The sequence below is a fragment of the Sebastes fasciatus genome, chromosome 2, assembly GCF_043250625.1.
Source record: "Sebastes fasciatus isolate fSebFas1 chromosome 2, fSebFas1.pri, whole genome shotgun sequence".
NCBI lineage: Eukaryota > Metazoa > Chordata > Actinopteri > Perciformes > Sebastidae > Sebastes > Sebastes fasciatus.
In genome coordinates, this window is record NC_133796.1 from 33,527,165 (window position 1) to 33,639,365 (window position 112,201).

The 112,201-nt window shown below is 39.0% G+C and overlaps 4 protein-coding genes across 12 annotated transcripts in view; all 4 read left to right on the forward strand.

Annotated features, from left to right (window-relative positions):
- The window catches only part of skor1a (SKI family transcriptional corepressor 1a), a 12,247-nt gene extending 10,903 nt beyond the window's left edge, over positions 1-1,344 (forward strand). For 3 of the 7 annotated variants that reach the window (XM_074621168.1, XM_074621190.1, XM_074621211.1), the window contains one exon: positions 226-1,344. In XM_074621168.1, coding sequence (XP_074477269.1) covers positions 226-323 — 98 coding nt within the window. In that variant the 3' untranslated portion in view covers positions 324-1,344. The remainder of the gene's footprint in view (positions 1-225) is intronic. The other 4 variants (XM_074621180.1, XM_074621201.1, XM_074621221.1 and 1 more) reach the window with 2 other exon arrangements.
- A 10,627-nt stretch (positions 1,345-11,971) lies between these two features.
- On the forward strand, positions 11,972-81,924 carry LOC141759057 (E3 SUMO-protein ligase PIAS1-like). 2 transcript variants are annotated; one of them, XM_074620968.1, is made up of 13 exons: positions 11,972-12,094; positions 45,820-46,315; positions 64,106-64,190; positions 64,298-64,436; positions 64,655-64,789; positions 65,560-65,665; positions 67,225-67,298; positions 67,646-67,806; positions 69,210-69,337; positions 69,729-69,960; positions 71,138-71,277; positions 72,439-72,479; positions 81,824-81,924. In XM_074620968.1, exons 1-13 carry the CDS (start codon positions 12,071-12,073, stop codon positions 81,866-81,868), a joined length of 1,806 nt encoding a protein of 601 aa, XP_074477069.1. In that variant the 5' UTR covers positions 11,972-12,070; the 3' UTR covers positions 81,869-81,924. The 2 variants fall into 2 exon arrangements, with proteins under 2 accessions (XP_074477069.1, XP_074477061.1); XM_074620960.1 differs by lacking the exon at positions 81,824-81,924 and adding an exon at positions 74,079-74,599.
- A 1,000-nt stretch (positions 81,925-82,924) lies between these two features.
- rxfp3.3a1 (relaxin family peptide receptor 3.3a1) lies at positions 82,925-84,303 on the forward strand. Its single transcript, XM_074620981.1, has one exon. It carries the CDS (start codon positions 83,137-83,139, stop codon positions 84,154-84,156), a length of 1,020 nt encoding a protein of 339 aa, XP_074477082.1. The 5' UTR covers positions 82,925-83,136; the 3' UTR covers positions 84,157-84,303.
- Positions 84,304-92,451: 8,148 nt separating this feature from the next.
- LOC141759069 (mortality factor 4-like protein 1) lies at positions 92,452-108,166 on the forward strand. Of its 2 annotated transcripts, XM_074620993.1 has the most exons (12): positions 92,453-92,639; positions 94,012-94,058; positions 94,182-94,249; positions 94,394-94,480; positions 95,135-95,215; positions 95,362-95,387; positions 96,091-96,179; positions 98,616-98,717; positions 99,673-99,761; positions 101,930-102,102; positions 104,604-104,688; positions 107,617-108,166. In XM_074620993.1, the coding sequence occupies exons 1-12, from the start codon at positions 92,600-92,602 to the stop codon at positions 107,699-107,701; spliced, it is 972 nt and encodes a 323-aa protein (XP_074477094.1). In that variant the 5' UTR covers positions 92,453-92,599; the 3' UTR covers positions 107,702-108,166. The 2 variants fall into 2 exon arrangements, with proteins under 2 accessions (XP_074477103.1, XP_074477094.1); XM_074621002.1 differs by lacking the exons at positions 104,604-104,688; positions 107,617-108,166 and adding an exon at positions 104,035-104,094 and having other exon boundaries at positions 92,452-92,639.
- The last annotated feature ends 4,035 nt before the right edge of the window (positions 108,167-112,201 follow it).

Genomic DNA, 112,201 nt, shown 5'->3' on the forward strand with positions numbered 1-112,201 from the left:
GAACAGATCTCTTTATGAGCCGTATGAACAGGAGGAACTATGACAACAACAAACTTTCAATGTATATATGAGCATGTGTGTGTTGTTTCAACACAAACTTGAAAAAATGTGCACCTATCCTTTAACATTAGGTAAAAAAAACTAAAAAAAACTTGAAGGATAATTAGTGAGAGTACTGTCTGTGTTCGTGTTCATGTTCTCACTGGTGGACTCGTTCCTCCCCAGAAGCTCATGACGCCCTTCACCATTTCTCCTGCAAGATGCTCACCCCTCGTCAGTGTACCGGAGCCTGCACCTTCAAACCGCCGCTGCTGCCTCCCTAGCGCCCGGCGCCACCACCCTGCACCTGACCCCAGCACAGCCAAAAAAAACAACAACAACACAGCACACACAGGTCTGCTTCAAAAAGCTCTCATGTGTTCACCTCCACCTGTAACCCAAGGATTACCAACCTGCTGTATAGATACACCACTGATTTTAGCACTTGAGTGAAGACTCGGAGGAGGTTTTGGCAGCGACCTCTCCACCCAAAAAAACTGAACTCTTGACTAAAAGAGAAGTTCATTTTATGTTGTGAGTCAAAGGATTGCAAAGCTCAAACCAAGAAGTCTCTCTGAATCAAAGTCGTCTGCTCTTTAGCTACTCTGAAAAGAAAAAGCAACACTATATATACATATACATATATATATATATATACAGTATCACGTGACGATGTGCAATGGCTCGTATAATTGTGATATTAAGTTGAAAATGTATCTCATTTAGCTTTTGTTGCTTTGAGTTTTTACATATATTTGTTATTTATCTTTGGTTTAATTTATTCTTTAGATTATTTGTAACACTGTATACGTTGTTAAGCACTTTAAATGGGCAACATTTCTGAATTTGACCATGCCGTCCTATACCAAATTCTTTTATCAAAATGTTTAAAATAGAGTACATTAATATGAGCACTTACTTCAACGGATGTTCAGGTTTGACATCGAACAATAAAATTTTTTGAAGTGATAATAATAAAAAAAACAAAAAAAGAAAACAGTCGAGCCATTTATAGATATCATGTACAGTTTAGACTATTTTAACATAAATTTGATCCCATAATTCTCTCTGTTTCAGGGTCTATCATTACATGCATCTGTGAGTCACAACAGACAAAAACCAAAACCTTTTCCTATCATCTGATGGTGTTTTTATAAGAAGAAGACACTGTATGAAGTTTGTGTAATCTGCCATTCACACAGCTGCATTTCTTTTTCTCTCATTTGTTGTTTCTGACACAATCTACCCAGAATTTTCCCATTTCTGTATGTACCCATGTCAATATTAATAAAAATGTGAAAGCCACTTTCTGCTGTATATCCTTATTCTTTATCCGCTGGTGTGAGCCTGACACCTACTGGCCTCCACACAGAAGAACTGGATCATATTTCCTCTTATTGTATTTGAGTTCAACATGATCTCTTTCATTAGGCGGATACATCGGTGCATGACATGTCCAGTCAACTTATAATGTTTGACGTGGAGTCAGGGGAGCAAGCTGATCTAATAGTGAAATCTAATTCTTCTGATGGGAGGACTAATAGATATTGATTACACGGCTCTCGGTCCCTGGATGCTTCATACTGAGACAGATACTCGCATAATGTCACTGACACACAATGAATGTTAATTTTCTGTGAGCGTAATTGCCCTCCGTGGTGAAGCCCGTTCCCTTTGAATACTAACAAGGCCTGCGAAGATGAGCTGAACTGAACCACTGCGGGAATGATCGGCTGCTTTAATGTGTTTTTATTTAGCTGTTTAACATTAAGAAAAACCTGATTAAGGCTGATATGTGGTGACAAGCATGGATGGATTATGTGACAATGGGACCCTGGGCGCAGACATGTAAAAGACCCCCGACTCCTCATACATAACAGAAAGACACAGATTCAAAAAGACGCAAAGTGACTGCAAACGACGCAGTCGTGTGTGTGGTTTTGTGTGTTTTTGTGGTGGTTTTGCATCTCTTGAGTCAGTTTGTGTGTCTTTGAGGTCGTTTTGTGTCTCTTTGTGGTTGTTTTGCACCTCTTTGAGTCATTTTGTGCCTCTTTTTAATGAGCTTTGTGTCATTTTGTGGTCCGTTTGTGTCTCTTTGTGGTTGTTTTGCATCTCTTTTTAATCGCTTTACGTCTTTTTGTGGCTGTTTTGTGTCTCTGTAGTTGTTTTGTGTCTCTTTGTGGTCGTTTTGCGACTCTTTTGAGTCATTTTGCTCCTCCTTTTAATCGCTTTACGTCTCTTTGTGGCTGTTTTGTGCTTGCATGGTCATGGTCGTTTTGAGCCTCTTTGTGGTCATCTTTTGTTGCCCTTTGTGGACATTTTGTGCCTCTTTTGAGTTGTTTTGCATTTCTTTGTTGCCGTTTTGCGTTACTTTGTGGTCATTTTGAGTGTCTTGTGAGTCGTTTTGAATCTCTCCATGGTCCTTTTGTTCTCTTTGTGACTGTTTTGTGCTTGCATGGTCATGGTCGTTTTGAGCCTCTTTGTGGTCATCTTTTGTTGCCCTTTGTGGACATTTTGTGCCTCTTTTGAGTTGTTTTGCATTTCTTTGTTGCCGTTTTGCGTTACTTTGTGGTCATTTTGAGTGTCTTGTGAGTCGTTTTGAATCTCTCCATGGTCCTTTTGTTCTCTTTGTGACTGTTTTGCGTCTGTGATTGTTTTGCGCCTCTTTTGAGTAATTTTGTGCCTCTTTATAGTTATTTTGCACCTCTTTTAGTTGTTAGTAGGCCTAGGAGCCCCTGACCCCTTGGGTCCCTGGGCCTGAGCCCGGTAGGCTCGTTCAGTAATCCATGGTGACAAGTGGAATGATCTGTTTAACAAGGTGATTTCAGGCTTTTCTAAAGTTTTCTAAACTGAGGACAGAAGGCCTGAAAGCTGACTACTGACATGATAAATTATTTCATGATATATTCATAATTATGCAACTTTAAAATTTGAAGTAGGACTTAAGGCGCTCATTCAAAGTGTGCCCCGTGTTCCCACATCGCTCCATGGTGCATGTCCGTATATCAGGCATTGGCAATAAACTACATACATATATGAAAGTAAAATACACAGTTTACACATTATTATCACAACTTAATGATGTATTATTGTTGTTTTACTTGGTAAATATGAGAGTTTATTTCATACATATAAGGAAAACAAAGATAATTGACAAAATAAATAAGTAACTGAAAATGAACAAACTTAAAAAGATGTGAATTAAAGAGAAGGTGCTGAGGAAAATTATATTCTAAATAAGCAACAAGCAAAACAATGAACACAATATATCAATGAAATATTTTGTTCATATGACAAATATATACTTTCTTGTCTTGTAAGTAGTTTCTTATGACCTACACAATACCTCCACACACGACATCTCAAAACAAACCGCAGTGTGTGCTGTTTAAGGTCGGGCAATATGACAATAAATACTGGGGAAAAATATAAATTTATAGAGTTTATCATACTTCTGTCTTTCTCACAACAATTTATATTGTGGAAAATATTGCAAGTCGATATGCACGACATATTGGAAATTTATATGACTTGTGCATCAATGTGATAGAGTACCTTTATTTTGTCGTACATTTAATTTGCTGAAGTAGTACTCGTAAGTACAAGTAAAAGTCAAGTATTTAGGTATTGACAACAAAGTGTACTTAAAGTATCCTGTGTGTGATATTTAATAAGAATTTTTTGGACCATTATCATTGATGCATTAACCATGTAAGCAGCATTTTAATGTTTTAGCTTTTTAAAAACTATTAAATATTGTTTCTGTAATTTAATCTATAACAACCTATTTTATAAACTGCTCATATGTTATCAATGTACAACCATAATCTGAAAAGTAACTAGTAATATTAGCTGTGAAATAAATGTACCGGATTAAAAAGTGTGATATTTCTACATGAAATGTAGCTGTGTTGACGTATAAATAGAAGAAAATGGAAAAACGCAAGTAATGTACAAGTACCTCAAATGTGTACTTAAGAACAGTACTCTTAGTAGCCACTTTTTATCCATATAACATATTATCAGTTGATTTTCTATACCATGACATATTTATATTGATATAACCTGTATGTTGTCATATTGATATTACAATATAGAATAACATATACAGCACTGTAATAGAGGATTTTATCCATATCACTCTCTCCTAGTGTTGTTTTACATGTTCTTAAAGTAATCAGCTCTTAGTTTCCCTGCTGCTCCACACATTCACACAAGCTAACATTAAATCCATACACTGTAATATCAAACATTTCAGAAGAATAATGTTTTATCCTCCCGTTGGACATATTGTCTCACAGTATTTGCAGTGTGTATATCTCATCAATCATTTGCTTGTATAAACACGTGTGGTCAGCGGACACCTGTCCCATCAACAATACAGCAGATGGCAGCGATACATAATGATATCATAAAACCTCTGTGTATGAAACAAGCAGCACAACTAGTTTGTCAATAGATTCTTTGTATGAAGCTCGAGGGAGGAAGGAGCATTTTCTGATAATGGATTTGGACATAAAGCCAAATGTGTTTGGTGTGAGAGTGAATTTCAGTTCAGTATGGAAGTATAAAAGCATTATACTGAGCAAAGATGTCATTGCTTCAGAATAAATAGGCTGTAATTCAGGACAAAACACTGAGGAGGACCTGAGAGTTCACTTCATGTTATTGTGGATTCATCTTCATTTGAAATGATAGGGCGCCACCTACTGGCTTTACTAGTGCTAAATCCTTTCCTTGGCTCTGAGTTGTCATAGTCTTGTACTTTAAACAGCTCTCTGGTGTCTGACTTGGACATTTTTCTGACTGTACTTAAATCTGATTGTATAAAAAAGGCAGTGGCATCAAATGAAATCCCCAAGTGACGAATGTCTTCAGTTTCTTTCAGGGTTTTGTAGTCAAAATGTTAGAAATACATATCCAAGTCCCCATCTCACCACTACTCAACCCTCCAGCAACAACAACAAATCATTTAAAATGTCTTAACAATATAAAATGTTATGTATTCAGTTAAGGCGAGACACCCCAGACATAAAAAATGTTTTTCATGCACTGGTCAACTTTGAGATTTTGAGCTATTTTGCTTCCATAACATGTCTTCATTCAGACTAGTGGCAAGAAAACATCCAAAAACACACATTGAGGTGTTTATTTTACTACTTTGTCTATTTGTGTCTGTAGATTTATCCTCAATGAATCAAAAGTTAGCATTACGTAATGCCTCATTTACATATTTAAACATAACATTTAAAAAAACTTGTAATACAATAAATAATTGTCTTAATGTAAGTAATCAACTGGGGAAGTTTCATGGTGATATCTTTAGTTAACGTTTTTATCCGATTCACCTATAGTGTCTTCAAAATGTATGGAATTTTACAATACTTTAAAGGCTGTTTTCTCAAAATGAGGTTTTTCTCTCAGCCAGAAATCTCCACTGCTTTAATAAGGGTTGTATTTAGATTTTCAGTTTACGGTGCACTCCAGCGGTTTAGTGTTGCCCTTCCAAAAGCTGGAAGACTTGTCAGAGACGGATTAAAAAGGATTAGTTAACACAAGAGCACTTAAGCAGAATTGGGAGACCGAGTTGGGTGAAGAGATTGATAATGAGACTACAGTGAGGAAAGCCTTGAAAGTGGTCATATACTGTATGTTCAATTAACTCCAGACACAATCTGATAGAGTTCAAAACAATCAGCTACTCCAAAGACAGATTCCCCCTGATGTGTAACAGGTGTAAAGAGGCAGACTGGACATTGACACTGCAGTCTCTCTGGACACGTCGGAAATTGTTGCCTTATTGGAAGAGTGTATTTGAATGTTTCTCTGCAGCCTTTGAGAAGAACTGGGCCATGAGTGTGTTACATAAATGGCAAACAAATATGAAACTCAGGCCATTTGGTTTGGTTGTAGCAAGAACATTTATTCCACTTATGTGGATGTCAGAAGGCATCAACATATGATATGTGGATTAGAGAGTCGATGAATGTCAATGCATTTACAATGGTTGAGGTTCTCTAACAAGACTCACATATTTATCAGAATTTGGAGCGCTGAATACCTCAGGGATCGTGGACTGTAGTGGACTGACGGGGTGAATGGGTACCCACATCACTGTGTATATGTATTTTATTTTACTAGTAATGTTGAAGTCCTATGATTTGTTTTATTTTTTCTCTGTATTTGTGAAGATAATCGTGGCTGAGTTGCTCTATTTCAATAGTTGCGCTACTGAAAATCCTAAAATACAGTTTAAAAAGAAAAAGAAAAAAAAGGATTAGTTAAAATCATCCAGCAGAGGCCGAGATATCCTCATTTTTTAGTCCCTGATATGGGTGGCACTCCAGAAACGCTGGTTCTTATACTTCCCATGATGCAACATCTTTTTGTTCTGCTGTACCAGGCACTTCAAGCCTCAGTTTGTAACACATGCTCTCTGTTAAAAAGTGTAGTCTCAAATTGAGGGTTATTTCTTCAGACGTTCGCCCTCCAGAGCTACAAATGACTTTACAACTGTTTTAAAGGCTGAGTAGCGATCCCCATCGTACCTAAACTGACCTTGATGTACAGGACCATTGCATGAATGCTGACATGATGCTTTTGATCATTTTGCTCTCCAAACTTTTATAAGAAAGGCACTAACTTTTTGAGTCGTGAACTCAGGTTTTCATTGTGAACATGCAGCTTAGAGAAAAGTCTTTTTTTATGAGGAGCACAGCAGACAGTTCAGGTCACCACAAATATTTAGGAAATCATTCCTTTCATGTTCAGCTGTCTCTGCTTTTCTGCCAACTTATTTAGGAGAACATTTTATATAAAAAGGAAAAATAAAGGCGAGTTTGTACAGTATTTGTAAGGTATGATTCGAAATCTGAGTGATCATTAATAAGTATGATAAGCTGATCTACTCCCCCAGGTTGAACACAGTTTTTGTATTTGTTAGATTTTAAGGATTAAACTAATACAAACAATTCAAGTTAAAGGTACAGTGTGTAGGATTTGGTGACATTTAGTGGTGTGGTTGCAGATTGCAACCAACTGAGTACCCCTCTGCTCACTCCTCCCTTTCCAAGACTGCGGTAACGTGAGCCGCCGAGTGCAAAACCGTGTTAACGGCGTTCACCTCACTCATAATAACACTACTTTAGGAGCAACGGAAGTCAGACGGCGGATGGCGGGACCACGGTTTTGCACTCTGCAGTTCACTACCGCAGTTTCACAAGCGTGTCGGAGAACTACATAAAAACGTGAAAGGCTCTCTCGAGAGCCAGTGTTTGGTTTGTCTGTTCTGGGCTACTGTAGAAACATGGCGGAGCAACATGGCGGACTCCATGAAGAGGACCCGCTCCCTATGTAGATATGAAGGACTCATTCTAAGCTAACAGAAACACAACGATTCTTAGTTTCAGGTGATTATACACTAATGAAAACATAGTTATGAATATTATATTCCTTTTCTGCTAATAGATCCCCTGAAATGTTGCACACTGGTCCTTTAAGGGTTCAATTGAGTCAGCAGGTATTAAATTATATTAAAATATGATCCACTCAAAAAAAATTAAACATGCTTGTGTGTGAGATACTCTAGTTGCCGTTTCAGGGAAATTTTCATTAAATCTCTAGGAGGGTCAAAGGTCAGGGTCACTTGATCTAATAACACCTGGCTCTGGAGTTAGATGAATTAGATGACAGGCACAGCATTAATTTTATACCCTGGCAAGACCAGATGAACAGTATGCATGACTATGCTTTGTGGAGATTCACATGGATCTAACATACAGTATTTGATGTGACACCAATACATCTTAGAACAATATATTTCAGTTTGTCAAATGAATGTGCTCAAAATCAGAATAACCTCTATATGCATTTCTCCTTTGAAATGTTGTGTTTCCAAAAATGTTTTCAGGTTCAAAGGGACACATATGATAAATACTAGAGATTAATGATGTGATAATTGTATCTTCCCGCGGCCCTGAATAAGATAAGCGGTTTCAGATAATGGATAGATGGATTGATAATCGTATCTTGAAAACCATGAAAATGTAATTCTCATATTCCTCCTTATCCTGCTCAGAATCTATGAATACATATTTAGGATTTAGACCACTTTGAATACTGTGACTTCTAGACTTTATTAAGAGGGAACCCACAGAATAGGAGGGATTTAACCAGTGATCCACCTCAAATGAATGATAGAGATGCACAAATGTATGTATATCTGGCTTCAATGTTTGCTTTTGTGGCTTTGTGAGAGAATGTAACTCAATACAAATTTGCACAACTTACCACATGTGAATGAATCACATCTCTTGGTTCTTGTGTAACAGGATCAGCTCTCTAGTTACTGAGAGATGGGAGTTTCAGTATAACCGTTCCCTTGAGAGAGGGTTGTTCTCGTTCTTAATACAAAAGAAAGACATAACAGGAATGTGGTGCAACAGGTCTATTAAAGGGTCAGTTTACCCAAATACAAAAAAAGTATTCTATGGGATTTAGCCATGCAGATAGTTTTGGTTTTATTCGTCCAGGTTTTCAGATATTACTCACCATCCAATATAATGGAGGTGAACTGAAAAATACAATTTAACAGCAACTTTTCTTTCCAGGAACAATATCCCTGTTGTATCTACCTGCTGGGCATAGTGCTACTTTGGATAAAACAGAGAAGACAGTGTCAGTAGTTTTCATACAGACTATTTCTTCAGTATTTTTTCACTAGTTCTACTGGAAATTGTAGATCTCTGGGTTATCCAGAGTAATCTGGACACTGTTTCTGGAAAGAGACGTTGCCGTTAAATGTTTTAAATGTACGTTTTCATTGCTTTGAGCAGCAAAAACAAAATTTAGTACCAGTACTGATACAGTCTGGGTCAAGGCAAGGCAGCTTTATTTGTATAGTACATTTCAGCAACAGGGCAATTCAAAGTGCTTTACATAAACATTCAAGAACATTGCGACAAAGTGCAAAAGAACATTAAGACATAATTAAAACAGTTATAAAAACATTAAAGATTAGAAAATAAAAACAAGCTAAAAATAAAAGCTAGGATAGAATCTAAAATAGAGTATAACACACAAGAGTAAAAGTTATAGTGCAGTAGAAGATCATTATCTGGTTTAATAAAAGGCAGCAGCAAACAGGAAAGTTTTAAGCTTTGTTTTAAAAGAAGTGAGAGTTGGAGCGGTCCTGCAGGTTTCTGGGAGCTTGTTCCAGATATTTGGTGCATAAAAACTGAACGCTGCTTCTGCATGTTTAGTTGTGACTCTGGGGACACTAAGCAGACCTGATCCAGATGACCTGAGAGGTCTGGATGGTTCATAACACAGCAGAAGATCAGAAATGTATTTTGGCCCTAAACCATTTAGTGCTTTGTAAACCAGCAGCAGTATTTTGAAATCAATTCTCTGAGAGACAGGCAGCCAGTGTAGAGACCTCAGAACTGGACTGATATGATCCACTTTCTTGGTCTTAGTGAGGACTCTAGCAGCAGCGTTCTGAATCAGCTGCAGCTGTCTGATAAATGTTTTAGGAAGACCAGTAAAGACGTCGTTACAGTAGTCAAGGGAGGCTGAAGATAAATGCATGGACTAGTTTTTCCAAATCCTGCTGAGACATCAGTCCTCTAATTCTTGCTATATTCTTCAGGTGATAGAAGGCTGTCTTTGTAATTGTCTTAATATGGCTGTTAAAACTCAGGTCAGAGTCCATGACTACACCAAGATCTCTGGCTTGGGTCAAGGTTGCAGGTCAGTGTTTACATTCAATATAAGCAAGGTGTATAATTGAGTATATTTTTAATACAAGCTTAAGACAATTGCATTATTTATGTGCATTATTTATATAGTTGTTGTTGTTTTTTTTCATTAGAATAAAGCAAAGAAGAGTGGATCCATTACAAGTTGTCAGACTTATTCTAATCTTCCAGACGGTAATGGTTTTAGATTAGAAGTAGTTAGGATGCAAGAAAAGATTTAGATCATTGTTGGTGAAAAATGATTTAACTCACGTAGACGGATTTGGGCCAGATGTGTCTTCAACTTGGGACTGCTGGCCTTTAGTCAGCGATGGTATAGAGAATATGAGCCGAGCATGTTGAGGTATGGAACTGATGGCACGAGATGGCAAACAAGATATAGGTCTATTGTTGATATTTGAGACAGAGACTGTTTGATCCACATTGTTTATATAACTAGATATTATCTGATTTTTTTTTAGCTATACTGGGTTTGTTTGTTTTTACATAAAAACAAAACCCAGTGGAATAGAATCACTTCAATACTCATGGGAGAGTTTGAAAATCATTTTAGCTGTTAGTGTTTGAAAACCTTCAATTCGGGCAAATTCATGAGCATTTGCATAGACACTTTTATAATGGCTGCAAGCAGAGAAACAGGTAAAAGGAAAGAGTGTGTTTTAGACAACAATTTATAGGTTACTTTTCAACAAGTTAAGACTGAAGAAACCAAATGTGAGTACATTATATGTTAGCTGTTTGTATACAGATGTCCATTTTATTCTATTGAGATAAGATAAGATAAACCTTTATTGATCCCCAGATAGGAAATTCGGTTGTTGCAGCAGCACATTGACAGAATTAAGTCCAGATAAATATAGATATAAAAAACAACAATAATAAGAGTGTTCAAATATAAAATAAGAATAGAAGTAACAGATAAAAACTATACAGGAGCAATTAAAGACAAAATTACAAGGCAAAAGTGACAGTGTGTGACGTGATTAGTAGCAGCAAAGTATATTACAGCAGTGTACACCAGAATAATATATGATTAAGTAGTGATACTTAGTGTTTGTCAGTAGTGATATAGAAATATAATATATAATGTAATAAAACAGTAGAACATATTAAAATAATGAAGTATAATGTTGTTAAAGAAATAATATGTAGTATAAGTTGAAATGTACTAATAATATAGTATAACATAGTATATACTATAAAACAGCAATATAACAGAATAGTTATAGTTGAGTATAGAATAATTTAATTTAATTTAAATGAATTATTATTATTATTATTATTATTATTATTATTATTATTATTATTTTGAATCATAATACAAATTATAATATTATTATTATTATTTGTTTATTGTTTATTTATTTTTGCACAATTTAAGACTACACAACATAACAAAAATAACAAAAATAATAACATACAGTGCAGGAAGAGTTAAAAAACCCACTGGGCTATTCTGAAGCCTCTACCTAGAGACAAGCTTAATATAAAGAAATAATATGACTACATAATAGTGATAACAAACAATTAAAACAAGATATATATAATAACAACAATAACAACACAGTAAATATATCAAACTGTATTAGTAGTATTAGTAGTAGTAGTAGTATGTTGTTGTTGTTATTATTATTATATTCTTTCTTTCTGTAACATTCTAAAATTTGTACATCTGTTTTTTCCTATTATTATTATTATTATTATTATTATTATTATTAATAATAATATTATTAGTATTAGTAGTAGTAGTATGTTGTTGTTGTTGTTATTGTTGTTATTATTATTATATTCTTTCTTTAACATTCTACAAATTTCTACATCTGTGTTTTCCTATTATTATTGTTATTATTATTATTATTTTTATTATTATTATTATTATTCATAATATTAATAATAGTAGTAGTATTATTATTAGTATGTTGTTGTTGTTGTTGTTGTTATTATTATATTATATTCTTTCTTTCTGTAACATTCCTCAAATTTCTACGTCTGTGTTTTCCTATTATTATTATTATTATTATTATTATTAATAATAATATTAATAATAATATTAGTAGTAGTAGTAGTAGGAGTAGTATGTTTTTGTTGTTGTTGTTATTATTATATTATTTCTTTCTGTAACATTCTGCAAATCTCCACGTCTGTGTTTTCCTCCCATCCTGTGAGTTCCTGAACGCAGCCCCGTCTCTGTGTGTGCGCGTTCCCGCGGCAGCCCCGCTCGTGCCAGTCATGTGACAGCGCCTCACTGCGCCTGCGCAGAAAATAAATACAAGATGGCGGAGAGTGCGGAACTGAAGGTAAGGCGCAGCCTGAAATCATTATATCATTTATCTCTCTTACCGAACCTGTAATCATCCAGTCTAACAGCAGCGACGGGGACTGTAAGCCTCGACGGGCTGACATGTTGTCACATATTAATGTTTATGGATCAAACACGGAGGAACTTTGTTGAATGTGAGCGTCGGAGCTGAGGAGCATGTTTATGTTGATATGGAGACGGACGCGCTGCTCGAGGCTGAGAGGACCGACCGTCTCTCAGCGGCTCTGCTGTCCTCCACACAGCCTCTGTGAGGGGAGTTTAACACGGCAGGCAGCGGCTCTCTTCAGGGCAGCTCACCTGTCTCTGTCCGGTGTGTTTGTCTCGTATTTAGAGGTATTATAACGTCAGATAGAGAGCGGTTAGTCTCCAGCCTGCAGCCCGGCTGAGAGAGTGACAGCGGCGGCTTCATGTGTGAGAACACCGCTCACATGGACGGACTGTTATCCTCTCTCTCATATGTATGAAGGATTATAAAGTTGATTAGCAACCTGACAGAGGCTGAGTGTGTCTGCAGCTGAAGTAACGTTACCTGTCCTCTTCATTAGTGCCTGTGTGACTCGCTTTACCTGTTGATACCTGCCTGATAAACGGGTAACGGTGCGCTGGCAGCGGGTTAACCGTTATATCAGCACAGTGTCCAGGTGGGCTGCTCTCACAGACTCTCACTGCTGGTGAACAAGTAGTAGAAGTACTAATGCTAGTACTGCCACACTGTGAACATACTCCACTACAAGTAAAAGTCATGCATTCAAAATCTTTAATTAATTAATTAATTAATTAATTAAATAAATAAACTTTATTTGTATAGCACCTTTGCAAACATAGTTACAAAGTGCTTTACATAAGTTAAAATAGTGCAAATAAGATATACCAATACAGAATAAAAACATAGGCCAAAATAAAATGTTTAACATAAGACTTTTGTACAAAAAGTCAAGTTAGTAATGACTTTTTAAAACAAGAGATTGCTATCTCTTCTCACTCACTCTGAGACTCTCACTGTCAAAGTGCTAATACTAATATACCACACTGTGGAAATACTCCACTACAAGTAAAAGTCATGCATTCAAAACCTTAAATGTATGTAAGTATTATCAACAGAATATACCTAATATGAAAAGTAAAAGTACTCATTATGCAGTAAAATGGTCCCTGTCAGTGTTTCACTATTCTATATATGATGTTTTTGGATTAATATTACTGCTGCATTAATGTTTATGGTGCATTTTATTGCTGTACATGTATAAGGTTGTACTAATTTGAACACTGGTGGAACAAGTAGTCAGATCCTCTACTCAAGTAAAAGTGCTAATACTAATATACCACACTGTGAAACTATCCATTACAAGTAAAAGTCATGCATTCAAATCCTTTCATTTAAAAAATATATATATATTTTGATAAGGATAATTATATCAGTAATTAATTTATATTTCTGTATGACAGAGATAAAAAGGTAATAATTATAGTTAGACAAATTTAGGAAAATGTAATTATAGTATATGTATGGCTCAATAAGGAAGCTGGTTAATAATTAATAATTGATTTATGGAGAAGGGGTGGGATTAAATAAGTTTATACTTCTTCTCACTCCTTTTCGAATATGTAAATCAAGGCGTCAAGTGTTGACAATTTATTTTTCTTACGCTTCTCATTTAATGTAATTATTACTTGTTTCTGACTGTCCACTTGTTGGTATGATTATTCTTTTTCTTTATTTCTTTATTTTTATTTTTTTTGTATTCTACATGTTCGAAATACATTTTGAAATGAAATGAAATAATACCACACTGTGAAAATACTCCACTGCAAGTAAAAGTCATGCATTCAAAACCTTAAATAAATAAAATAAATAAACTTTATTTGTATAGCACCTTTCCAAACATAGTTACAAAGTGCTTTACATAAGTTAAAATAGTGCAAACATCAAGATAGAAACAATACAGAATAAAAACATTAAAACATAGGCCAAAATAAAATGTTGAACACAAGACTTTTGTACAAAAAGTCAACAATAATGACATTTTAATTGCTATAAAAAGGCCTTCCTGTAAAGGTAGGTTTTGAGGTGTGATTTAAAAGAAGATACAGAGTTTAAATGTTTTAAATGCATGTTAGTATTATCAACAGAATATACTTAATATGAAAAGTGAAAGTACTCATTATGCAGTAAAATGGGCCCTGTCAGTGTTTCACTATTATATATGATGTTTTTGATATTAATATTACTGCTGCATTAATGTTTATTGCTGTACATGTATAAGGTTGCACTAATTTGAACACTTTTATATACCGTTGGGTAGATTAATCCAGGGGTTCCTTACAGGGGAGAACATTTTCCAAGGACCCCCTAATAATCGTAACACCGATTAATCTTACTAACATTTGTACTCTTAGATGCTAAACTATTTGTATTCTAAAACTTTGCACCCTAAATACTTCAGACCTGTTTCACAGTAATACACAGAAACACATTTCAATTTGAATCATTTTAAGATCAAATGAGATAATCCTTTATTAGTCCCACAGTGGGGAAATGTGCAATGTTATTGAACGTTATTACCACTTATATATATTATATATATAATATACCTTTAAACAGAGGGGGATTTTATTCAACTTGACAGCATTTATAGCCTACATTTCAAGTAATTGATCTTAAAACTTTCAGAAAATGAACAGTAGCAAGACTGGCATAGACCTAATAAATCCAGATATTAAAACGTACCAGTCTAAAGCTGACTGTCAGTTAGTGCTTCAGCTTAAAAATAAATAATAAATAATGAATTTATTGCTGTGTGTCACAACCCACAAAGTTCCTACTGTCCCAAAACTAAGGTTGGTGGGAGTAATGGACACAATATGTTTGTTTTATTGGTGCAAATGGTCCCCATCTGTAGATATGCACTTTTAATGATACAGCACAATTTTATCATTTATAGTAAATTATTTTGCGTACCACCTGACAGAGTGCAACGGACCCCTCTTTGAGAATCACTGGTTTGATCTACAGCAATGCATCATATTCTATAAGATCATCATATGTTTGTTGCTTCATTGTTCAACTTTTCATGAGCTCAGAAAAACTGCCCTGTTTTCAGCTTTGTCATGATGCATTTTCCAGCTGATCTAAGACGGTTTTAAATAGTTTATTTAGCTTAAGAAGGAGGAGGATTTTCCTCAACACATAAAGGAAGGAACACTTCATCCTTTAGTTCAGCAGAAACATTCAAAATCAACACATCTGGAGACACATGGATTTCACTGGACAGGAAGGGGATGAAAAATTGTAATTTGAAAAGTAACTAAAGCTGTCAGATAAATGTAGTGGAGTAAAGGTACAATATTTCCCTCTGAGATGTAGTAGAGTAGAAGTACAAAGCTGCATAAAATGGAAATACTCAATTAAAGTACAAGTACCTCAGTGTTTGAAAATGTACTTAGTTACATTCTGCCACTGGTTATTCATCACTGATGTCTTTTAAACACTGTGTTTGCTCGTTAGCAGCACAGAAACCCTGTTTTAATTTAACTTGATAAAGCAGAGTCGGAACATATCTAGCAGTTATTGATCAGAGTCTTTGGCTATTTTTAGACGTTTTCCCCACTGTGTGTTTCCACTGGCTGCCTGCGATCTGTGGATCTATACATGCTCCTTTGTGCCAGCTGCTGTTGGGCTGTACAGACTGTAATGAAGCTGCACCCTCTGCCTCCTTTGAAAAGCCAGATGTGCTCTCATACTATAGTTTATTATAGGCTTCCCCTGATTAATGAAAGTCCAGTTCTTTATGGAGAGATGGTTCTTAAGCTTCAATATTGCCTGCTTGCTTCTCATTTTAATAATATAAGTTGGATACTTGGGGGGTATAGGGCTGCAACTCACAATTATTTTTATTGCCAATCAATCAGTAAATTATTTATGTATCCATAAAATGTCAGAAAATAGTGAGAAATACCGCAATTTTACTAAAGCCCTACAAATTGCTTGTTTTGGAACAATGGAAATCGGGTTATTTTAAACAATTAATTAATAATCATAATAGTTGACAATTCATTTTCTTATGGTTTCAAATTGTGATTTTTGGACTGTAGGTCAAACAAAAAAGATATTATTTTGAGCTCTGGTAAGAAATGATGCGCATTTATCATTATGTTTTTTTGGGGTTAATAGATTAATTGAATAATAAAAGATAATAATCAATATCTTAATCAACCCTAATTTGATTGAGGATAGAGGTGTTTTTTGTGGGATGCTGCAATCGTTCAAATGAAAAATGGTGGAGATGTTGTGTCTGAACAAACACGAAGGAGATCATTAGGCTGCTCTGCTTCTTTTGTGCATGAATGTTAACCTCACGTCCTGCTGTTGACTCTTCAGTAATGATGAACCACTGAGGAAGCTTGTAAAGATGCATAGATAGCTTATTTCAATATTATATTCACAGCTTTATATAACCACTGTAGAAGGTACAGAGGACAGCATCAAACTGTCCTGAGGACTTTGTTTAGAAACAAGTGAGGTTTGGTTTAGTTGTGATTTACTGGGGATTGATCTGGCTCTTGCTAACCTGCTTTAAATGATATTACACTGGTTGGTGGGTTACAAATTCCTGAGAACAAAATATATTTTGCATATTTTGCAATCTCGCATTTAGCACTTCTAAACCTCTGCTCAAATGTGAGATTTACATAGTGGGAGATTTCTACTCATAGGAATTTATGAGTCAACATGAGTGAACGTTATCTGCTAAATAAGTGACGTTGCTAAACCTTGTCTGTTGAAATGTTTTCACACAACCAAACAGTTCAACCAAAATGCAGGCCAAAAATTCAAAGACATAGTTCTTATTTATAAAAAACTACATTTGAACCGCAAATGTCTGAACTTGGTTGAGTTCAGTTTGCCACAAACCCCAATTTAAACCTTCACACAATCTATTTTTAGATTTCTAGAGTAGGACAAGGACATTTTTTTAAGACCATAAGCTTGTTAACTTTTTCAGGCAGCAGTTGAGACTTCTCACAGTGTAGTGAGAGTGTGTTTAATTACCTTTTTTTTTTGCATGTAATGCTTTTTTTTTAGTCATAACTGATCAGATTTAGTTGATATCCATTTTCCAGCTCCACGATTCACACTGTCAGATTTTTGCTCTGCGATACATTGAGCTATGATACGTGGTTACACCAGTAATACTGATGAGTCAACAAGGGATTACAGACATGTTCATGTTGTAATGTTACAGTTCTCATAATACATTCCCAATTCTGTGTCCTTTGTAATGTGAATTTCCACATTTGGACGTGAAAAGATTAAATAATATTAAATAATAAAAAAATTAGGGATGCATGATATGGATTTTTTTCAGCCGATAGAATAACCGATAATTACCTGTTGGCTGATACCGATACGATAAACCAATGATGTCACATTTTTGTATTTAAGTTCATAACCTGTAGTTTATGCACACCTGAGGGTAAGCAAAGATGATTTAACTAGCTCTGACCTAACCAAATCAAACTCATTATTGTTAACACAACAAAAACAAAGAACAGTTCTGACTCTTTAAATATTAATTTATTTTTTTCTAGTAAAGTACATGCAATTGCAATCGTGTTGTCTTCCTCTGAAACTGTGAAAAACATCCACTTCGACGATGACATGTTTATCTCTCTTGTCCACCTACTGTATCAGAGTGTGTAGATGCTGTGCTTGTTAAGTCAATGAAAGCAATTTCGCTTCGTAATTTCAGCCAATAATTTATCAGCTATCATTTTTCTCAGAATAATACATAATAATAAAATTGTCCCATTATCGGCCGATAATATCTCGGGCTCAATATATGTCATGCATCCCTATTCAAAATGAGCCCCAGTAGCTCTGGTACATCAGGACATTTTACTGCTGTTTCACACCTGAGATAAAAATGTGTGTTAATGAGTCTCTTCTGTCCATGTGCACCATGTGGTGTAGAGAGCCGTAAACTGGCTGTGATGTTGTGCACTGGGCTGGTCTTACTCTTACTTCTGCAAACATACAGCAGTGACAGTGGGAAGCAGCAGTCATCATCAAAGCACCAGATAGAGAAAGAGAGAGTTCAGAAGCTGTGGATGCAGAGAGTATTCATGGAAAGGGAAGCTTGTAACCCTATTTGCTCTGTAACATATAGGGCTGCAACAAGTTATTATTGACTAATCGGCTGTTTATTTTATCCCTAAACTGATTAATCACTTTTTCTATAAACCATGAAACAGAAATTGCATCACATGTGTCCAGATCCCAAAGTGATGCCTTCAAATAGAAAATGCAAATTCTCACATATTGAAAGCTGAAACAAGAAAATAATTGGCATTTTTGTGTGGAAAAATTATTGAAATTATTAATTAATTGTAAAAATAGTTGCTGATTAAGCTTCAGTTATGAACTAATTGATTCTGCTCTAGTAATATGATAGTTTGGCCTTACCTGCTTTATTGTTATTTAGGGCTGCAACTAACAAATAGTTTCATTGTCGATTAATCTGTTGATATTTTCATGATTAATTGAGTTGTTTGGTCTATAAAATGTCAGAAAGATGAAAAATGTTTAGAGTTGTTCCGATACCAGTATCAGAAATGCCTCCGATACTCTCCAAAATTCGGTATCGGGTATTGGCGAGTACACCAGTCTATGCACCGTTTTCGAAAAAAATCAACTTGTTTAACCGAAATGATTTCTTCTTTGCCGCTCAAAAGCAGCCTTCACTGTGCTGTCGCCCTGGATGTATCATGCTGCCACTGAAAACTACTGTTTTAGAGCAGCAAAGAAGAACTGATTGCAGGTAGTTTGTCACGTGACGATAGCAAACAACAACAGTTCGTTACTAGTGGAGAGTGTAACAGTAACGGTGGTCTGAGCGAGGAAAATGTCAGCCATTTGGCAACATTTTACAGTGTAAAATCCTACAAGTAAAACTGCGATATTTACAGTATGTAAGGCTTCCGTTTTGAGGGGTGCACTGGTGTTGCCTATTTCAACACCAGCAATCTTTCTCTCGAAAGAGCATGACAACTTCACCAAGGCAAAGGGGAGAAAAAAGGACGAACTGCAGCAGCAGACGTTGGAAACCGCATTCTGTCTACAAGATAAATTCCACAAAGACAGCCCAGAAGCGCCAAAGATATTTATCACGCTGGTATTGGAATCGGTATCGGGAAGGAAAAAATGGTATCAGAAAATCTCTTAAAATGTTGATCAGTGTTTCCCAAAGCCCAAGATGACGTCCTCAAATGTCTTGTTTTGTCCGCAACTCAAAGATATTCAGTTTACTGTCATAGAGGAGTAAAGAAACCAGAAAATATTCACATTTAAGAAGCTGCAATCAGAGAATGTAGACTTTTTCTTTCTTAAAAAAATGACTCAAACCGATTAATCGATTATGAAAATAGTTGGCGATTCATTCAATAGTTGAAAACTAATCGATTAATTGTTGCAGCTCTATTGTTTTGATTTCAGTTAAAAAGAAGATGTTTGTCCTTCAGAATGGTAGTTACGGACAAAATGATTTGATGATTTGAGCACATATTCCAAAAACACCATCAATTGTTCGGTCTATAAAAACATTTTAAAAATACCCATCACAGTTTCCTAAAGCCCAAGGTGACGTCCTCAAATTGCTTGTTTTGTCTGACAATCCAAATATATTGAGTTTACCAAAGAGGAGGAGCAGAAAATATTCTCAACTGAGAAGCTATTAACAAGGGAATGTTTGGTATTTTAGAAAAATTATTGATTTAAAATCGTTTCCAATCTTAATATATACTGGTTTGCACTGCTGCACTTTTTGTTTATGGTTGCCTCAGGCTGTATATTATTATAGCTAATACACAGAAAATTGGTGCATGAATCTGTGATACAGTCGTCTTAGACAAAACCTGTGCTTGTGAAAGCCTCTGATGTTGCCAGGCCCCCCAAATGTGTCCTGTTGCATCGCATTTTGTTTCACAGGAGTCTCGATCCGCCTCAGCTTCTTTGAACTGTCTTCTCTCTCTTCTGTGGAGCTGCTGCTGCAGCAGCAACCTGGCAATACAAATAACTGTCTGTGCGCTGGCGGCTTATAGGTGGAGACAGTCTATTTGTAGAGCCTGTGGCTAGGTTAATCCCTAATGATACAGGCCCTCTTCTCTGCTCCCCGACATCCTTTCAACACCTGCCTATTGCTGTTGTTGTCATTGTCATTATCGCTGCAGTTAATTTACAGTTTAAAGTCGCCGGAGTGAATGATAACTGTTCTCTGCTGTTGGTGTATTTAAAGCTCACATGCGTACGCAGAGGTTTGTGTTTGTTTCAAGCTCATACTCGGTGATTAAGAGTTAGAATTCGTGGCATTTCACGTTGTCATCTCAGACACAAAAATACTAGAAATATAAAAATCTGATTGGTGGATGTGAGATAATGGTGTAAGTATCGCGATGTTAGGTTTTGCGGTACTGTATCAATTCTCCAAAGCGCTGTATAGATTTTTGATTAACCTCTTAAAAATCCGACGACCTGCTGGCGGACCCAGTCTCTGTTCTGTCTTTCGGAGGTTGTCGCAGGCTCCGTTTTAAAGCTAGAGTGAATCATCATATTATCATCACATGAAACTAGAAAACCTAAGGAATCCATTGGTGCCAATCATGTCATACTAGCTTGTCAGGAAAGAGGCTAAAAAACACTCCAAGCATATGCTAAATTTTGTGGAGGAGAGATAGATGAAGAGCTCTCACTATCTCCTCTTTTCTGCCCTCCTCTCCATCAGCCAATCATTCTCCTCCCCAGGACAGGTGGCCCCTAAACACCTCCATCTTCCTGGTCAACAGGAGGGGAGGAGGAGGAGGAGGAGGACGAGGAGGAGGAGGAGGAGGAGGAGGAGGAGGAGGAGGAGGTTTCTGAAGCTATTCAACCATCCAACAAGCAGTTCTGACAGTGTACTCGCAGTGTAACAGTTCAAAAACCAAGAGATATTCAGTTTACGGTCATATAAAACAAAGAAAAGCTGCAAATCCTCACATTTAAGAAGGTGGAATCAGCAGACGTTTGGCACGTTTGCTCGAAAATGACTTAAATGATTAACCCCTTAAAACGCGGGCCCGTCCACTATTCTGTCTTTCGGAGGTTGTAGCGGGCTGCTAGCTTGTCGGGAAGATCACTAAATAACGCTGCGAAGTTACAAGTCAAAGTTCCAAAGTTAAGTTAAATTTGGGTGGGGAAAAACTAGCATGCTGATTTTCAAAGGGGTCCCTTGACCTCTGACCTCAAGATATGTGAATGAAAATGGGTTCTATGGGTACCCACGAGTCTCCCCTTTACAGACATGCCCACTTTATGATAATCACATGCAGTTTGGGGCAAAAAACAGTATAAATGTGTTATTTTTGCCTATTCTAAAATGGTGTGTTTGAATATTTCTGCATACTTTGGTCCCTAAACAGTCTTAGAATTACATAAATTGGGTATCACTGTAAAGCTGAGACTCTTGTGGATCCAATGAACCCAATTGTATGTGTGAGGATGTTAGTCCCCATAGTAGCCATTTCACATAGTGACTTTTTTTTACACCGATTTTATGGTGGTGTGTCTTTATACTATGACAGTTTCCCTAAAATTTGATTTGAAAACAATTGCAATATATCGCCTTGCTTACAGTATCACAATATATTGAATCGTTACCCCTGTATCAGGATACGCGTCGTATTGCCAGATTCTTGCCAAGACACATCCCTAATTGCAGATGTGTAGCAATGAATTGTGAAGCGTTGAACCAACTGTTGTATTTCCTTTTTTCTTGTTCTCAGTAAGTTTATCAGAGCGGCTGCCAGATGAAGATATCAAACATGCGTTAACTCTTCAGGCTGTGTTACATATATCCTGTATTTTTCAGCCCAGTCTTATTATTGTCAGATGTTTTTGCCCCGTGAGAGCACATCTTGTCTGCAGCCATCGACTTCTCCCAGGCCTCCGTCGAGATGGAGCTTTTTCTTAACTCCTGTGGCGATTTTGTTACACAGTCCCGTTGCCGTGGTAACATGTCACATTGGAGACAGACACGGGTAGGTAGCAGTTTGGAGCTCGATTGTGTGTCTCCAACTGGAGGAAGAAAGACAGGCATTTCACTGGCCAGATCTTTTGGTTTGGTTTTTAAATGTTGGAATAGCAAGAGAGATTTTGGTGTGAATCATAAAAAAAATGTCTTGTGAGAAGCCTGTCACCGTCATCGAATATTTCTTTATCCTGCTGCAGGTTTTAGGAGTCTGGTGCGTTTGTCAGAGCCTCATCTTGAAGTTCATTAATCTCAGAGTTTAGGTATACTGTCACTTTTGTAATTCTTGACTCATAATTCACTGCAATGTAGCATACGTTTTTTTTTTGTTTGGCATGCATCAAGATTAACTGCCGTTTTCCATTAAATCTAGTTTTATGTGCAGTATGTGCTAGGGTTGTAACGATCCATCAATTATCAATTCAATGATCAACGATCCAATATCATCAATGCAAAGTGAGTAAGTAAAAAAACAGTAAAAATCAAAAGTAAAAAACTAAATCCCATGTAGTTCAACATCTACTCCTTTATTACCGTTTGCATACTGTTTTTTGTCAGGAAGTTAAACAGGTCATAATTCCCTCTCTATGATCTATTTAATATTGCTGTGAAAACATCTTCAAACAGCTGGATTTATTCAAGTTTCTCAGTTTCTACATTTTACAAGATTACATTTGATCACATCATGATAACGTTAGAATTTACCTTCAACCAATACTCATTGTTATTGAATAGAGCCTGATAATATTGAGTAATCATAGTGCAAATCAATGGCACCTCCCGTTAACCAGCTCTCGTCCTGTCGATTTCAACACAGATTTGTTGTTCACAATGTAGCATTATTGCTAGTGGGTTCACTGCGTCCCTACCGGCGACCGGGGAGACAGGTCAGGATCTAAAGATCTATAGTCGTTTTTGAATTACTGGTATGTCGCTTGTTTGTTTAAGCGACATTACCAGTAATCGTGTGTCGCACTGTGCAGCCCTGAATATCAGGCTATGTCATCAAATGAAAAGAAAGACACTACTCTCTATAAGGTGTTTGTCTTTCTTAGCAAATAGTTTCCTCTGTTATGTCTGTTTAACATCATATCTTGACACATGCAGCCCCACAGCCTTTTCTCTCAGCTGAAGAAGTGATCATGAATCTCTGGGAGAATTAAGCCGACTGGTAAAGATGTTTCTGTTGAGTCCTGACCAGACAGCTTAAAGAGTTAATGGCTAATATTAGAAGTGTGCGCATGCAGTGGCCTCTCCAGTGACCTGTGACCCCAAGGACCACAGCTTAAGACGCTGATTCACACTGATAACACTCTTTATTCTTTAGGAAGTAGTAGCCTGCTGTGAGCAGAAAATCCCTCTGCATCTTTAAGGAAACAGCTTTGTATGTTTTACTTGAAGGATAAAATTAGATGAAAATGTTGTGGCGATCCAGTGGGTCACCTCTTACCTGTGGAATAATGCTGGTTGATTCTGCATTCAGTACTTTGGAGTGTTTTTTATGAAATAAACACATTTCTGGGAAGTTATCAGCTCTGTGTGATACCAGCAGATGACTGTAGGAAACCAAACAATATTGCCTGTATTAATAATTCCTAAGATTGTAGTTTCATTTTCTTATCTTTGACTAATCGATTAGTTCAGTGATTATGTGCCGTGAAAGTGGAGTGAAGGAGGGCTGCACAGTTAACAAGTGACATTTAGGTGAAGATGATATTTAACACTGATAAATGTTAGTAGTTTGGTCTAGTTTGCTAAATTATAAAGGAAAAGTCTTGTAGAAAAACATGCATATAACTCAGTACTGGTGTGCAATGCAATACCCAGCAGCCCTAACTGACTGTGTTATGAGCAGCGTTTACTTGTCGTGCCGTGATACATGACACCATTATCAGTGAAATTCCACAATGCTCAGATTCCATAAAATGCCATCAGACCCCATCCCTAGTCAGATATTTATATTTATATATTTCTTTGCAGTTCTAAGTCATTATCCAAGATTACCATCGTTGTAAAAGACTATTACTGTCAGTCAATAATGTGGCCTCAGAGGCAACGTATTTCCTGAAATGACTTTTGCAGTTTTCAGTTGAGCTGGTAAACTATTGCAGGCTCTGCAGCAGCTTCCATACACTTTGTTACTCATAGGACTTGTGCCATAATGTAAAAAAAAAAAAGTTACTTATATTGGGGTTTTGTAACATGCAAGTATCAATAGATGGATTCAATTGAATATTAAGTTCATATTCATTTAAAACATTCCTGTTAAGGTGACAGTAATGACATCAATACACGATCACTATGACAACAAAAGTATGATGGTTTTAGCTTTTATAAAGTGTCTTTGAGCACTATGAAAAGCGCTCTATAAATAAAATGGATTATTATTATTAATACAATACCACCCCCCCCTCTCTCTCTCTCTCTCTCTCTCTCTCTCTCTCTCTCTCTCTCTCTCTCTCTCTCTCTCTCTCTCTCTCTCTCTCTCTCTCTCTTTCTCTCTCTCTCTCTGGTACCTGATTGTTGCACACCGGCAATATTTGCACTATCTGTTTATGTTTTGATATAGCTTATATTGTGTATTGTATATTGGTAGAATTTAAATTTTTTAATTTGTATTCTAACGTTTTTATCTATTCTTTTGTTATTTTACTGCTTATTTGCACCAACACAACCAAAGCAAATTCCTATTGTATACCTCCTACACCTATGCTGCTAATTAACAATACCTACAAATAAATGAAAATGTTTTGTTGATCATTTGCAGGTTATAAGGGATTAAAATGTGTTAAATTTAGCTCAGAAGTAGACCTTACCCAAATATCAGATTTAATGTGTTTTCAGCCATCTTCAGTAAACTGACAATATGCGTCATATGAAAAAAACAACATTAATTTAACATCATGGAGAAAGCTTCTAAGTACTGAGGTGTGATGTATCATGAGTAGGGATTCCACGATACAAGAAATGTAGTAGTCGATACCAATACCAGTGAAATTCCACGATTTTCAATACCCAATTCGATACCACGGTAAAAACAACACAATAAATCCCATCTACTTGAACATAAACTCCTTTATTACCGTTTGCATACTGGTTTTTGCTAATTTATTATTAATCCCTGATGATCCGCCTCAAGTTTGTCACCAAAAACAACGTTTTACAACATTACATTTAAACACATTACGATAACGTTATAGAATTCACCTTCGCCCAATACAATTTTGTTTTTACTGAATAGAGCTTGAACATCATAATGTAACTCAATGCAACCTCCGTACGTTAGCTGTTTGCTCCGTTATTTCGATAAGCAGGACTGTGCTGCCCACCGGCTGATAACAGCAGGGCTGCATGATTTTGAGAAAATATCTAATTGTGATTATTTTCACTGATATTGCAATTGCGATATGATTTGCGATATTAGAGGGAATGATAATTTTCACTGAAGAACATATTGAAATGATTATTGTTCAATGTTTGCAGGGATCTGTACCAAACAAAGATGTTTTCTTAAGTCTGTAGAATATGATGTGTGGGCCAGGACATCTCTGCAGCACCACAATATTTAATTTAAAATGGTATTTTGACACATATTTCATCTTTAACAAATATTGAGCCTCCTGCAATTTGAAAATTGCAGTTATTGAGTTTTCAATAAAATGTTGATTAATTGTGCAGCTCTAGTGAACAGCCTACGTTACTAGCTCTCCTCCTGCCAGTTTCAAGACCGATTTTTGTTGTTTACCGTGTAGAATTATCAGGGAAATTTTCTATTCTCCCCGGGACGACAGGACAACGTTAGTCTTGAGCCATGAGCCCCCGGTACCTACGGTAACTGCGATACTGTAAATCAAATATCGTCATGTTTTCAAAATGTTGTCATCAACTTGGTACATTAGTATCTGTTCTCGTGACGTCACTAATCATGAGCATCTTTTGTTTCCATTTGTTATGTTTAAATTTAGAAAAAAATATATAATATTGAAATAGCTTTCTCTGCATCATAGTTGTGATTTCAGCAAAAACTAATCACAGCAGGTTTTCTTCCCATCATGCAGCGGTAGCGAGATGTGAGGCAGAGTAGAAATTGAATCGGGAGGCTTCATTCAGCACAGAGCAGCCTGGTGCACCCAACTAGGATGCCTTCTCTCTCTGAATGAATCTCAGGACTCGACCACAGTAAAGCAGTGGCAGCTCCCAGGCGGTGCTGAGATGTAGACCAACATCAGAGAGGCCACTCTAATGATAAAACGGCATCTGTGCTCTTTACTCTACCCGCAACATGTTTGCTGCACAGCCTGCAGTCTCAGGCTACTGTCTCTTCCAGGCTACTGTCTCTACCATTCCCCTTCATCTCGGTGTCTGCTGACCTCCGCCAACTTTGCAGGATTAAAAGGGTGCAGAGGGCAAGTGCAACTCAGTGGGTGTCTTCCTACTCTTCTTCATTTTCTCACCAGACCAGTGCAGTGGGATTTTGGTGTCTAATGTCTTTGTTCTCAGCCTTTTAGCTTTCTTCTTTCTTCAGCACAGGGGTGAGGTCAGTGATAATCAAACAGGTGTTTTGCTCTCGCTCAATAGTTACCACTTGCCATCACACTTCTTAGTCAGAGTTTTTCCTGCCAACCGTCTTTGTCCACATACATGGCAGCAAATCTGTGTTTTTTGGTTGCTACCAGCAGCATGTACCTGCGCTGTTCTGGCACCAGATTACAAAACTCCCTTGTCATCACATCTTTGTGCCGTTCAGCATCGAAGGGGACGACTTTCAGATTCACCATCTGCCTGTGGCAAGCTGGTACTAGACCTCTGTAGCCTCAGGTGTGATGATGGCACCACATTCAATGCGCTAATGATTAAAAGAGAAATCATTCTGAACTCAGTCCAGCTGGGTTGCATGAACTGATCCCGCTTTGGGGAAGGAATGGCCCGATCCATATTTGAGTCCCAAGCTCCGTCTTTTGTTTGATCCACAATGCGCACCGTGATTGTGATACCACAGAGGCAGGACGGAGGGAAAACAACAGGCGGAGGTATTTCAGAGTTAAGCCTGAGTCAGAGTAGCTGGAAGGCTAAGAGGTGGGGGGATGGGAGGACAGAGAGGGGAGGAGGATGGGAGGGAGTTGGCACTCAGTACAGAGCCCTCTAGCCGAGAGTGGGAGCTTTATATAATGGCCAGGTAGTGTGCAACCCCCCCCCATCTGCCTACACAACCTCCGCACACCCACACACAAACACACATATTCTGCAGAACCTTTGCAGAAACTGCTTGGCACAACATTATTAGCCTCACCATCTCCCAGTCTCCTGGGACCCAAAAGAACTGCATTACTGTTCACCTCCTCAAAACCATGTAAAGTGCAGCAGATATTTTTTAGCTCTGCTAGCAAACATGTGGAGCTCAAAGGGAGAGGATGTCTGTTGCTTAAAGCTGCTACTTTGGTCTGGTTAGGTGTAACAACCAGCACTGTCTCTAGGGGATATTAGTGGAGGTTTTAATCATTGTCCTGTCTGGGAGTTTTCCTTGTTTTCGTCTTACAACTTTAACCCTTTCAAAGTGTTTTTTCAGCTCTTGAAAATATTAATGGTAACACTTTGGTCCCCTAAAAAAACGAAGATGGCGACGGCCAAAATGCCGAACTCGAGACTTCAAAACGGCAGTCCACAAACCAATGGGTGACATCACGGTGACTACGTCCACTTCTTATATACAGTCTATGGTCTGACGCTGGAACTCGGGTTAAACCCACATTGGCAGTTGATCTGAATGGGTCAGCACTCGTCAGCTGATCTTTGTTTGTGACTCTCCATCCTGGGTTGAACTCGGGTCAGACACTGGCAGCCTTCGGTGAACAGAGTGTCTCTGTTGGGGGATGGAAATTTGATTTAATCATATTGGCGTGTAAGCGTCATTTAACCAAATGCATGCCAAGGAGAGAAAGAAAAACACATGAGCGCTTCTGTTTACACTCCATTGTTCACTGATTTTCTGGTATGCATCCATGGCCAAGTTACCTGTTTCTAATAGGGTTTTTCCATGAGATCGGGTCGGTCTGCTTTAGTCTCACTGTGCCAAACCAATTGCCGTGCCGCTCTGCTATGGTCCTGCAAGGTAGCAGCATAGCTGATCACGGCCAACCCATGGCGGAGGTCTGTACTTTCACATATCAGCCTTATTTTACTGCTTTCTGAACGCTTTCAGCTACATCACAGCTGTGAAGTTACTGCTTGTGTAAACCAAACATTTCCTGCTGTTGCTGCTTTACATTAAAAGCTGTCCGAGGCGAACCGGTGGGATGCTTTTATTGTGAAGAAGTCATAGGGAATGCAATGTGATTATAACCAAGTTAGCAGAACTTCATTAGCAGTGCTATTCTTCAATGAAAACAGGTCTAATAAACCAGATATTATTGCCAGGAATAGTACAAACAGAAACTGCCACAGTGAGCTGAAAAGGGCTGCAGGCGACAGACTCTTACTGTGGCATCAAGTCAGACGATCAGTTTCTTATTTAAATAGTAATTTTGCAGATTTTAGACAATTTTATTGTTATTTTATAAGCTCCTGTACAGCTATATGCACGCGGATTTTGGCTTCTTGCATTCTCTTTACATCCCAACAGCTATCAATAAATCAAATGCTCTGACAAAAAAAAGAAAAAAATGTAGTATCTGTGACCATTGCAGGACTGTAATAAGCCGTTCCATCATTTCATTCAGTCGGAATGAAATGATGGAACGGCCTCTCTACCTGACTACCTACCTGTGTGCCTCACCGGAGTCTTCCACAAGCTGCTAGCTTGACAGCTTTGAGTACCAACAATATCTATATTCCCCGTTTACGTTCATTATGATATGTTCATGTTCGTAATGATAATTTTTGGGGAGTGGCTTCAGAGGGGAGGCCTGAAGAGACGGACTGTCAGTGGTGCCGACTCGGCAACTTTCTTGCTAGATTTAGTGACTTTTGGGGAGTTAGTGCTGATAGCTACCTTCACTGGAAAAGAGTTGGCAACACTCGCCTGGGTTTTTAGGTTGGATCATTTAAAAAATGTAGTGTTTATTAACACTACCGACCCTGATTTAAAGTACAACAAATTGTTTTGGTATTGGTTCCTTAATACAGGTATTGTATCTGTACTAGTCTCAGAAAATTTCAATCCCTACCTGTGAACCTGCAGTCATCCTGTGCGTTCAAAAAATATCTTTCTCAGTCAAAGAATATTTCTCTAATGATGTTGATTGCGCCTCCATCGAGTTTCACCTGCATTTTCTTACAATAGGAACCTGTGTCACCAGTATCACCAAGGAGTAGCTCGTTGTCTGACTGATAATTATACCAGCTGGTAGTTCTTCCCCGGAGAATGTCTCATGGAGTTATAGTTGGTTGTTAGTGGGGATTGAATGCAATTTTGAGCCCTGAAAACCATCAGCATCCTCAATCAGTGAATACAGGCAACACAGAGATGGAGGTTTCAGTGCACCTTAAGATGACTGCCAATGTTTCCAGACTCATTTGTGAAGCCTTTAAGTGTAAAATCATGATATTGCTAAAGGCGGCAAGTTAGAGTTAGAATGGTTTAAGGTCTAGGCAAGGTGTGGTCTAGAGACTCCTGTTTCACTGCATTACTTCTCAGTGTCGTCATGAGGGGAGGAAAATATTTATGGTGTACTGTGTCGCCTCAGGCAATGGAAAAAAAAAGCCTAGCCTAAATTTGTCTTCCTAAATGTGTAACAGGATTTTTTCTAAGCATAGGTGAAGTTAATCATTATCACACATATTTCTCTGTCAGCCCTGTTGAAAAGGTTTCGAGCTAGTTGAGCAGTTTTATCCACATACACAGGCAGACAGCGTTGTTGTGTGCATGTCATGTGATAATCATATGACTGAACGGTGCCTTTGAGGTTTTTGCACACACACCAGCCATTTGGCCGGCACATGCGATCACTGTGAGGTTAATGATCTCTGCGTGGGTCCTGATGCTTCGTGTGTGTGTGAACATGTTTCCGCCTCGCATGCCATCTCTTTGTGGCATGCATGTCTTTGTGACTGTCCTCTGTGTGTGTGCTCGGTTGAACTGAAGCATGATAACCGTGAAATATTTGGTATATTCCGTGTGTGTGTGTGCGTTGTACATTTGTGAATTTCCTGTTTGCACTTGTTTGTAGCGTGTGATTAAATGAGTTAAGATAAACACACCAATAAAACATTTAATAATTGACCTTTTTCACTGGAGACATTTTGACATTTCACAGTAGGAGGCGTAAACTCGCAGTTGCTGATTCTAGATTTTATTTTCTCCAAAATTTGACTTCCTTAATACCAGTGAGGAAAAAGCAGAGTCGATCTGATCGTCAATCGGCATGCACGAGTTGGTTTACGTGTCGCAGTAAGCTCAGCTGTGTGTGTTATACGGGTGTTTTAATAACATCTAAGCCTCTGACAGATGCAGTAGTGTCACTCTGAATCTCTCTCACACACACATTAGGCATGGAAACAAGCTATCTTCAGTTTAGTGCTGTTTTTAAAATATTACTGTAATAGAGTTGAGAAGTGGGAGGCGTTATTTCAGGCATCTTGGAAGTAAAAGTCATGGTAATTTTCTGCATAGATAATGTCAGAAGACAGACATTTGGAGCACATTCAAGGCTTGGAACGGCATGCAATTTGACACAGTAGAAAATATGAGCAGCCGTGTTGGAATACTTCTGTTTTTTTTATGTACAAAATAAAAGTTCCAAGTCTGTGTACATAAAAAGTTGAAGACAGAAGTTAAATACGGCTCCCAAGGTGCATTTTGGTAAGAACATTAAGTTACCCAGCTGAAAAATGTTGCCTGTTAGCAGCAAGTGGAAGCTAAAGATTAGGGCTGCAACTAATGATTATTTTTATTGTTGATTAATCTGTCGATTATATTGCGGCTGTGGCTTAGAGGTAGAGCGGGTTGTCCACCAATCGGCAGTTTGATCCCTGGCCCCTCCAGTCCACATGTCGAAGTGTCCTTGAGAAAGATACTGAAACCCAAATTGCTCCGGAAGGCTGCGCCATCGGTGTGTGAATGAGTGTTTAGATTAGATCCTGATTGGCAGGTTGGCACCTTGCATGGCAGCCTCTGCCATCAGTGTATGAATGTGTGTGTGAATGGGTGAATGCTGACATGTAGTGTAAAGCGCTTTGAGTGGTCGGAAGACTAGAAAGGTGCTATCTAATGCAAGTCCATTCTTGATTAATGGATTAGTTGTTTTAGTCTATTAAATGTCAGAAAATGGTGAAATCAGTGTTTCCAAAAGCTCAAGATATCGTCCTCAAATGTCTTGTTTTGTCCACAACGCAAAGATATTCAGTTTACTGTCATAGAGGAGTAAAGAAATCAGAAAATATTCACATTTAAGAAGCTGGAATCAGAGAATTTTGACTTATTTCCTTTAAAAAATTACTCAAACCGATTAATTGATTATCTAAATAGTTGGTGATTAATTTAATAGTAAAGTAAATAATAAATCAATTAGCAACAATTAGTCGATTAATCGATCAGGATCGACCGAAAAATAAAAAACATTCTCTGGTCCCAGCTTCTCAAATGAGGATTTTTCTGTTTTATATAATTGTAAACCGAATATCTTTGATTGGTGGGATGTTGGTCAGACAGAACAAGGTCTTTGAAGATCTCACTTGGGCTCTGGGATACAGTGAAGAGCATTTTTCATGACGTTCGAACATTTTATATGTCAAACGATTAATCAAGAGAATAATGGTCAGTTAGGGCTGGGCAATATGACAATTTATATCGTCTAAACGATATAAAAATGTCTATTATATATATATTTCCTATGTCATTTTTATCGTGATAGGCTAGGGATATATTTATTTCTTTTTTCTTTATAATTTCACTTAAAACTGTTGTGTTTGTTTTCCACTCAAGTTCTTAAAATGAGAAAATATTCAGTATAGCAATTTGTAGTATTTAATTCACACGGGAGTATACACTAATAGGCTTTACCATGTGGTTATTTAATATAGACTATTTATTGAACTACCAGAAAACATGCTATATTGGTATGGAGATATGAAATTATCTATTTTACGATAAAAGATTTTGGCCATATTGCCCAGCCCTAATGGGCAGTCAGTTTAATTTCTGATTCTGGATGATTCTGGATGATTTTGGCAACTACTGTGAGGTATTTTGGTCCCAATTGCAAAAATGAAGCCTTTTGAATTTGGTACAGCTCTGATTTGTGCCTCTGACTGGTTTCTTCTCCATAGCAACGGTGGATGAGGCTCATGGGTGTCTTATTTACAGTAATGTCACCAGCCATACCAAACTGATGGCAAAAACTGGAGCTGTGCAGAATTTCATTTGGTTTAGAGGCTCAGCTGCTCTCTCTCTCTCTCTCTCTCTCCCCCCATCCCCCTTCCCTTTATCCCTCCATCAGTCATTCTCACCAGCTCTGGACACAGCAAATTATCACCCCACACACCACCTCCCTCCAGTCTGACAGGAATCTACCAAACATACTGAGAGAGATGACGAGACTGTGGTTGCCATCATTTAAGTCGAGCTCAAAGTGAACACAGTAAACGGGCTAATTATAAAAAGAAAGCATTTAGTAGAGCCTAAACCATACAGTCTTTGGGTCATTTTTGTGAAGATGCTTGTCCTGCACTGAAGCACCAAAATAACAAGATATGGTTAAATATCTTCCTCCTGTTTCTTTTTGCACCAGTATAAAATAGTGATTTGATCATTAGGGGTGAGGGAAAAAATCGATGCAACATAGTATCGCAATATTTTGCAATATTGTTTTGACACACAGACTTCAAGTATCAATCTTTTATTATATAAACTATTAACCTCTTAACAATCCGACGGTGGGCCCGGACACTATTCTGTATTTCAGAGGTTGTGGCGGGCTCAGTCTTAAAGCTGGAGTGAAGGTATGTATGAAGATATGAAACTGGAAAACCTAAGGAATTGATTGGTACCAGTCATGTCATGTTAGCTTGTTGGGAGGAATGCTAAATAACGCTCCAAAGTTACGCTAAATTTGGGTGAGGAAAAACTGGTATGGCCATTTTCAAAGGGCTCCCTTGACCTCTGACCTCAAGATATGTGAATGAAAACTCTGAGATGAACAGAGTGAAAACTGTATCTTATTAGATAAAACACATGTTGACGAACTGCATAATTTGCAGTTGAAAAAAGATAATACATCGCAATATATCTTATCTCAATACTTGGCATATCGCAAAATGTTTAAAAATCGCAATAAGATCGAATAAGTATTGGGATAATATCTTATCATTTCGCCTCTGGTGATTCCCACCTCTATTGATCACAGCTCTTACTGTAGGTACAACCTGCGATCAGCTATATAAAATGAGTTAAAATGGCTTTACTGCCATGCAGACCAGACCACATCTGAGCAGGCATACAAGTCGGTCACTCTTTCTTGAAAAACTCTGTTTCCTTGCTCGCATTAAAAAAGCCTGTTCGGTTTTATCCACTCTGGAGAATGTGTTCGAAAAGGTTTACTTGTTAGGTGTCAAGAATGTATGGAACAGACGGCCACAGCGGTGAGGAAAAATATGCTTTTGTAGATTTAGCTGTCTTTGGATGGATGTGGTCTTGGAATATGGATACTTTATTTAAAAAACAGATAATATTATCAGAAAAAAATCTATCCTGGTCAATCCCAAAGTAGGCCTGCATTATTACTAGCTGTTTCTTATTATAAACTGTTGTAGACTTTTCTGTGAAGGATCAACAGAGATGGAAATCTATCTGTTGGAGCTCCTTGATATCTGGGGTTTGTTAGTTTGTAATAGGTGCCATGTTTTCTCAAAGTTTTGGGCCAGTTTGGACGCAGAGTCAGCTACAGATGTTTTGGAAAAAGGAAACAACATGTCTCAGCAAGCATAGAAAAACAGCATGAGGCAGAAACAACACTGCATCTAAAACGCTTTGGAGGACTAAACTTAGTCCAAAAGTCAGAGCGGATATGGGACTTTTATGAACCACACACACAAAGACGTAAAGTTTATGCTGAGTTTTTAAAGTTTGTCTTTTGACTTTGTGATAAATGATGCTTTGCAAGGACCGCTGCTTTTTTTAATGTTTACTGCTCTGCCAGTGGAGTCGAACCGGGGTTTTATTTTCATCCTATTCCATCTGTTCATTCCTCTTTCTGATCAGTGTATTTGCTTAAAACTTTTCGGAAAGGTTAGTTGTGTAGACTTTTGGTTAAAAATCCAACATTTGGAGCTGTCATACCTTCACAGCTGCATGGCGTTGGTGGAGACACCTGCTCCACTGAGTGTCATGACATTTCATCTGCAGGTAGCATTGTTACCAAAATTGAAGACTCTTTTGTCATTCATACACACACCTAGATATTTTAATGAATTCAATGAGAGATAGAAAAACACATTTTACAAAGACTAAAATTGAGGAATAAAGTAATTCTAGACAATGTCAAAAAAGTGGACAGGGCCTAAGTTCTATAGTGTGACTGATACTGGATTTGTGAGGCCAATACTGATATCAATTTTTGGGAGTTTAAAAAAAATCAGATAACAATACATTGACAGATAACATAAACAGCAATTTTCATACATATCCCTTATATTTGACATATACAACGTTACAGATATCTGCAATAAGCTTACTATATCGGCCAACATATCAGCCTGGACGATTAATATCAGCAGCCCTGGTATAGAGCAAGGTTTGGGGTTTGTTAGTATTTTATCAAATCTGAATCCTTTTCAATCCTTATCAAATCTATGTATTTTGTATTGCAAGTGACAATTAATAAACTCTGTTGAAAGTTCAATTACGGGGTTAAGATGACGACCATGAGCCGCAAACTAAGCCAGGGACATTTGTTTCATGTTCTCTCCCTCATTTCCTGTCATTGCTCTACAAAAAAAGTTCAATTACGTTACAAGAAATTCCCCGGTCCTAATATTCATACTAGTGATGACAAGTGCTTGCTTGTAGTCTAAATGACTCATGAAGCTCGTATTCAACCAGTCAGCAACTGGTCAAGCACCGCAAACTCCACCTGTATGGAGGCTGAGCCATCAGAAAGTACAACCTCGGGAGGGAAGAAGTAACAACGCCCAGGAACCAAAACTGAAAATTCTTGAGTTCCTCAAAAGGTTACTGGAAAAGAGGCGGCATGAGTTATAATTGTTTCTCTGTTTCTGTTTCTTTCTCAGTTTTGGGACTGTTAATTAGAAACAATGCTGCTGAAGCACAATGTGCTTTATGTTAAAGTAAAGTTAAAGTATAATTAGGTGTAAACAGTACATTTTAGAGGAGTTAAGAGTAGTAGTAGTAGATGGAGTAGTAGTAGTAGTAGTAGTAGTAGTAGTAGTAGAGTAGTAAGAATTTTCATTATGTAAAGAATTATATCCCTGATCCAACATTAACACACAGCAGCCCAGTCGCATGAAAAGGCGTGTGAATGACATGTTGATGACATGTTAATGCGCAAGGCAAAAACATGTAATAAGAACACTGTTCTCGCTTTACGCGTGTCATTTTCACGCCAATGTAGTCTGTACTGACTGCAATATGAACGCATCTGCGTGAATTTGCTATGCTCAGAGCTAGTGACGTAGAATAAAAGGGGAGAAAGGCTGTGATTTTAGTGGCTTTTCTCTCATCAACACCTCACACAACTTCATCTGAATTTATTGTAATTTTGTGGGTTTTTGTTTTGGAAGCCTCTTGCCGTTTATAGTGCTGCAGTACCACTCTCTGCCTTAACTGTTACTGATGTACCAGCGGGGGCGCTGTTTTACCAAAAAACAAAAGCCTTATTCAATGCTGTTTATTAAGTGTATCACAATCAGAAATACTTTATTGATCCCCAGGAGGAAATTACAGTTGTTCCATTTTAAAATAAAACATTAATATATATAGAAACATAGAGAAGTTATAAGAAAAGTAGAAATAATAATAGAGATGAAATGTAAATGTGTGTGCACTATTAAACAAAATGCAAAAAATCAAACAAAAATATAAAGTTAACTATCGAAGAAATCACAAACTCAAGTACAGGGAATATCTGATTATTGCTTACCATTTAATTTTTATATATGTTTTTTTTTAATTAATAAAAAAAAAGTTCCCTGTTCTGTCATCTATTATTCCATACTTATTAGGATATCATATCGGTTTATCTTATCAAAGTCATCATTTTGAAAACTATTTGTGTGATGTGTAGTGATGATAAATGTGCATGTTTTATTTCCAATCAAATCCAATCCAATATTTCCAATGCAATATATGAGAAGTGATATTGTTTTAAGATATTGTCCAGTTAGTGTCGTCTACCCCTGATATTCTGGACTTTTCTTCTTCACTACAGTTGTAACTCTGCAGTGAAATGACCTTTCTTTGCACAGTTCTGGTATTGTTTCTTTTTCTGAACGAATTTTGGTGTTTGGTGTCTGATCATCATTCTGGGTGTTTGTGGGTTTCAGTTTTAGCGTCATGTGTCGGTCAGAATGTTGTTTTATGGGCATTTCCAGTCCGACGAGACTATCATTGTGGTGCACACAGTTTGAATCCTCTTCTTTTCTTTGGCAACCAAAATTGTGTAATTTAGATACATTGTTTATTGCTGTAAAATGTCACAGGCTGGTAAACTGAAGACAGAAACTTCCTCTTCAGCTTTAAAACCCCACACTGGTCTGCATGCTGTGCGTGTGTGTGTGTGTCTGTGTGTGTGTAGAAACTCCCCTGTTACCACCAGCTATTCTCTTTGTGTTGTATCCTCTCTCTCTCCCTCTTTCACCCTCCTTCCTTTGTTGCAGCTTCCCTTTGCACCTACATGTCAAGTTGTTTCAGTAAAACAACACAATGGAGCACATTCTCACACAAACAGGCTTTGTGTTCAAACCCGGCTGTTCACTGCAGTCAAATCGGTGATGGCGTGATTCTTGTGTGAATTAAGCAGACGGGTACAATTTAAGTAATTAAGTTAAGATGATTTTCACTGTTATGTCGTCGGGAGATCAGTCAGCAACATCTGCCGCGCTGGCTGAATATTGTGACACTGTAATGTCTTTGATATGACTTTAAAGCATTTCATCGTTGTTTTCCAATGTCTTTGATCAGTGACACGACTAAACCAGGGCAGACACAGCTTCGAACTATTCGGTACAGCCCTATTAATAAGCAAATAATGCCTTACTACTCTGTAACTGTTTTAATAACTGATTAACCCCTTACCATTCCGCCCTCTTTTATTTTTTAGAGGGGTAGGGGTGGGGGACAGGTGATGTTCAGGGGTAGATAAATAGTCAACAGTAGATGTCACATAGAAGTGGTGTACATCATCTGAAAGCTGGGAAAATGAAGATTAATTTGAGTTGCAGCTCAGCACTGTGTGTCAAGTTGTTCTAGTCATTAATAAGAAGTAGAAATTAATTAATTAAGTAATTAATTAATTAAATTAAATAAATTGTGAAAGTGTATAAGGGCTTAGAACATTATGATTGAAGTATATGATGGCCATCCCCATGCTCTATTATGTCTCATGTCTCATTTCTGCAGCACTTTTTGGGCTGATACCATTTGTTACACAGATGTGGTGCTAAATTTAACCAGATTTTACCACTAGAGAATTTATCAAAATGATCAATAATCCCTCCAAAAATACCACCATAGAAAAATCCGTTCTGTGATTTGGCATCAAAAACTTTTGACATTTGGAGATTTCAGCAAGAATTGCATTTTTGGGCGATTGGATGGCAAGCACTTTGGTTCTGGAGACTGCTCAGAAACCTCCTTATTGTCAATCTAGCTAGAAAAGCCATACATCCTCTGAATGCCCTAGATCTCTAGTTTGTGGCTCTAAAGTTTCATGAGGCTGTGATTATCCTAGAGGTCACCATCATTTACTGCATGCAAGAAACTGCATGTGATTATCATAAAGTGGGCATGTCTGTAAAGGGGAGACTCGTGGGTACCCATAGAACCCTTTTTCATTCACATATCTTGAGGTCAGAGGTCAAGGAACCCCTTTGAAAATCAGCATGCTAGTTTTTCCCCGCCCAAATTTAATTTAACTTCGTAACTTTGACTTGTAACTTCATAGCGTTATTTAGCGATCTTCCCGACAAGCTAGCAGCCCGCTGCAACCTCCGAAAGACAGAATAGTGGCCGTGCCCACCGGCGGGCCAGCAGCGTTTTAAGGGGTTAATCATTTGAGTCATTTTCAAGCAAACGTGCCAAACGTCTGCTGATTCCACCTTCTTAAATATGAGGATTTGCAGCTTTTCTTTGTCTTATATGACCGTATAAACCTCCTCTTCCCCCTCCTCCTCCTCATCGTCCTCCTCCTCCTCCCCTCCTGTTGACTGGGAAGATGGAGGTGTTTAGGGGCCACCTGTCCTGGGGAGGAGAATGATTGGCTGATGGAGAGGAGGGCAGAAAAGAGGAGATAGTGAGAGCTCTTCATCTATCTCTCCTCCACCAGCTCCCCTGTTTTTTTTTTCTTCGTTTTTTTTATTTTTTGAAGCCAGAGGAATGTTACACATCCGCAGTGTGGTGGAAGAGTATTTGTGTGTTTATTTGAGCCAGTTTTTGTGTGTATTTGTCTCCCTTTAGTGTGTGTTTGCTTTGTAGAGAGAGTAGGTGGAGGTGGGGGGGCTTTGCGTGTGTGTGTGTGTGTGTGTGTGTGTGTGTGTGTGTGTGTGTGTGTGTGTGTGTGTGTGTGTGTGTGTGTGGTGTGTGTGAAATGGTGGGCAGCCAGTGTCATCATTTTTTCACACCCCCTCTTCTCTACAACATGCATATTTCATGGAACTGGTCATTTATGTCGCCAGCAGGACCGCCAGCTTCTTGGCCGGACCAATTCACTGAGTGCGTGTGTGTGCTGTCCAAGTCTAGGGATACTAAACAGAATGATATTGAATTAGCAAAATTATTGTTCATTTAAAAAGTATCTCTAAATGTTGAAAATCCACAGATTTTCCGGCCGACAGCTGCAGCCTGCATGCTGCACCTGTGATGGAGCTTCCTGCTGTACGAGCCGTCTGTGTTTGACTGATGTGTTTTTATAACTGCAGTGAGGTTCAGCCTGAAGGCTTCAGAATTACATTCACTGTTTCTTTCCCCTCCATGAATGTGCCTTTAATGTTAGTTTGTATAGTGGCAAAGGGCAAGGACAGGTCTGCAGTGTGTCCTGGTAATTGTGTCTGGATGTTGTATACATCGGCCACTTTGTTAGTATGACTGTATGTGTGTGTGTGTGTGTGCGTGTGTGTATGCATATGTGACAGCTGTACACAAGATGCAGTGTTTGGTCTGTAAACAGCAGCTCTGCTCTTCACTGTGAGCAGTGTGGAGTATGTTTGGTTGTCTGAAATCTCTTCTCCATGCAGGAACCGAACAATATTTAATGATCAGTCGACTGACAGAACATTTTTCTGCAACAATACTGATAATCAATTAATTGTTTGTCATTTTTTAAGCAAAACTGTCCAAAAAAACTGTATATTTGGTGTCTTTCTTATTCTTCTATGAGTAAACTGAATATCTTTGTGTTTTGGACAAAGTTAGTTGGTTAGTTGGATAAAATACGACATTTGAAGGCATCACCATGGGCTCTGGGAACTTGTGATGGACATTTCTTTTTTTTATTCTCTGACATATTATAGACCAAGCTATTAATAGATTGATCAAGAAAATAATGAATATAATCTGGGTTCTGTGTTGCATTTAAACTGTATTTCACTGAGGGGTATGTTTGTATAAAAAGGGCTACAGTGAGACTGACCTAAAATAAGTTGTTGTAGAACAGACAACAATGGAAGAAGTGGTGCTGATATTTGTTAATGATACTTATGATAATGTGAAAATATTATATATATGTTAGGGGTGGGAATCACCAGAGGCCCAACAATCTGATATTATCACAATACTTAAGTATGATATGATCTAATTGCGATTTTAAATATTTTGTGATATGCTGAGTATTGCAATAAGATATATTGCGATTTATTACCTTATTTAACTGCAAATGATGCAGTTTGTCAACATCTGTTTTATCTAATAGGATACAGTTTTCACTCAGTTCATCTCAGAGTTTCCATTCACATATCTTGAGATCAGAGGTCAAGGGACTCCTTTGAAAAGGACCATGCCAGTTCTTCCTCAAAATGTACAATATGATACAATATCACCACGCAAAATATTGCGATACTATGCTGTATTGATTTTTTCCCCCGCCCCTTATAAATATAAACTGCACTGCTGGGGACGACACAAGCTGGACAGTTTGTGGCCCCAAAGGCGTCCAGTGCATCATAGTTGTTCGGTTTGCTCCACTGGGTGCACTGTGATCCTTCATTTTTCTATAATCCGTCTAAAAGTAGCTGAAACTTACATTTAGTACCTCCTCCTGAGCAGTGCCAGAATTTAGTTCCAGGAACTCATAAACCCAATGTGGGACATAAAAGCAGAATCTGTGACAATAGCTACATGATACGCTATGTTTTGTTAAGTTCCTGCGGTGGGCTAAAAGACCTATTTTTAATCTTTGACAGAGCAGCATCCTCTGGCTGAAATCTGCTTATATAATTATCTGAAACTTAGGACGTTTGGCTGATTAAGAGTCAGTGACAAATAATGAGAGTTGCTGCACATTTTGTCACTAGAAGTCTAATCTAATCATACCTGTTGGAAATTCACCTCTCATATCTGCAGGAAAAGTATTTATAGGTCTCTAATGTCACTATTTAATTAATGAAAAAGAATAAATATTGCCCAACATTTTACCAGAAAATGTTTTGGATGGCTTCATATGTTTCAAGTGTTGTAGATGTTACTTGAAGCACTTATTGGTTTGCTGCACTTGCACTGAAAGCTAGATATGCAAAAATGGAACAAAGTTTACAGTAACCTGCAACGCTTCGGGGGTTTCAGTTCCTTTCAAAAGCACCGTTCATGCGTCAGTCTTAGTGATACAGTACAATTCTGTGGTTGGACCAGAGTGAGAGGTTGTATTCACTCTTTGGACACTCATGCTGAAAGTGAAATTAGTAGTTTCATTTAGATGATACTCTATATAGCGAACTAGCACAGCAGTAGAATAAGCTTCAGTTTTGTCCTCAGCAACATTGCAAATAACATAACGACTTGGCTTTATTCCTGCTAAATTTGATATGCAGGAGACAAATTAGACGGTGTGTGATCAGTGTTGGATATAAGGATAGTTATTAATTTTGCATGAAATCTGTTCCAGCATTGAAAAAGTGTTAGTGGTTCATCTTTGCGTTTTTGTTTCTCAAGTCTAAAAAGTAGCTGCTATGTTTAGGCCGCAGAAAATAGCCTACAGCACCCCTATATGTCATTTTAAATGTCAATTAAATGCAAGACTCTAGTGTAACCCAAGAGGAATGGCCCTCATTATAAGAAACAACAAGAAAATCTTGAAGGCTTAAAGGTTTAATCCTTTGTATGGACACCGCAGCACACATATTCTGTACATAACAATTATAACTGTGTGCTGTGTATATAATTGATTAGCCGGAAACTGACACAGTGGGCACTAACAGCCTGTGTGCTTTATCATTTAAGGGGCGTGTGTTTGTGTGCGTCTGTGCTTTCTTATCCCTGCTCTGTCATTAAAGGACATGAAGGGAGGATGTTTGTCCAAGACATTCTTACAGGCTACCCTGTGCCTGCGTGCGTGCGTGCGTGCGTGCGTGCGTGCGTGCGTGCGTGCGTGCGTGCGTGCGTGCGTGCGTGCGTGTTATAAGAAAGACAGCGCTGATTCCAACATGCATATACAGTATGTCGCTATGTTTTTTCTATTTGTGTAATGCAGATATGATTCTTTAGGTCTATCTGTATTATCACTATAATTTGCCATAGTACGGTCTTCATGGTTCATGGTATGCTACTGATGGCTGCTAGTTAATGAGGTGAGCTTTCATTTAAACTCTTGCTTTTCCACCCACCTCCACCTTTGCAAATTTTAGGTTGTAGCTGGCTCAGTTTTAAAGCTTGAGTGAAGAAACTGGTATCATATGAAACTAGAAAAGACCTAAGGAATCTATTGGTACCAAAAATCTGAGGAATACTAGCTTGTTGGGAAGGAGACTAAATAATGCTCCAAACTTATGCCAAATTTGAGCGAGGAAAAGCTGTCATGGGCATTTTCAAAGGGGTCTGTTGACCTCTGACCTCAAGATATGCGAATGAAAATGGGTTCTATGGGTACCCACAAGTCTCCCCTTTACAGACATTCCCACTTTGTGATAATCACATGCAGTTTGAGACAAGTCATAGTCAAGTCAGCACACTGACACACTGACAGCTGTTGTTGTCTGTTGGGCTGCAGTTTGCTATGTTATGATTTGAGCATATTTTTTATGCTAAATGCAGTACCTGTGAGGGTTTCTGGACAATATTTGTCATAGTTTCGTCGTAATTGATTTCCAGTAATAAATATATACATACATTTGCATAAAAAAAGCATATGTGTGCACTCTCATGTTGATAAGAGAATGAAATACTTGACAAATCTCCCTTTAAGGTACATTTTGTGTCTTTGTTTTGTTTCTGAGGTGAGTAATGGAATTTCAGCATTTGGTGCAGCAGCTTCAGATGATAATTGATCATGCCCTTTACATCTAAACGGCTGCGGGAAGTGCTGAGTTACAGTCACTGAGGGTACAACTTACTTTGCTATCTTTGTGAAGTTTTACCTGAAGTTCGTCCACATATACATCTGGACAGTGGCTAGCTGAAGAGCTGCTAGCGCTCTCTAGTTTGGACCAACCTGAAGCTTAACCTGAAGTCAGTGCAGGCAACACTTTTTCCCATGCTCTCGCTGCAGCTACTCCATCCCACGACCCCCTGGGAGGTACCGCCTCAGCCTCACGTTGAGCCGGGGAGAAGCCTTTGTAGTTTTTTTTCTCACTCCAACACAGGCAAAAACTTGCTGCATCGAGTGTCAGTGGTGTGTGTAGTATTTGGACAGGTGCTGATCCAGCTGACAGGTTCTCACTTTTATGGTATGCATTGTAGTGCAATGAGATGCTTTTCTGCCAGAAGGGAAACTCTACTGTGTGTGTGTGTGTGTGTGTGTGTGTGTGTGTGTGTGTGTGTGTGTGTAGTTTTTTTTAAACATCTGTGAGGCAAATGGCCAGCTGTGCCGAGCTAATGTATCTCAATGTATAGGGAGAGACTCAGCGCAGACTTTGGCATTGCTTAGAGGCAACACATCAGCATCTAACCAGATAAAGATACAGAATATTGATGCAAATCATCCAATTATGCATTTAAAATTCAATTCGTCCATTTACTTTCATACCTGGTCAGGCTGACAGTGGCAGGAGGGCTTGCAGAGCAGCCAAATGTAGTAACTTCTTAAGCTTTTCCCTGGGACTGCTCCAAGACTAACTGAGAGTAACGCTGCACTCACACTAAGTAGTAGTCAGTCTCTGGCCTCCCATAAATCTGCAGCTCTGTGGGTGTGTTGGGTTGAGCACATCATTTACATACTCTGCTCCGGCTGGACAGTTGCTTTCTGACGTAGCCAACGTACTACGCTCAAGGACGTTGTTAATTTCCTGTTGCACATTTTGTTTCCAGAGTGCAGAACAGCTTTGTTTTCTGTCTTTTTTTTTAAGCATTATGAGTTGTTGAATTAGTTTTAATACAACAATGATGCCCGAACAGGCAAGACCGATCGGTATCGTGATTTGCTCTTGCCTGGTTGTCACTCGCTTTGTGTCAGAGTGCATTTGCATAAAGTTGAGCCTTTCTCAACTTGTAGTGCAGCTGGGTACCTTTTTTAAATCTCTGTGGTTGTGTTGTAGCCTTGTAGGGTTGGGCGATATGATAGTATATACCATGCAACAGTAGAAATGTGTTCACCGGTAGAGATTTGGCAATACCGTCAAAGAACGTCTATTGCTAAGAAGTGAAGGTCAATTGCTCATTCCATTGCAACATCAGCATCCAGCAGCACAGCAATGCTTCTGCCATTTTGGCCAGTACAACGTCCGCCTAAAAAGTACCGTACAAAAGTAAAACAAAAACATTTCCATTCTATGTCATATTCTACCAAAATGGCCCGTGTTGAACATTAAAATATTATAAATATAATAAGCATTTTCATTCCAAAAAGGAGAGTGAAGTAGAGCAGGAGGAGGCATCCCAACCAACCCAAGATGAGGAAGAACTACCAGACGTTTGCACACTGTACTTTATTTTGACAGTGTTTTGTCAGCTTTTTAAAACAAAAGATGAGCAAATCTTTTAGGAAAAGTCAAGTCTTTTTTTCTTTTAGTATACCCTTAAATACAAATTTGTGTGATTTTTATATTGCACTGTCTGAAGTCAGGCTGGTATTTATTTGCACCTGTTAATTAAAACCTGTAACACTGAAATTATTGTTCTCAGGAACCTTAAAGCTTTCATTTTGAAAGTCTTAGTCTTTTGTTTGAGAGTCTTTTGTTGTTAACTCAAGTGTTGTCTCATGTCTCATATAGGGATATTAATAATTAACCGTTTAACCGTTAACCGACATTAAGCATTTTAACCAATTAACGCTATCCGTTAAAAGAAATGTTAATAATTAATTCAAAAGCTGAGCGGCTCAGAGGAGCGGCTCGTCACTTTAATGAGAAAAGCTGGTCATCCTTAACCCCCCCACCTTAAGAAGCAGAGCCGGAGTTGCAAAATACAGGATGTTGGCTCCGGTCTATGGCTCGCTTGAGCGTAGCGAGTTGTAGCCTCGTAGCATTTATCCACCAACAAATAAACTGTACACACACTGTCTGCTACACTTACATTCACAGCTATAACGCCACTAACAACCCCACACTCCCCGCCACAATCGCTATTGTTAATCTGGGCAGAGAGAGTATCGTTGCACCGGGCAGACACACAGCGGACAATCTGTTAAACTAAATTAAATGTGCGTTGGAGACTTTTACTGGGAACGTGGATGCATTTCCGTGACACCACAAGTTGACGCTCCCGGACGTTGAACTGGAGACAGTGAACGCAACATACGCTCCCGTACGGGTGAACTGGGGACTCAGTTGTCTGTTGTGCTAATACACTGCGGCTGGCGCACCGCTGCATGTGAGGCACTAATCTTGTCGGTTAACGGTTAATAATCGGTTAACAAGGGTCAGTTATCGGTTAAGCATTTTTTTCAAAATTAGCTTCCGTAGTCTCATATGGAAGTTCCAAATAAAAGAAGAAAATAATCAAATGTGATGAAGTACGTTATGGTTATTTTAAACCATTTCTTAATTGAATTTACAGAGCAACTACTGTATTTGTGATATATAACGTTTCCTGATATGAAATTACATATAACATGATTTTGGCCATATCGCCCACCCCTATAGCCAGGCTGCAATGCCAGGTCCCATTCACAATGAATAGCAGCCTGTCCCAGCTTTAAGGTCGATATGTATGAACGGCCCGTAAAGTGAACCCACCTTTCTTTGTGTCCTGGCTCGGCCCTGCGGTCTCTACACATCAATGACTGACTACTTCAATGACTGTTGATTGCCATTTGGATTGGTACTTTGATCAGTTTTGTGTCCGTGTATGAATGGCATCTCAAAAGTTGATTTCTCATCCTCTTCCTCCTCACAGCAAATGGTGATGAGCCTGCGGGTGTCGGAGCTGCAGGTGCTGCTGGGCTACGCTGGACGCAACAAGCACGGACGCAAGCATGAGCTGCTGACCAAGGCGCTGCATCTGCTGAAGGCCGGCTGCAGCCCCGCCGTGCACATGAAGGTCAAAGAGCTCTACCGACGACGCTTCCCTGCCAAAATGGTGTCCCACTCAGAGCTGGCCATGCCCGGGCCACACCACCCGGCCTCGGCCGGAGGGGTCGGAGGAGGGGGCGCCGCACTGCCCGCTGGACTGACACAGCTGGCGTACGAGGGTCACGCCGGTCACGGTGGAGCCCCGTCGCCCGCCGCCTTACTTCCCCTCTCGCTGCTCGGCCCCGGGAAGCACGAGTTGACCGGGCTGACGCACCACCTGTCCGGCTCGGCCACGCTGCATCCGGTCCACCCAGATGTCAAGCTCCAGAGGCTGCCCTTCTACGACATGCTGGACGAGCTCATCAAGCCAACCAGTCTAGGTGAGGACACGTGTGAGTGTGGCGGATTTAAGGGGAACGATGTAGATGGGTACATTTAATCACTATGTATGCGCTATATTTGCACTATCTATCATCACACTGCAGGGTATAATACATGTGTTTAAGCGTTAATGGTTTCCTGGTGAGTAATAATTCAGTTAAACCTGCTTTTAGTTTTCGGCATTATAGCACCATGTTTTATTTACGGTTTGGTTTTAAAAAAACAAAGCGTGTGACTAAGATATGTTTGTTTTTTGTAACTTCACAAAACCACAATTTACATGGCTGCTTACTATGTTAAAACACTATAAAAAGGAAGGTTGTGGAGCATCCTGTTGGCCTAGTGGTTAAGACCATATACAGTAACCACAGCAGAGCAAGGAACATTATTGCATGTCATCCGTCTCTCCCTCTCTCCATATGTTTCCTGTCTATATCTTCACTGTCAAACGGAATGTGAAAATGCAGAAGAAATAGTCTGCAAGGTTGTGGTTATTTATGTCAGTGTTTCATTCCCATAATAATCATGGTAGCAGTCACAGAAAACATTGACATTTGTGTTTCTGCTGTGGTGGAGAGGCTCCCTGCCAGTACTGGTGTCGTGCTGCTTGCTAATGCATTGACAGGGCACCAAAATGTTACTGCAAAAATATAATTTGTAGATTCCCCATAAGAGTTCAGAGTAGACAGTCGGTTCATAAGAGGTGGAAGTGAAAATATTTATAAATAAAAGATGACGAATTTGCCTTCTCAGATTCTCTTGCACTCCTTCTTACCTAATAGTGGTTGTATTTTCTCAGGTGTTTATTTCCATTAATGAGCAAGAGACCTTGTCTTAAACTTGCATTCTCTCTAATAGCCAGCAGGGGGCGACTCCTTTGGTTGCAAAAAGAAGTCTGATTGTATAGAAGTCTATGAGAAAATGAACCTACTTCTCACTTGATTTATTACCTCAGTAAACATTGTAAACATGAGTTTATGGTCTCAATCGCTAGTTTCAAGTCTTCTTCAATACAGCATGATGTTCATTTAGTAAATTATGGTTCCATTTAGAGTCAAATAGACCATAAAGCAGGGGATGCTTTAGGACGTGGATACTTTGTGATTGACAGGTCGCTACCACGGCGTTGTCTAGTCTGGGAGGTGTCTGCGTTTTTATCTTACAACTTTAACCCTTTCACAGTGTGTTTTCAGTTCATGAAAGTTAATTTCAACATTTTGGTAAAAATGTTTTATTCAGTGTTCGGTTGTACTTACCTTCACCCTCTCGTGTCACTTCTGGTTCCAAAAACCAAGATGGCGACGGCCAAAATGCCGAACTCGAGGCTTCAAAACAGCAGTCTACAGTCTATGATTTAGTCTCAAGCTTGAAACCAACATTTAACGATTAATCATATGCTGTACATAGTTTTCTTTTTTTGTGGATCGGAAGGTAATTTTGAGAGTGACATTCAGCCACTGAATACGTACATTTTAGGTGAATAATGGCTTTTTTGGGGAAATTTATATTTATTACATACTATGCTGGAATTTCTTTTGGGTGGGCTGAGCAACACTGTCACACGATGAACTGTTAGTATACTTTCATTGTACGTATATATTTCTAGCTGTGAAACCAATTTTACATCAGTGTGGAGCCACTGACTATAAATGAATCACTACATGTGTCTACATTACTGCATATATCTACACAAAGTCACATGTCTCCTAGGATACTAAATGAAGTGAGCAATGAGAGCCAAGACGTTTATGATGAATAGGGCTGTCACGATGAAGGAATTTCCCCTGCAGGGATAAGGATTGGCTCAACAGCGCGATATGCAATATTATTGTGTTGTTGTTATTATTATTATTATTATTATTATGATGGTATTTATATGCCTTTTTTTTACTTAATTTATCCTATTTATTTATTTTAAATGACAAAGATGAGAGTTTTAAAACAAATTCATATTTTTTATTGTTAAATGCAGGACACTTTGGTTGCGTCCGGTTGCTATGATACAGAATATCCGCACAAGTAAAAATGTCGACACAAGGTAGAGTAGTTGCTCTGGATATATGCGAAATATGCGGCGCACCCACTGCAAAGAATTTAAAAAGAAAAAATGTGAACATAGCGGTTGTGGGGGTTGCTTGCATCCCCTGCGGTTGGCTTGTCAATAGGGCGGTTATTGCGAAAGCCCTAATGATGAGGATAAGGAAACCTTTCCTCCCCGTCACTCTGTAGCACTGCTGAGAAAACAGTTATGCACCGGCCATGCATAACACCATCACATCTCAACTTCCTGAACAAAACTTAACTTTGTTCCCATGTAGCGACACACACTTGTAGTGAGTCCAAAATAAGAGAATGGGTTTCATATTATATCTTTTAAATTGAATTTTGTCTCTCATTTTGCACGGCACTTGATTCTGTAGATTTATAATCAGAAACATGGTGAAACAGGTAAACGAGTTCATAATATTGTCAGATAGCAGCTGTCAGAAATACTTAAGGCAGAAAACTTGCAGACAAAAACAAATCTTTCACGTAAAATAACTAAAACTGTTCCAACTTTAGCAGAAAATAGCATGTTTAAGTAAGACCCCATTACTTTAATGAGTACAAATATCCAGAATCGTCTCTTATTTCTTATATCCAATCTGCCCTTTAATTCGCTACTTAAGAGACTTTTAATCTTGATCTTGTCCTTATATTAGGTGTGCATCCAGCACCCAGCATGCATTTAGCATAATAACACTCTTTGGGCTCTGGGATATATTGCAAATATATGGAAATGTCTAGATTTTCCTACATTAGCATTTTAATGGAGTAAGAGACCATCTCATGATTAATTTGCCTGCAGATGCATGTACAAACACAGCGCCTGCAGCTCTGTCATCACACCATCTTTCTCCTCCTCCCTCGCCCTTTCTCACTCTATCCATTTTCTGCACATGCTCCATCCCTCTCGGCCTCCGCTCCCCCCCCCCCACCCCCCGTCTTCTGTCTCCGCGGCCATTCTCGGTTAAAATTTGCATGCAAAGTGATGAAATCATACAGGCGTACACCTGTGCCCGCGGAACACACCCTCACCTCATTTGAATCTGAATCGCACATTCACATCATTCTCACACACACACACACCCATCTGCACATACAGTACTTTCAAATGTACTTTCCAATAAATAATGCATGCCGATCGTATTGTTCTCAGAGAAGCAGAGAGAGCGGCTGAGAGGAGGGAAAAACTCAGAGGAAGTTGGTGCACATCGTTTCTCAAAGCTGGAAATTTTAATTTGCTTCAAAAATGACCCTCTTTATCCTTATAATAATGGAGGGCAGTAATGAAACCACTTGATTAATTGTAATTCCCCCCTCATGGGCAGACTGGGAGATTGTCTTCTCTTGCTTTAAGACTGCTGTCGTCTCCCTGATCACACTCTTTCACATACTCTGCCTCTTCTCTGCTTGTTTACTTCTCTCTGATCTTCTGATTACTGCTCAATCCCTCTTTACCCTCTCTCTCTCTTTCTCTCTCTCTCTCCCCCATTGTTGTTGCCTCGCCTCCAGTTTCTCTCTCATTTTTTTTGGACTCCCTTCCCCCACTTGCTTGCTTTGCTCCCTTGGTTTGCAAGATTTCTTTTTTTTTTTGCTGGAGAAAGCTGATTTGTTGGCCATGTATGTGCTTAACCAGGATTCTGACAGGGTTGTTTTACAAGAGCGCATGTGCATGACAGACTTAAGACGGCGCAGTGAAAGGAAAGATTATGACTTGTTTGGTGCGTCCTTGCATCTAAAATTGGAATAAATAAGTCTGAGAACGTCTGTTTTCCTCAGATGAACTGCAGGTTGTTTGTGGAATTCAGAAAATAGTTTTATGTCTGTACACAAACAGTTTGGCATAAAAGTCAAAAGGAAGTATTTAAAGAGGAAATGAATGAAAGCAGTACAACATAAGGGTCGGTTTATGCCAGACGCATATTATCCCCATATTTAATGGTTTAAATATGGCGGTGCACAGTTTCAGACCATATCTCCTGGAAGACATGCACAGAGTTGCACTCGTCTGTTCACATCAAAAGTGACAGAAATAATTGTGTAAAGAACGAAATAAGAGAGCGCCTTAAGGAAGACGTTTTTAACTTACACAGTATGCTGCTGCACATGTTCAGTTCCTCACTACAATTAAAACAACTAAAACAACTAAAAGCTCCATAAATTCAACTGAAGTACAGTGATTTTTGCACACTAGTTCTGACCTTTTGTTTTTTCAACATGCATATTCCTCTCATGTTGGCTCTCACGCAGTAATTTATTTTTGACTTTATGCATAATCTGTACTATTTTAAGATGTACCAAGTCCCTAAATGTTACAGCCCTCTCATTTAATAAGCTGTGGGTTTGTTGGTTCTTGATAAGTAGTAGCTTTGTCTACAGTTTTGGCTCTTGGTTGATTTATATTATGTGCATTCCCAACATTTCACACAGTAAGTTGTAGGGCTGCACAATTAATCAAATATCTTTTCACAATTTTGGCTTCCCACAATTAAATGAACACGATCGACTGCAATATTGACGTTTAAAATGCTCCGCTCATAGAAAACTTGCTACATAAAATAATGAAGCGCTTCCTAAACTAACAGTTAGAGATGAACCGTCAATCAGCGGCCCGATCAAAGCCGGCCGGTCTCAGCAGTCTAATATATCCACGTATATAAACACACATGTGCAGCCGCCACATGATGGTTTTTACGTCGGCACACAGCGGCACACTAAGTAACGTCACACACACACACAACATGTTGTTGGTGTGGATGTTTTTCAGTGTGAGTGACGAAGACATGAAGCTGCAATTTGTCACAACTGTAAGTCCAAAATGAGTCGTGGAGGAACAACCTGAAAACATTTGGAACAACTAACTTAATCAGACACTTAATATAATAATTCATTCCCATGATGCTGCTCAGTGTAATCACAGTGACCGGCTCGTCTGCTCGTCTCCGTCAGCGGAGGTTCCATTGAGCTATATTATGCTAGCTCTGTTCAGTACAAATTGAGGAGGATTGGGCAATGGTAAATTATAACGCTATCATGATGTGTTCAAATGTAATCTTATAAAATGTAGTTTTTGGTGTGAAACTTGAATAAATCCAGATGTTTGAAGGAGACGTTTTCACAGCACTTCAAAATAGATATTAGAGAGGGAATTATGACCTGTTTAACTTCCTAACACTAGCTCTAAGCAGCTTAATCTCTTATAATTAGAACTACTAATACCAAGATTTGTTTTAATTAAAGCAAATATTTGAATAAAAATACAATCATCTATTTCTTAATCATTTGAATTGTGTGTTTTTATGCAAATAACCGCTATAGATGATTATAACAAAGTAAAAGGAAAACAGTTAGAGTTTTTGACAGTTGGAAGTTAGCACAAGATTGAAGTGAAAGCAGCGCTCTGTTTATTTAAATGTGAAATTGCAATTGTCCCTAAAATCAATGAATAATCTTGATAAATAATCAGGAACTCAATATTGATATAATTTTGGCCATAAAATGGGGCAGTCCTAGTAAGTAGTGTATGGACGTATACTGCAAGAAAACAATGTAAGGTGTATAATGTAGCTTGATTTAAGAAAGCCTTATTGCACATATGCACAGTAAGAAGGAAACTGTGTGCTCTCTTACTACAGAGTCAGTTCTCTCACTGCGACACCACTCCTCAAGCTGCAGCAGCATATATCATTAATAAAGTAAAAAAATATGTTATCCTTGGTAGAGAGGTTGGGGGAAAAATATACATTCAGTTTCACGGTAACTGACGAATTGTGGTGCATGTCAACGTGTTTTCAGATTTCTTGCCTTAACCTGATTTCTCACAGTAACCTGGTTTCTTGTGTGCATGTAATCGTAGTTATTATCTCTCTCACACCATCCTCCCCCTCCTTCCCTCCCTGTCATCATCCCTCCCTTCCCTCCCTCCCCTCCCTTCCGTGCAGTCTTTTGCTCTCTGCTGAGTCTTATCAGTCTGTGGGATAAAGGTTGGTCAGCCCACAGTTTAGCCCTGCCAGTCTAAACTGGTCAACAGTCTGGGGCTGCACCAGCTACTCCTTTATTACCATGGCGACCTCACTGGTTGAACTCTCCATCATTATCCGTCCTCCACAGAGAGCCTCTGTGCTCATTATGGATATCATTGTGGTGTGCATGCATTATACATGATTTAATCACCATATCTTCAGGAAAAGGATGCGAGCCCATTTCGCGTTTGATGAGCGTTTGGTGCATAATGGCTTGTTACATGATGGTAGGATTGCTGTGATATTAGTACAATGGAGGGAAATCATTTGGCATGTGGTGAAAAAAACATCTAATCAAGTGTTTGGAACAAAGATGAGTCAGTCCATTTTATTTTTGAAAGCATCTTTAAAAACTAGATGTCAGGGTTTCATTGTTAAGAATGTTTATTTCTGCCCATTTAGGCCACTAGGTCACATTCATATTTGCCTTCAGTACATTTTTAAAGGCCCATGCAGGGAAGCAAGGGAATCTATCTTCAGCTCTACAAACGGTTTACTTTGGTGGCAGGACATGAAGCATGGAGCCATCGGCCTGTCAGTTACACTGTGAACACAATAGCGTATTAACTCATGATACAAACTTTATACATACAAAACAGATTGCCTCTCTACAGCGGAGGATTTGATTACATTTTGGAGTATGGAAGCAACTAACAAGTATTTTCTGATATCGATTAATCTGCCAATTATGTTCTTGATTGATTGATTCATTATTTTGCTTTCACATTGCTTGCAAGATAGATATTCAATTTGCTACCATATATGACAAAAAAAGCAGCAAATCCTCATAGTTTGAGAGGCAGGATTTAGAGAATGGCATTTTTATTTGAAATATGAATACTGAAATACTGAAGTATGATGGCGTATTAGGGCCATTGCTGAAATAAAAGACACGCTTTTGTGTAGTCAAAGATAGAAGTTGTTCGTCTCTACATTTCTGTAACTTCTACAATATTAGTATTTACTTATGTTCATAAAAGAACACAGAAAGAACATGAAAGAAAACACGTATATGTATCTTTCAGGATCTTCGCCTCGCTCAGATGCCATCCTTACCATAAGAACACTACTTTAGGAGACACAAAATTCAGATGGTGGCTGGCATTACCACGGTTTTGCACTCCACTATTTTCAGTTTTTCAGTTTCAGTTTTTTCCTTGTAAATTTATGACTTTATAATCTCCAAATTTCGATTTTTTTTCTCATAAATTTGCAACTTTAATCTCAGAGAATATCCAACTTTTTTTCTCCTAAATTTAAGACTTTAATATCAGAAGCTTTTTCTCGGAATATTAGCCCCCCTGCCCCGGCTCGGTAATTTTCTTTTCTTTTTTTTTTACCTGCAATGGCCCTAATACACTGTCGTACTGAAGCGATTAATCGATCATCAAAATAATGGCAGATTAATTTTCTGTCTGTAAAGTGTTGCAGCTCTATTTTAAAATCCCTCATTCACAGAATCTTTATATAAGTGGAAGTTTCTTGAAACTTTCTTGAATTCCACAATTATCAGATATAAAGTTCACATTAAGACCAGCTATGTAAAGTACTGCATGTTTGCTTTAAAACATTTCTAATGATCATATTCATTAGCAAAATTAATGATGTTTGCATAACTAGTTATGTTCCATATATCATGTTGATTATAGCTCAAGTGCCTCTTGAGCTGCCACGAAATGATGAATGAATTGATTTACAAATACATTTCATATTCAGTGTTTTTAACAACTCTTAAATTCCCAAATCTGAGCTCCTCCTTGTTATTTAGAAGTTGTCCTTCATAATTTGTACGTATAACCAGCCACAACGTGACATAAAGTTCAACCGGTTTGTTCATCCAGCTGCAAGCTACTTTTTGAACATACAGGTTGAGCGCCGCTGGCTGTTTTTGTGTACCTCATCCTTTTCTAGTTGTTTTAGTTCCTATCTTCTAACATTTCTTAATGTCAGACATTGAATGTCTGTCTCTGTCTTGATAAAGGTTGCTGGACTGTGTAAACACCAGGGACAATCTTGGAAATAAGTCCAGGACTTTATCATTCTATCCTAGACAAAGTATGATATGTTGTATTTTATAAATGTATTTCTAAAGTTGTCAATAAATCAAACCAAAAAGAAAACAAAGTGAAGAGAACCAGGTCTTTATTCGAGATAGGCTGTCAGTAGAGATAAGCCTGTATTTGTAATAAACATATTTGATCATATTTTACTAAGGACCTGTTTTCTGATCCTTCGCTGCGTTACTTGTCTCGTTGTGCTGTTTCACATTGAAACACTTTCAGTGGTTCAGACGCAATGAATCCTTCACTTGAAGGATTTTATTGTGAAACATCTGTAGGAAGTGCTGAGATGAATTACCTGCAGCCTCATATCAAGAAAGCGACGTAAAATACAATCAATCTTAAATGAATGAATCAGGAGTGAAAGCAGTGTTTGAGATCCGGCTCATTGTGTGAGATTTTACTGTAAGCTTGATTAATAGATCTAATCAACCCCATCCAAGAGTAGCTAGGCAACAGGCCAATCATTGGCAAATATACACTTCTGTTTTGATTATTTAATTTCATTGTGGGATACAAAGCAGATTTTTTTTTAATCCAGAAGTTCTGGGTTCAAGTCTTCATGACAACAGTTATCCTCCCTGCTGGAGTGTCCTTGAGCAAGCACACTTAATCAAGTCGCTCCGTACGTCTTGTTTTATCTTGGATCGGCAAGCAAATACATGTCACACATGAAGTATATTCAAGTACGTCTCCTCCGGGAACCAGTAAAGATATTATATCACGTACATTATCAGCTACATGCAACATGTCACGGTGGTAATGTTCCCAAACATCTACAGTACAGAAACCAATAAACCTCTTCACTCCACTGAGATTCACCAGCTCAGGCTCTGACCGCGGCGTGATCCTGAGCAAAATCTTTATCTCCCCGTAAACAACTCGGCCTTCTCACAACAAATGAACATCAACAAAGGAGCTCTGGCTGCTCCGAACTATAAACACGCTTTACAAAATGTCTTCCCTCTCTCAGAGCCTATAAAACTAGCAGCAGTATTTACTTCTAAAGGCACTAAAAGATATTTCAAATCTGAACAGATGTTGAAAATGTGAGAGACCCCACACATAACGACATGTTGTGTTAAATTGAACAGTTTTGTTCCTGTAGTGTGTGGTGAGCAACGATTTGGCCAACACAGCAACACCACACACTAACCGATTCCATTCATGAACAACAAGAGTCCAGACTCGAAATCTTGCAAAATCTCTCACTATCAAAAGTGACTTTAGTGTAAACAAACATGGCAGACGACGGGCAGCAATGTTAGTTTTTGCACTACTTTGTTCTGAAAATTCACCAGGGAAAAAATATGGATGAAGTCATGGAGGCACATTAAATAAACACTTGTGTTGTTGCCACAAATCAACAACTTGGTCCTCCATTTCGGAGTCCATCTTACTACTACTTTTACTTTTACTTCTTACTCTCCTGTGACAGCGAGTTTCTTTCCCCCAAAAGGGAGCGCAGTCTCTGCGATGACGCCATGCTGGTCTGGTCTATAGCTTGGAGCCGTAAAGCCCCTCTATTATATCTTTGTTAGGACACGGCAGAGGAACAAAGTGGAGATCAGCGTTTGTGGATTTATTGTTGGTGCAACCAACTACACAGCAACTCTACGGCATAGCGTTATTACTATTGCTGGTTTATTTAAAGTAGAAATTTGGCGACATGTTTGGCGACCTTCTTCTCTTTATGCTGTTACCGTTTATGAGAGACGCAGGATTGTTTTCCCCCAAAAGGGGGTGTGGTCATGCAAGCCATCTCTGGATGACGTATTGTCGGTCTGCTGTATGCCTCACACCACAGGAATATCTGGAATAATCTTTAGAACCATCAGAGTCAGGGTTTTGCTGACAATTGTCGAGAGGGGTTCATCGGGCCCAAAATCGGATTGATTCTCGTGTGTACCCGGCATAGGTCGGCCGTCATCATCCCCCAGACCAAAACCCTGATTGTAACTCTAAACATTTCTCTCTCTTTTAGCTGATCTCAAACATAAGCAACACTGTTTCTTTCCACCGTTGTGAGACATTTGACGTTGCTGTTAGTGTGTTTCATGATATAATGACTTGGGCATGGTGTATATCACATGAAGCCAAGCTCTAAAGACACTGTGAAATGCCTGCTTCAGTATATATACATTGATAGGGACAGCAGAGTTCAGCTGCCAGGCTGAGGAAATGTAATGCCAGCCTTGGCAGTCCTGTGAGCACACTGGAATGCAGTAATGAGCCCTGTCAGTATATAACTATACAACACCCTTATGCATATAATAAAGGATAATCACTGCTGTTAGAGGGGAGAGAAAGTCACACGTCTGGAAAGTTTTCGTTTGACAGTGTGAAAGTGGGTGTAACATCTAGATCTGACCTTTTGTTGCGGATCCTTCTCCTATTGTAGTTTTGAGTTTGAGTGACGCTGAAAGCCTTTGTGTCTTTGTTCTGCCTGTTACTGTTGCTGTATGTTGTGTTTGTGCATGTGCGAGTGTGCATGTGCGCCTGCGGTGTGCCGAACAGAGAAAAAGTAGCAAAGCCACTAACAAGTTAACAAACTCCAGCTGGGCTTTGTTGTGCTGAAGACGGGCCATAGAGCTGAGAACATTCTCTGTCGCTTAGCTCACACATCTTCTCTTCAAACCAGAACAAAACCCAGCAGCACCGAGGGTTTTCTAGGTTTTCACTCGCTGGAGGTCACAATCAGCATTACAGAATATTCAGACTTTCCATACTAGTAGGCATTGGTACCTCGCCCCCATATTTTCACTATGAAATACTATAAACAATTTGTACAGCCAGGTTTCAGTGTAAAAATGTAGAAACATTTTGCTGTAGTGTAACAAGTGCTTTCAGACCAGATGTGACCGAGCTGGAACATAAATGTAACCTGAAACCTGAAAATGTAAATGACAAGCATATAGTTCCCTTCCTCCCAATATGATAGTCTTCAGCATCAGTGAAGGAAGTACTCCGATCCTTTACTGCAGTAAAAGTAGCAATACCACACTGTGAAAATACTCCACTACAAGTAAACGTCCTGCATTCAAAACCTTACTTAAGTATTAGCAATATTTACTTAAAGGTATAGGATTTGGCAGCATCTAGTGGTGTGGTTGCAGATTGCAACCAGCTGAGTACCCCTCCGCTCACTCCTCCCTTTCCAAGACTGCGTTAACATGAGCTGCTAAGTGCAAAACCGTGGTAACGCCGTTCACCTCGCTCAGAGGCCATCCATACCATAATAACACTGCTTTAGGGGCAATGGAAGTCAGACGGGTAACATAAAAACATGAAAGTCTCTCTCTAGAGCCAGTGTTTGGTTTGTCCATTCTGGGCTACTGTAGAAACATGGCGAAGCAAGCAAGTAAAAGTACTCATTGTGCAGTAAAATGGTCCCCGTTAGTGTTTAATAGAAGCATACATGGTGTTTCTGGATTAATGTTACTGCTGCATTAATGTGTATGTTGCATTTTTACTGCTGTAGATGTTTAAGGTTGTGCTAATTTTAAGTCCTTTATATAATGTTGGGTAGTTTAATCTACAGCAATGCATCATGGTCTATAAGATTATCATATGTTTGTAGCGTTGCTGTCCTGTGAGAACCACGTATCTCTAAAACAGTCCTGTTTTCAGCTTTGTGACGATGCATTTTCCAGCTGATCCAAGAAGGTTTTTAAATAGTTTATTTATCTTTAAAAGTAGGATAATTTTGTCAAGTATAAGTTTCATAAAATGGAAATACTCAAGTAAAGTAGCTCAAATTTGTACTTAAGTACAGTACTTGAGTAAATGTACTTAGGTACTGTATATTCCCTTCATTCATCACACAAGTGTCATTTGTATTTGTTCCCACAGTGTCTCTTGTGCTTCAAATCAGTATGTTTGCAGTGATAAAGTCTTTTCTTAATCTCCTTCATTTTGTGAAAATGTTCAACTAAAGATGTACAAATGTGCTTCAGTTTCACTTTGTCATATGTACACTCAGTTCAGTCTTTGTCAAAACAGATTTAGAGAGGTGTTAATTCAACTTCACGATACTTTTAGATGCTTTAGTTTGTGGTGCTTTCACCAGCACCGCAAACTAGGGTTGCAACTGTAGTGATTATTTTTTATCATCGATTAACCTGACGATTATTTTCTGTAATTTTGGTGGACAAAATGTTAGAAACCTCCCGGACAATAGTTTCTCCTAATACCATGTCAACTGACTGTTTTGTGTTCTCCTTGGTTTATTTCCTCTTCACTGTAAACATCAACCCATTGGAGGTCATTTTCCCATCTGTCCCTCTTCCCACCACCATCTGTGTTTCCATCACATACATTGTATATTATTAAACAATGTAAAATGCAGCATAATGGCCGGTACAGCAGACAACAGGGGGCTTAAACTGTGTACCATGAAGGACGGAGAGTCTGCAGGTTTTCAGGCCACACAGTACAGTATGCTCTCTTAAGTCCGTGATGACACATTTAACATAATTCCTGACTGTTAAAGCATTGTTTTGAAAACGTTGGATTGATTTCTTTTAAGCACACGGTCCATTTCAAACACAAAAAAACATGTCCTTCAAGTCTGTTCTCTTCAAGACAACTTGGAAAGACGTTTAGAAGCTCTTTAATATCTGTGATGTTTATTCAGAATAAACTCTTGGTGCTCCATGACGCACGGTTGTGAGATTTGCACCGATAGAAGCTCTGATGTGTTTATTGTAATTAAACTTGTGTCTCAAAATTAATGTCCCTATGATTAATTAATGTTCATATTCTAATAAGCACCACTAAGCAGAGCTAAGATTACATGCAGTGGCAGAAATGTGTTTAATAACAGTAATTACAACTCTGCTCATAGCGTCATTCATTTTGTGTCGTCTTTCAGTGAAGCTAAGTAGAGACTTCATTCATTCAGATTACATTCTGTGTGTGATGTAGGCAACTCAATTCTTTATAACTTAATTCCTCAACTAGCGTCCTCTTATATTCATATGTTAAATTATCCAAAGTCATACATGCAGTTCACACATATACTTGGTTTATATATTCACCGATAAACATGTTTCATATTTGATATGACTGCAGCTTCTATCAGGTTGTAGAACATAAAAAATGCAATATTATCATTATAAATACTGTGTAACCCCTGATTTTAAATATTAGGGAATTCAATCTGTATTTTACTTCGCTGTTCTTGATCATCCAGAAATTATTAAATTATCACCGTTTAAATAGAAATAGTTAAGTGAAAAGCAAGACATACTTTTCCTTTGTGCAACACTTGAGGGGAAAATGACCTAAGCAAGGTGCATCGGAATAAGATATTTGCTATTTGAAGCCTGTTTTTATTCACCTAACCTTTGGTTTTCTCTACCAAATACGAGTTTTAGCAGAAGATAGATTTGTTAAAACATAATGCAATGAAGTAAATTATGATAAAATATTTCTGTTACTAGTGTTTTTTTAATATTAGTTCTAGAGTTGTACATCATTTCTCAGTTAATCTCCCTCACACAGACATAAGATGACAAATGTTTTTCTCCGTATGACAGTATTTTTAGTTTTGACTAAGGCCGGGTATGGTTTTACATTTTTAGATGCTTACTACTACTACTAAGATACTGTTCCAATACCATAATGATAAGATCATTTACACTGAGGAATGTAAAACAAAAATAACCTAAGAAGCCAAACTTCTGTAATGTTAAACTCTTAGTTTGACATTTTGGGAAATATTCTTGTTTGCCTCCTTGCTGCGAGTTTGATAATAATAATAAAATCAATACCACTCTCATGACTCTATGCTAAATATGAAGCTGGAGCCGGTTAGCTTAGCTTAGCATAATGAAACAACTCAAACAGGGAAACAACTCCCTAAGAAACAGTCTTACACATAATCCCTCCTGTTAATTCACAACTTGTCATCACTTTGGTGTTTGTTTGGATTAAACAAACTAAATCTAATTTGTTAATCAATTAGCTTTAGAAGAGCTGGTAAGCAGATTGTGTAACCTTTGGACAGAGCCAGGCAAGCTGGTTTCTTCCTGTTTCCAGTCCAATGCTTTGCTAACCAGCTGTAGCTTCATATTTAACTGATAGTGTTATCGACCTTCTCATCTACGTTGCGGCGGTCCGTTTTAAAGATAGAAACCAGAAAACCTATATATATATATACATATATATATATATATATACACATATATATATATATACATATATATATATACATATATTTAACACAATCGGTTATATATATATGTATATATATACATATATATATATATATACATATATATAAATGTAACCAATTGTGTTAAATAGGCATACACACTGATACAGTATCATATCATATTGTGATATCAGCAAATATCACATGCTTGTGCAAAGTTTTGATATAATATTGTATTGTGTTGAAACCCCTATAAAATACAGGATCAATTTGGCAAATTGATGATTTAAATCAGCGTCTCATCACCAATAGGTTAAGTATGAATCTGAGCATTTGATGCTGGGTTTCAGTACCTGACAGTTTTCGATCGGTCAGTACCGGAAATGTATTACAGTTTGATATCTAGCCTTAGTTTTAATATCACAATGTGTCAACACACACTGTGTATGCATCTTAAAGCACTGGAGTTAAAGAAGCCACGAGGGGAGTTTGTGTGTGTGTTGGGGTAAAAGTAAGTTTGTGTTTGTGTGAGAGAGAGAGAGGAAGACATCAATCAAAGCTCATTTCAACCCTTCTCATATCTCTCCTAACCACACACACTGAAACACCAGAAAAAAAATCATCCTCTGCCAGAGAGAGAGTGAGTTATAGAGCGATGGAGAGATGATGGGGGGGAGAGAGAGAGAGCAAGAGAGGACAGAGTGAGAGAGAGTGAGAGAGCACTTTCTATTTATAGCCCGTGTGCCCAGAGAGGAGGAAGACTGTTGTTCGAAAGCACACTTATGATTTTGTTCTGCAGTATACAGGCTCTAAAGACGCAGGAACAGAAAGATGCAATAAATATATACCATAGAAATTATATAGCATGTGGGTGGTAAGATGGGGTCATAATTACTGGGAGAATGAATGGCTGTTTGAAAGGCTGATGAAAGGAGGAACATGATTGGTCCAGTAATCATCCACTTTGTCGTTCCCTACATGGACTGAAATCACCTCTATGTACTTTATCCTGCTGCGTGCGTGCGTGCGTGCGTGTTTTCAGCTGTCGCTCACTGACAGTTCAACATTATTTTAAGTAATTAAAGCAACAATCAAGATTCAGTTCTGTAACTTATCTTCCCCCTCACTCACGCAGCCTTCGGGCCAAAAGGTTCCCACTGAGATTCAGCAATTATGTTTCGCAAAATATGACATGCGCACACAAAAGGAGTTCTATTTTAACAGTGGTTTACACTGGTCTTAATGGTAACTCACCAGTGTTCAGAGCACTCTTGTGGTGAATGCTAAAAGCTTTTCGTCAGTGGAGAAGATTTGAGTTGGCTTCACTTTTGCACACAACAAACCGTTTCTTTCAGAGACTGAGTTTAATCATCAGTCCCTCAGAGCTGGAATTAAAAAAAACATGATTTTATTGATCATTTTGATCATTGGCTAATTTGACACACAAATTTTGATGTTGAAATCCTTTTTTAAATTATTTTTAAAACAACATTAAAAGACAGATTGTTGTAGTATGCAACTTTATTTCCATAGTAATTATACTCATACATAATGTAGCTTGCTAAAATTGAGGAAAACTCAAAGGAGCTCTAAAGTTTGAACACAGTCAACCTGAACGATGCTATCCCAGATTCAGAGTACAGACCTACAGCTGTCACTGCTGATGCACCGATACTGTTGGATGAAGCTGTTGATGAATCAATCTCACCTACTCTAAGGAGAAACACAGTTCTGTATGGACTGATAAAGATCTGTTAAGTTTGGAGGTTCATCAAGATTTGTGGCGTCAAATGAAGAAAGTTTTTCATTTAAAAAAAAAAAAAAAGAAAAATAGTAACAATCTGGCATGTAACTCACCCTAATACAACACATTTTCATTTTAGTTTTAGTTTGTGCACAAATGAAACAAACATACAATATGATACTACATGTAATATAATTTGTGTGACGCTGTAATGGCGTGCTATCTCGGCCAGGTCTCCCTCGAAAAAGAGATTTTAATCTCAAGGGACTTCCTGGTTAGATAAATGACTAAATAAAACATTTAGTGTTAGAGTTTTAGCATTGCTCGTAATGCCTAGTTCACACTACACGACTTTAGCCCTGATTTTCAGCTCCCAGATAGTTTTCGGAGCTCCCCGACAAAAGCCCCTGATTAGAGGCGAATCGGCGTTGGCTCGCTGCTCGCACATCGGCGATCGAGCGTCATGTGTGAAATGCTCAATCACGCAAACCGAGAGGCTCACCAACGCTCGCTGATGCCTCGCAGACACATTCCAGATATCTAGCAGGCTAAATATCTGGACCTGTCGGGCACTCCGGCTACGACCTACAGCCAATCGGAGCATTAGACACGGGTTGAGGGGAAACCTGGGTGAGGAGGGGTCGCCTGTAACAATAGGAACTTACTGTATGTGTTGCATTTGCAACACGGAGCAAAGTTGTTGTTGCACATAGTGGAATAAATAGTAAAAAAAGAGTGAGGAAACCGGCTATTTTGTGAACACGTGCCAACAACAACATCAGCAATGTGTCTCACAGATGGTATCACACCATTTACCGTGTATTTCTCGCATGTGTTTTTGTGTTTTGGAGACCTTATATAGATGAAAGACCTTGTAGTGTGCGACCTCCTGTCTCCAGTCAGTCATAGTGTGAAAACCACAACGGCTTAAAGACTCCTGATTACAAGACAGCAAGTTGTGTAGTGTGAGCAGTTCAGCGATCTGACGACTTTGAAAGTTGTGTAGTGTGAACTTAGCTTAAATGTATTTTATCACTTTTGGACAGAGCCACGCTAGCTGTTTCTCCTTGATTCCAGTCTTTATGCTAAGCTAAGCTTATCGCCTCCCACCTCTATCTTCATCCTGAGCACAGACATAAGAGTGGTATCTGTGTTTTCATCCAACTCTCAGAAAGAAACTGAATAAACATATTTCCCAAAATGCTGAACTATTTTCTTTAAGTACAAATGCAAAACTCACGCTTAGGTTTGAAACCCTCCTAGCTCCTTGTTTCATGCTAACCTCCTTCTAACATGTACACACAAACTTGTCTTGCCTTTGTGAACTTGCTGTCTCTTTAATGGAGGCTGGGTTAGTAGCACCAGTTATTTCCAGCACCTCTCGGTGGGCCTATAAATAGAGCACGCACATACACACGCACACATCTTCTTCTTCTTCTTCACCTCTGTGTGAGGTGGTCTGGTTTTGAAGTCCAGGTGTTCTTTAGCTTTTGCTAATTTTATGCCTACAAGGTCTGTGCATCTAATAATGCTGTTAATACAAGAGACACCCACTGATACATTGCTGTGCACACACTTTTTTTCTTTGTTTTATTCTTGTCTGTAGATTAAAACGGTGGTTTACTGTACTTTGGACTTATTTGCAGAGGCTTGGTCTTCTTTATCTCACTGACCTTTTAACGCTGTTAAAAACTTGGTTCATGTATGTAATTCCCCTGGTTATTAAAAATGTCTCTCCTTCCTCTGTCTCCCCGTCTCTGCAGCATCAGACAACAGCCAGCGATTTCAGGAGACGTGTTTCGCCTTTGCATTAACGCCACAACAAGTCCAGCAGATCAGCAGCTCGATGTAAGATGAGCGCCGCTCTGTCAGTGCAGGATGCTGTCGATGAATAATTCATATATGTACATGATTGCCACAGATATGTGGTGATGAATTTGTTTCTGTGCTCAAAGGGACATCTCGGGGACCAAATGTGATTTCTCAGTTCAAGTCCAGTTGCGGTTCTGCCTGTCGGAGACAAGCTGTCCTCAGGAAGACCATTTTCCACCCAATCTGTGTGTGAAAGTCAACGGGAAGCCGTGTAACCTGCCGGTGAGGAGCGCCGCATTAATCACACAAACAACCAGCTAAACGTGGCTTCTTTGTTCTGCCACTGTGTAACTGGTTCATTTCACGTGTTCCACCTTTTCTGCCTTGTCCCCTCGCGTTTGTGTCGAACCCATTTTCATTTGAATTTAATTTTATAATATTCACAACAAAAAGACTTATTTTCATCTTTTGTCTTTCTAATATTCATGTCTGACATCTAGGGTTATCTTCCTCCAACCAAAAACGGCGTCGAGCCCAAGCGGCCCAGCCGGCCCATCAACATTACCTCACTGGTCAGATTGTCCACCACAGTCCCCAACACCATTGTGGTGTCGTGGACCGCTGAGATTGGAAGGGTAAGAGCCAAAGTATCAGTTTTCTAACAATGGACTCTTGAACTTTTGATAATCAATGACAGTTTTGATAAGTAATAAAGTCATTTATCAAGTAAAATTACGAAACATTTACTAATAAAAGATGCTTAAATATAAAGATTTGCTGTTTCTTGTCTTTCTAAACTGATTATGTTTGTGTTTTGTGATCGTTGTGGAGGCAGAATTGATAAATTTGGAGATATCACTTCGGGTCTTTGGTGTCTTATGATGGGCTTTCTTTCTGTCATTTTATAGACTTTATGTTTAAAGAATAATTGATCATCCAGGTAATTATTTGCAGCCCAGATTATCATCTTTAATCTAATCTATCTGCTAATGAAACAATAATTAATGTTTGACTTAATCTATATGCACATTTCTGTCTGCACATACTTGTCTTTACATAACGCAATATATTAATATGAACTCTTTATCTTAAAGAAGTTGTTGATGAAAATCCTTGTTCATTTTGATTCATGAATATGCCAAATTATGCAAGTTGCTGCAAAATGTGACTGGATTGAATCTGTCTTTTGAGAATCATGACATGTTGTTCTTGAGTTATTGCGTTCACACGGATGAGACAGACACACAGACGCCACCATGCCAATTTTTTTTTTCCACAAACGTGACAGAACAGAAAAACAGTCTAGTTTGAAATGAATGTAGACTTAAAGCAGACTTCCATTATATACAGCAGCTTTCAACATCTTGCCTACAGCATTATTGTATGCATTCATGTGTGTTCACAGAGTTACTCCATGGCAGTGTACTTGGTGAAGCAGCAGTCATCCACAGTGTTGTTACAGAGACTACGGGCAAAAGGCATCAGAAACCCGGATCACTCCAGAGCACTCAGTAAGGACGGTCAACCTGTTTTTGTTTTTTTTAAAGATGCACTGATCCAATATGCCGAATCGATATCAGGACCAAAGACAGGAGAACTGATAAGGCTTTGACCAGACATGACTGATCCACATTAGATACAATTTCATTACAAAATTCTGTGTTTCTACTATAACTTAATTTTTAGCACAACGATCTCTGGCTTCATGTTATCCTACATAAAATAAATACCCCAATGAGTTTTGCTCAAGGATCGTTTTGAATTTGGGAAAAAGAGAGCACTGCTGTCGGATCAGGAATTGATATCAGTAGATGAGTAGGTATGGGGAGAGAAAAAGCTGTATTGTTGCATCCCAACTCCTTTTAACGATGAGTAAAACTTATCTGTGTGTTTATGGCCTTATACATCCAACTCACATAATAGTGTGGTGCAATATGCGGGCAAGTTTCATGATTTTACTTCTTTTTTTTATCATCAAGTGTATATTTAAAGTGATGTTTTGTCTGTTTTATCAGCAAAATTGAAGGAGCTGGTGGTGAAATGTTATTAGAAGATCATCATTTTATTAGTAGGCTAATTAGTCCATTCTTTAGTTATGTCTTATTAAAGGTATAATATGCAACAGCTGGTGGTTGGTGTTTGTAAGCACATCGCATTCAAAGTCGGCCCCTCCTCCTCAGCTCAACTAGTGAGAGAGAGAACAGCGATGGTCGAGCGAGCTATAGAATGAATGAAGAGAGAGAGAGAGAGCGCCGTCAGTGAGAACAAAGCAATAAAACTTTATTTTTTTATTGTTTCACGGCAGTTACTTTCTAAAGCACAAATCAACACACAACTAACTCCACACGCTATCTGACCACCTGAACAGGCTGCACACCCTGCACGCTGTTATTGGCTGGCGGTTACACCCCCACGTGGGGCCCAAAGGCTGTTGGCTGGCCCAGCAGCGTCCCGAATAAATCAAAATAAGAAGAAAAGAGAAAATACAGGCAGAGGGCTGCAGGGTTTCTGCAGAAACACACATCACCACACATTTCTAGTGGGGCACAAGTGATGATTGAGGGATTATTTTAGTATCAGTCCATACATTGTTTTTAGGAAATTGTTGCATATTATACCTTTAAGCACAGAAATACTTATTTTGTTAAAACGTTTTAACCCAGACTGTTTAAGCAGATGGAATTTAGGAGACTCAAACTGAAATTTTTTTTGTTAAATGCAACATTGTGTTTATTAAAACAATAATCTACTAAGAATGAAAAGGTGTATTGTTTTCAAATTTAAATTCCTAGCTTTGTAGATCTGTTTTTTTCAAATCTGGCCCTTCTAAAAAAGTAGTTGAACAGGTCTGCTGTATAGGAAGTGATATAAGAAGATTCAGGTGCAGAGGGGACTCGGTCGGCCCCACACAGCCTGAGGAGCTCTTGAATACAACATTATTCGTGACCTGGGTTTGAATCACGTAGTAAAGGAGTTGCAGTCTGAAATGAGAAACGGAGCACGTCTGCTGTTTGGTTCTCACTCACTCATGTGTGTGTGTGTGTGTGTCTCTTTTTTTTCTCTTCTGCAGTCAAAGAGAAGCTGACAGCAGACCCAGACAGTGAAATAGCCACGACCAGCCTTCGAGTGTCGCTGCTCTGCCCGGTAAACACGCTCACTCGTCATGAATTCAAGGCAGTGTTTAGAGATTCAGTCATGCTAAGACGTGTCTGTCCATTCTTTTCTTTGTATGTGTCTCAACATGCTCGTTACTGCGGGTTGTGTACACGATCCGCTTGTCAAATTGTCTTCTCAACCCCTGTCATGCACCTTTTCCATGTGGGTTTGGCATGTTTGTGATATTTATGATCCCGTCTACCATCCATCCCTGCTGTGTGTGTTTGTGAGTGTCCTCTTCATGCCCTGACTACATGTGTGTGTGTGTGTGTGTGTGTGTGTGTGTGTGTGTGTGTGTGTGTGTGTGTGTGTGTGTGTGTGTGTTCGCTGTGCAGCTGGGGAAGATGCGGCTGATGATCCCATGCCGGGCGCTGACATGCTCCCACCTGCAGTGCTTTGACGCCACACTGTACATCCAGATGAACGAGAAGAAGCCCACCTGGGTGTGTCCTGTCTGTGACAAGAAGGCCCCCTATGAGCACTGCATCATCGACGGGTAAGTCACCCAACACCCCATCTTCTCGTCCTGCAGATGACCTGTTAGGAAACAGTGCAAATGATGTTCAAAGCTTAAACCTAAAAACACACATTGTCAGGTTTTCACGTTGGTGTTTGTACGTATTAAACACACACACATATCACTAATTCACAGCACCAGCACCAGCAATACCAGCACCTTTAAAGCTCACAAATTAACACACATATATATTTATATGTGTGTTAATTTGTGAGCTTTAAAGGTGCTGGTAGGTGGAGCCAGTCTTTAGGCTAAGCTAACCAGGAGGGAGTCTTAAAGACACAGGCGCTAAAACGGAGCGTTTCAGACAGACAGTCAATACAGTTATATTCAGACAGACAGTATTAGAAAAATCATGTGTTTTTTGAACATTAAAGCATGTAAACACGTTCTAGTAGAAACCCCAAATACAAGTTTAAACCTGAAAATGAGCATGATATGTCCTCTTTAAACTCCCTGATGAGGCCTGTCTTTCACTCTTAACGCGGATTTAGAATAAAATCTTTTAAAAACTTTTACCCATAATGACTACTACTTTTACTACTATACAGTATATACTCATGGCTAGAGTCTCCACAGAGTTCAAATTTTGTGTTTTTTTAAAGGAAATACTGCAACATTGATACATTGTGATTTATATACACCATCTCAAAATCTATAGCTTCACAGAAACCCTTACAAAACTTGTTTAAATCTCACTACTGTTTCACAAGTAGACCATGTACAAGCTAATTTAAACCAATAAAAAGCTAAATCATCATCAGACGATAGCCGGATTGCATTTTGGCCGATGTGTTCCGCCTCTTTTGCTCTCCACACACTGTTTACCTGCATTCAACCAAAGTCTGCTCGAACGTGATTACTTCAATACAACTCGGACTACAAACAGAAACCAGAACTCTTCCGTTACCAAAATCTTGTCCTGTCACCTCCCTGTACAGATTCTACATGTGAATGCAGAATCTGTTTATAGAGATTAGCTCGAAGGCATCTCTGAAAAGTTTGTAGCTTGCTCCTTTTGGAAAGCTGCTGTAGTCAGCTTGGATTCACAGCAGTGGGTCACTTAAAACATGTGTTCATAAAAGCTTTTCAAACCACTCTTGCAGCACTTTTGCGCCATTGATGTAGATGCTCATGTTCAGTATGTCCCAAACACTCATTCACTCAGCCACATTTAAAACCTGCAGGCACTGAGTATATACAGTATATGATATAAAGAGATAGAGGTTTTCCTTTAACTCACTGAAGCACAGTGTTGATGTTTAGAGTAGATTTCTTGTCTTTAGAAGTGGAGGGTTTTTTCCACTACGCTCAGCAGTGGTTTGTGTTTGTGTACATTTTCGTGGGATGGGTTTGTGTATGACGTGTTTGTTTGTTCTCAGGCTTTTCGTGGAGATCCTCAACAGCTGCATGGACTGTGATGAGATCCAGTTCAAGGAGGACGGCAGCTGGGCCCCCATGAGGTCTAAGAAGGAGGTGCAGGAGGTCTCCTATAACAACGGGCTGGACGGTGAGACATTTTATGAGGGATGAATGGGGGACAGGTTGTGTAAGAAACAGAAAGGCTGCTTCTATATGAAGGCAGGGAGAGAAGCCTGGAAGTAATTAAATTAGGATTACAGAGATGTGGTGAAGAGAAGAAGAGAAGAGAGGGAACGTACATTTACATCCCCTCTTTGTTTATGCGTTGTCAGTTTTAATTTGGCGAGGAATCAATCATGATGCCACTGAGTAAACTGCTTGTCTCCATAGTAACAAACATACTGTATCTCATATGAGAATAGGGGGGATTTTAGCACGCTCACATTATTCAGCAGTGCTTTGTTTTTTACTTTACAGCCTCAGATAATCATAAACCTGAGCACACAAACACAAACTAATATGTCGCTACTGCTCTGCAGGTTCATGTCGGACGTCTGCAGGCTCAGATCAGCGGAGCTCCTCGTCGTCCAGCCACGGTGGCAGCGACAGCGGCAACTGCAAGAAAGTGGAGGTGATCGACTTGACACTGGACAGCTCCTCGGAAGACGAAGGGCAGGATTCGCCGCCTCCGCAGCCGCCACCACTGCCTCCTCCGCCCAAAAGAGCATGTCCCTCTATGTCCCCGACCTCGCCGCCCATCATCAACAAAGGGTCAGACTGTGATTTCATCTCCACACGCAGTTTTGTATTTAATTAAATGTGGGAATGAGGCTCGTTTTAGCCGCTCAGATGGGTAGTAATGTATCTAGATGTTTAATGATTCATGAGTTTTGCTCTCAAACACAGAGGCTTCTTTTACCATTTTATATCAACAGCACTCACGGTAGAAAGCCGAGAGTGCTGACTGAGAAAGCTTTACGTCTTGACTCCTTTTTTAAATTGGATCTAGATCTAGATCTAGTATAAATCTAGAAATGGGTGACTTTCCAAAAGAAAAACACAAATGCACATAAGCATCGTGAGCAGAGGATTAAAATGTCAAGATCGAATGAAATGCTTGACAAACCTCTCCGGATCAGGAAGGATTGGTAACTTTCAGCTAACAAACAGACCTTATAGAGTTGGAGTTGGAGTGGGGGGAGCTATTTTGGGCGCCCCTGGTTCCAGGAAGTAAAAGTCCCAATAATTTTCCCCATAGACAGTGTTATGTGACTCACAGTTGTTTGGATCAGCATGAAACTCTCCAAGTTAAATCATCACTCCTAAATATTAACAACTGTGTTAGAAAATGGTTCATTTAAGTAGAAGGTGCTGCAAACTTGTGTACATCAAAAATGGGACTCCCAAAGTGCATTTCAGCTGCAAACATGATCCAGTTCTGTTGGCTTTTTTTTTGTTTTCTTTATTTATATTTTTATTTTCTTATTTATTTATTTTTTATCTGATTATATTTTATTATATTGTCCAGGCATGGGCAATGATGCCTCCCTGCTAAGTGGGCTCCACCTCCATCTCCTCTCTCCTCCCTCCATTGATGACTTATGGATAGAAAAGGGCAAACAGGCTCAAGACCTACTACTACTACAACTCCTACTCATTCTGTCTTTAAACAACCCTGAGGTTATTGTTGGAAGAAGCGCTCTCTGAAACTCTATCAGCTGTGTTTTCTGACAACTTTAAATTCTTTATGTGCTTCTGTGTAGAAACTTCTGCTGCTTCATTTGACTTTAATGAATGCTATGGCTGTTATTATTCCTGAGTTTTGTGTTTCCAGGTCAGAGGAGGAGATGTCACGCTCTCTGACTTAAATAAATACAACATGAAATAAAAGCCAGTGTCATCTTTACCTCTTCATCTCTAAACCTCTTCCACTGTATCTTCCCTTCAGTGTGTTGAACCTGCACCACCAGGCCTCTCCTGTGAGCCGCACTCCCAGTATGCCAGCCGTGGACACCAGCTACATCCCTCCGGTCCCCCCACTCATCCAGGACTACAGACCCTACTACCACACCCCCAACGACCTGTCAGGTAATCACGCAACACACACTGACTGGAGATGATTTAATGGGAGCAAGTTCACTGCTCAAAACAATGACAACACACATAATATACGTATTTAAAAATATATACTTTGAAATTCATCCTTACTAAGCAGGTCCATATTTACATCTTTACACTCATGGTATGCAACCAAGTGCCATTAAAACTCTCCTAACTTTATTTCAAATGAGTGACTTCATAAAGAGTTGGAACAAGTAGATAAACAAAAGGTGATAAAGTCATACAGTGTGGAAAAAGTCTTTTCTGATTGCTGTATTAATGAACTCCAGGGGAAATTTAACGGGAAAACAAAAAGCTTAAGAGGTCAAAGCTAGACTTAAAGGCCTTTTCCCAAGCCAACATTTAGTCCGTTTTAATCAAACTCTGGTGCGGTTTGTTTTGGAGGTTGTGAACGCAGTAATCGTATTCTGGTGTGACCAAAACAACCAGTCCGAGACCGCTTGTCAGAGGTGGTCTCGGACCATTTCCAAGTGAACCAAGTGGGAGAGGGGAGAGGACTGACCTAGACTTCTGCAGAAGTCCGATGTTTGCTTAACACCTGGGCTGAAGAGAACATACAGAATATGTTAAAAAAAGACCACAAAAATAGTGACGTTTATAAAGTCATTCGAGATAAACTGGAGGAGAAGGGATTCATGTGAACTAGATCAGTGCCGAGTCAAAGTGAAACTCTTCGACAGCAATATATCAAAGTCCGTGAGTCCCTGCATAGAAGTGGCAGCTCTCGAGATGAAAAAGATAAATGTGCTCCTTTGTACACGCCCCTCAGCAACTTCATTTATTTATTTGGTCCACTTTAATTTGTGCACTGTGAAACCGAACCAGATTAAAATAGAAAACGAACCAAAAGTATAAATTTCACTCTGATTCGGACTAACCAAACGGACTATGGCTTGTGAAAGCGCCCTAAGAATGACAACTGACTTTTGTTCTTATTTAGTTTGTATCTGTAAAAGGTCTGATGCTATTTTTTATAATAATGCAACTGGTAGAGAATACCATTAGACCCATCTAGCTGTAAAATATGCCTCTGACTTTTATTAATGTTGAAACACATTATGTATTTGCATCTGTGATATTGATTTTTGTTGATATTCACCATTGACTCTGCCTGTATTTGATTTCCAGAGTTGAACTTCTTCTCTTTTCTTCAAGGCGACAATCATCAGGTACGTCAAACAGCTCATAACTGAGTTCACCAGCTGAAACACTTTTGTTTTCAGTGAAGTCCTTATTTTAAAATAATAAAAGGGCTCTACTCTACGTGTAACCAAATATTCTACTAGTACTATTATACTACTTGTGCTCACCAAAAAAACAAAGCAAAAGCTGCACTTAGTGTTCTTTGATGACGAACTTCCTCTCTGCAGTAAGCACAGATCCCTCATGCAGAGTCAAACACTTGAGAATAAAAAAAAGCATATTTGAAAACGCGTTATTTGGTGGAATTGTACATAAAATGTCACACAGCCTGCTGGTACACAGTTTATCTGTTCCTGTCTCTACGGGCTATTTAAGGAGGCGTGAGAGCGAGACATTTGACAAATGATGGTCGTCAGCCCACAGTTACTGCTGGGTTCAATTCTCTGAGGCAGTCGAACATAAATAGAGACGTCTCTTGATTTCTGATATCCTCATCTTTCATTTTGCTCGGTTTGACTTCTGATATTTGAAATTAACAATTTAAAGGGTTGGTTCTCCCAAATTACAAAAAAATACCTTGAGGGGCGCAATATCTACCTCATCAGTGAGGGTGAACTGAATTTCATATGTTGTTCCACAGACCTCACTGTGAACAGTTTTCATTGGATCTACCTTTTCCTGAAGACTGTCGGCAGCGTTGTAGATAAACCAGGCGGCAACCTCCTCTTCTGAAAAGTGAAGCCAATGCTGAAGTGCCTTAAACTTGCATTCTTTCTAATAGCCAGCAGGGGGCGACTCCTCTGGTTGAAAGAATTCTGATTATATAGAAGTCTATGAGAAAATGACCCTACTTTACTTGATTTATTACCTCAGTAAACATTGTAAACATGAGTTTATGGTCTCAATCGCTAGTTTCAAGTCTTCTTCAATACAGCATGATGTTTATTTATTAAATTATGGTCCCATTTAGAGTCAAATAGACCATAAAGCAGGGGATGCTTTAGGGCATGGCTACCTAGTGATTGATAGGTCGCTACCACGGCGTCGTCCGGTCTGGGAGTTCATGAAAATAAATTATAACCTTTTTGGTCGCTTAAAAATGTCTTATTCTGCCATCGGTTGTACTAAGCTCCATCCTCTCGTGTCACTTCTCGTTGCAAAAATTTGGTTGCAATGAATTCAAGTTTCTCTCTTACACAGGTTTAATTGCCTTGTTAACTCATCGTAAAACACACGTCATTCAAATTGGACAGAAAATTCACCAAAATCATTAGTCCGTTAGCCTTTCCACTGTTTCGTCGAAATAAATCCTTAATTCACAGTGAGGTGTGAAAATATGGCGACTCTACAGGCCGTTTTCCCCCGCTGTCTGTATTTCGCCCCGCTGCAGCGGCTCGTTGAATGTTATATTTTTTCAAAACTCCCAGACTTTTAGTGCTGAAATGCTTCCTGAACTCCTCTTAGACTGAAAACATGCACTTGATTTCAGGAGTTTCTTCACACTCAGCTGGTGAGGAGCTACTGTTAGTGTTAGGGTGTTTTGTGAATACGCCCCCGGTAACTTCAGCAGCCTCTAAATGTGAACTCAACACTTCCTCCTCTCTTGTGTGTCCGCCGCGGTTCAGCATTACAACATGGTGATGGCAGCAGCGGCCGCCGCGTCGGCCTCGGACGACCACGAGCTGCTTCTCAACCGCTTCCTGCCCTACAGCACCTCCTCGTCCTCCTCTTCCTCCCAGCTGTTCCTCGACCAATCGGGAGCCTCCTCTGCCCCTTCGCTGACCGCGCCGACCAACGGGGCGAGCAACTCGGGCAGCAGCAGCAGCCTGGTGTCGTCCAGCAGCCTCCGAGACACCCACTCCACGCACTCGTCCTCGCACTCGGGCTCGCACTCCTCACACACGCACCCCGGGGTGGTGGCCAGCCGGAGCAGCGCCGAGGCAGCGGTGGCGGCTATTTACGGCGGGATACCTGACGTTATATCGTTGGACTGACTCGAGAAGGGTCAAGACTACACTCTGGGTCCAGCTGCGATCCAGTCACAAACTTTTTGACTGCAGGGTAAAGTTTTGATCCAGAAACTAGACTGGGCCCCGAGTCATCAGAGCGTTTATGGAGTCGTGATGAAAACGAGACTGCCTCAAGAAGAGCACTAATATAATGAGCGGGGTTCCCTTCACCAGACTGACCTGAGAACAGTCATCACTTAGAGGGGTCAGCTGTTTGTAGACTGACTCCAGATCAGAAACCTGTCCAGCATGTGAACCCACGTTGGTACCAACCCGGCACAAACAGCAAAGACGCTACCTGAGCAAAAACACAAAGGAGGACGGCGCTTTTTTACAAAAAAAACAAGGAGCGGCACCGTGTACAGAGAACAAAATATATTTTCCTCTTTTACTTTTGTATGTTGAATCGGGACATTTTCAGTCTAGTGAGCTGCTTCAATCGCTGTTTCTAAGTGGAGGACTGAGGTTCATTTTTCTCTCACAAACGCTTATACATATGCCTGTCACCATGTGGTTATCTTTTTCTCCTCTTTTCTCCTGCTTACTTTTTGTTTTATTTGCATTTCTACAATATAAACTTTCTCTCTCTCTCTTTGCGCCAGCCTATTTTTAAATTCATGGTGTATTATTTCTCTGTCCAATGACAAGAACACTGAATTTATTCATGTACTAATAATTTTATTATGCTTTTAAGTTATGTATATTTAAACAATTATATATATATATAAATATATATGCATTCCCGTTGACCTTCAGGTTAATGCTGTGGGGGGGTGTAGGTGGAAATTAGCCATTTCTGGTTTTTCATTTTCACTCCTTGATTTCCAACTCCTCACAAAGACTCTACAGCTTTTAGAGACGGAGACTTTTAGACTATTTATATTTGCCAATTTAGAGTTTTGAGCGGGAAGAGTTTCTTTTTTCTTTTCTTTTTTGCACAATGCCAAAAATAAGATACGGTACCTATGAAAATTATCACAATAATCAGAGTGCAGTTGAATCTGTGTGCCACAGTGTTTTCAGTCCACTTCTTCAGACTTCTTCAGACATGTAAACTGTGTCTTTTTGTCTTTTTGTCTTTCAGTTTCATTGTTTTTTTTTTTTTTGCTTGACTGTTAAAAAGGAATCTTGATGAAGGTCAGGCTGTTGTAGCAGCGCCGGGCGTCCGTGGCATGTGACCAAGTTTAAACTAGTGCCTGTTTGTGTGCATGCTTCACAGCGTGTTTGGGATGTTTGAAACTCAGAAGAATGTCTTAAATGGTCACCCAGCAACCTCTGTCCCATCTGTCGAAGCTTTTTGACTTGTGACTGCTATCTTTGGCGACGTAGGCGTTATCTAGAGAGTTATCTTTGGGAAGCTGCTTGTGAAGAGTGCCACAGTGAAAGAGGGAGATCTCAGCATGCCAACTTTAGACTGGGCACAAAGCCGGCCGGTTTAAAAATACATGACCTGTCTGTAATGTAAAAACCCTACGAGGTCATCGGTGTACGATGTGGAAGTGTCAAAGCGAGGTGGAGCACCTTGATTCAGCTGAAAACGCAGAGTTTGCTCATGAATGTATTGTACAATTTTAAGAGTGGACACACTTTTTGGTTTTTGCTTCCATTTCAGTTATTGAGCGGTTGTTGAGGTCACATTACCAGTGTCATGGATAAGGCCATTAAATAGGCGATATCAGTCGCCATCAGCACCATAGATGTGGGTCAATAGGGGCCTACTACACCCACTAGTAGGTTTTGTCATCTAGATCACCGAAAGAAGGTATAAAAGAACATGACGGTGACCTTAAGCGACCGCAGTATTTATGACAGGAGCAGACGTGGTAGTCAGGCGCTGTAGTATAGACAGCAGGAAACTCCATAAGGGGTGGAGGTCGGGGGAGATGGGACACAAAACACAGGACTTTCACCCAGGAGGCCTGTGTTCACATCCCGTGTGAAACCAACAACGTGAAGTTGTCTTTGTGTTCACAACCTTAAGTTTAACTTTCACTTTTGAAACATAGTTATTTTACGCCAAAACACAATGTTTTCCCCTGAACTTAACTAAGAGGTTTTGTTGCCTAAACCTAAAGAAGTCATTTTGTTTGTCTTCAAGACATAACATTTCTTTCATTTTATCAACGTGTTGCTTTTAATGGTGCCTTCAAATGAAACTCGTGAGCTTGTGTTTACAACTTGGGGAGTCGTGTACACGATATGCTTGCCATTCAAGTGGTTAAGTCGTGAGAACACCGCTGCTAAGCAACGACAATATTAACGTTACTGTCGGCGTCTAGAAGCCACAGAGGCTAACAGTTTAGCAAGCTAGCAAGCGGGTAACATAATGCAGAAAATGCAAAGGCAATAATGACAGAGGAAAAAGATGAGGCCGTTGAGAATATCAACATTTTCCTCGGAGATATTATTGAATTATGAAGAATTACAATATAATAACTTATTATGTACCGAAAAATGAACTTCCTTGGCCTCCGCCATTTCTGTCAACAAACACGTCACAACTCGTAAACTCTGAGCTTTCAGAAACTTTCCAATAACGAGGTTGTGAATACCACAAGAGGAGGCATTTGAAGGCACCATAAGTTTCACTTTCACTTTTACAACGTAGTAGGCCCCTACTGACCCACATCTATGGACTGATAACGACCATTTAATGGCCTGATAACAGTGGAATCGGGTGCACCAGTAGACCTGGTTCCCCTCCTGCCCAGTCGGCCCTCCCCTCCTCCAGCCTGCGTGTCCTTGAAACGTTCCCCTCTTCTCAGCCTCTCCTCGGTGTTCCATTTCCAGACGTCCGAGACAGGCAGCTCACTTCAAAGCCTAATTATCCCCACCACCATGAGATAATCACTTCTGACAGCAACCCCCATCACCTGACATCCTGTCCCGTCCTTCAGCAACTAACCCCTCCTGCCCTCTCTCTCTCTCTCTCTCTCTCTCTCTCTCTCTCTCTCTCTCTCTCTCTCTCTCTCTCTCTCTCTCTCTCTCTCTCTCTCTCTCTCTCTCTGTCTTTCTCTCTCACTCTCTTGCTCTCTCTCTCTCGCTCTCTCTCTCCCTCTCTCTCTCTCTCTCTCTCTCTCTCTCTCTCTCTCTCTCTCTCTCGCTCTCTCTCTCTCTCGACATCTTTAACTTTATTCTTCTCGTGGAAACCAACCCCCCCGGCTCTCACACTGAACCGGAACAAGTCTCTTGTGTATTTCCTGTGTTGTGCAGTATTTTATTTATTTTGTATTCTTATTTCTATATATTATATTTTTTACAAATTGTTTGATTTCCACGGGTGAGCGTGTGAGTCAGTCGGGAGCTGTTGTGATACGATTTTATTTAATATGCATTTTATTATTATTATTATTCTTTGACAGCAGAGCAATTACTCAAAAAGGTACCGTTTGGTTGTTCATCATGGAAATGCCTCTGCGTATTTTCTTGGGAGTTGACACGAGTAACACTTTATGATAAGGACACAAAGCACATGCTTAATTAATGCGTGCATGACTCATGATTATTTCATTATTAATTCCTGTTGCTCACCAAGTCACTGAGTTTATGTGAATAGTTAATGGATTATCAATTAATGATTAACTCACAGTTAATTCAAACATGAATTTATATGCCAGCAAATGAGCTGGAATCCAGTTACATAGAAAAAAGGCAGTATTAATTATTATATAAATATTCTAATATATACAATTAATCCCAATTTTATCGAAATCACAATATGGCCTCCTGTAATTTTCAAATCGCACGTGGTGCAATATATTTTAAGGTGAAATGTGTGTCAAAATACCATTTTTAATTAAATATCGTTGTGCTGCAGAGATGTCCTGGCCTACAAATCATATTCTACATACTTAAGAAAACCCATTTGTTTGGTACAGATCCCTGCAAAAATCCCACTATAATCATTTCAATATGTTTTCAATGAAAATGAGAATAATTATTTAAAATTATCATTCCCTCTAATATCACAAATCATATCGCAATATCAGTCAAAATAATTGCAATTAGATATTTTTTTCAAAACCATGCAGCCCGACTGCAAAACTAATCACATTCCCATCAGCCTCAGCTGTACTTAGTGTTTAGTGCTGATTAGCACATGTTAACATGCTGAACTAAGATGGTGAACATGGTCAACATTATACCTGATAAACATCTGCATGTTCTTTCAACAACAACAAAAATACATGAACAAAATTTAAAAAGATTCACTTAAGCTTTTACATAAACAAAGACCACGGGGTCATGCGGCAACATGCAGATTTTTGAGTTTGATCAAATTGACCTCATATTTCTATTAGAACAGCTACTGATCTGCTTTCAGAGAGGCTGATCAAATACACAGGTCTGAAATGTCCTTTTCTATTATCCCCGTCCAAAGAAAACCATGTATCCAAATTTGGAGATTTTTAATTTCCCTGATACCTTTCTGGTTTGAGAGAAATTTCCTCTTTATTATGCTAAATAAACCTCTTAAAAATCCATTTAACTCATGAAAAATGCATGTTCACAGAGCGGGAAACATGTTTTTCTAAAAGCAGACGTTTTGGAGATGCACGCAATTTGGTGGAATATGAATTTATGTTTTTACTACGGCTGGGCGATATGGCCAAAACCTTGTATCACGATATAGGTCATTTCATATCTCGATTACAATATATATCACGATATAGCATCTTTTCTGCTAATTCAATATATAAATAGTCTATATAAAGTAATCACATACTCCTGTGTGAATTAAATACTTGACAAATGAGAAGTACACAGTTTTTTCTCATTTAATTAACAACTTAAGTGCATTTTCTGACAAATTTGAGTTAGCATGTGCTTATTATCAATTTAGACGATGTAATTGTGTATCCTGATATCACGATATGTGATTTCATCGCGATACGATTCTGATTAAAGCCGATAAATCATCATATTGAATTATCGCCCAGCCCTATTAACTACTTTGAGCTCATTAACTAAAGTTAAAGTTCATTAACTCATCACATAAACTTGCAGTGACTTGATCATATTGAGCAGAAAGGAGTTCATGACTCATCCTGCGTTCATTCACGCATCAAATCATCATGACTCACGCATTAGTTACGCCTGTGTGTTTATCTTTAGCTTTATCATAACGTGTTACTCTGACTTTCTACACTGATGAAGACGTTGATCCTTTAGTTTCCATCATGTTGAATATGAATCACCAGTATTTGGATGCTTGACAAGGTGGTCACAGCTTTCCTCGATCACAATTTAATTTATTGAAACTTCTTCTTGTCGTGAGACGGCGCAGCAGATGAAGTGAGAGATCAGACCGTGTTGAATGTGTTTCTGTTGAAGTGCTCCACTCACACTGTGGTCTGTGTGGGATTACCGAGTTGTTTCATAATGTCAAGTGTCCACAGCTCCATCCTGTGGTGCACAGTTGTTAGTTTTCTGAGGGAGAAGCCGTGTCATTACTGAGCTGGGGGAGTTGTTTTTGTTGATAATATGTCAGATTGCATGCAGGGATGGATAAGCACAGGGCTGTAGCCATCTCAATCCCTCTCAGACTGGATTCTCACACAGGTGTGAACATGTGCGCAGTATATATAGAGCATTTTGCAGCAGCAGCTTGTTAGTTTGCTGGTGTGAGGACACTGGGAATAAGGCCACTATTATCAGTAGTTACTCTTATTAAAGGTGTTATCAGAATCTCCACAGGCAGCCGTGACGAGCAGCTTTGTCATGATGTCTCACCTTAGATTAAAGGGAAAAGTCAACATTGTGTATATTATGTCTGTATGGAAACGTTCAGATCCAAACGTGGGTGTTTGATGTCCGTTTGTATGCTTTTTGTGTGTCAGTTCAGAGCGAGAGAATAAATTAATTTATATATTTTTTAGAAAATGAAAGCTGTACTATTATTAAAAAAGAGGACTGTGGCCAATAAAGAGTCTTACACAGCAGAAATAATCTGACTCAAGTCGACGTCTGCACTCACTGCCTTAAAACATTCACAGGTTCTGTTTCACGGCTCCAACCCGAGAAAAATCATAAAAAGGCTTTTCGAGGAGGGCGAGGAGAAGACAGTGTACAGTAGACCCTTGTCAGTTTGTACAAATATACCAAGTGAAAAAAAAATATTTATTACCTGCATTGGAAGAAATTGTTTACTTATTGAATGTTACCTGTTTATGTAGAAAAGTTTAGATGTAATAAAATGCATTCTGTTATTTCTTTGTGTGTTTTCTCTTATTTTAAACGATGGAGCAGCAGGGTCGGCAGCAGTGGGTAGAATTGGAGCAAATATGATTAAAAAAAGTTATTTTTATAAAACGGCCCCTATATCCTGACAGTAGTGCATGAGAAAGGTAATCTGAAAAACAATCATGTGCCTCTGTGTCCTCCGGTGCTCCTAATGGCATCTGCAAGATTTCACAGATCGAAGGCAGCACTGATCAAATATGAATAATATTCTGTTACTAGTAGATTTTCTAAAGCCTGAATACAGAGCCATGAGGAGGTGCAGAAGTCTAGTTTTCTCTCAGAACACTTGAATTACAATATGCTGAAAGGTTATTATGGAATTTTTGCCCAATGATTCCAAAAACATTCTGCTTACTGCAGGTTTAAGGCATAGGCCATATAGGCGGTTGCCTAGGGCAACACCTTCTGGGGGGGCGCAGGTCGTCCACTAAAAGAAATTTAAAAATAGAAAATAATAATTTTAAAAAAAAATGCCGGTAGGTGCCCTTCCTCATTTTTTCTGCATTGACGTAACAAAAAGAAAGAAAGACACTTTTCACCCCTGTAACTTTCTCACACTTTTTCATCTGCCCGGCCGCACTTATTTGTTAATAGAAGTGTAAATTGTAGCGAAACTAACTAAACACTTTTAAGCCAATTAATATCAGGGACCAGTTGTATATTTATACTATAATAAATACAGTTATTTATGAAAATAAAAACTTTGGTCTTAAAACCATTGTGATGTCTGATGAGTGTTGCGGTTGTGGTTGTTGCTCCAGAAAAGGTTGCCCCCAAAGTATTGAGCCACTTTCCTCTGCTGCCCACTCCAACCTGCGTAACTTGAGGGTAATAGTTGATCAATCCTCTCGCATTGACGACTGTGACGCACTCTTCTCCTCACTCAGTGTGTCTGATCTTGATTGTCTGCAGTCAATTCAGAATGCTGCTGCTAGACGACTCACCAGGTCAAATAAACAGTCTCACATCACCCCGATACTCAGATCTCTGCGTTGGCTCCCAGTAGCCTTTAGGATCCACTTTAAAATTCTTACTCTCACCTACAGAGCACTGCACGGTCAGACTCCTGCATATGTGGCTGAACTACTTTGCCTTTACTCATCAGCTCGCTTTCTTAGGTCAAACTTGTCTGTCCCACGCACTCTCCTGAAGACCCGTGGTGATCGTGCTTTCGAGGCCGTAGCACCTAAACTCTGGAATGTTCTACCCGCACCTTTACGGTCCGCTGACTCAGTGGATTCTTTTAAAGGTCAGTTAAAGACTCACCTGTTTAGAGAGGCGTAACCTGTATGTACCAGGCTTGCACTTTATGTATTTATTGTATTCTATATGTAATGTGTTTTATTTATTAATTTATTAACCATTTGGCTCGTGTGGTCACCACATTTTTATTTGAGTTATTTATTGTGTGATTTGCATAATGATCTTGTAAAGCACTTTGTGCTGTGAAAAGCGCTATATAAATACATTTTACCTAATTACTTCCTTAATCCTAACCCTGGAGCGGCGCCGGGGGGATAGGGCTGGGCTCCAAATCCTAATTTGGCCTCAGGCACCGAAAGGGCTGGAGCCGGCCCTGCGATGGGGTTCATCTCCAACTGTGTCATGCCATTTCTAACACCCTGTTATACTTAGAAGTGAACACTGGGTGTCAGCAGAGAGTCGTTTTCATTCACATGTCCCTCTCTGTGATGCTACAAAACCAAATTACGCACGCTTTGTCAGCTCCAGCCAGTGCCTTCCTGGCTGTGACACGAGCTATTTTTAACATGAACATCAGATATCATTAATTAGATGTTTTATTTATTTTAATAAAATTGATGGGGAAGCCTCGCGCTCCGAGGAGACTGCTTTACGCACGAGACTGATGGACGCATCAAACCTAATGTTCAACAACAAACACCTCAGTCCCGCTGTTCCTGTCTTGTTGTCAGATCTGAGAGCACACTGGTGTTGGATGATTGTGCGTCTTGGAGAGGAGAGGAGAGGAGAGGATGGGAGGGGATAGGAGAGGAGAGGAGAGGAGAGGAGAGGAGAGGAGAGGAGAGGAGGAGAGGAGAGGACAGGGGAGGAGAGGAGAGGAGTGGAGAGGAGAGGAGAGGAGAGGAGAGGAGAGGAGAGGAGAGGAGAGGAGAGGAGAGGAGAGGAGAGGAGAGGAGAGGAGAAGAGAGGGGGAGAGAGGAGAGGAGAGGAGTGGAGAGGAGAGGAGAGGAGAGGAGAGGAGAGAAGAGGAGAGGAGAGGAGAGGAGAGGAGAGGAGAGGAGAGGAGGAGAGGAGAGGATAGGAGGGGAGAGGACAGGACGTGACAGGAGAGGAGGGTGGGTGTGGTGGATACAGGATGAGGAGTTGATGGCATCATGTAATGTGCCACTCCAAGATCCAGCTCTTTGGACATGAATGTTATCTTAAATATCGCCTCCTCACTGACTAGATGATCCTGAGAGCTGCTGACATTATGAATGAAGACAATGAGAGTGTTGTGTGTGTGAACAGCTCTCTGCTGGAGGAGGACTGCTTCAGCAACCTGGAGGACATCGACGTGACAGCCGACGGGAGTCCCATCCTGCGGTTCTTCATCTGCCTCGTCTACTCCGTCGTGTGCGCTGCGGGTCTGATGGGCAACCTGCTGGTCCTCTTCTTCATCAGGGTCAAACAAGAGAGGAAGAAGTCCACGGTGAACTTCTTCGTCCTCAACCTGGCTGTGACGGACTTCCAGTTCGTGCTCACGCTGCCCTTCTGGGCCGTGGACACCGCGCTGGACTTCAGCTGGCCGTTTGGAGACGCCATGTGTAAGATCATCCTGTCGGTCACCGTGATGAACATGTACGCCAGCGTGTTCTTCCTCACCGCCATGAGCGTTACCCGCTACTGGTCAGTCGCCTCGGCTCTGAAGCAGCACAGAACCGCGCGGAGGAAGTCCTGCTCCTCCAGATGGACCTGCGCACTGATCTGGACTCTGGCGACTCTGGCGACAGCTCCGACCTCCATCTACTCCACCGTCAGCAACGTGACCGGAGAAAAGCTCTGTCTGCTCAGGTTCCCCGGTGGACAGTACTGGTTAGCAGTTTACCACATACACAAAATACTGGTAGGTTTTGTCTTCCCCATGTTCATCGTGTCCATCAGCTACCTGATGCTGCTGCGCTTCATCCGCAGTCGGACTATGAAGACAAGCAACCCAAAACGCAGATCACAAGTGACTAAATCCATCACCATCGTGGTGTTGTCCTTCTTCCTGTGCTGGATGCCCAACCAAGCCATCACCTTGTGGAGTGTCCTGGTCAAACTGAACGTGGCCAACTGGGACAGAGCCTATTACATAGTCCAAACATATGTGTTTCCTCTGACCGTGTGTCTGGCTCACACCAACAGCTGCCTCAACCCGGTCATCTACTGCCTCATGAGGAAGGAGTTCAGGGACAAACTGAACAGTCTCATACACAGAGGATGAGGTTTTTATGAATGATTTAACATGTTGACAAAGGAGACGCACCGAGAAGTGCGCACGGAGAGAAAAAGGCACGGAGGTGAGAGAGGAGACCTGTCAGAGTGTCAGAGCACAATGAAAACATGCACCATCATGTCAACACTATTTATTCCATTCTGCTTTGTTGAAAATGTTCCTTTTCATCAGCGCTTCTTGTCTTTAAAGGCGTGCGTAATGTGGCTAACATCTCTAAAGAAACCGCTGTGGAACGCTTGGAGCTTTACGCATAGATAGGAATTGCCAATTTAGTGTGTAAAAGTGTTACATTATGTCCACTGTGGCATTGCTTGTTAAATAACCATTAAGTGTGAAGTGTCTCTGCACTGTTAAGAATTTCCCAGTAAAATAACAGTAAAGAACTGGCAGCAGGGTTGCCTTTATGTTACTGTAAAATTAACCATATTATTATTTATTTTTTTATTAATTTCACAGTATTTTGCAGTTAATTTACTGTTTAAAAATACATTATATAGCTGTTTTTCCACCTTTCTTTTACATTATCTTACTGATTTGTTTTAATGCACTATTTAGGTTGTATTTTTTACATACATTTTAATAAACATTATTTTTTTCCTAGATGAATAGACTTAGCAGGTTACAGACATAGGAATAGTCACACTAAATACAATTAACGGCACTTGTTAGGAAAAAGGCTATAATAGACTTGTTGACACTTTTCCCAAAATGTCTGTCTCTAGCTGGCTACAAGAACAGAATGCAAACCAGAACAACATGTGAGTGAAGAACAATAAAGCTAATTCACTGATTTTACAATCATGTACAATGTACAAGCCTCACATGTGCAGATCAGGTCCCAGAATTAAAAAAATACTGCATGAAACTGTTACTGATGATACTTTAGACAGTTGATCAGCAGTAAAGTGATGTTTTTTAAGAATGCATTATAGTTCAGTTAAAAAACGGCCTATGAGCGTAATTTAACAGGTTTTCTTTTGTATTAACAGTAAAGCACTGTTTTTAGCAATAACAGGTTAATACTGTTGAAATCCTGCTGTAAATTAACAGTAATTGTTTACAGTGTGGCTAATGTCTCTAAAGGAACCGCTGTGGAACGCTTGGAGCTTTACGCATAGATAGGAATTGCACATTTTGTGTGTAGAAGTGTTACATTATGTCCACTGTGGCATTGCTTGTTAGATAACCATTAAGTGTGACGTGTCTTTGGTCTACAGTCTAAGTGACTGCGTGCGTAATGACGCATGATAAAAACGCATTATAGTGTGCTGGCGTTATAACTGAACAGGCAAAACGCTTCTTACATCCATAATGTGAATGTCTTTGCAGATAATGTAACCAGTGTACGATAGTTGTGTTTATAAGACAATCATTGATGCGAATATCACCTCCTGGAAGCAAAGGAGAGAAAGTTACAGGTTATGTTTTTTTAAGTTATTGACTCCAACCTGACAAAATCAATAGTTTGGGCACAAAAGACAACAAAATGTGTGAAATATGATTCTCAATCCACGATGTGTGATAATAAAAATATACTCAAGTTGCCACATGGGTTTCTTATTTGATCAGAAGGTGATAAGCAGTTATGAATGATCTGAAATGTGAAGGTTATAACACAGAGCAAAAGTGTCCCACTAACCTGCACATTGAAACTAATGGGCTCTCAGGGGTGCAGCACTAATTTCTGGGTCCTATACATAAGCAGCCCCCCCCACCCTCTCTTTTGGTGACATTTTTTTTAATACAAAGTTCAGTCTCTCAACTGATTTATTCATCCAATTTCAATTTACTTATGACACTAATTACTTAGAAATAAAAAGTTGCGAACTCCATCTGAGCCGTGAGTAGTCAGTCCCACTTTTCTCTCCACTATGACGCCTACTTAACCATCATTAACATACAAAACGCGCTGATTGAATAGACCTCATAATGGACTTTTATGCTCAACACTGAGAGCTCTCCAGTATCATTCATAAGAGAAAAATGGATGAGGTGCACTGTATGAGCCACGTGTTGGCGAGCTGCAGCGCATGCACGTGCACACACAGCTGGGTGTCGTGTGAACACATTCATATCAGAAAGCTCTTTGTTCATTTCACAGGATGGGCACTGGCTGCAGCTGTAGATTGCACTGAATTGAACTGAATGTAAAGCGTTGGATTGAATTGATTGGAAGGTGATCAACTTAAAGTTTATTTACAGAAGCTTTAAAAGGAACAATCATTTGCATCATGTTGCGTTTAGGTACTGATAGTTATAACTATGAGTTTGCACTGATGTAATTTATATTTTTAAAGAGGACCTATGATGCTTTTGTGCTTTTTCTCTTTCCTTTAGTGTGTTATATAGGTTTTTTGTGCATGTAAAAGGTCTGCAAAGTTACAAAGCCCAAAGTCCACCCCAAAGGGACTTACTCTGCCCCACACAAACTCTGCTCCTGAACTGCCTGAAACGCCTTGGCTGAAGTCCTGCCTTTTTTTCCGTAATGTGGTGATGTCACCAAGTAACACATTTGCATAACAGTTAGTTTGAATCGTTGTGTTTTTGTTACCTTAGAATGAGCCATTCATATCTACATAGGGATCGGGTCCTCTTCACGGAGTCCGCCATGTTGCACCGCCATGTTTCTACAGTAGCCCAGAATGGACAAACCAAACTCTGTTAACTTTTCCTGCCGGAGTCGCTAACGTTACTCACTTCCTTCGCGACCGCTCTTTCTCTCTCTTGCTTCGCCACTCACTTCCCGTGTACACACACACTCTGCGCACTCTACTCTAACAACAACTGGCTCTAGAGAGGGTCATTCGCATTGGTCACCGTAGTTTTCCTACACGCTTGGCACACGTGATAAGTTGTAATCTGCAGCCTGGCTCTAGAAATCGCCAGATCCTACACACTGTTCCTTTAAGTAAATGATCTTAGTACTTCTTCTAACCACCACTGGTCGCTGGACAGCGTATATTGTAGGGAAGTCTCAGTCTCGGCAGGATTAAAAAGCAGGAGAAGCGCCAGAGAAATGTTGTGTACCTCTCAGAAGACCTCAATAGGATTCTATGAACTGACCAGAAGCTGCGTCTGTAGTCTTATACTTCAATTTTCCACCAAGCCTTGACATTTGGTATTGTAGTGTAGTGTCACCTCAGTGCTTCCGGGCTCTCCTGTTGCTTCAATCATGAGGAAACACTGCAGGCGTTGTAAAGGTCACCTCCTGGCACTTGGAGGATAGATCACCATGATGATATGCTGGAGAAAACACAGTTGGTGAATGCACTAATCAGACCTCCTCTCGGCACACTGAATTCACAATGAGATAAAAAAAAACTTCCATGGACTGAGACTATAATGTAAAAGCAGCGTTCTAATCAACACCAATCATTCCCACCAGTTATGGACACATAAAGAGAACTGCTCATGCGTGGCACAGTGCGAATGTTCCTTGCCATTATGCCTTCCTATTGAATTGCTGCTTGTTATTGCTACAACAAACCTGAAACAGAAAAAAAAGAAAGAGAAGGAATGTGACCAAAGGAAAAAGCAAGAAACAGCCTCCCAGTCATGCCAGCAGATTAATTAATACTTTCTGTTTGTTCCTTTATTCCTTTATGACAGTAAATATGACAACTTTGTCCTGTCATTTTATTTTTGAGATAGGAAAGCACTGGTATTTAAAGTAGCTAAATGGCAGATAATTAACAACAATTTCAAAGCCCTTGAAATCTATTTTTAGATTGTATAACAATCTTAAAATACTACATTATAAGCAGGGAATTAAATTAGCATCTGTCCTGCAAAATACAGGGTAAATGTTGGCTGTGGCAGGTCATGTCACTTGTCATCATGGCAGACAGGTTTTCCTAGAAACATTATTTTTAAAAAGCAATTCCTATGTTAAAAATAGTCAGGGGTTAAGGTTACATGATATATTCCATATTTCTGCTGTCTGGTACCCCTGACTCAGTGTTTACTATAAAGTGTCCTACATAGATTTCAGACTACCACATTATATTATTTATCTGTTTACAAACTCAAAGTATTTGTACATTGACTGAATCAACAGCAGCTGGGAGAAAAGAGTGAATTATGGAGCAGAATCTATCTGCACTAAAGCAGACTGCATGAACTGCAGATGTTCTCAGGCTGCTTCAGTTCTGTCTTCACCTTCTTCCAGGTGACACTTTGTTTGATTGTCTTTATCTCTGGGTTGTGTCCTGCTCTCAGTGACAAAACATCTGCTTTTAACAACACTTCACTCATCCAACAGAGACTCAGAAATGCAATCCCTTTCAAAATGCATTCTGTAATATAGTTTATATATGCTTTTGTTGTGTTTATGTTAGCTATTTGATGCTGTTTGGCTGTAACTGTAACATTTCCATCTGTTCTGTTTAGTAGAAATTATGTCATTTCTGTCACCGTGAATGAGTCAGTCGTTGTGTATCCTGTCAGTGTGGCTCATCAAGCTGCTCAAGGATCAGTCCGTCTTTCTATGTACAACATTGCAGATACAGATAATGATGATAAATGTACACTCTGTAACACCGAGCCAGAATCAGTTCTCCACTTGTTTTATGATTGTTCATCATCAAGTAAGTTCTGGACAGATATGGAGGAATTTATTTTCAATAAAACTAGGAATTCTTAAAGGACCAGTGTGTGACATTTCGGGGGATCTATTAGCAGAAATGGAATATAATATTCATAACTATGTTTTCATTAGTGTTTAATCACCTTATATTAAGAATCATTGTGTTTTCGTTAGCTTAGAATGATCCCTTCATATCTACAAAGGGAGCGGGTCCTCTTCACGGAGTCCGCCATGTTTCTACAGTAGCCCAGAACGGACAAACCAAACACTGGCTCTATAGAGAGCCTTTCACGTTTTCATGTTACCCGAAGGCCACCGTAGTTCTCCGACTTTGCCTTGTGAAACAGCCGCAGAGTGCAACACCGTTGTACCGCCAGCTGCCGTCTGACTTCCGTTGCTCCTAAAGTAGTGTTATTATGGTAGGGATGACCTCTGAGTGAGGCGAACGGCGTTACCACGGTTTTGCACTCTGCGACTCACGTTACCGCAGTCTTGTAAAGGGAGGAGTGAGCGGAGGGGCACTCAGTTGGTTGCAATCTGCAACCAGACCACTAGATGCCACCAAATCCTACACACTGAACCTTTAGATATTACTTTATATTTATGTCTGTTTATTCTTATTACTTGTATTATTACTTAAAGATTATATGATGTTTATTTGTGCTATTCTTCCCTGTGTATCTAACTGCTGAAAAATGTTAAAATGTTGGTTGATATTGTTCTCTTTTTTTCCACTCTGCAATGCATCTGGATTTTTTATAGTATTGTCAAAGAGGCAGAAAAAGAGTCACTAATGGAGATGCAGTAAGACACTTTCGGAGCATTAATTAATGAAAGGGTCATGAGTTTCTCATAAACTTTATTTGACAGTTGTGCCAATTCCTGAAATGCCTTGGAGATCATTTGTTCTGCCTCCCTCAAGTCTTTTTGACATTGTATAATGACTCTGGTTTTTCTCATGCAGCCCCTCATCAGTTATCCCTTCAGGATAATTTCATAAACTCTAATATTTTCCATTTTAATAGTGCAGAGACTCTCAAACACTGGTTTAGGACTACATATGATGTCTACTTACTACTCTAATACATAATCATTTGAGTCATTTGGTGATCTGTCAGTGCTATTAAAAATATGACACAAAAGTATGCTAAATATCAAATTCACATGACAATGAGAGAACTCACTAAGTTCAGAGTTCATGGGAAATTTGTGACCTAAAAAACATGGTCACGGGCCAGAAAAGGCTGAGAAACGCTGGTGTAGTGACTCCACAAAAATGTTCATTTCAGTCTGTTGCCCACTCTGTCGTGATTGTGAAAAGTAGGTGATTTTACACTCACACACAATTTCATTCTGTAAACGTGTTTTTCTTTGCAAGGACAAATCAAGGGTCATGATTCATGCATGAAAGAGTTTATTTTACCAGAGGGGTCTCTAATTAGTGGCTATTATTTAGACCAGTATGACAGAACATCCTGATACTCTCTGATACTCTCTCTCTCTCTCTCTCTCTCTCTCTCTCTCTCTCTCTCTCTCTCTCTCTCTCTCTCGCTCTCTCTAATGATTTAACATGAATACTGGGCTTGAATGCTTACCCAACCTTTGTGCACATAACAAATAATAGAAGGTGATAATATGTCTAGGCTGTGTGTCTGACAGTTTGTTAGGGTTAATGGACTTGCATTTATATAGCGCCTTTCTAGTCTCCCGACCACTCAAAGCGCTTTATGGAGTCCTTCTGAATCCGTTTTTTTGCCAAGAAGTTTTTCACATACAAGGAATTTGTTTTGGTGAATGGTGCATGAACTAGAAATATAAATATAGAATAGAAAAAAAAAAGAAATATGTATACTGTATATATATATTATTGAAAAATATGTACAATATATCTTTTGAAAAAATGTAAGAGCAAGGCAGGAATGTGGAAAATATATTGTAGAGGATGTACAAAGGTTCAGAGTATTAAGGAAGAATAGGAAGAATATGCAATGTGAGGTCCATAACAGTCCAAAAAGTTCTGAGTTAATTATAACACACATCAACAGATGTGGAGACGTTAATGTGACGTGTAGTGCATATGGGGGGAGGGATGTCCATCCTTGTTGATGTACTTGTTACAGAGTATTTTTACAGTGTTGTATTCGTACTGTACTTTTACTTAAGGAAGGATTTGAATACTCCTTCCACCACTGAACCATGGGGTGCTCTCCACCACTAATACCAGATGATACCAGTGTGAGCAAGCAAAGATAATACAATTAGGGCTGCAACTAACAATTATTTTCATTGTTGAATAATCTGTCGATTATTTTCTCAATTAATCAATTAGTTGTTTGGTCTATAAAATGTCAGAAAATGGTGAAAAATGTCGATCAGTGTTTCCCAAAGTCCACGATGACGTCCTCAAATGTCTTGTTTTGTCCACACCTCAAAGATATTCAGTTTACTGTCATAGAGAAGTAAAGAAACCAGAAAATATTCACATTTAAAGGGACTGTTTGTAACTTCTTACACGTATAAATCACCCGAATCGGTGTCCCACCGCGCTCGCGTGTGGCTTCGCTGTTCAGACTCAGACTCCAACATAAACTACACGGAAGCACCAAAACCGCAAAGTTCTATCTAGTGAAGCCCGTCTGTTAAACAGTGTTGGCCGCGATCGGAGGACGCGGGGGAGACCGTAGCTTTGGTCTCCAGGACCATAGTATCTGCTGTACTCTGCTCCACTGCTCCTCTGCCTGCCTGCTTGCCTTCACTCAGCTCGCTCCACCTCACGTGCACGCGTGCACACTCCACACTGCAGAAGACTTCGTAGCTCTGAGAATATCTAGTGAATGTACAGTGCAAATTTGTGCAGAAATAAATGCTGCAGCTCCTTCAGACCAACAGAGGTTTTCCTTGTCTTGTGAAGTGACGGGGCTCCGCAGCGAGAAACGTTATCGTCTCCGACCGGGTGCCAGTGTCTCCCCTGTTCAGTCCGGCTGCGGTCGGGAGGCTGAAGCAGGAAAAGCCAACACTAGGATCAGCATTGATTCATGGAGAGACCTTCGTCTGGTCAGCTAACATTACTGCCAAGCAGGTGAAATATAGAGTGATATTGTAGTTTTAGCTGACGTGTGTCACCTCACTGTTTTAATAATAATAATAATAATATCTTGGATTTATATAGCGCCTTTCATGAAACCCAAGGACGCTTAACAAAGACATAAATAAATACAACAAATGTAACAGTAGCTAGAGGCCATAGGCCTTGGTGAAGAGGTGGGTTTTGAGGAGTCTTTTGAAGGTGTCCGTTCATGTCTATGTAGAGCGAGCAAGCGCCAGTAACAGGACGCTGACTTTCGTTGACTTAACGGCCACAGGTGTCGCTGTTAACAAGCATTTCTGATTCTTACAAACAGTCCCTTTAAAAAGCTGAAATTCTGACTTTTTTCTTTAAAAAAATGTTTTCAAACTAGTTAGCAATTAATTGAATAGTTACCAACTAGCTAAGCGATTAATCGTTGCTCTGAAATACAATTTGAGTAAATGGAAATAAAATAAAAATAACAATGAACTATAATTTTATGTTTGAAATTCAAATTATATTGGAGATAAAAAAAAAGCTAAGTGTGTAAGCTCTTTGGTTTGATTTGTTTTTTCCTAGTTTTCCTGAGGAGCGCCTGAACGCAGCACGGTCTCCATGGTGGTCATGTGACGCGGCAGCGGCAGCAGGCGGGTCATTCTCAGCTTCTCCTTCTGCTTTCAGCACCAATGTCGGAGGTGTTTGTGTTTGTGCCTGGAAGAAATGGACTCTGGCGATGCACGAATTTGATCATTCAGAGATCCGATCAGTTGAGTCTGTGAATGGCGCCAAAACAGGACCCTAAACCTAAATTTCAAGAAGGTTTGTACCGTTTTATGGAGACATAAACACGGATGATGATGAAGGGGGCGGGTTTGTTGTTGTTGATGCTGCTGCTGCTCTAGCTCCACAATACTGCTCTCCAGGGAGGCAGGGAGACACACACAGCCTTTATTACTGTCTATACATGAGGGGAATTCATTTAATAAACACCCACAATGACACATATTAAAGCTTATCACCTTAAACTGAAGCTAAATGTGTGAAACAGACCTTAACGCCATGCTAACAGCTAGCTAGCTTGTTATTGATGCTATGTGTGAGCTAGCTAAACCTCCACTGACACACAATGAAACCATGTCAGTCCACATTATATCAGCTCAACATCTATCTGAGGAGCTTCATGGTAGTGTAAGGTTTACAAGTTAATTCATATATTTGAGTTAAAGGTTCAATATTATGTGAGATTTTCATGTTTGTTTATTATAAAGCAGGCTTAAGTCCTATATAAATACTGTGAAAGTATCTAAACACTCAATCCACAGGGAAATACACACAGCCCGTATTCAGAAACTCTGCATTTGAAACAAGCTGTCAGGATTTCTGCCCATTCGTGATGTCACAAATATACAATATTTAGACCCTTTAAGCAGTTTTAAATGTAAACATTCTAAATGTGTCCCAGTTTATTTCCTGTTGCAGTGTATGTGAATGTCATCAGCTGACAGGAGGTACACATGGACCCAAGCTGTTGCCTAGAAACGCAATTCCGTCGCAATTCTGTCAAAATTCGCTAAAACGGAGCGTTTCAGACAGAAGGTAAATACAGGCATATTCAGGCTGACAGTATGAGGAAAATAAAAGTTTTTTTTTAACATTACAGCATGTAAACATGTTCTAGTAGAAACACAAAATACAAGTATGAACCTGAAAATGAGCATAATATGGGACCTTTAAGTTACTAAAAATATATTTACAATGTTTACACAGTTTAATTATTTACATATTTATGTTTACAATATTATTTACATATGGACATGTTCAACTATTTAAGGCAGCATCTTTGGAATAGTTATAATAATAATATCTTGAATCTGCCTGTGAGTATCTTCCTGACATTTACCTTATAGTCCAGGTGCTTCTGGCCTCTGATTGGTTAGTTCTATGACAGGTGAGTTAGGAACAAGGAGTTGCTGTTGTTGTTTTGAAACTGACTAAATTGGAAGAACAGTAAAGTGGCTGCTTAAAAAGTTATCCGTCTCCATCCTGCATGTTTATTCTCCTAAAGAGTGATCCACCACCACACAACGAACCCTCATGTTACAGTAGTCTAATGAGTCATTTCACTTGAATATATTGTAGTAATATGTTTTTTCCCTCCTCTGTCCTCTCATGTGTTCTCCTCTCCTCGCAGGTGAAAGAGTCCTGTGCTTTCATGGGCCATTGCTCTATGAGGCAAAGGTTTGTTTCAACACTAACTGTGAGGCTATATGTGTTTCATTAGTTGATTATTAACTACAAAAACAAATGTGAGCCAACGATTAACGCAGACCTGTGTGTGTGTGTTTCCTTGTTTTTTAACAGTGTGTAAAGATCAACATAAAGGATAAACTGATTAAATACTTCATTCATTACAGCGGATGGAACAAAAAGTGAGCATCTTGGTTTGGATATGTATAATTTGATTTTCTTGCATACCTCAGATCCCCATGCTGTGAGTGAAATCAGTTTGTATTTTCCACTGTGATGGTGTTGAAGGTGAAGGTTTGAGGATTGTGTTTTTTTTCTCTTTGCAGCTGGGATGAATGGGTTCCTGAAAGCAGAGTTCTCAAATATGTGGACAGCAACCTTGCGAAACAAAAAGAGCTTCAAAAGGCCAATCAGTAAGTTTCCCTTTTTGTGCACACAGACGGTAAAGATGATAGAGAAGTATTTTTTGTAGGGCTGTCCTCGAAATTCTTAGTTGACTAATGCTCATATGATTTTTTGTTCAGAACGCGTTGTTCTGTCGACTAATCGATTAGTTGATTTAATCGACTGTAAAACGGAGAACCTCCACAAAGAATCGCACAAAAGCACCACTTGAAATCTTGTGTTTACCAGAGATGTGCAGAATAAAACAGATCTGCACACCCAATAGCTTATTATGCTGTAAGGTTTCTCCCATCCTATCGGACACTGGATGTGCGTGTCTTACAATGTCTTATTTTACCAGAGATGTGCTCATAGGTTTCTTGGAAGTCATTCAGCATGTAAAAAACATAAAAAATGACTAATCGACTAAAGAAATCTTATTCGACTGAGACCAAAATGGCTGATTAGTCGACTAAGAGGGGGCACCCCTCATTTTTTGTGAGACATCTGTTTCTGTGTAAAAAATAAATAACTTCCTGATATTGAATCCTTTGTCATTTTTTGCCAAATAGCTTCAACATTAACAAAAGTGTAACATAAGTTGCGCTTTGTCAATTAAATCAGTAAAAAAAACATTTTAAGTGGATTTATTTTGTGATCCTCACTAATGTCTTCTTCCCCAGGGACCATTATGTTGAGGGAAAGATGAGGGGTTTAGCACCAAGCAAGAAGATTGCTGCTGTGCAGCAGAAAAATGTTGATCTGTAAGTATCCACCTTGTTTTCCCACCTCTAATAATTCAAAATATTGTAAACACTTTACAGCCTGACAATATATATTGAATGGAGTAACGTACAGGTACATGTGTAATATCATATTGTCACTTATACCTTTTTTTTTTACTTTCTAGGAAAGTGAAAAAGGCAAAGCAGAAGAGTAAGTAAAACGTTTCTGCATCACATGTTAGTGGCAGCTTTAACTCAAGTCAATTTTGTTTATATTAATCTAAAATCACAAATTTACCTCAAAGGACAGTTTGGGTCAGTAACATTAAAATATTACATTGAAATGTTCATGCGCCAGTTTTAAGATGTCCCATCAGTTTATATTTAGATGATGTTTGTACTTTGTTTTTTCTGGCAGTGCAGACTATGAACTTCTCTCTGATAATGGTATTATCCATATCAGAGAGACATGTAATTATTGGCTTTTTTGTATGTGGTGATATCTGGTATTACATTTATAAATTCATCACTTTAAAGTGTGTTAAGGGTATTTTCAGAGAAACCACTTTTCCTATCTAGGCTTTTATTTAACATGTGCTACATACTGTAACGTAGTGCGGAGGTACACGAAATCTGTGGAAATCCCCAGGAAAAAAGGACACTTAGGAGTTCCTCGTAGTAGATAAAATGGGCTGAAGTGCTGCATTATTACAGTACATGTCCTACAGACTACATAACAAGTTGTTGTTTACCCATCCATTATGCCTAAAAGCACTGTCCTATTTTTTGTAACTAGTTATGGATCTGTTCAGTACAAGAAGAGGCTTTGACTTTGACAACCTGCCAGGCTTTTTTTTTTTTATCAAAACCTTCACATCATTTCTAAGCTGTAATGGGTGTCTTCTTGTTTTTAGCCCCGGGGCCGGGTGAAGGCACCAGCAGCGGAGAAACGCCGCAGGGACCGCGGAAGAAGAGGGCTCGGGTTGATCCCACTGTGGAGAGTGTATGTATCATCAGTTATTAGGAACCCTGTTGACACTCATGAAAACATACCTGTCTGATTATATAGCTTGAACAGTTCATAGCATTTTGTTTATGTGCAAAGCTGGGAAAATGTACTAGCTTTCTTTTAGGGAGCCATTTTGATCATGAGGCTTCCGTATTTATTTATACAGTTTAAAGTTACAGGGACCGTGCACATTGATAAACATTTCTGTGAATGTGCCAGTTTTAGCCTCTTGGCTAATTTTCAACTTCAGTCCCTGAGTAGGTATCATGGCAAAAGACTAGGGCTGTCAATCGATTCATATATTTAATCGTGATTAATCGTAAATTAATCACACATTTTTATCTGTTCAAAATGTATCTTAAAGGGAGATTTGTCACGTATTTAATACTCTAATCAACATGGGAGAGGACAAATATGCTGCTTTATGCTAATGTATATATATATTTATTATTTGAAATCAGTTAACAACACAAAACAATGACAAATATTGTCCAGAAACCCTCACAGGTACTGCATTTAGCATAAAACATATGCTAAAATCATAACATGGAAAACTCAACCCCAACAGACAACAACAGCTGTCAGTGTGTCAGTGTGCTGACTTGACTATGACTTGCCCCAAACTGCATGTGATTATCATAAAGTGGGCATGTCTGTAAAGGGGAGACTCTTTGCAGAGCACTTGATTGTCTTTTAAATGTGATGCTGCAACATAGACATTAGGTGTGAGATTATCTGTACAGTCATAGATTGAAACCACAACTGATTATTTGACCCACGAGATGCTTTTATGAAACTGCAGGCTGAGCTTCATTTAAGTGTGTAGAGTGGGGAATTATTGAGATGTTAAGGTAAAAATGCCATTTAAAATTGAAATATGAAGTGTAGAGCTCTAAAACGATATCCACGTTCTTTCTCATTTCATCTGGCTCACAAAGTTGCTTGAGGAGTCGCAGTAGGTGATTGCTGGGACTCTTATTTCTTTATTGTTTACCCACAGGTGAGATAAATGGTTAAGTTTGCCTCAGACAGCAATAAATATCAGAAAGCGTTGGTACCATGCAGACAGCAGTAGAAGTAATCGTGGCCTGAATACCAACCAGGGTGTCAACAAAAGATTACGACACAGTACTTTTCATTCATTAAAGACCTGAACTTTTGAGGGTCAAGGCTGATTCCGGCCACAGAACTGCCTTATCCTCTTCTATTGGACACGCTGGCAGTTTCCAGCAACAGGAAAAAAGTGTCGGTATACCTGGATATTATCGTTGAGAATAAAACACAACAACTTATTTATACAGATTTAATTTGCATTCACTAATATGCACCTGTATTACTTCAAAATCCAAGGTCTTGATGTAATTCAATTATTTTAAAAGAAATGTGGGTAACACTTTATAACCATCATTTATAATTTTTTTAATTGATAGTTAATTAAACTTAGTTAATAGTTATTTTCCTGTTGACAAACAATAAAATGATAATAACGTTTATTCATTATTAGTAATGCTGTAATTTCTGTTATTCAGCAGTTTATTGTTGCACACATTATGACATTTTATATACTATATATATATAAGCATTTGTTAATGATTAAGATTTTATTTATAAACCTTTAAGAAATTGTTTGTAAACCATCTATAAACATTATTTGGATGGCTATTATAAAGTTGTAACTGGTGATTATAATACCTTGTTAAATGGTTAACAAATATGTTGTAAATCATCTATAAACATTATTTAGATAGATATTCAATACTTTGTATTATATTATATTTCTGGTCCATCTATGTAACACAATGATTTCTTAAAGGTTTACAAATCATTTGGTAATTATTAACAAATACTTAATATCGTATAAAAATTATATAATGTGTGCAACAATAAAATGTTAATAAATTTTTTACTAATGTAATCAGAATGTAATTGTTATTATCAGCTATGATACAATATATAATGTATACAGTAATTATTTCATATGATACAAATTAATGATTAAACAATATTACTAAATATTAGTAAACAAAATTAATTATCATTTCATTGTTTGTTAAGAGTAAAATAATCATTTTTAAAATGTATAAATGATGGTTATTATAAAGTGTTACCGAAATGTAAATATAAAGGAAATATATTAAGATGTCAATATAAAAAAAATTAAACATATACCTCCATTTAAAAAAAAAAGAAATAGCAATAAGAACTGTGAAGTGTCAATCTGTACTATTACCAGCACTTTCACCTCTCTTTAATTTCACCCACAGAAAACAGGTACAATAGTTGTGGTTTTAAAGCTTTGCAGTTTTATATGTTTGTGGTTATGTCTTTGTGAGAGAAATGTTCTGTACTGAACCTTGAACACTGTTGAGGAGAAGGAGAAACGTTGCTGCTCCCAAACACCCATTGAAATAATCAACCATGTGTGTCCAGGAGGAGATGTTCACCAACCGCGTGGAGGTGAAGGTGAAGATCCCCGAAGAGCTGAAACCCTGGCTGGTGGACGACTGGGACCTCATCACTCGACAGAAACAGGTGGAGAAAAAACACTCAAACCATAAAAAAGTCAATGTGTTTGTTGTAGATTTACTTCAGCTATGATGAGCTGTGGAGGTTAGAAGGTTTGCTCCATTGTAAAGAAAATGTCTATAAATTCAAACAGACATCCTGCTTTTAAACTCCACCTGTGGTATATTGAATGATGGAAATTCCTAATTAACAACAATTTTTATAGTTAATGATCTTGGAATGAACCAGGGAGTGAAAACTAATACATTTTTGTAATGTTTTTTGTCATAATATAGACCAAGTAAACATCATTTAAAGACATTTTCAAGAAATCATTTTTGGGGTGCATTTTAGGGTGCGTTTCCATAAAGCAACACAGTACCATAATGGTTAGGAAAAAAGAGTTATTGTTTACAACTTTAATAAATTTACATTTACAATACTCATGGAAAATATTCAATCATCTCACAAGTTTAAAATGCATGCCATTTGAAATTGAAAAACATAAAAAATTGACTCTTTTCATAAGTCTGTTTGTCTGAACGTTACCCTCAGACAACATTGTACCATTGTGGAACAGCCGGTAGGAATGAATGCATTAAAGAGTGTAATCATATTTCAGCAAAATATCCATCAACAATCTATCAAACCAAACGATCATAACCCTTTTCAAAACAAGATAGTGAGTCACATTTCAATGTTTAATCATTTGTGTTACATTTAAATCTTCTCAAAATGCAGATTGATTCCTTATTCCTTCCTCAGATCTGTTGTTGAGATGACATTGACTCGTTAATAGGTGGTAGAGTGTCAAGCTGTACATGAAAGCTGATCTGTACAATGTAACACTGACAGGAAATGTCACAATTCATTTGAGGATGATATGTGGAGGCAATTATGCTTGAAATAACCTTCAAAGAGAGGAAGACAGTGATATTGTGTCAATGTTTCTGACTAAATGAAGGTTTTCTGTTGCTTACAGTTATTTCATCTGCCTGCTAAGAAGAATGTAGAGACGGTGTTGGAGGACTATGCAAACTATAAGAAATCAAAAGGAAACTCGGATAATAAGTAAGAATAAACTCCCTGACTTTCTTCAAATCATGTGAGAATAGAGAAACGTCAGTATCCTGTGATAATCTGTTATCATCACTGCAGGTGTCCGCCTCATCATGCCACCTGTCACACAATGTTCATGCATGGGAAACTTTGGTATTTTTCAACCTGGACTGTGTTTTCCTATTTGAAATTTGTCCAGTATTGTGCGAGAGCGCTGTAACCGGCAGAACGAGACTTCTCCTTGAGCGAGATTTAGTTAGACACAATAACAAACAGACCGGATCAAACTAAAGGTAGAGGAAATTTCTCTGTAGGGTCCTTTTCATAATGTTGTCAGACACATATTATAACAAACTGAGCCTGTCAGTGGCAAAAACAAACACAGATGTACATAGACGGTGCAGAATTGCCCGATAGGGTCAAAAAGTGTTGTCCCCGTTAGTCACTTAGGCACAAAAACATGGGTCCAGGTTGTAAAGACCGAAGTTTCCCATTAAAGCTGCAGTTGGTAACTTGTATAGAAATAACTTTTTTTTACTACTATCCTGACAGTAGTACATGAGACAGATAATCTGTGAAAAAATCAGGTTCCTCTTCCTCATTTTAGTGCTCCTAATGGCATTTGCAAGATTCCATCGCGCCCGAAGGAAAACTACCAATCAGAGCAGAGAATTCTGGCTGGGGGCTCGACTGTTTTCATCATGGCGGTCGTGTTACAAACTTCCACTAAAGAGAGGCATAGACACCTGATTTTTTTTCACAGATTATCTGTCTCATGTACTACTGTCAGGATAAAGTGACAGTTTGAGCAAATATGACAAAAAAAAGTTATTTTTATAAAAGTTACCAACTGCAGCTTTAACTTCCTTTAATGGAATGACATTTTTGACACAATCTTGTGCAATTTACCCAGCATGGTGCCACTTCTGCACATTATGTACCGCTGCCTCAGCCATGAATGGACATCTTGTTGAATTTGGAAGTTCTTTTCCATGTTTTAGCCCATTTACAGCAAATTATACATGCTGCTGGCATTTTCCTAAATATGTGACATTTTTGTAGATGTATTTTTCTTGTGTTCTAGACCACCATTTGATTTTATTCTTTTCAGTAGGTTATGAAAACTTGCTTTAAATACAAAAGCATGCACTGTAAGCATGCATGCAATGCAATGCAATGTAATGCAGTCGGAAAGAGACAGATTTTAAGATGTTAGCTAGACTGGTGCGTTCCAACCGTTCTCCTCCCAACTCGTCACATACTGACGCTTTGTCAGACCCCTCGGCGTCACTTTTCAGTTGCTTGTAAACACATGCTTGATTAAAAAAAATACTTGCTTAGGTTTAGGAAAAAACAGGGTTGGGCTTAAAATTACTACGTTTGTACAGTGAAAATGTGACTTGACGTTGTGAACACGGGACACGAACGAACAGCTGGTTGTAAAGTGAAAGTGAAACTTATCGCCATGGACACGAACAGCGGCCTCCTGGATGAAAGCCTTGTGATTGTTGGACCCACCCGCCCTGTGTGTCTCTTTCACTCTTTAAACTGTGTCACCACAGTCGCTCCCGTTGCGCACTTTCTCTGGGCATTAACTGTTGCCGCGGATTGGTTTACATTGTCGTTCATGGTAAGCCTGGTACGTCTCATACCGACGCTAAAGGGTGCCTTATGCGGTGGTATCTAACACCGACAGCTGTGACAAAGCGCCGGTATTTGACACCCTGGGAATGAGAACAGGCTGTGCTGTGCGTTCATATGCTCTCTTACAAACCAGAAAAATGATTTCCATTCTTGTCTTGACTCATTTTCATAGACTTTTTAAGGGGGTAAAAGCAATTAAATTCACATTGTTTTTTTCTTCACAGCATCCTTGATTACTTATTGGTTTTGTTGTTCATCATAGTTTGTGACAGAGACTCAAGTTCCACATTTCTAAATTTCCTTCCTAGCAGGTGACTGGCCGACTTTCAACTGTTCAACCTGCATCACAGCACAACAAAAACCCAACGTTGACACAAATAAACCCAAGCATGATGCTAGCTTTGATTGATTTCCTATTTCAAGAAAGTTTTGGAAAACTGTGCAAGTTATGGCTCCTTAGAGCTGCAATCTCTGTCGTCTCCATGGAAACTCTCTCCAGAAAAATATATGACTTCTTTTTTCTTCCCTCCTCTTAGGGAGTATGCTGTAAACGAAGTGGTAGCGGGGATTCGGGAGTACTTCAACGTCATGCTGGGCACTCAGCTGCTTTACAAGTTTGAGAGGCCGCAGTACGCCGAGATCCTGGCTGAGCACCCAGACATGCCCATGTCTCAGGTGTACGGAGCTCCGCACTTGCTGCGCCTATTTGGTAGGGACCCTGGACACACCGTAACACACACATATGTACAGTACATTAGACACCGCTACATGCAGCTCACACACACAGGCAGTGAATCACTGCTGTGAACTTAGTGACTTAATGGATTGTTTTTTTTAGTGCCTATCTGTGCTATTGTAAGTGCTTTCAAATGATTTAATTGGTTTCTTAGAACATAAGTTTCATACAGGTAAAGTGGCCGTGGGAGTGAATTAAATGTTCTTGTATGTGAATTGTTTTCCACGGAAGCTTGAACACCGTGAGCCACTTGTTAAAAGACTCACCTTGCTTTCTTTGCAAGTAAGAAAGGCTTATGAAATTATGGGAAACTGACTTCATATTTTCTAATATTTTGTCCAAGGCTAAATATGGGTTTTGTCAAAGATAAGTCCCACTGCCTAAGTAGCTAATTAATCCTGGTTCCCTTTACAAAAAACCCACTTGTTAGCAACTGCCTTTTTTAAGACACATAAATGCTTCAAAATTCACGAGTGGGACATAACAAAACTTTAAAATCTCTTAAGTTTGTTAAACACAGACCTTATTTTAGGCATCTAAATAAAAAACCATTGACTTCCAGACGAGGGAACCGAAAGTGCTAAAAGGCTAACTCATTTCTGAGATTTAGGACTTGTTCCTGTAGCACTCTATGCACTACAACAACTTAGTTGTATGGCTGCACTGTATAGTAAGCAGCGTAAATAACAGTTATTTGTGCTATTTTCTGTGTAGAAACAAGATACCCCACAATGATAATCAGGTCAGCTAGTTAGTGTGTCTGTGACATTTCTTTCTGATATTAACATTTAGATGAAATTATTGATAATTGCATTTTACTGAGATGATATTGAACATCGCACACTAAGATAAGACTGCCGGGTTCGTTAGGTGACTCATCTCATTTGATTACTGATGTTAATGAACACTTCTGACTTCACAAATGCACAACAGTCAAGCATAATATAACAGCCAGCCAAAGGTCATTTGAGCTTAAATTTAAAAAAAAATGTTAACAATGATGTCCTAATAGTGGGGCAGTTATGTGAGAATAAAGCTGATCTGGGGTTCTCACCAAATACAGCATGAAGTATATTAAAAACATGACCAATCAGTGAATTCTCCAGATTACGCTAACGATTAAACAAATGAGTCGTTCTAACAATGCTTGTGTGTCGGTCAGTTGAGCTGATCACCACCTGCACTCTGGATTTAAAAATGTATTTCTCATATTGACATTAGACTGAACTTTGGAAACACTTATGAGGAACAGAGTATCCTCCTCATTCAGTGTTTAATGTTCTTTGACACTTGATTAGATTTAACAATTTCGACTTGCATATACAAAACTTCCAAATAGGCTTGATTACAATGACTGCTCTTTATGACTTCTGTGCATGAAGTGACAAATGCTATCATAGTGGCTGACGTCAAATTTGCACTAACTAGGGTTGAGCAATTTTACAGTTTATACTCTGAAAATAGTGATTTCTCATCTGGTAGAGATTTTACTCTATGGTTGCATTTTGCACGTACAGCAATGTTTTAAATCATTGAGGACTGCTCTGTGGTAATATAAACAAGATTTGTGCACCAGTGTGAATAAGAAGCTTGATTTGTCAGGTATTTTATTTACTGGATTAGCCAAGATCTATATGTAGTTTATCAATGGAATCCCCAGAAAATCTATGATATAATGATACATGTTGCTATTGCAATATAAAAATACAGAATATATGGTTCATATTGCCCACCCTGAATACTGTTTTTTATGTCAACATTTGTGTTTAAAGCTAGGGTTGGTAATCATCTTCAGCGACATTTTTTGTTATATTTGTTGAAATTCAAATTCAATAAATCAATTGCTCTGACAAAAAAAGAAAAAAAAATCTGTTTGTAATAAACCCGTCCAATCATTTCATTCAGGCCGAATGAAATGAGCTACCTGCCTGTCTACCTACCTACGCACACTCTACCAGTGCTCTCATTGCATAGCTGTGAGTACCAACAATAGCCATGTTAATTGTTCACATGCATAATGATAATACTGGAGGAGTGGCTTTGGAGGGAGGCCTGAAGGGACAGGCTGTCCCTGAATGGACTTTTGGAGCCAGTACTGCTAGTTATTTTCATTGGAAAAGAGTTGGCAACACTGGACTGAGTTTTTCAGTTGGATAATTTTTTTAATCTAGCGTACTCTTGCTAGTTTCTTAACATTACCGGCCCTAGCTTTAAAGCAAAAACACTTTTATCCACAAAACAGCAGATTTACAGTGTTAGGATGGCAGTAATATCAGCTGTGTCATCTGGAAAACTGCAATTCTGGATATATCAGCTATACATACGAGTATGACGTGTTATTCACTATCATTTTTATAAAACATTTTTACATTCACACAGTATTAAAAAAAAAAAAAAATCAGTCCTGAATCTCCTTCAGCCTGCAGTCTCTTCCTGCGTTGTTCCTCACATAAGTTGTTGTCGTCCCCTGACAGTTCGTATTGGAGCCATGCTGGCCTACACTCCACTGGACGAGAAGAGTCTGGCTTTGCTGCTCACTTACCTCCAAGATTTCCTCAAGTAAGATTTAACTCCCACCACACAACCACAGACTCCATGTCATGTTTGGAAATGTCACATTAGTACAGCCAGGCTTGTTGCAAACCCTCAAAACATGAAATCAATTTTCTGCTCTGGCAAATATTTTGCTGAAGACTGAAGGACACTCAGCAGCATTTTATGATGGACAGATCTTTAACGTTTAGGTATTTTTAATTTAAAATGGTTTCACAGATGATTCATGTTGGATTTTTTCTTTTTAGTATGTCAAATCTAAATAAAATAAAAAGTCCAAACAGAATTGCAGACAGACTTTTACTGACTGAAGGAAATGAGATTCTCAAGCAGTTGAATTGTGACACAACACGACCTTTAGGAAAGTTTTTAAATCACTCAGGTTAATTACCTGGAGTGTTAAAAATATTTTTTTTTCATATGGAACTGAAGTTTTTTCAGCGGAAGCATCAGACTAGTGAACTGATTGATGGTGAACACATTTCTTCAATAATTATACTTCTCTGTATGCCAGCATGACTTTACTCTCTGACCAGTTTCACTCATACTGTTAATTAACCAGAGACGCCACATTAGCTGTAGAAACGACAGGATGATCATTTGTAGAGGTCTGTGTTAATTCCGTCTGATTATCAGGCCAGAAAACCGGTGACTTGTCAAGGGCTCCCTCCTGTAGTCCATTAATCATTTTTTATGCTTTTTCATGCTTTTTCATGCTGAACGACTTATTTCAAAGAAACTTGTGAGCCCATTTCTGGTAGACACAAGATTTAAAGTGGTGCTTTTGTGTGATTCTTTGTGGAGAAACTGAGTTTTACAAACCCAGTCTCCCTCCCAACTCGTCAAATAGCGCTGCTTGGGCATTTTCCCTCTGCGTTGAATACCGACGTGCAGATACACTCTTTTAGCGACTGTATGCGACGCGCCAGGCTTTCAACTAACTCAAATTTAAACCCACCCGCTATTAGCCCATTATCAGACGCTCAGAGCAACGGATGTAGTTTTAACAGCGTGAGAGTCTGATAAGGGCTGGCGGAAGGGGTGGTGGACGGGTCAAACAAACACAGGACTTTCACCCAGGAGGCCACTGTTTGTGGCCTCCTGGGTGAAACCGAAATAAACATTTACTTATTTTGTCACATCAGCTGTAAGCAGGGTTGGAAATAAGCGCCAGCTACCAGCCAAATGCTGATAAAATATGCAAGTGGCTGCTAGATTTGCTTCACTCACCAGCCAAAAAATCAATGGTAATCTATTGAGTGGCTGGTAGTTTTGGGAATCCACCAGCCACAATGGCAGGTGGACAATAAAGTTCATTTCCAACACTGGTCGTTAGTCATGCCAGTCATGTAAGTCGTTAGTCCAGTCAACGTCAACCACGATCATTTCCTAACCCTAACTAAGTGGTTGTGTTGCCTAAACCTAACTTTCTGTTAAAACTGAGGTTTATTTTGAAAAGTGACTATGCATGTAACGAGCGTATACACGCCGTCCCTGACACGAACAAAACTGACGCTAGGGGTACCTGGAGCGTCATAGTTCAAAGCTTAGGGCCACTGACCAGAGCGTCTGTATTTGACAAGTTGGGAAGAGTGTTAGTCGACTAAGAATTTCTTTGGTTGAGGACAGCCCTAGACTTATCATGTCACAGACATATAAAGCGCTGCAGGGATGATGTATTTTTATAGCCCAACCAGGAAGTTAGCATCGCCCTGGTTCCCTCAACAAATAGCCAATGGGATTATTCCGTTTGGATTATTGCAGAAAATAAACTCTGTTGCAAACACACGTTTATGATACTTACACGTTTTGTTCAGCAAGATAATCTCCACAAATGAACACAACTTTTATGATTCTTGAAGTGTGAATGAAATCGGCAGAAGTAAAAGCTAACGTTAGGCTGCAAACACCACGGTCACGTGAGAATACATAAGGCTGTAAAAGAGGACGAATCCGCATGATAACATTTAGTCTCGTTTAGCCACTTGTTAGCAACCACCTTTATTAAGACACGTAAAAGCTTCAAAATTTACGAGTGGGATATTTATTGACGTATTTTATATTGTAGAAAAAAAACGTAAAAACTCTTCAGCTTGTGTTAGACACAGACCTTATTTCAGGTATCTAACAAAAATCCCATTAAAAAAAAAAACATTGATTTCCAGACGAAGGAACCCGAAGTGCTAAAATACTGACTCATTTGTGGGTTATAGTCTCATTCCTGCAGCACTCTATTAGCTTTATTCATGTTTATAAAACACTGGTGAAGGTTGTCTGGTTAAAACGTCTAGGGACAAACTGGTGACTAAATACATTGGAAAAAAATGGTAATTGTTGTGGTTTTTTTTTATGTATTCTATTGAGCTGTCTGGCGTTTTCTGAGTTCCTATAGAAATTGTACATTTATTAAGTTAACACTCAAAGTTTAGCCTTGAAATATAAATATGTCCCTCCTCCCCCACCTGGCCACAGTATAGTCATTTCATTTCATGGTTTTCTACAGGTTTGTTATTCCATATAAAACTAAAAGAAATATTTAATGATATTCTTTTGAAGCAGGCTGTGTATCTTATTATCTGTCTGCTCTCTATCTGTCTGATTCTGGATGTCCTGTGAAGAGCTTATCTCTTCACATCTTATGTTTATCCAGACAAACCGTATTTAATGCACAACTGGACAAGACTCCTGTTGGGACTCTAATTTAACAGGACAGAGGGTCGAGTGATAATTTTCCGTTCTTTTTAATGCCTGTTGTGCAAATCCCCTCTGGAGGCAGACGGCCTCGCTATCTAAAAATCGTTTTGTGTATTTTAGATATCTCTTGGTAATTGAATAGCGAGCTGGGCATGACGACCGCTGAGGGACAAATGTTGTTTCAGCCATAACCATTTCTGTCCCACTCCACAATGACAATCAATTTGACATTTCCTTCAGGTACCTGGTGAAGAATTCGTCCACCCTCTTGAGTGCCACTGATTACGAGGTCGCGCCCCCAGAGTACCACCGTAAGGCTGTGTGAGAGCACTCAGCACACAGCGCTCCTATTGAGGCACCTCTCCCACACCACATGTAAAATAACCATCACTTCTCTTTAGAGTGCAGACTCGGATGAGATTTTCCCCTTGAACTGATACGCTTCCTCCACAAAGGTCTCAGGAGCTTGTCACACTTAAGAAGTAAAAAAAATAATAATTTTAGCTGAATCTCCTCTTTTCTCTCACTTCTTTGAAAAGACACGAGAAAAAAAAAAGTATTTTCTGTCGACAAGTTACTGTTTCCACAAGCAGCTCTTTGGTGTTTTTGTGCAGTCCACCTGATAGATATTTGTTGCTGTTGCATGTACGTATTTATTAGTGTCCCCTTTGCCACACAAGGTGCAATTAAATGCACATGGCCAGCACTCAGCAGTTGATGTTTTTGTATCTGTAACTTGTGCATTTGTATCAATTTGTAAAAAAAAAAAAATGTTTCTACACAATCTCTACATGGTTTACTGTGGTTTTTTTCTTAGATAATATCTTGTAATTTATTTGGCGTCATCACTGTTCTTTCAAGATGCATTTTACAAAAGTATCAAAAATAATGGAGGAAAGTCTCACAGTAGCATCAGACATCAAAGACTTCATACTCATGCACATGTTCAGTTCATAAAAACTATACAATAGTGCAAGTGCCACATGACGCAGCAGTAATCAGGACAATTTTCAATATTGATGTTGGAATTGTAAAAAAAAAATCCGAAATGCCTACAACGATACATGTTTGACCCTTTATTGATCAAGGTGAAAAAATAATCATTGTGATTTTAAAATGTTCTTTTTAAGACTTGCCCAAGACAGGAATTACTGGCAGTGAGTTACAGATTTAATAACACATGACCGACTACAAAATACATACACATATCCCAAGATCACTATGAATAAATATTCTGCAGAAGACTCCCAAGTAGAGGAAGCTATATAACCCATAATGAAAATATTCATTATTGCACTCCTATATAAAATAGTTAATTATGTCCACCTCAACAGACTACACCAGTAAAATCCTGCTTTTACATTAATGTATGAGTAATAATAATCTAATGAGATAATAGTATTAGATTATAGTAACAGTCACAGAGGGCTTTTTTTCTGCATTGAGTACTTTTACTTTTAATACTTGAAGCACATTTTCACGATTACTTACATATATTACATTTTCAATGCAGGATTTTACTTACAAAGTATTTTTACAGTGTGCTATTAGCGGAAGGGGAGGAAGTACACCGATCTTGTACTTAAGTAAAAGTATTTATTTATTAATAAATATTTTGCTTTTAAGTAATCTAATATATATTTATATTTTATATGAGCAACCTGAATTCCCCCAAAGGGATGAATAAAGTGTCCTATCTATCTAAAAGTTGCAGATTTTTTGTAGCAGATTTTTTTGTGCACAGGTCTAATAATGCATATTATATTAATGGATTAAAATTATGTGTTCATCACTTTAATGCTGCAGCTGGTAAAGGTGGAGATCATTACTTTAGGCCTACTACTACTACATATACTTTATCTGCTGGGTAGCTTGTGAGTTTCAATAAAGTTGTATCTTAATCTATAATATTACATCATAATTTATTTGATTCAATTGTCTGCTATTATTATCGTTTCAGCCTAATCTGAATCTGCAAAGTGACTAGTAACAGGAAATAAATACAGTGGAGTAAAAAGTAGGCTACAGTAGGCTATTTCTCTCTGAACTGTCGGCTAGTGGAGGAGAAGCAGGCCTATAAAGTAGAAGTCTCCATGGTACCGCTGTTGCCATGGAGATATTGACAAAGAGAGAGACACATTTAACGCATGGATACATCCATTCATTTAACGGCAGGTAACATTTAAGATAATTAGTTAAATATTTCCTCAAAGTGAAGAATTCCACATAATAATAATAATAAAAGACAAGAACCGTCCGCTGCATTTTATTGATGAATTCAGACCTTTGATGGTGATTTAAGCATAATGTTAATAAACAGTCACTCTCCAGCAAGTTTGCAGTACACTTATAGGCTATTGTACTTGTAGGCTACTTATTTATCTATTGATTGATTGATTGACTCATTGTTTTAGTGTTGTGTGATTAGAGAGCACAAGGGGGCAGCGTTTCCTCCTATTGATTGATGATATCCACCTGATGTTTTCACCTGCTGGAGGCAGTAGGCCTACTCCTTGTAGCCTACTAATACCACACTGTGAACATACTCCACTTCTCCTACAAGTAAAAGTCAAAACTTTACTAAAGTAAAAGTAGGTTATATTACCAGCTACATTTATCAAAAGTAAAAGTATCTAGACTACTTATTGAGCAGTAAAATGTCCCCTGTCAGTGTTTTATAGTAGCCTATATATGTTGTTTCTGGATTAATATTACTGCTGCACTAATGAGTACGTTGCATTTTACTGCTGTAGGTGTTTACGGTTGTGCTAATTTTAACTCCTTCATATGCTGTTGGATAGTTTAATCTCCAGCAATGCATCATGGTCTATAAGATCACCATTAGTTTGTAGTGTCGCTGTCCTGTGAGAACCACATATCTCTAAAAAGTCAACTTTTCATGGTGTCAGGAAAAACAGTCCTGTTTTCAGCTTTGTGACGATGCATTTTCCAGCTGATCCAAGAGCCTTTTTGAATAGTTTTTTTAGTTTAAGAAGTAGGAGAATATTCTCAACACATAAAGAAACACTTCATCCGATCAGTTTATCACAAACATTCAAAATCAACAAATCAGGATATTCCTGGTTTTCACTGGACAGGAAGGGGATGAAAAACTGTAATCTGAAAAGTAACTAAAACTGTCAGATTAATGTAGTGGACAAAAAAGTACAACATTCCCTCTGGAATGTAGTGAAGTAGAAGTACAAAGTTGTATATAATGGAAATAGTAAGTAAGTAAGTAAGTACAAGTACATTTAATTTGTACTTAAGTACAGCACATTGTGTAAATGTATGTAGTTACATTACATTACATTAAATTTTCTGTTGTAAGTGCTGTTTTATATGATCATGTGTTATATCAAATTATCTTCTTATCCTATTCTGTATTATTATACTGATGATAAATGGCAGGATGAGATGTTTCAAGGACAGATGACTGTTATTTGTCCTATCCATGTGTTCTTGAGCAAATACACTTCCTACGCTTGAAGACATTTTCTCACAGATGGAGATTTTTTAGATGTTTATTGAAGATAATAGATAGTCCAATGTTTGTTCTAGGAAGTAGATAGCTACATTTTAGATATTTCAGATGTTTATTTAAAGTAGAAAATGTAGACAAATGAGGCATATTATTCCAATTAATAGATAATTTACAATACTGTTTGTATAGTTAAGTAAATAGGTTTAATCACTGGTGTTTATATTTAGATGCTAGATCAGTGGTCTCAAACTCAATTTACCTGGGGGCCGCTGGAGGCAGAGTCTGGGTGAGGCTGGGCCGCATCAGGTATTCCACAAAAAAAGCTTTGTTAAAAAAAAAAACAATCTTCTCAAACGTCATTATTAACAGTTCTTTAACTTGAATGGGTTCTTCTGAACATGAACTGTCCTGAACATTAATGGAACATTGAAGAACATGAACGGTTCTTCTGAACATGGCCTCTATTGCGTCTCCCACTTTTCCTGAAATTGTCTGTGCTCGTCACCAACCTTTCTCTTCACTGCAGGCTTTGAAAAAGACATGATTGGGGCTGTGTGACAAGATATATATTCATTCCACTTGGTGTCACTCCGCAATAAAGTTGTGCCTGCTGTGTTTGTGTTGCTCTGCAATTACACCACCAAACCGCTAGTTGGCGGCGGCGTCTCTATGAGTTTCCTTCTTCTTCTTGTACTACAAACAGAAACTGAGCGGAGTTGGAGCTAATAACTGTTGAACCACAGAACTTTTACTGACATTACTGCAACGCCGAAAAGAGAAAATATATCTGAGTGGATTTGTGTGAACAAACATTGAAAAGATGGAGGCAGAGAGAAGTAGAACTTGGTCCTGGCCGCTCAGCATCGCTGAGAGACTGGACCAATCACAGCTGTTGCGGTCTGCGTCGCCGCGACGTGTAGTTACATTTCTGGAGAGGTGCACGTCAGGCTACGGCGTCGATTCAACGCAGAAGTATAAATCAAGCTTTAATCGAGCTTATGCGATGTTACACGGGCGCCGCCACAGTTGTTGTGAAATGTTTCTCTGCTTGCATCAAGCCCGGCCGATTGCCCGTCCCCGGGAGCCATATACCCCACTGTGATTGGTAGGTTCGTTCAGCTCGGGCTCGCGCAACAAAGGGACCTTCAACGGCAAACTGCCATTCACATAAAACTCGCGGGCCGAGGGCGCGAGTTAGCTCAGTTGGTAGAGCGGGCGCCCATGTAACAAGACTTGGTCCTGACCGCGGCGGCTCGGGTTCGAATCCGGCCTGTGGCCCTTTCCGCATCCACTCTCTCTCCCCCCTTTCCAAGACTCTATCCACTGTCCTGTCAATAAAAA

Excerpts from the sequence above, each read along its gene's own strand:
- LOC141759057 (XM_074620960.1), top strand. The coding sequence starts at position 12,071 with ATGGCGGAGAGTGCGGAACTGAAG. Across the intron at positions 64,191-64,297 it reads CAGCAGATCAGCAGCTCGAT|GGACATCTCGGGGACCAAAT; the intron begins GTAAGATGAGCG and ends CTGTGCTCAAAG. Across the intron at positions 71,278-72,438 it reads CACCCCCAACGACCTGTCAG|AGTTGAACTTCTTCTCTTTT; the intron begins GTAATCACGCAA and ends TTTGATTTCCAG.
- rxfp3.3a1 (XM_074620981.1), top strand. The coding sequence starts at position 83,137 with ATGATCCTGAGAGCTGCTGACATTATGAATGAAGACAATGAGAGTGTT.
- LOC141759069 (XM_074620993.1), top strand. The coding sequence starts at position 92,600 with ATGGCGCCAAAACAGGACCCTAAACCTAAATTTCAAGAAG. Across the intron at positions 94,059-94,181 it reads CATTGCTCTATGAGGCAAAG|TGTGTAAAGATCAACATAAA; the intron begins GTTTGTTTCAAC and ends GTTTTTTAACAG. Across the intron at positions 98,718-99,672 it reads TCATCACTCGACAGAAACAG|TTATTTCATCTGCCTGCTAA; the intron begins GTGGAGAAAAAA and ends TGTTGCTTACAG.